The sequence below is a fragment of the Vigna unguiculata genome, chromosome 5, assembly GCF_004118075.2.
Source record: "Vigna unguiculata cultivar IT97K-499-35 chromosome 5, ASM411807v1, whole genome shotgun sequence".
Lineage (NCBI taxonomy): Eukaryota > Viridiplantae > Streptophyta > Magnoliopsida > Fabales > Fabaceae > Vigna > Vigna unguiculata.
The window spans coordinates 27,552,866-27,683,071 of record NC_040283.1 but is presented as its reverse complement, the minus strand read 5'-3'; the positions used below and the strand labels follow the sequence as shown (position 1 = coordinate 27,683,071).

General features: G+C 32.7%; 4 protein-coding genes and 2 pseudogenes across 4 annotated transcripts; 4 read left to right on the top strand and 2 right to left on the bottom strand.

Moving 5' to 3' along the window:
* The first annotated feature begins 61,133 nt into the window (after positions 1-61,133).
* Positions 61,134-62,896, top strand: LOC114183145 (F-box/LRR-repeat protein 4). The gene has a single exon (XM_028070052.1). It carries the CDS (start codon positions 61,295-61,297, stop codon positions 62,681-62,683), a length of 1,389 nt encoding a protein of 462 aa, XP_027925853.1. The 5' UTR covers positions 61,134-61,294; the 3' UTR covers positions 62,684-62,896.
* A 21,774-nt stretch (positions 62,897-84,670) lies between these two features.
* Positions 84,671-85,521, bottom strand: LOC114186110 (germin-like protein subfamily 1 member 7). The gene is made up of 2 exons (XM_028074135.1): positions 85,395-85,521; positions 84,671-85,306 (listed from the first exon to the last, which is right to left on the bottom strand). Exons 1-2 carry the CDS (start codon positions 85,510-85,512, stop codon positions 84,756-84,758), a joined length of 669 nt encoding a protein of 222 aa, XP_027929936.1. The 5' UTR covers positions 85,513-85,521; the 3' UTR covers positions 84,671-84,755.
* A 9,185-nt stretch (positions 85,522-94,706) lies between these two features.
* Positions 94,707-97,196, top strand: LOC114184562. Its single transcript, XM_028071868.1, has 10 exons — positions 94,707-94,865; positions 94,981-95,248; positions 95,332-95,385; positions 95,721-95,805; positions 95,890-96,022; positions 96,113-96,219; positions 96,358-96,478; positions 96,682-96,861; positions 96,946-97,023; positions 97,095-97,196. The coding sequence occupies exons 1-10, from the start codon at positions 94,707-94,709 to the stop codon at positions 97,194-97,196; spliced, it is 1,287 nt and encodes a 428-aa protein (XP_027927669.1).
* A 1,443-nt stretch (positions 97,197-98,639) lies between these two features.
* On the top strand, positions 98,640-105,923 carry LOC114184561. The gene is made up of 8 exons (XM_028071866.1): positions 98,640-98,714; positions 99,364-99,506; positions 102,847-102,974; positions 103,053-103,106; positions 103,314-103,374; positions 103,699-103,973; positions 104,217-104,615; positions 104,692-105,923. Exons 1-8 carry the CDS (start codon positions 98,640-98,642, stop codon positions 105,921-105,923), a joined length of 2,367 nt encoding a protein of 788 aa, XP_027927667.1.
* Positions 105,924-106,197: 274 nt separating this feature from the next.
* LOC114183703 lies at positions 106,198-107,588 on the top strand (annotated as a pseudogene).
* A 473-nt stretch (positions 107,589-108,061) lies between these two features.
* LOC114184560 lies at positions 108,062-125,718 on the bottom strand (annotated as a pseudogene).
* Between the last annotated feature and the right edge of the window lie 4,488 nt (positions 125,719-130,206).

Here is a 130,206-nt window from a genome sequence, read left to right as displayed (position 1 = left end):
CATGATACCAACCGTTAGTTCGTATTGAAACTGTGAATTTAATGTGTTTTTTCTTTTACTATTCTCTGGTCGAACATTAAAAATATACTAATAATTAAATTTTTTAATGTATTTTAAAAATTTTCTGTTGAATATTAAAAATATATTATATTAATATTGAATTTTTTAATATATTTTAAAATGTTAAAATCAACAATGATCATGTTATTCTAAAGACACTAAATAAATAAAAAAAAACAAAAATCTCTGTCAAAAAAATCCAAATTCATATTCACAAATGGTATATCCTATTGTAAATAGGATTTATTTCTATTTTACTAAATTATTATTTGGTAAAGTGTAATGTGTTATCTCATTATTTATTAAAATTGATAGAAGATTACATGTTTTTTTAAGATATAAGATTAATTTATAGAGTTAGATTTAGTTAGATTGAGTTATTTAAAGAGATCTAGATTTATTCTATCATTTACAATAAGATTTTATTTTATTTTTATATATAATATTCACATTGTGAGAAACTATGTTAGATATCGACATAGTTAAGATATAGATTTAAATTATAATATATAATTACTAGAAATTTTTATATTATATAACATTTTAATTATAAATTTGTTAAAAATATTTATAAAAAAATTTATTTTTATGATTTTTTTAAAAATTTTAATTGACAGATAATTTTTTTTTAAATAATTATTTCTTGTAAAATTATAAAAGTTTGCCCGTATTTTTTACATTATTTTTTTTTTAAAATATTTTATACAAAATATTTTTAAAAATTAATTGGTAAGAAGTTTTTACAATTATTTCATAAGAAAATTTATAAATATTTCTTAAAAAGATTAAAAATAAAATTGTAAAAAACTATGAATTTTTTAGTAGTAAAAATAAATTTCTCCAACGAATATCATTTCTATTACCTTAATAAAATCTAGAATAATTTAAAAAAAAAAATTAAACTTAGAATTTGTTTAATCAAAATTTTAAATTTAATAATTTCTTTTGATTTTAAACAATTTATTATTATCACTTAAGTTATACACCTTCTTAAATTGTATACAAATATGATCGGTGAATTGTAATTTAGGAATTAAAAAATATAGTTTCATAATTATTGGAAATAAAAAGGAATAGTTTCCTCAACTAAATATTTTATTTTTAATTAAATTTTGTCTTAAGTTATGTTTAATGTTTCTTAACTTAAGTTGTCCTAACCAAGAACGGTTCATGGGTTTAGGAGGTTTACAACAAATTTAAGAATGAGACATTTTTATATCCTAATAAAATAATTTATTTTAAAATATATTATAATTTTATTCAAAATTTACTTTTTAATTTTTTATGCAAAATTATCTATTAAATTGTTATAATTAAATTCATTTAATATTATTTTTTAATAAATAATTTATTGAGACATTGTTGATCTTAAATAAGTTTTTCTTATTTTTATTTTTGCAAACTTTCTTTCAATTGAAGCAATTGATACTATAATTGTTAACTTCATTCTATAATTATAATTATATATATATATATATATATATATTTGAAAAATATTTTTTTATAATTAAGAATGTTAATTGGTATATTATTTTCCAATTCTATAATTTCCATTAAAATATTTAATTATGAAAATAAATCCAATCCATCAAGATTCAACAAATTATCATGTTTCAAAGGTTTTCAAGGTTCAATTATTTTTTTTTTAAAAGTATAAAATTTAGTGACTATAATTGTTTACCACTAAATAAAAAACCAAAAATATCTTCATATATTTTGAATTGTTCAAATCTAATTTGAAACGTGATAATTGCTTTATCTAGACTGTACAAAAAATAATTAATTTTAAATGATTCTTGATGATATTTTACAATTTTATTCTCAACATTTTCATCAATTTTTTTCTTTCTAGGACTAATTCATTTTTTACTAAACTTAGGGTCTATATTCATTTCAAAAGCAATTTTTGGGACATTATTTATTGGGAAGCAAGCATATCTGAATAGTGAAAAATAGAAAAAATAAAAAAGGAACAACAATATAACAAATTTTATTTTTTGTTTTTTTAACTTTTTACCTGAAATAAAACAATGTCGCACTGAAAATAAAGAAATTCCAACTAATACCACTTGAAATATAGATAATGTGAGTAATGACGAATTATAATGGAGGAAGAGGAAGGCTAGACCCTTGAATTTTATAATATATAATTTAGATTTTTTTTTTAATTTTAATATATTTTACATATTTGGTACTCCAAAACTTTTTAATATCTATATATAGATTTTGACACCTTCAACATATTTGTTAAAGATCCTCCATTGACAATAACACACATGCACAATACATAAGAGATGAGAATAAGCTAATGAATGTTGACTAATGTGTTAAACTAAACTACTCAATTAATATTTAAGAAGCGATGAAAACATGATCATTAGTAAGGGTAAGGATCTACTTGAAGGACTTGGAGGACTTATGACGATGGCTAGAGCATGGAAACAATCCTAAATTAGTTTTTGTACAAATGAGGTTTACATGAAGAAGAAAACTAAGAGTCAATGAATAGAATCATTAGAAGAGAAGTGAAGGAGAAAAAAAAAGAAAAAGATAAAAATCAGAATTAATTAGTAAAAGAATAAAGATAACTACTATTTTCCTAAACAAAATTATATTTATTGAAAAAATTGTTAATTTATTAAATATAACTTTAAATAATAATAAATCTTATTGAACTGTTTAGTAATATAATTTTGACTAGAAAGTTCTGTTGGATAACAAATATATATATATATATATATATATATATATATATATATATATATATATATATATATATTTACATAATTTTTTCATCAAATTATTGGATAAAAATAAGAAGAAAAAATTAAATAAATTTATGTATAAGTTAATTGTTGAAATTTTATATATTATCTAAATTTTTTATTTTTAGTTTTTTTTTATATAAACGTTAAGTTATAAATATTTTGTATTTTTAGAAATTTGTATGAAAAAAATGATGGAAAATTTTATTTAGTATTGAGAATCTTTTAGCTGTATGATTTGATTTGATTATTGTGTAAGGGGATGATGTGGACGGTGGAGGTGGGTAACGATACCAATCTGTGTCCCACGGATGAGGTGTATTCCAAGCTGGATAAGTTTTTCCCACAAAAACTTTAAGGAATTGCTTTGTCTGCTATCCAACATAGAGAACTGCAAATGGGAAAAGGTGGTTGGTTTCTTTCTCTCACTATTGTCATTTTGTGATGATTTGCATGAACCACAACAAAAGAAACAATCATTTTCAGACCGACCACAGGCTGAATTATTAGGACATCCTTAGCCGCCCATACGTCAATGGTTGGAATCTTATTACAAGTGGGTTTGGGCATTTACTCTGTTAATCAATTATTATTTGCAAAGAAAGGAGTTGCGTTTCTACCCAAAATGTGTTTTGCTTTTTGGATAAACTACACTTCTTATTCTCTCACAACTGATGTAGATAGCTTCCTCACTACTCTAACTCAAGTTTCGAATGTATATACTATACTCCCTTTTAATAATTTGGGACCAACTATAGTTTATATTTAGAACTTGTAAATAGAACAAAGAGGCTCACTACTGCGGTATTGTTATGTTCTCCCATATCCCTTAATCATGATCACTCGGAATAACATGCATGTCATCGACTATGTTGTCGACATTTACTTGAACTACTCTTGATGAAAAGGATGTTGTCTTAACCATATCTAGAGAGTCATCATCATAAGTTCCATGTATATTTTTTCCTTCCAAGACAAATGACCATTTATGATTAGAAAGATTAATGAAAATATATTTGTATTGCCTGGTATGTCATAACAAATGGTTCATCCATGTAACCAAACTTGTTAAGATCGACCAAAGTAAACCTAACCTCATCATTCCTCACACTCGTATTGACATCAATCCATGTACACTTCATGACCGACACTTTAAATGTCACGTAGTCAATTTCCTAAATGTCTTCTATCATTCCGATGTAACTCATAAATGCTATTATGAGATTTTTATCTCTTGAATTAACAAAATGCATAGTCTTAGTTTCAATGGTAACCCCATTGTTTTGATCTCTACTTTTGTCATCTTCTACTTTTGTATAGAAACAAAAGTTGTTTATATAGTACCCACTGTAACACCCTTTTCAGGACGTCACTTGTAACATTCAAAACCATACAACTCTGATACCATCCTAATGAAATAGGAACTTCTAAAAACTTTTATTTCATAAATGACCTGTCAAAGTTTCATTCGAATAAAACCTTAATAAAATCTCAAAAGATTTGTCTTCAAATACAAATGTTTAACTCGAAAGATCTAAAAGTTCGTCTCATTAAAAATAACAACAAAATGCAAAATGGTTCCAAACTTTAAAATCTCCCAAAGTGAATTCTCGATTCGACTCCTCACATCGGTGCATCTCCAACCATATTTGTATCAACAACTGGTCTCATATAACACAAGTTATACAATGATCGCACAACCACAAACAACATGCAAGGATGAGCTAACCAGATAAAACGTTATGTAACAGTACATTTCCATCATACAACTCAACAAACATGATCATAAACATGTTCATAAACTCAACCAAGTGATATTACCACCAAGTATAACAATCAAGCATGTCTTCCTTTCATAACCACCCATTACTTTTCCTAGACACCAACACCTCTTTTAAAAGGTCTTTCCCCTATATTTCCACAAGACTTACAAGCAACAACTCTGCTTGCTCACCAAAGCCTTCGGTCAGAGCACTCTTGCTAAGCTCATGTCAAAAACTTATGGCCGAAAGAAACTATTTTACCCGACTGACCAAAGCCCTCTGGGTAAAAAAACCAATCTGACTTTACGGTTACGAGAGAATACATACACCACCATAACATATATACATACATGTCTATCATACCTCATCATCATAAGATTAACCATACATCATCATCATATCATAACTCAAGCATTATTTCTTTTCACTTAAGGGTTTTAGCTTATAACTCACTAAAAATTCTGCACTAAATTAAACAAAAACAACAACCATAATTCTGCAACAAATAATACATAAACAACAAATTTTTTAAAATAATAACAACACCATTTTTAAAAACAACAACAACTCCCAATTCTTAAAACAATAACAACACCATTTTTAAAAACAACAACAACTCCCAATTTTTAAAACAACAACAACAACACCAAATTTCTAAAACAACACGAATATCCACTTTTTAAAACAACAACAACATCAAATTTATGAAACAACACCAACATCTAATTTCTAAAACAACAACAACAATTTAATTTTAAAACAACAACAACATCCAATTTCTGAAATAACAATAGCATTTTAATTTTAAAATAGCAACAACATCAAATCTCTGTGAAGTTTATGATGGTCCAAGAAGCTGGGAATTCAAGGGACATGAAGTGCATAGATTAGAGCACATTTGAAGAATAGTTCTTAAGAAAATTAATTTATGTTTCTATGTTTTTGGGCTTTGAGCTTTCGTTTAGAAATTAATTTATGTGTTTTAATGTTTTGGGCTTAAGCTTTCTTTTAGGGTTTCTAGGTTTTCTTAAACTTATGTGCCTATATAGAGGTTTCTAGGTTTTTAGTCATATTGAATTTTATTTCATTGAAGAGAAGATTCTCTTTGTTCTTGACTTAGGCCTTAGGTTCTTATCAAAGATTGACATCTTTAGGATGAATCTCCCTTGACTTATCAATCTTATTGATTGTGGTGTCTCTATTATCGGTTCTTATCAAAGGGTGATCTCTTTATGGTGAATCTTCCTTTACTTATCAATCTTGGTGTATACTATTGCTGTTTATTTCCTTATTCTTTATTTGATTTTCTGGTTTATATTTTAGAAGAAACTCAAATTCAGAAATGATTCAAATTCAAAAATGATAGAAATATTTCCTGGATAGGATCGTATCATTTTGGTATCAGAGCCAATTCTAGTATATAAAGAAAATCCTAAAATTCTTGAATGTTTGATCTTATCTTATATCTTATTTTTTTGTCATATAAAGAAAATCTTAAAATTCTTGTATGTTTGATTTTATCTTATATTATATCTTATTGTTGCTGTCATATAAGAAAACTCCTCAAATTATTGAATGTTTGATCTTATCATATCTTATATTTTATTTTTCTATCATACAAAGAAAATCCAAAGTTTTTGAAAATTTTGTTCAATTTCTTGTTCTGAAATTCTTGAATAACATAGTGGTATATTATTTGTTCGTCCTTGTTTTTCCTTTTAGATTGAATTTTTTTGCATTTGATTCGTAGAAATTATAAGTTTTTGTGTTTTATGTTCCAAATAATTATTATAAGTGCAATTACGTTGTTTTACATGAGTTTTGGTGTTTGAACTACAAAATTCATTAAAAAAAATATAGTGGATCCAAATACAAAAGAAAAGGAAAAGGAAGGGTTCAAAAGCAAAAAGAAAATTATAGAGTTCAACAAAATTATTATGTTGCACTGTTGCTTATGATTGCTAATCTACTGAATTATTTTTAGTCAATTTCTTAGTGTCTCTTCGATGTTTCATTTAAATATTTTCGGTAGTCCTTTTATTGTTTCTAGCTTTAATTGTTTTATGTATTTAAATTTTCTTAAAATTTTTGTCTAGAGTCTCTTTATTTTTGGCCTTTTGAGTTAAGTTTTTAGATTTCCTTACGTTTTTCACACTAATTATTTACTCTTTGTTAAGTTATTGGAGTTGTTTACCAAGTGCTAAGAAAATTTGAGTGGTAAAAGGCAAGAGAGTATATTCAATAATAAAACCTACAAGTGTGATACAAAAGTGGTTTTAGAGTGAGGTTCTAAATATATTTTATCGTATTTATTTCATTACTTTTTTGCAAGAATATGTATACTTCACCAAAAGAGTGATCCTCTTTCACCTAAAACCATAACAAATAATTGTGGCACTTGAGAAGTTAAACACACAAATGGCTCAATTACAACAAAACACTCAACAATAGTTTGAGAGGCTTCAAAAGTCCAATGAAGAGGTCAACGAAAGATTTGAAGAAGTGGAAAGAAGGAGAAGAAGACATGATGTTTCAGCTCATTCATATTATCACATGGAAGAGGATCTTGACTTTATGAAAAGGAGAGACAAAAGAATTCATAGGAATAAGAGAGTAGAGGAACATGATTTTTTAGCAATAAGAGGAAGATTTATTTATGATGAAAGGGAAAATCAAAATACCACGAGGGATAAGTTGATGAAGAATATTCAAATTCGTAAGTTTAAGGGAGCCAATGATTCAAAAGCCTAACTTGCTTGGGAGATGAAGCTTGATCACATTTGGATTTTGAATGATATGCCATGAATTGGTGGAATCAAATCACAGTGGACATAGCTAGAATGAGAAGATTACAAATTTCTTTATGGGAACAATTAAAGGTAGCTATGAGAGAGAGATTTGTGCCTCTTTATTACAAAAAGGAGATCTTCAACAAGTTACAAAGACAAGGCAATAAGAGTGTTGCAGAATATGTCCAAGAGATGGAGGTTACATTGATGAAAACTGAAGTAGTGGAAACACCTAAGGCTATTATAGCTAAATTCTTGAATGGATTGAATAGGAAAATTCAAGATGTGGTGGAGATGCAACACTATTAAACTTTGGAGGATCTTATTCACCAAGCAACTAAAGTAGGAAAACAACACAAAAGGAGAAGCTTTTATAAGAAATCATCCACCTCATGGAGAGATAAGGAGAAATTTAAGGAGAGAGCTACTTCTACCAAACCAAAAGAGAAAGACTCTTCAAATGATAAAACCAATTCTCAAACTAATGATGCTTTTTCTTCACATTCAAGCTCAAATAAATGTTTTAAATGTTTGGGAAAAGGGTCATATAGAAACTCAATGGCCTAACAAAAGAGCCACGGTGTTGTTGGAAAGTGGAGAGACCATTAGTGAATCATGAGCTCATGAGTCTTCTAATAGTGAAGAGGAGGAATATGAGTATGAAGAACCACCTTTGAAGGGAGATCGTTTGATAGTTAGAAGGTTGTTAGTAAGTGTGAATAAGGAGGAGGATGAAAGACAATGCAAATATATTTTCCATTCTCGATCTTTGATTATGAGAAAGGTGTTCTCACTTATCATTGATGAAGGAGGTTGTACAAACATAGCAAGTAGAAGGTTAATTGAAAAACTTGGGTTGGAAACATCTATACACCTTAAACCTTATGCTTTTCAATGGCTAAGTGATGATGGAGAATTGGTGGTGGATAATCAAGTGAATATTACCTTCATTAGGCAATTATATAGATGAAGTGGTATGTGATGTGGTACCTATGGAGACGAGCTGCTAGTTGTTGGGAAGACCTTGGTAATATTATAGAAAAGTGACACATGATGGTCTATCCAACAAATATTCTTTCTTGTTTAAAGGGAAAAATGTGCCCCTAACACCTTTATCACCTAGAGAGGTTTGTGAGGACCAAATAAAAATAAGAGTAAAAAGAGAGCAAGAGAGAGAAAAAGAAAGAGAGAAAACAAGAGTGGGAAAGACAAAACAAAAAAAAAAGCAAGAAAAAAGGAAGTAAATTTGAAAAATCAAAGAGTGTAAAAGCCTTTTCTTAAGAGAAAAATAAGTAAAAAGAGTGTTAGTGAGAAAACAACTCTTTTATCTACTTATGTCTAACAATATTTGTTTGTCTTCTGTACAAGTTTCTTTGTCTTTAGGTATGGAGCGATTTCTTACGGAATATGAGGATGTATTTTCTAAAGACATTCCTCAATGTTTAAAGAAACAATTCAGAAGCAACTTCTTTAGGTATGCCTAACAATAACATGGATCTCATTCCAAGGGCATCCCTTCCTAACAGGCCAACCTATAGGAACAATTCAGAAGAGACTAAAGAAATACTAAAGCAATTTGAGAAACTCATGGAAAAATGATGGGTTAGAGAGAGTTTGAGTCCATGTGTTATGTTGGTCATCCTTGTTACTAAAAAAGATGGATCATGGAGGATGTATTGTAGAGCCATCAACAATATCACTATAAGGTATCAACATCTTATTCCTAGACAAATGACTTGCTTGATGAAATGCATGGTGGCTATTATTTTTCAAAAATAGATTTGAGAAGCGGTTATCACCAAATTAGGGTAAAAGAGAGATGAATGGAAAATTGCTTTTAAAACTAAATTTGATTTGTATAAATGGATGGTTATGCCTTTTAGACTAACTAATGTACCTAGTAAATTTATGAGGTTAATGAACCATTTGTTGAGGGACTTCATTGGAAAATTTGTAGTTGTATATTTTGATGATATCTTGATATATAACAAAACACTTGATGCACACATGAGGGATGTAAGGGAAGTTTTAGAAGCACTTAGGAAAGGGAAATTGTTTGTCAATATAGAGAAATACATTTTTTGTACACATGATTTTGTTTTCTTAGGGTTTGTAGTTTGCTCTAAAAAGTGCAAGTTGATGAAGAAAAGGTTAAGGCCATTAAGGATTGGCCCATTCCTAAGAATGCAAGTGGGGTAAGAAGTTTTCATGGTTTGGCTAACTTCTACAGGAGGTTTGTCAAGGATTTTAGCACCATAGCATCCCCAAATGAAATTATTAAGAAATATGTAGGTTTTAAATGGGAAAAAGAATTAGAGGCTTTTGATAATCTCAAATACAACATTACATATGCTTGTATCTTAGCTTTATCAAATTTTGAAAAATCTTTTCAAGTAGAATGGGATGCTTCTAATGTTGTATAATAGGTGTTTTATTGCAAGAAGGACATCCTATAACTTCTTTTAGTGAAAATTTGAAAGGGGCAGTAGGAAACTATTCTACTTATGATAAAACGTTATATGCCTTATGTAAGATCCAAGAAATTTAAATAATTAAATAATTCATTATTTAATAAATGCGGGTAGTAGAAGTCTTTATGGCATTTAATGTTAATTGTTGTGATATGAAAAAATACTAGTTCAAGTGGTTGTACTTTGGTTGTGTGAGAGGACTTGGGTTCGAGTCCTATGTGTGTCAATTATGTGTTGTTTGATTTATGATTAATTTTAATAATATGCATGATTATGTTGAGTGATAACATAATTATAGAATTATAGAAATTATCATGAAACATGAGTGGTTGAATTGGTTGTGCACTTGAGTTATGATTCCATGGTTGTGTGTTCAAACCTAGTTACAATTTCGCCTATTCTGAAATATACAAGGTATGAATGTATACTTGCCATGAATTTTTGTGATCATTGTGATGTGAATTGAGGGGGGTTTTATTGTTTTGATACAATATGATTAAACCCTTATGAGATTGCGTGAAATTATGGGGTTTTGTTGTACTGTTGTTAGTTTATGGAGCAATTTAGTATTTTGGTGGTCAATTTGGTGTTCAAATCATACGCATAAGGTTTGTATTCTGTGATGAATTGCTTAGTATAATGGAATGTGGTTTTGGGGCAATGCGTTTGGTTTCTGCGTGCATGATAGGGAGAAGGTCTGCTATTCTCGCTCAAGCTAACTAGGCTCGCCTAGGCGAGAATAGCAGAAACGTAAACTTTTATTGTTTGCCAGCATCTCGTTCAGGCGAGAGTAACTCACCTCAGCGAGGAGTCGCGTAGTTGTGTGGTTGTGTTCAAGCATCTCTCTTAGGCGAGGAGCCCATGTTTTGGGCGGATGAGCATCTTGCACGGGCGAGTGGTTCATGCCCAAGCGAGAAATCGTGAATGGACGCATGCTGTTGATCGACTCGCCGCCTAGACGAGGGAAATTGTTTTTGAGCGAGGAATGATCTCGCCCAAGCGAGACCTCGCGTTAAGCCTTTGAAGCACACTCGCTCAGGCGAGGAAGATTAACTTAAGCGAGAAGGCCTGGTCGCTAAAGCTAAAGTTTCTAGCCCAAGTGAGTTTAGTGCAGTTTGTGTGTATTGTTGTATGCATTGATGCGAACATGGATAAGAAGATGTTGTACCATGAGCGGGTAGGTTCATGGATGGTGGTAACATGTGATGGTATGAGTGGGGAGGTTCATACCTAATTACTCTCCTGTGGGGATACGAGCGAGGTAGGCTAGTATGTTCCGTGCTCATAGTTGAGAGATGCTGCGTGCGGGGAGGTACGTAGCTGGTGGATCACATGTGTTGGACTACGGGTGGGCAGGTCCGTAGAGTAGGACTACGAGCGGAGAGGTTCGTAGAGGCAGGACCACAAACGGACATGTTCATGTGAGCATCATAAATCTTGTGTCCATGGCTGATTTTGTTGTTGAATTGGTGGTTGAAAAGCCTTGGGGGTATTAAATATTTGATCATGATCTAGCTATGATACTATAATTGGGTGTATTCATATTATTTGCTTGATATGTTTATTATATTCTTTTGAGCTCACCCTTTCTGTTTGTGCTTGGCGATGATCGTGTAATTCTTTACACGGGAGCAGTTGATGATATAGGTGATGCTGCTAACACCTGAGACGGAGAGAGGGCTAGCTTGGGGATTTTGAGCTAGGAATTTCTTATGATTTTTTTTTCATTGTTTTGTCGGATTTTGGAACTTGTAATAAAATTACTATTTTAGCTTTATTTAAATTATGGCACGATTATTAATGTTTTAAATTTTCCCGCGTTTTGGGAGTAATAAAGTACAACATTTGAATTTATTTATTGATTTATTTTAATTAAGTAATTTTCAGTAGGGATGTTACACCTTAGTGAGAGCTTTGCATACTTGGCAATATTATTTGCTTCCTAAGGAATTTGTTTTCATAGTGATCATGAATGCCTTAAATATCTTACGAGCCAAGATAAACTCAACAAGAGACATGCCAAATGGGTAGTTATTATTGAACAATTTCCTTATGTTATTAAGCATAAACAAGGCAAATCAAATGTAGTAGCTAATGCATTATCTAGGAGACATGCATTATTATCCATGGTTGAAACTAAAATGCTTGGTTTTGAATTGTTAAAAGAATTGTATTCTAATGACCGTGATTTTGGTAATATTTATAAAGATTGTGAAAATGGAGCTCTTAAAGAATCTTATAGGCATGATGAATTTCTTTTTAAAGGAACAAATGTGTGTGTGCCTAAAAGTTCAAAGAGAGAATTATTTGTCAAAGAAACTCATGGGGGATTAATGGGACATTTCATAATTCAAAAGACATTAGATATGTTGCATGATCATTTCTATTGGCCTTGTATGAAACATGATGTGCATTTTTTTTTTTTGTGATAGATGCCTTGTAAGCGTGTTAAATCTAAGTCTATGGATCATGGGACATTTATGCCAATATATGTTTCTAACTCTCCTTGGACCGATATATCTATAGATTTTGTTTTGGGTCTTCCAAGGTCCATAAGAGGAAAAAAATTATATTTTTGTTGTGGCTAACAGGTTCTCGAAGATGGCCCACTTCATTTTGTGCCACAAGATCGATGATGCTAATCATGTGGTCAACTTATTTTTCAAGGAAGTGGTGAGACTACATGGCATTCCAAGGAGTATTGTATTGGATAGAGATGTGAAATTTGTTAGCCATTTTTGGAAAATGTTATGGGGTAAGTTAGGTACAAAACTACTCTTTTCTATAACTTGTCATCCTCAAATGGATGACCAAACCGAAGTGGTAAATAGAATTTTTTCTCAACTTCTTAGATAGTTTGTAAATAAGAATTTCAAAACTTGGGAGGAATGATTACCTCGTGTGGAGTTTGCGTATAATAGAGTAATTCATTATACTACTTAAGTGAGTCCTTTTGAAGCAGTATATGGTTTTAATCCTCTAACTCCCTTAGATTTATTGCCTTTACCTAATATTGATTCTATGATTAACAAAGATGGTCTTGCCAAAGTTACTTTGGTTAGAAACTTGCATAAGGATGTAAATGCCTAAATAGAAAAGAAGATGAAAAAGTTAGCTTCTAAGGCTAACCAAGGGAAAAAGAAGGTCATGGTTGAACCTGATGATTGACTGTGGGTTCACTTAAGGATGAAAAGGTTTACTTTAGAAAGGAAATATAAACTCCTGCCGAGATGTGATGGCCCATTTCAAGTTCTTAAGGAAATTAATGATAATGCTTATATTATTGATCTACCTGTAGATTATGGTGTAAGTTCTAGTTTCCATATTAATGATTTATCCCAATTTTATGATCATGGTCCATTAATGTTTATATTTCAGAAGAAATTCAAAGTTAGAAACGATTGTAGTCTTTCCTAGATAGGATCGTATCACTCTTTCTCTTAAACTCTTACTTTGAATTTTATTTTCATTTACAATAACGTAGAAAGAGAGACATAGAAAACAAGCTCAATGATTTTTTTTAAAACATGTAGATTAATTAAAGCTTAACTATTTATTTGATACACACTATCAAGCGTAATTATCTTCAGTTGTTTACTTAATATATAATCTATCATTTGAATATTCCCTATTAGATAATATTTGCAAAAAATGTAAAGAGATCTTAATAACATAATTCAACCATCACTTCTTTCTTTTTGTGTTTTTCCATAATTTCACACTTATTATCATTATTATTATTATTATTATCATCATCATCATTATTATTATTATTATTATTTTATTTTTATTATTATTATTATTATTATTATTATTATTATTATTATGCATAAGAGTAAACTAATATTTGAAATACCCGAAGACCTTAGATATATGATTGATTATAAATATTCAAGTCACTCTTTAATGAAACAATGATAGAGATGAAGTACACGACATTTCCATTTGGTAATATTAGATGTTAGTATTAACTAGGGATGACAAAAATACCCATGCTTGTGGATATTTGCGGGTAAAATCCACTGCGGATAGTTGATACTCATGGATATTTATTACCTACGAGTAATGGGTTACCCATTGATGTGACCCCAACAAGCCCAACATCAAGCCAAGGTACACCTTTAAGCCCAAGCCCATCAAAAGGCCCAATAACAAGGGGCATGCTAAAAAAGATCCAATTGAGCTTCATTCAAGATGACCCAAACCCATATGGGCTTCTCACACTCTTCACATGGGCCAAAGAAGATGTGAAGATTTGAAGAGGTGTATCAAAGAGCAGTAGAATAGCAATAAGATTGGCCCATTGTTTAGGCCTTATTTTCTAGAATAATAAGTCAAACAATGTCTAGTTGAATTGCTAAAATTGGGCTTGACTAAACCCAATAGGAGATTTGGCCATGAGCTACCAAAGGTCCAAGGTAGACTAAGTGGAAGTCAACATTTCTTCTTACACCTCACGGATCCAAGGGCTAGGAATGCTCCCTCCTTTTCCATGGCATCATCCAATGGTCGTGAGCATTACTCCTTCTCTAAGCCATCTTCCACGGCCAAGATTGAATGTCTTTCTCATCCAAAGGCTAAAAGTGCTTATGTGTATTTACTTTCATATAAAAGCCTAAACTTTAGGCTATTGTAATCACTCTTGAATTTTAAGCAATAGATGCCTAGTGTTGAGAGTACTCCACTCCTATTGCCTTTGGAGAGTCACTTAAGCTAGAAGATTGAATCATCTCCTCTAGCCACCTTTCTCTATCTTCTCTAAGATAGAGTTCATTACTCACTTTTCACTCCAAATTCCGAGAACAACCTTCATCATTCACCTTGCTTCAATTAACCCACACTCTTCCATGGAGCTCTCTTCTTCACCTTCATCCAAGGGGTTCCACCACCAATTAAAAGTAAAAAATAAAATAATTTGAAATTCATAAGTCATGTCTAAGTTAGGTTTTCCTCTTCTGCTCAATTGAATAACTCTGACTAGGTTTAGTGCAGCTTCATTCCAAAAAAATAGTTACTTTCTTCTCATCTCATTTTAACGCCTCATTCGAAAATTTGGTTTAATTCCACATTCATTCACCTTCCTATTCAAGCTGTTAGTGATTAGGTCTACATCTATTTACGTGCATGATGTGACTGCGTTGCTTCACTGTGTCTGCATTGCTTGCTTCACCTTTAAAAGGTAAATTTTTTCTTGCTTCACTGCGTTACTTGCTTCACTACATTCCTTGCTTCACGCCAAATTTAAATTAAAAAATAGAAACAAATATTGCATGAATGGATAGAAAAGTGGGGTCCGTTGGTAGTCAAATTGTGGGATGAATGAATGAGTATGGTAAATGTTGCATGTATATAATATGATGTATGGTTATTGTATTATTTTATTAATTTTTAAAGAAAAGTGATGCATTTTAAGTTCTAGTGACAATGACATTAAATAAAACCATGTATTATTTTATTTGTTTTTAAAAAATTTTAGTTCCATGTCATTATATAATGTGGTTTTTTCATGTATCGAGTGCTTTTTATGGGATTTCACCACCAATCCAATTTTTATTGATATTTCTTTCTCTCTATTCATTGAAAATTCATGAAAATATTTTAGGAAAAAAGTTGCAGTTTTGAAAATGCTTTGTCTTACCTTTTGCCAAGAAAAAATATGTGGTTTTTAATTAATTTGTCTCTCAATTGTAGGATTTTCTAACTATACTCATCCTCACTTCATCTCAATTGTGACCAATATCAATATCCATTCAAGAAACCTTTACTCCTATTCCTATGGATGATCAACAAGAACAAGAAAAATTTGAAGAACTAAATGTGGGGGAATCAAATCTGTAGGAGAAAAATGATGTTCCTATAAATTCAACTCCAGGTGAAACAAAAAGCTTTGCTCCAACTGTGAATTCAAGGAAGTTAATTTCAAATGTTTGGAATCATTTTAAGAGACAAAAAATATATGGAAATTGGAAAGTTGTGTGCAATTATTGTGAGAAAAGGCTTTTGGGTGATGGAAGGTGATAACGTTGTCGTTGACGCGATCAAATTAATACTACTTATCTATAACAACTTCAGTATTGTTAAGAAAGTAGTCAACAAAATAGTAAGGGTAAAGTAACCCAAAGTCGTCTCCCAACGAACACGGAATTGATTTTTAACAAGTTAGTTCTTATAAAACTATACAAGAGTTAGTCAAATAAAATTATAAAAATATGAAGGATAAAGATAAGAAGATAAAATAAGATATAAACAATAGTAAGGAAAATAGATTGATTCCATTGCTTTTTCAAAATAGATTCATCATCGGTTATCTAAAGATTATTGCTCAATTAAATTTAAAAACCCTTGGATTCATATGATCAACATGCATATAGATTTAAAATCATTACTTCTTACATGATTTAAAGATAAAAGACATAGATGAATGAAAACCTCAACAATAATAAAAAGAACAAAGAAGTTTAGCAATCCATGGAATACAAAAGAAGAATAGAGAGAAGAAAAGAGAGAGAAAGAAATTAGGCCCCCTAAGGGTTCCTAAATTCTGAAGTGCCGAGCTTGTCCCTTCTGCTTCTCCCTTGGTCTCTTTATATAGGAATTGGACTGAGTTTTTCTGTTGCTAAAATCTCTCAAATATCTTTTAAAATAAAGATAAAGATAAATATTCAAAGATATTTGGAGAGATATAAACTATTTGACAAATATAGTTGGTTAATAATTTATGATATAATTAAATAAATTAACTATTTAAATATATCTAATAAATTATCACCAAATAATATTTGTATTAATTTTCTAAATAACCCATTTTCAATTTTGTTGTCCAATTTTGCATAGAGATCCAAATATATCAATATTTGCAGTTAAACCCCTCTTGTTTGACCAGTCTTTGACTGTTTGACCAGGTTTGACCAGTTTGACTGTCCAATAGCAGACTGACACGTGGCAGCTCCTTCTCTCTCCAGAATTAGGGTTTCACTCTCACACTCTTCTCCAACAAAGATGCTACGTGATGACGACTGCGGCTGCCATTTTCCGGCGACGAAGATGCGGTAATGGAGGCACGCCAGTTTGCTTCGCGGAGGTGTGGCAGTTTCCATGGCTGTTCACGGTGGTGTGTTGTGCAAAGATGGAGGTGTTACTACTGCACCGCGAACGTGGACGAAGATCTGGTCGCAGGAAGAAGAAGATGGTGTGTTGCAGATGCAGCATGGCCGGAACTGGTGTAGGTGTTGTTTCGACGTTGATGGCGTAGCTTTAGTGAAGGTTCGTTCATGGTGGCCAACGATGCTGCAGTGGTGGCTCGCCAAGCATGGTGTTGGTGGCTGCTCGCCTTCACGTTTTTCGGTTCAGATGCACGATGGCTCGTGGTTTTTGGTAAACTTCAGGCGCGGTGGAAAGAAGCTTCAATGGTGGCTGTTCTGTGGTGTTGTACTGGCTCGCGAGCTTGGTTCGTGTTCATCAATGTGGAGAAGATGATGGAAGATGATGGTTCAGGTCGATGTGAACGGTGATTCTCCAGCGACGGCGAGTTTGATGGTGGTGGAGCAATGACTGCCAACGACGACTGTGAAAGATGGTGGAACTGTGGTGGCCGGAGGCGGCGGCGGATGTGATGATGTGTGAGATGGAGGAGATGATGATGTGGCAGTGTCTAATTGGTGTAGATGTGTTTGCAAGGATTAATGCCACGTGACTTGTTCTGGTTGGCCAATTTTAAAAGTTGTGGATTGCCACATGGCCTGATCTGAGTGAGTTGGGTTTAAGTGGTAGGAGGGGTGCAACTTAGTAGAAACTGGGGTGCAGAATAGGTTTTTGTGAGATCCATTTGGAAATAGGGGAGTGTATAAGTAAAAACTGGGGTGCAAAAGTGATTTTTCCAGAACTTGCTAATTTCAGCCTTATTAAAAGGTGTTTGTAATTTCAATCAATTTATTTTCCCACCTTTAAATAAGCTTAATCTTAACTTCAGCTGCATCAACAAACGTTAAAATATCCAAAAATAATTTATGTAGCTAAAAATCACTTTTTAAGACATTTTTATCACACAAGTTCAAATAACCTAATTATTAGAATTATCAATTACATAACTCTTTAAGCACATAAATTCAATTAAATATCCAGAATTAAACACTGAATGAGGGCAAAAATACGCACTCATCAGAAGGTAAGGTACATCGCATTTGCGAAATCATTTGAAGACTTGTAAGCTTCGAACAACACAGAACATCAAACAAGCATTTTTAAAAACTCATGAAGTAGAGAATGGAATCGTGGTTGTTTGGAACTATGTGTTTAATCAACAAACGACTAGGCATGCACTCCAAAAGATAATAATACTATATGAGTATCCAATGTCAATGGTTGATCACATTGGTTTTAAAGAGTTTTATGCTACTTTACAACCTTTATTCAAGGTGGTTTCTCAGAACTCTATAAAAAAGTGATATTATGAAGGAGTATAATGAAGAAAAAGAGAAAATGAAGTTACTACTGTCAAGGATTCAAAGTCGAGTTGCAATTACAACCGACATGTGGACTACTAGTAGTCAAAATAAAGGATACATGACAATAACAACTCACTTTATTGATAAATTATGGAGGCTAAAAAGTCAACTTGTGAGGTAATAACACTATACTACAATTTTTACATTAACATTGTTTTCTTGACTACCTTATTAAAATTTGGTCTTTCAAATTAGGTTTATGTATGTGTTTGCTCCTTATACTAGTTAAGTTCTTGCTGAAGTGTTGATTCAATGTTGAATGGATTGGAATCTAGATATAAAATTTTCTACTTTGACCATTGATAATTGCACTATAAATGATGCTATGATTGAACACATTTTAGATAAGATTTCACCTAGGTCTCTTATTTTTGGTGGCCAATTGATTCATATATGACGTTGTGCACATTATTGAATTTACTTGTGAAGGATAGTTTGTCCATAATTGGTAATGTCATTGAAAAGGTTATGTTGGCAAAAGCAGAAGACAAGTTTAATGTTAAAGCAAGATTTTCATGATGTCAAAGAAACTCAAAAGCTATTTAGAAGACAATATGAAGAACAAGTGTTTTATGTTTAAAGTTATCTTATAATTATTTTAAAGTGTTTAGAATAGCTTAGAATCAACAAGTTTGTAATCTTTATGATCCTCTTATTTTTGTAAAAAAATATTGTGATAATCGATTATCACTTAGGATAATCGATTATCTTAAGTAGAGTCCATTTTTTCAAAAACCCACTGGAATAATCGATTATCTCCCCAAATAATCTATTATTTGCTCAAACTTTTGTTTTTAGAAAATACACTGGAATAATCGATTATCCCTGGCAGTTTGAACATGATTTTTCAGTTTTTAACCAAAATTTTTAAAACCCTATTTAAATAATTGTATTGCCACTTCAAAAATTACCTTTTAGAGAGCCAGAGTCTCAGTGTCGTGTTTGCAAAGACGTTCTCTAAGTGTTCTTAAAAGTGCTTTGAAAAGCCTAACGTGAGTAGAGCGATAACGTTTCCTTCTAGGAGATTGAGTGTTGTTGCTGTTACTAGGAAACCTAGGTCAAGTTCTCTGTGTGAGTCAGGGAAAGTTACTTTCATCTCTTGTGTCTTCAAGTGACGTGTCTTATTATCTTATTATAATCCGATACTTTTAGTGATTGAGTTAATCTCTTTTTCTAAAGAGATTAACAACTAGACGTAAGATCTTTTTTATCTGAACCAGTACAAATATTTGTGTTAAATCTTCTTCCCTATCTCTTTATTTTATTTGTTGTTGCATTTAAAGGAACTAAGGTTTAAATTGAACAGTAAAATTTTGGAAAAATTTTTAAAGTATTAATTTTAATATTAAAACCAATTCACCCTTCCTCTTGGTTTTTGTCCAAACACTAATCATTCCATTGCACGTTTATAACAATTGATATCAGAGCTTGCTTTGATAGTTTTTCAAAACTTTCAAAAATTGTTGGACAAAATCAAATTTTTGCTGATGGTGTGTCTATTAATAGACCTCAGCTTTTTGCTGGTGAAAATTACCCCTTATGGAAAGTTAGGATGCAAATATTTTTGGAATCTGTTGATACGGGTATTTGGGATGCTGTGATAAATGGTTTGTTTGTTCCTGTTAATCTTGTTCATGATATGCAGGAACCAAATCCCCTTTCACAATGGACTGCAGATGAAAATAGACAGGCTCAATACGATGTTAAGGCTAGACACACTATTTCATCTACTTTGACCCTTGATGAATTTTACAAGATTTCAATCTGCACCAGTGCATGTGGGATGTGAGAAATTTTGCGAGTGACTCATGAAGGAAATGACAATGTAAAACGGGCACGCAAGAACTCCCTTATCCAAGAATACGAAATGTTTCGTGTAACATCCCGATCGGATATTACGAATTTAAATAAATAAAATAAAGAAAATATAAATATGTGTCATTTATTATAACATCATTTCCCAAAAACACGGGAAATTTAAAACTCTTTACTACATAATAAAGATAACTCTAAATTCAAATGTCTCAAAGTTCAATAAAATACCAAAGCAGTCTCATAATAGTTTTACAACTTTATTCTAAACCATAAATGATAAAAACTCCATAAACTGATGCTAAGTCTCACCAAATCCACCTACAACATCATCTGCTCACGTGTACCGCATACACAATCATCGCCAAACACAAGCAGATAGGGTGAGCTAACAAAATACATCATATACATATATAACACATTTATATATATCACTTAATCACAACAGAGGAATTCCATCCTCTAATTTCATACCACATGGCCACAACCATGTTAACCGTGTTCTACGTCTTCTAGTGAGTACCTCAAGGTGTCTTGCTACCATACCTATCGACCATAAACGATAGAGCACGTGTGGGAAACCATGCTACAAATCACACACCGTAACGTCAAGTGGAGTTCCCAATATGAACATAGTCCGTAACGTCCCAAGACTACCAAACTCGTTAGCCAATTACTGAGTAGAGCAATCTATCTGGACCCTTCCGTACTGGCCACAAGAGTTCTCCGTGTTCATCCGCCAACCCGAGCTCAACTCAAGAGTTCCTCGTGTTCATCCGCCATCCCTAGCTCAACTCGAGGGATGCCATTACGAGCCACAACTCAAGGAATGCCACGTGCTTAACCCCTATCCCAAGCTCAACTCAAGGGATACGTTCTGAGCCACAACTCAAGAAACACCAGTAAGCCGACCTTTAAGGTATCATAGAAGCCTTGTAGACCACACACATCAAAGCAAGCAACCACAATTTCTTCACGATATCGCCTGGCACAGTACTATATGCACCAGGCGCATCAGGCTTCCAGGCCGCCTGGCGGGGGACACGTGTTGTTAGGCGCCTTGCGCCTTTGATGCTACTGACCTTGCCAACATCGCTTTGCAGAGCACCCCTTACCGCTAGGCACCTCGCGTTCTAGTAGCTCTCTGTTTGGCAGCTACCGTTTGGCGGATCCCGTTCTGTCGCTAGGCGCTGAACCAATACAGCAGTTGTACTATTTTTCTGCACTTGGTTCATTTACAATCTTCCAGTCACATACTTACACATTTCCAGAGTATCTATTACCCCTCTATTCAGTACTTCACAGGTCTATACATTGTATTCCTTGGCATACAATTACTTTCTTACCTTTATTCACTTATAGTCCTTTGATTTAAGTCTTAGAGTCAACATGTCTAAACCAGATTAACACCATTAGCTTCATGCCCTTCCTTCTATTAATTAACTAAGACTTTCCCAAATTCTATAACATGACCCCCATCGCCTAGTCATATTTACATAATTTATCCCACTTCTCAAATCCAATTACTCTCACAATCCCCTAATTACCCTAGCAACGTCTTATTATGACTCATATTACAGTAGGTTATCCACACTTTATATCTCACTCGAACTGCAATTCTTATTACACTACCATGACAGTTCTCTTCCATTCAAATCCTAGAGGTTACACCCCTAAACCCAACATATCATCACCTCTGCTTCTATTCAATTAATACTTCCAATTTCCTAATTAGCACGAACCTGGCTCACCAAAAATCCAGAATTTCTGCATCTGCACTGCCCTGCTACCTATTTCTTGATACTTTTCCTTGCCCAACTTCGCTATCTCTCACGGGAACATAGTGACCGAGACCCAATTATTCCAACTTAATCATCTCCAGCACAGTTTCAATGCCAATTCACACTAATTACACTCTAAACATAAAAACTCCCAATTTACTAAACCCTAAAAGGGTGTTCATCCTAATTTTATCAAATTGAACCCCTAAACATACGTAAATCATCAATGTAACCCCTCTAATCACTTACAATCCTTTAGAACTTCTCTTTTCCTCTATCAGAACCAACCCAGAACACGAAACACATTAAAATTGAGTCAATTCGACTAGCATGCATGGCGGGTGTTCATCACCGCCAAGCAGTTCAACCAAAAACCCAGAATCTGGGTTGCAGCCATGTGTCGCCTAGCAGCCAGGAATGTGCCGCCAGGCGGTTCCTCTTCAAGAACCCAAAAACCAGTACAAAATGAGGTGTCGCCAGTGATTCATCACCCGCTAGGCGATTTCTGGAAAAATTCCAGAAATGCGAAAATTACATGAAATAGGCAGAATATATGCATCCAATTCATCATACATCTCATGCAGTTAACAACATGAATAAAACAACGGAGTCCAACACCCCTAACTTGGTTTCCTTTGCTTAAAACTTGAGTAGCCTTTGGTTCTCCCTTGCTTCCAATAGCCTTCCTTAGTTCTCCTCAATTCAGCCTCAATGCTTCACTTAATACACTTACCTCACTCTGATTTTCGTATTCCTCTACCTATCCAATAAGACCAGCCACAAAACCTCTCTCTTTTTCCCTTAATTGGCCAATAATTGGTGTCTTAATATGGGTTTAATGATGCAAAACGAAAATACAATTAAACTAACGTTAATGCCATTTAATTTGTTGTCTTATGATGGTTTCCCAGCCTTCCCTTGGCTGCCCATTCAGCTAGGGTTTCCTCCACCTTCTCACATTCATGCCAAAACTAATTTTGGCAAAAAGAAAGCTTAATATGGTTCTACCAAGGTTTGAACCCCTCACCATGCCAATGTCAAATCAATGCACAACCATTTAACCAATTCATGTTTCGTGATGACTAATATAATTCTCTGATTATATTATCACTCAACATGATCAAACATATTATAAAAAATAATAATAAATTAAATAACACTTAAATGGCATACATAGGACTTAAATCCAAGTCCTTTCACATAATTAAGCACTCTCAACCACTTGAGCTAGTACTTTTCCACGTCATAAATGTCAATATTTAATGCCATAAAGGTTCCACTACCGGCATTTATTAATTGATTATTTATTTAATTAATTAAATTCCACGGGTCTTACATTTCTTATGCAGCAAGGTGAAACCATCTACGATGTGCAGAAATGATTCACACACATCGTCAATCATCTCATGGGTTTAGGTAAAACTTTTGACACTGATGAATTAAACATAAAAATTCTTAAATCCTTGAACAGGACTTGACAGTCTCACAAAACCTTGCAACAATGATAATGGCGGCTTTATTTGGAAAGCTAAGGAAGCATGAGCTTGAAATGGGTAGATTAAATGAAGAAGAAGATCTAGGAAGAAAGAAAAATATTGCCTTTAAGTCTAAGGTCGTCAAAGGCAACAAACACAAAGAAGAAGAAGATTCTGATGATGATGAGAATTTGAGTCTTATGATTAAAAAATTTACAAAATTCATGAAGGCCAAAGGTAAAAATCAATTCAAGAGCAATAAAAATGAGAATCAAGGATCATCCTCAAATTTCAAGTGTTATGGATGTGGAGAAACTGGACATGTCAAGGCAGATTGCCCAAATTCAAAGAAAAGTGAAGAAAGGAAAGGCAAAAAATTTTTTAAGAAAAAAGCATACATAGAAGATAATGCCTCAAGTACATTAAGCTCCAGTGATTCTGATGAAGAAGAAGCAAAATTTTGCTTGATGGTTGATCATGATCTCTCTGACAGCGAGGTAAGTTCTACTTGCAATGAAAATTATTATGATGATCTTTATGATGCATTTCAATAATTGCTTGTTAAATCTAGTAAATTAGATACTACTCACAGGAAATTAAAATTTGAGTTTAAAAAGTTACAAAATAAACTTGAAAAATCTCTTGAAGAAGAAATTTTAAAAAAATAAATTTTCAACTTAGAAAACAATGAAAAAAATTGTTGAATTTGCTTCTTGTAAAAGTTACAAGTTTGATATATGTATTTTTGAAAAACCACTTGAAGATGCATTAGAAAATAAAAATTCTGAAAAACATGCTCTTACGATAAATCCAAATAGAAACAGGTATGCTCCTAATTATAATAAGAAAAATAAATCTAAAAGAACTCGCAGAGTTTGGGTAGAAAAAGGAATTGCTTACTCTATAAATTCATGTGTTGCTACTTGTTTTTGTAACATCCTTGCAAGATATTACTTATATAAATACAATAAATAATTTATCAAAATAAATTCCTTCTTTATCATCAACTCATTCCCAAAAACGCAGCAATTTAAACTTTTAAACGTAGAAATCGCAATGTAAAGTCAAGCATTCATAAGTAGTCTTTACAATTCAATAGTCGAAAATAGTAAAAACTAATATTTAAATTACATGAAAATTTAATAAAAAGACTTTCTAAATTCCCATGTAATATGCTCCCGCTCTCCGCCACTACGCATCTCCTGGCTCACTTGTGACATCATTTGCTCCCAGATAACACATTATCCGATCATCGCCACACACAAATAGATAGGGTGAGCTATGCACATAGATGAAAATAAATATGAAATACACCCACCTAAATATCTCGTAATTATTTAACTTTGAAAACAAACGAAATACCCATTTTCTCACACTCATAACCTTTATGAGCTTATGCATGTATTCTTTATCATGGGACTTTCTTGTGCTTCCACGAAGCTCCTCGCTTGTGGTCTAACCTACGAGCCTATCCCTCGTCCGTCATCTGAACTCCTCGCTCGGACCCGGACACGCATACCTGCCTTTCCTACTATGAACTCCCTCGCTCATAGCATTCCCCAGTTGAGCATGAAATGAACTCCCTCGCTCACTCATCCCAACAAGGGTACCTCCGGTGAACTAAACCGTTCACGTTTCGCATGCGGTCCACCCAACACAAACTCCTATTTCATGTCACTAGCCAACACATCTCGGATCACCTATGGACTTAGTCTGTCAAGCCTAGCATCACAAACAAAGTTTCCAGCTGTAGCCGTATCCGCCTGGCGCTGCCAAAGCGCTGCCGGGCGGAACCCAAGAAAACCGCCCGGTGCATCATTTTGCACCGCCAAGCACCAAGTGAGATCAGTGGCCACTACCACTAGTTTAGATGTTTACCGCCTGGTGGCTCACCCTGCGCCGCCAAGCGCCATACCAGTAACGCAGTGCTACTGGTTTTTGGCACTTTAAACAGGTCTTAATGGACCCCAAGCCACTCATACACAAATTACTATACAATTATACTTAAACAGACCCTAATAATACTCCCATAACAGCATTATTATTCATAAGTTCACAATCCAAGCCATACTTATACTTAAATATAATGCAAATAATCCAAGATTCATTCCTTTTTCCCATTGGTACGTGTTAACTCCCTTTGTAACTCAATATCCCAAAGAAATACCTGATTACATTACAAGTATACAATTTACCACATTCGAATAAATAATCCCCTAATCCTTTCATGCATTTGACTTCATAAGACTCATCCTTATACACACTAACATTTAATTCCATCACATGTTCACTTTTATACGTCCTTTAACAACTATCCCACTTCATGAATAAGGATCCTCGAGCCATAACCCCAAGAACGCAAGTCATAGAGCCACTCAAAATGCCACTGCTCTGACGGGTCGCCTAGTGGCAGTCCAGCTACCGCCAGGCGGTGCGTGACCATCTGGGTTCTGCCAGATTTCTCCTGCACCCTGTGTGACTCGCAACCACTCCGATTTCAATGTCCACCTTCAGACTAACATGCTTTCTCATGCACACAACATCCAAGCTTCATAATCTAATCATGTTATCATCACGCAAACCGTGCACCAATCATAAACATCATACATGTTATTCATTCCCAATCCCAATATGAACCCTAGATCCCAATTTCATGTTAATGTTCATGCAATTTTTCCACCAATTAAGCAATTACAGATAATAACCCAAAATACCAATCGTACTCATCTCATGGAAACCAACACCAAACGTCCCCACATCACTGAAATACCAAAAACCCGAGAGAACTAGGCAAGCCAGTTCGTGTCGCCTGGCGGACAGCATCTAGCCGTCAGACGATGCATGGAAAAAAAGCCAGAAAATGGGTTTTTGAGGCATGAGTCGCCTGGCGGGCCTTCAACGCCGCCAAGCAGTTTCTGGAATTTTCCAAAAATGCGAGAAAATTCAACAAAACTCCAAAAAACACAACCCATTCATCCAATATATCATGAAATCATATAATTGGCATACAATACACAAAATGAAACTCCGCTAACCTGGTTTTCGTTGCTTAAAGTTTGAGAAATTGGTTGTTCCTTTGATCACCAATGACTTGCCTCAAGCTTTCCCCCAATTCAATCGCTTATTGCACTCAATCTCACTACACACTCTCCAATTTCCTTCTTACTTTGCTCTCTAACTGCAGAATAATTCCAGCCTTCAATTCCCCCTTCTCTCACCCCTAATTTGCCTCTTTAATTGTACCTTAATTAGAGTTAATTTGGCCAAAACGAAAATGGTTAATTCTTAAGGGTAATTACCATTCAATGAATCATAATGGACTATTTTTCAGCTCCCCTTGGCTGCTCCTTCAGTTAGGGTTTCCCTTGCCCCTTCATATTCATGCCCAAAAGTAAAATTAGCAAAAAGAAAGTTTACTTTGGTTCTACTAAGGTTTGAACTCACAACCTTCCAATTATGAAGTAATTGCATAACCAATTCAACCAATACATGTTTCGTGATAATTTATGAAATCCTAAGATTATATCATCACTTAACATGATCAAGCATACGAAAATAATAAAAAAAATTAAAAACACATAATTGGTATACATAAGACTCGAACCCAAGTCCTTTCACACAAACAATTACTCTCAACCATTTGAGCTAGTACTATTCCACACCACATCACTTAACATTTAATTCCATAAAGGCTCTCACTTCCCGCATTTATTAATTAATTAATTATTTAATTAATTAAATTTCACGGGTCTTACCATTTTTATTGGTGGATGAGATACCCTTGAGACCAAGGATGTGCTATTTGTGGAAGGTTTAAAACACAATCTTCTTAGTATAAGTCAACTATGTGACAAAGGACTGAAAGTCATCTTTGAAAGTGATCACTGCACCATTCATCAAAAGGACTCTAAGGAAGAGGCCTTGAAAGGTATGAGACATAATAACATTTACTTGATAGATCTTGATAATGCATCATCTAGTGATATAACTTATTTAGTTGCTAAAGAAGAAAATCCATGGTTGTGGCATAAACGAGCTACTCATATTCATATGCAACATCTAAACAAGCTAATATCTAAAGAATTAGTATTTGGTTTGCCAAACATGAAGTTTGAGAAAGATAAACTATGTGCTGCTTGTCAAAAAGGAAAATAAGTAATATCATCACTTCATTCAAAAGATGTTATTTCTACTTCAAAACCATTAGAACTTTTGCATATAGATTTGTTTGGTCCTTTTAGGATAAAAAGCTTTTGGGGGGAATTACTATGCTTTTATTATTGTTGATGATTACTCAAGATATACTTGGACTTTCTTTCTCACATTAAAAAGTGAGGCTTTTAAAGCCTTTAAAAAATTTGCAAAAAGGATTCAAAATGAAAAAGATTTGAAAATTAAAGTTTTGAAAAGTGATCATGGAGGGGAATTTCAAAACGAACTATTTGAAAAATTTTGTAAGGAAAATGAGATTATGCATAATTTTTCTGCACCTAGAACTCCTCAAAAAAAGGGAGTTGTAGAAAGGAAAAATAGATCCTTAGAGGAACTAGCTCGCACAATGTTGAATGAATATGAAGTGCCTAAATACTTTTGGACTGATGTTGTGAGTACAGCGTGTTATGTACTGAATAAAATGCTCATTAGACCCACCTTAAAAATTACCCCTTATGAGTTGTTTAAAGGTAGAGAGCCTAATGTTGCACATTTAAAAATATTTGGATGTAAATTTTTTGTGTTAAACAATGGAAAAAAAATTAGGTAAATTTGACTCTAAAGCAGATGAAGCTATTTTCTTAGGGTATTCATTAAACAGTAAAGCTTATATGGTGTTTAATAGAAGAACCTTTAATGTAGAAGAATCTATGCATGCTGTTTTTGATGAAATTGTGGACCTTGAGGAGAACCCTCTTGAGTCAAATAAGACAAATGCAGGTGATGAAGAATATATTAAAGAGGCTCTTGATGAAATGTACTTAAATGAGAACCCACTGCCTTAACCTGAAGATCTTGCTAAGAGTTGGAAATCACCTAGAGGATTGTCTCTGGAACACATCATTGGAGATATATCAAAGGGAGTAATAATAGGAATATGTCAAATTATTGTATGATAGTAGCTTTCGTTTCATAGGAGAACCAAAGAATGTAGAAGAAGCTCTTCAAGATTATCAACGGTGCATGCAAGAAGAGCTGAATCAATTTGAAAGGAATGAAGTTTGGGAATTGATTCCTACAGAAGATGTACATCAAGTAATAAGAACAAAGTGGGTGTTCAGAAATAAGTTGGATGAAGATGGGAACATCACCAAGAACAAGGCCATACTTGTTGCAAAAGGATACAGACAAGAAGGTATAGATTATGATGAGACATATGCTCTAGTTGCAAGGTTAGAGGCTATATGTTTACTTCCTGCCTATGCTTCTCTAATGAAATTTGAACTTTATTAGATGGATGTTAAAAGTGCTTTTCTAAATGGATTTATAAAAGAAGATGTGTATGATGAGCAACTTCTTGATTTTTGAGGATTATAAATTTCTTGATCATATTTATAAATTAAAGAAAGCATTTTATGGATTGAAACGAACACCTAGATCTTGGTATGAACGATTAAGCACTTTTTTGTTAGAAAATTATTTTTAAAGAGGTAAAATTGATTTAACTTTATTTATCAAAGGAGTAGGAGAACATATTTTGTTAGTTCAAATTTACGTAGATGACATAATATTTGGATTTACTGATAATTCTTTGTGTGAAGGATTTGCAAGCATAATATAGGGAGAGTTTGAAATGTCAATGATGGGAGAATTGACATTCTTTCTGGGTTTATTCTTTCTGGGTTTGCAAATTAAGCAAATAGAAAAATGGAATTTTCATATCACAATCCAAGTACTGTAAAGAGGTACTTAAGAAATTTGGAATGGATACTGCTAAGGAAGCAAGTACTCTGATGGTAACCTCTTGTTATTTAGATAAAGATGAATCAGGTATGGAAGTTAATCACACCATGTTTAGAGGTATGATAGGTTCTTTGTTATATCTTACTACAAGTAGGCTTGATATTATGCAAGTTGTATGTGTGTGTGTGCTTGTTTTCAAGCTAATCCAAAAGAATCACATATTATTGCTGTAAAAAGAATTTTAAAATATTTAAAAGGAACTGCTTCTTTTGGGCTTTGGTATCCATCAAGAGCCTCCCCTAGCTTGGTAGGTTATTCTGATGCTGACTGTGGTGGTTGTAAAATTGATAGAAAGATTACTAGTGGTATTTGTCATCTTTTAGGATGTTCATTAGTTTCTTAGCACTCCAAGAAACAAACCTGTGTGCCTTTATCAACTACATTGTTACAGGAAATTGTTGTGCTCAGATTCTATGGATGAAACAACAGCTAGAGGACTATAATATCTATCTAAATCATATACCTCTAAAGTGTGATAATACAAGTGCCATAAATTTAACCAAAAATTTCATAATGCACTCTAAAACCAAGCACAAAAAAATTAGACATCACTTTTTAAGGGATCATATAAGTAAAAGAAATTGTGTGACAGAATATGTAGACACTAAGCATCAATTAGTTGATATTTTTATCAAACCTTTAGCCAAAGATATATTTTATGAACTAAGGAGAGATTTGGGATACTAGAAGTATCTTAAAAGTGCAAAAATTAAAATTTTCTCAAATTTTGAAAAACAACAAGTTAATAATCGATTATCACCAAGAATAATTGATTATCAGCTTTCCTTAAAAATTCCATAACCTTCTGGAATAATCGATTATCACTTACGATAATCGATTATCAATTTATCTAGACCTATATTTCTCAACAGTTCTGAAACAAGAATCAATTATCTCTTTCAGATAATCGATTATCTCGAGTCATTGGGAAAAAGTTTTGGAAAACTAATCGTTGTAACGGCTAGGTTGGCATTGAATTTTGTGAATCTGATTGTTGAAGACCTTTTCTTGTAAATTTAGGGAAAAAATTTTCACTATTACTTCCTCACAAACTTCAAATTTTGAGAACCCTATTTTTCTCTCAAAAACCTTCAAGCCTCATTTCTCCTAAACCTTGCTGATTTCAAATGTCTGAAGCATCTCGCATGAAGATTCCTACCTGTAGAAGAACCGCATCACGTCCAACTCAACCTCCAACACGCACTACTTCCATTGAAGGATGCCTTTCAGATGAAGAGTGAAGATTAGAATTTATCACTTTATGGAAAGACAAGCCTCTCATCACTCCCAAATTTATTTAATCTGAATGGTTTGTCAATCGTCGATTTACAATTCCTGTCCTTCTTATTGAACAAAGGGTGGAGTTCCTTACAGAAATGCAAGGGACCTACTATCCTGACTTAGTACGAGCCTTCTACTACAATTACAAATTCAGAGATGGAGTTGGATTTACCAAGGTAAAAGGTGTGGATATCATTCTGGATGATGATTTCTGGGAAAATGTTGCTAAATTTCCTATTCATGACAGCACCTCTCCAATTCTGACTATAGGAATTGAAGGTTTTAACAGATTTCTTATTTACAGTTCCTTCCTCAGAAAGCATTATCAAGAAATAGGCAAACAATTGCAAGCAGGTCCTCTAAAAATATATGAGCGACTTCTTCATTATCTCATTGTCTAGATTTTATGTCCTCGTGGTACAAATCATGACCAATGTAGTGAAGTTGATCACATGATAACCTACACTTTGCTAAATTATATTCCTATCCACTGGCCAAGTATCATCCTAGACACAATGCTCAAAGCAAAATGGCTCCCTCAATATCCACTACCTTACTCTTTGGTCATCTCTCACATTTATGAGTATAAAGGCGTGAACATGTCTGATGAACAATTTCATCGCACCACTAACACCAACAAAATTGCAGAAAACTCATTGAAACAGATGAAGTTTATTCGTTTTGGGAACACCTACATTCACAAGGATGAAATGCCACATGCTGACAATGAAGAAGAAAAAGAAAATCCATCCAATGATCATGCCCCTCCTATTAACACCAATATTGGTTCCTCTAGTAGGGTTGGTGGCTCATCCTCTTCTTTAGAGGACAAAATTTTAAACTTAAACCAAAGACTTGAAGAATTTTTTCTTCTCTCAACTACCCGACATGAAGAGGTCATTGGCTTAATCAGAGGGCTTGATTCTAGGATCTCAAATCTATAAAATAGATTTGATGAAGAGTTTACTCATGACAATAATGATGAAGATGATGACATGAGTCCAGAATTTTAGGGGAATGTACCTTTGTTATTGTTTTACATTATATTGATAAATGTAATTGTTTATCTTAAATCAAAGAGCTATTTATTTCTCTATGCATGTCTAATTGAGGGGGAGTTTTCTCTTACTATTTTTTCTAATGATTAAAACAGGGGGAGAAAAAGTTTAAAAACATCGACATTAACCAATCTACTTGTAAGACTTCTGATTGCAAGACATTACAAATACTTCAAACAAATTATTTTGATCATACCAAAAAGGGGGAGATTGTTGGCAAAAGCTGGAGACAAGTTTAATGTTAAAGCAAGATTTTGATGATGTCAAAGAAACTCACAAGCTACTTGGAAGACAATCTGAAGAACAAGTGTTTTATGTTTAAAGTTATTTTGTTATTATTTTAAAGTGTTTAGAATAGCTTAGAATCAACAACAAGTTCGTAATCTCTCTGATCCTCTTATTTTTGTAAAAAATTTTGTGATAATCAATTATCACTTAGGATAATCGATTATCTTAAGCTGAGTCCATTTTTTCAAAAACCCACTAGAATAATCAATTATCTCCATAGATAATCGATTATCTACTCAAACTTTTATTTTTGAAAACACATTAGAATAATTGATTATCATAAGTGATAATCGATTATCCCCGGCAGTTTGAACATGTTCAATTTTTAACCTAATTTTTGAAAATCCTATTTAAAGAATTGTAGTGCCACTTCGAAAATTACCTTTTTGAGAGCCAAAGTCTTAGTGTTGTGTTTGCAAAGAAGTTCTCTGAGTGTTCTTAAAAGTGCTTTGAAAAGCCTAGTGTAAGTAGAGTGATAACTTTTCCTTCTAGGAGATTGAGTGTTGTTATTGTTGCTATGAAAGCTAGGTCAAGTTCTTTGTGTGATTCAGAGAAAGTTACTTTCATCTCTTGTGTATCCAAGAGAGGTGTTTTCTTTTCCCTATTCTCTTATTATCTGACTGTAATATAATATTTTTAGTGATTGAGTTAATCTTTTTGTTTAAAGAGATTAACAATTGGACGTAGGATCTTTTGATCTAAACCACTATAAATATTTGTGTTAAATCTTTTTTCCTATCTCTTTATTTTATCTATTGTTGCATTTAAAGGAACTAAGGTTTAAATTAAATGGTAAAATTTTGGAAAAACTTTTAAAGTATTAATTTTAATATTAAAATCAATTCACCCCCCCCCCTCTTGTTTTTCGTCCAAACGCTAATCATTCCGCTATACATTTACAACAAGTTAGAGAAAGTGCTACTTTTTAGACAACAACACCTGAAAGAGAAGGGAAATTTATCGAGACATGTGCTCAATTGAGTATTCCATTTAGTAGAAAATTGGTTCTTGATTGCAAAATGACGCGGAGTTCTACATTTTTAATGCTTCAAGTAGCCGTAACATGAAAAGATGTATTTGATCTACTGCCACAACGAGATAGTCAATTTAAAGCTTTGCCTAGTGCACATGATTGGAAAATGGCAAATGAAATTTTCCAAAAGTTGAAAATATTTTATGATGTCACACTCTTGTTCTTTGATACTTCATACCCAACTGCTAATATTTTCATTCCAAAGGTATGCCAAATTAAGTTGGCTTTGATAGAATTTCTTGACTCTCCAAATTCTATTATTCATCAAATGGTGCAACTATGGTTTTAAAATTTAACAAGTATTGGGGTATGATCAGTGGGTTGATGGCAATGTGTATTGTGTTAGACCCAAGATATATGGAGAGGAATATGATTGTGAAATTGAAAAAGTGAAAACTCTTTATAAGGACTTGGTAAGAGAGTATGAAATGAACATGAAAGGTAAGAAGTTAGTTTCTTTGTGTCAGGTTTTGAACATAAATGCAAGCCAAAGTCTTTATGGAAGAAAGCTGAACCCTCAAATTATAAGTTAGAACTTGATTATTAATTGGAGGAACCAACATTACCTGATTCAAATAAAGAATTTGATATCTTAGTTTGGTGGAAGGCTAATGGGTTAAAATATCCAATCTTACAAATGATTACAAGAGATTTTCTAGCCATTCTTATCTAAATTGTTGCTTTTGAGTCTTCTTTTAGTACTGGTGGTCGATTTCTCACTTCACATCGTAATAGATTACACCCAAACACTTTAGAGGCATTGATGTGTCTTCAAGATTGGTTATGGACTGACATAGAAGGTAATTAAATTAACATTTCAAATTACATATTTATGTATATTCATATTAATTGTTACAATGAATGAATTGATTTTCCTTTTTAAGTTCCACCAAATTGAAAGTGGACAACATGAAACTTAATACAATATTAGAGGAGATAATTGATGATGATGTTAGTATTTTTTTTTTAATATTTCATTCTAATTTTACTAATAGTGTCATTATCAGGAATGTATTGATGACTTTATTTGTGTGTTATTTATTTCAGGAATTAAGTGGTCAAGATGAAGATAATGAGGGTAAATCTTAGAGTGTTATTTTTATAAGAATTGTTTTATAAATTACTTTTATTTGAATTTGGATGTATGTTTTAAGTACAATTTGATTATTTTATTCCTTTTGCAATTGTTTTATAAATTACTTCTATATTAATTTGGATGTATATTTTAAGTACTATCAATTGGAATTTATGCTTTAAATATATTTAGTTGTCCCAAGACTATTTGAACGTATGTTTTAAATACTATTTGATTTTTTTTATTCCTTTTGCAATTTTATTTGGTTCTCATTTAAAAACTAACATAATATTTTGTTTTTAAATATTCATGGATATCGATGAATACCCACGGATTTAAAAAACTCTGTGAGTTTTTTTACGCAAGTATCCGATAAGTAGTAAAACAAGTTTTGGGTAGAGTTTTTTCATGCGGGTTGGGATGTAGGTGTTCGGTATCAGAGTACCAGCACAAGTACTCACAACTAAAATAAAAGATAAAAATAAAGGAACAAAAAATAGATAATAGGCAATGAATATAATTTATTCAAGGAAAGGAAAAATTACATACCATTCTCTCTAATCCCAAGGAAAAACAATGACAACCCCTCTCTTGGAAATAGGAGAAACTAATACAAGGAGAACCTTAAAGGAGAAACTAACCTTCTCTCTTACAGGAGAAACTAATATTCTCTTTTAATTCTTCTCTCAAGCAAATAAAGCAAAAAGGAATAAGATGGGAGAGACTTTGGGATGGTTTCCTAAGGAAACACTGGGCTCCTTTTATAACATTAAAAGTAAGCCCCAAAGTAAGTTCCCATCGATGTGCGACTTCTTTTCTCACAATCTCCCACTTGAAGATTTTGATGAAATTAATCAAATCTTCACACTATGCTTTATTCTCTGCCTTCATGTTGCTTGTTTTTCTGGTAGACTTCAGTAGGATCGAATCCACGTAGACTTTATTGACACATAATTCTGATCCTCCAAAACGCAATGCAACACCTGAGGTTCCTTCTAAGGACCTCTTGTCAATACTTCACTGCTCTCCACCAAACCCACCATGAACCTACCAACCACTCCCACTGCTTGTGCAATGTCTGGTCTTGTACACATCATAGCATTCATAAGGTTGTCCACCACCGATGCACTCGGTACTCGAGACTTCTCCATCCTCTCCGCTTCACTGCTAGGACTCATACGTGAGGAACAATTGATAGAAAGTGGGGTAGAAATTGGCTTGCAATCTTGCATGTTGAAGCGTCGCAAGATTATCAGTAAGTATTTCTTCTGAGAAAGCCAAACCTTCCTATCTTTTTTTGTCTCGGTGAATTTGCATTCCTGAAATCCTTGTTTGCTGGTTCCAAGTCCTTCTTCTCATACTCCCTAGCCAATTACGCCTTCAATTCCTAGATTTGAACTTTGTTGGGGCCTACCTCCAACATGCCATCCACATACAACATCAATGGTCTAAACACCCAGTCTGTTGTAACCGAGGCTTATGAAGGAATCAAATCTCTGGTACGAACACCTGAGCTCTCTTTAAACCGTACTGAGATTTGTTCAACCATGCAAACCAAGTTTTCTTGTTCTTTAACGCCTTCTGGTTAGAGCATCATTTCATTTCTGCTTAACAATAACCTTGTGGGTAGTGGGACCCACAAGTGGTACCCCTTCACATTGTTAGCATAGCCCAAGCACTTAATTTTCCCAGTTTCAAGCTCTACTCGTGCTTTGGATTCCTTGAACTGGTAACAACACATTTTACTTTCTCTTGATGTAGTACCCACAATCTCCTGGAGTAAACTTTGATTCTCCTAGTGATAACTCTGGTGATTTCCTTACATCAGAATAAACCAAGTCTTCTTGTGTTTTCCTTTTTCCTAGTAGTCAAACTAGCAATCTGCGATCTATGACTATGTTTGTTGGCTTACCACACAGTGCTCGCGTAGAGGTAAAACAACCTTCTTGAGCCCGAGTAAGAGATTACGTTCTGCATGGATTTGCAAAATTTGCTCTGACTTAAACCCAAGTTTACGATGTCACATCAACATTGCTTCTTCTTGACTTGTCGATGCAATCATTGTATTAGCTTCCTGCAACGTATCTCCCAAAAGCACATACACATCTGCCATGATCTTCTATGCTTTCATGACTTACCAGATCTCTCCTCTTCTTCACAAAATATCTTCATCCTCCGAGGTATTTGCCATACAACCTTGTGAGGTTGATGCCTTAGAGTTTTTTCCTCCATTCTTCAAATGCCAACAATCTTTCTTCACATGCCCTCTCTTGCCACAATGGTAGCATTTGAGATGCTTCTTACTTTGACATCTATCGTGAGATTGACTCCCACTAGATCCATGATCTATTGATCTACCTCTTGTCATCACCAAAGCTTCTATTTGCCTTGCACTTTCCACCATATCCTTTTTGTTCTTTCGCTTGGATTCTTCTTCAAGAACAGTTCCGACAACATCCTCAAAGCGTAGGAGGTCAGCAACGTTGTAATTTGTAATGTTGATGACAAGCTGATCATACGAATCAAGTAAACTCTGTAGTAGAAGCTCCGCACGTTCATTTTCAACTATGTTGAAATCTGCCGCTGAAAGTTGGGCAAACAATGTATTTAGATTATTGATGTGGTCTGTCACCGATGTGGACTCACTCATTCGAAGAGTATAGAGTTTTCTCTTCAAGAATATTCTTGTGTGAAGTGACTTAACCTCGTACAGGCTTGTGAGAGTATCCCAAATCTCCTTCGCTGTAGTCTTCTCCGCAATGCTGGATAAAGCATCTGCCAATGCTAAGTGCAAATTTGCTATAACATTGTTATTTATTTCCTTCCACTTTTTATCTGTAATGCCCTCAGGTTTTTCTTTAACTGCTTCTAGACAATTGTCCTTTCTCAAAATTGCGTTCATCTTCAGTTTCCACAATGAGAAATTTTTCCCATTGAACCTCTCTATCTCGTATCTTGTTGTCATGGCTTTAAAACCGACTTATGCACTTCTCACTATGAATAGTATTGTCTATTGGAGCAATGGGAGCAGACCGTGAACCAGTGCACTAGGTAATTCCCAGGAAAGAGAGGTGGGTCACTAATGGACACGCTTAAGTACCAAGTCTTTCCTAGCCAGAATTTTCCTAGACATGCACTTTCACACTACCACACTTAATCCACTATCACAGCACTATTCTAATGACAATAGCAACGGAATATAATCACACGAACCAACAGCTCTGATACCACTGTTGGGTATCAGAGTACCAGCACAAGTACTCACAATTAAAATAAAAGATGAAAATAAAGGAACAAAAAATAGATAATAGGCAATGAATATAATTTATTCAAGGAAAGGAAAAATTACATACCATTCTCTCTAATTCCAAGGAAAAATAATGACAACCCCTCTCTTGGAAATAGAAGAAACCAATACAAAGAGAACCTTAAAGGAGAAACTAACATTTTCTCTTACAGGAGAAACTAATATTCTCTCTTAATTCTTCTCTCAAGCAAATAAAGCAAAAAGGAATAAAATGGGAGAGACTTTGGGATGGTTTCCTAAGAAAACACTGGGCTCCTTTTATAACATTAAAAGTAAGTCCCAAAGTAAATTCCCATCGATGTGGGACTTCTTTTCTCATAATAGGTAGGCATTATCTACGCTCGACCCAACTCGTTGTAATCCCTAGTATTAACTTAGAAAGACCAACTTCTCAAATATCTCTATTATGAATCTTCTAGCTTCACCAATCTCTCTTACACTTCTCAATTTTGATTGTGGTGGTTATCTTCACAAAAATAAAGAGAGAAATGGACTAATCTTAATTAGACATCAACCATCTACTATAACTAAAGTTTTAACACTAATTTGTTAGATATCCGATAAAAAGCATTCATATAAACATGTAGGATTACTAGATTGACTAGAGAATGTTAAACAAATAACACGTAAGAAAATATATCTGTAAAGAGAAAGAATGATACACCTATTAAATAGTTTTAGATAAAAATATACAAGAACAAAATGATTATATAGATATCACACGCTTAATAGAAGAAACACGAATTACAGAGAATAAATTCGATATAAATTATACAAAACACATAATCTAGTTGTCATTTCTTAGTTAGTTTATCTAGAATGTGTTTTATATATATAGAGAGATTTTTTTTGTCTACATTTTATAATTATTTGTCGTTAAAAATTAACAATTATTTTTACGTGTTCTTTATAAAATTGTTTGTCCTTTTTTTTTATCCATCAACAATTACTTTTTCATATATTTTATATCATCCCACTTTAATTTTAATAAATATAAATTTATTTTGTATATTAACTTAATAATATTATAATATTATTAAATATATTAAGTATATCTAAATGCAGTCTATTATTATACTAATCGATGTATCTTATCTATCGGCGTAACGAAATGATAAAAAACCTTACTGAGTGAACAAAGTTTAAGAAATAAGATGTTAAGGCTTTGACACGATACTACGAAACAATTTCGGTAGGTGGATCTTGCCATGCAACTAAATCAATGAATAACAAAACAGACACAATTTTGAATTTGCTTCTTCTTGTCATTCAGTTGGTGATCTTAGAAATAAATTCGACTTTCACGCATAAAATGGGCTCTTGACCCATTTAGCGGAGCCGAACTACAAAAGTATTGAAAGGATTAAGGCTTTTACTTTGTCAATCCTACGGTTTCTGTACGTACCACCTCAAATGTTTTAAATGATTATTTTCCCTTCCGCAAAAAGTGATTTCCAAATTACATATTTCGTAAACTTTTTAGAACAAGTTTTTCATAATTTCCAGAACAACATTTTTGGAACAAAATTTCCATAATGTAATCTCCAAAATGTACGAAACTTGTTTTGGAATAAATATTTTGGAATGATATTTTCGAAAAAGAAAACTTTTTAGGATGGATTTTCTGTATTTCCCATAGATGAAAATGTTTTGGAAATATCTTTCAAATCACATTAAATATATTTCAGAAAAAGCTTTTTGAAATGAGTTTTTTTCTATATTTTCGTTCTTTTTCATTTAGTGCAACGGTGACGGTGACGGTGGTGGAAGCGGTAGCATTCGCAGTATAACGTGAAACAACAATAAAGGATATCTGAGTCTTTTCATAATAATAGGATCCATTTAATAATAGTGGGAGTGCAGGAAGCAATAGAAAAGACTAAACCTACCGCCTCTAATGCATAGTCTTTTGGTCCAATAAGGGGACTTCTTCCTGTACCCCAACAGCTTCTCCTATACTCCAAAATTTTAATTATTTCCAGTTTTGGGCACCGTAAAAAATAAAATAAAAAAGAGAAGGCTCGTACTAAAACTCACACTCACATGATCGCTGACACACGCACACACATCTTTTCTTCCTTTCTCGCGTGCTCTCGCTGTCGAGGGTTTCATCGGAGACTTCGATCTACCGCCTCTGGTCCAGTAACACCGGCAAGTCTTGCAAAAGTGCCGCGACTGTGAAAGGCTATAGTTGTTGTACTAGCAAAACTTGGTGTTGGCAGATTCACATCGCGGACATTTGAGTGCTGCATCAGGTTGGTGTATCTTCGCCATTCTAGCTCTATCAGCCATTGATGCCGGGCAGAACTGATTCTGGCAGCCTAGCCCTGTTGGCGTCGCCATGAGCAGACGCGTCGCCGTGAGCTGACGCTTCACTGACCGGATCTCCCTTCTCTCCTTCCGACAAGTCCTCCGACATATCCGTGGTGGCCTCCCTCCCGCCCTCGCTCGCGCTCCAGTCGGCGCTTGTTCACTCTCTGCGCCGCCTCACTCTCTAGCTACTCAATTCCATCACCACACAGACGATCAAAACATATAAACAACCGAAAAAAATTCAAAATCCGTTTCACAATTTTCTGAAACAAATTTCGACGTCTGTAACATAAAAAAAAAGTCAAAAAAAGATATCCATTTCATAAATTTTTTAAATAGATTTTGATATCTATTTTAAAAAAAAGAAAACAAAATGAATGTCAGCATCTCTTTCACAAATTTTTAAAATAGATTTCGACATTCATTTCAACGAAAAAAAATAATAGAATGGATGTCGACATCCATTTCATAAATTCCTAAAGCGGATTTCGACATCCATTTCACAAAAAATCAACAAAAAAACGTAATGGATGTCGACATCCGTTTCACAAATTCTTGAAGTAGATTTCGACATTTGTTTCAGAAAAAAAAATGAACAAAACGGATGTCGACCTCCGCAACACATTTTTTTGAAGTGGATGTCGACGTCCGCAATAATCACAAAAGTAAATTTCAGTATAGGTCTTAACAAACAATATTCTACAGAGCACATGAATCTGAGTTCAAAGAGCAGAAAAAATTGTGGAAGAAACAAAAAGAAAAACGAAACGAAGGAAGTATTTGGGGATACAGCTCTTACAAATATAAAAAGAAAACACAGTAGTCGCAGTAACTTTGATTTTCATTACTTTCAACTACACTGACAAGTAAAAATTAATCAAAGTCAAAAGAGTAATTATGGAGAGTACACGATAAACGTCGGATGAAGTGAGAAACCCCATCCATTAACACTTGAATGAGAACATGCTCCAACATTGAAGTTTTCATTGCACTTGCTCCACTACAAGAACAGATAACTGATGGAAAAACAATAAATCATTTGTTGTTCACATATTCTACCCGAAACAAAAGCATAATGAACAAAAACAATTTTATGTTTCTTCTAATTTATTTTTGTTTCTTTTTAAATTTTATATTTTTTAAAGTTTTTAATTTTATTGGATTATTATTTACAAGTTTTAAGACAATATTAATTAACTTTTTTATAACGTCTCATTCATTTCATCGATTGTGATAAGACAATGATTAAAATATTGTTATTTATGCACTTAATTGGAATCATAGTTGTGGTGCCACTCTCAACGATTGCATTTTCATACCAAATGGTGTTAGTATGTATCAATATCCTTTTTCTTTTTGCAAAGGACACAATTTAATTTCTTTAAATATTTTCAAATCGTAATTAATGTTTATTTAAGAAATTGGCGTGGATTTTTAAGGTAAACATTTATTATGCAAAATATTGATATAAAAGTTCACTTTTTAATTAGAAAATAATATGAAAGCAGTTAAAAAACTTTGTATACAGTTTTTTCATTGTTTTTTTTTTCTTGAAGTTCGTGCTTTGCGGATTAGAACTCTGTTATAAAATTACGTGTTTTCGTATTTTCTACTCGTAAGAATCAGTAAAATTATAGACCATTAAACTGTTTTCATGTTTGAGGATTGATTATAGCACAATTCTGTAATAAAGGATTGTTCGCAGAAGATTGAATGTAGCTTTCAATGTCAGAGTGAACTGGGATAAACCTTTTTGTGTGTAATCTTGTTATTCCCATTCTTTTACATTTCTTGTAATTTTTTAAACGTGTTTTATCATAATCGTTGTTACAGTTTGAAGAAAAAGGAAACTCTATTAAAGTTTTTTCATGATTGTGAATCTTTGAGAAGTATATACTTTTACCAGATTGTTTTGCCCACATATTAATACAATCAATTCAATTTTAAAAAATTTAAAAAAAATTGAAAAGAATTACATTGAACATGATAAATAGCATTAAGTTAGCGAATACGTTTATAATTTATTGTGATGCTAAAAAATGAAAAACAACAACAAATGAAAAATCAAACATGTTCTTAAAACCATAATAAAGAATTTTCTTAAAATAAAATCAGGATTCATATAATCAAATCTACCCAAATATTAATCAAATGTGATATTACTTGTTAGATAATTTGATATGTTCGGATAAAGTATTTTAACAAAGCAATTCAGTTTTTTAAAGAATTTATATTTTTTTGTAATGAAATACTTTATTTGGATAAAGAAATTTAAAAGCATTTAAAATACAAGTATCTTTTTTTTAAGTATTTCAATTAGTTAAATTAGTAAAAATTTAACTACACTTAAAATAGATGGAATTTGAAATTTTACTCACTCAACCTCACACTCTCTAGACCTTAGACATTATAAATTATTTAAATATTTTAAATTGACTAATATTTTTTAAATTTAATTTTAAAAAATGTATACATTAGAATAAAAACTTAATTATGTTTTAAGTCCCTGCTAAATTTGTTAGCTTTCAATTGAGTCTCTAATAAATTTGTGTGGTCTCCCTAAAAATTTTAATAACAGTAATCTTGTACTATCACTTCTCATAAATGTAATCATATAATATTTGTTAAAAAAGACGGTGATGACAAAATCTTTTCCAAATATTTATTATATTTAACGAAAATAGTTTTTAAATTTAATTAAAATTATAAAATTATAAAGAAATAAAAATTGCAAAACTATATAAAACTTGTAACTAAAAAATTTTAAAAAAAATTAAAAATTAAAAATTAAAAAATATAAAATTACAAAAAATACAAAATTATAAAATTATTAAAATATATAATTTCATAATTACAAAATTATAAAATATACAACTATAATTTTATAGTTTTATAAATTATAAAACTAGTTTTTGTAATTTTGTAATTTTTAATTTTTAATTTTATAATTTTATAATTTTACATTTACATTTTTATATTTTTTTAATTTTGTAATTTTTTATATCTTTTTAATTATAATTTAAAATTTTAATTAAATTTAAAAATATTTTTTGTTAATGCAGTAAATATTCAAAAAATATCTCGTCATGTGTCTCTTAGTGACAAAATATTGTAATAGTATAAATGTCACGTCGCAAAGTTAACCGTCACACTTAATTATAAGGTCTTAATTAAAATTTTTTTAAATTTTAAGGACTCAATAAAGCACAAATATTTATTAGAGACTCAATTGAAGTTTTCAAATTTATCATGAACTCAAAACATAATTAAGTCTAAAATAAATATTGTTAAAATAAAATTTTATCTCACAAGAAATTCAATTGTTTTATCCAAACAAGAAATTGAAATGTAAGGTATTTTAATTTCTTTATTCAAACAAGTTATTTAAAAAATGAAGGGAATTCAATTGCAACAAATTGAAATACAATGTATTTTAATTTCTCAGCATTGTTGAAATGCTTCATCCAAACGCAAGGTTAAGGTTAACCTATATTTTTGGAGTAAACATGTCTTTTAATTCAGTTATATCATTTCCTTGTCTTTGGAGTTCATCTCTCAAATGCACTCCTTTTTTGTTATCCCTCACACTATCACGTACAAATGATGAGATTGTTCACCCAAGTTGTTGTGAAGAAGATAGTTTTTCACAAAGGTTTTAAAAATTTCACAACTATGAATGATAAAGATTTTCTCGAAAGAGAAAGATATTAAAGATGAAAGTGTTCCAAGTAGCTCCCAAAAATGAGAGTGAGTCACAAGTGGACAAGCTTACAAACTAAGTCCTTCCTAGACAGAGTTTCCTTAGATTACTTTTACCAAAGTTTCTAATTAAAAATCTTTCAATTTCCTAATAATGTGTGTAGAGCGTTCATAGGAACCAAATAAAGGTTTATCTATTTGTAAACAAAGGAAACACACTATATATCACGAACACCTAAAAGGGAAACAAGAATTAAAAGAATAAAAGCAATGTAAAAAGAATGGTAAAATACTTCACTAAACAAGGTGAATCCTATGTGAGAGTGCAAGTGACACTTGGAGCCCATTGACACACTTCCACTTCTAAGGTGCATGTAACTATTACAATGTTTTAGAGAAGGAGTGAGATTGCACCAAAGGCATTTTCCAAAGACACCAAAGCAAAGAATAAATTAAAGAAAATTTAAAATTAGAAAAATACACAAAGTTTCGTGACACAAGCAACACATAATGATGAAGGATTGAGTTGGTTCATTTTATATTTTTGAATATGGTGATGAGTTTCTTAAGAAAACCTAGAGAATATCCCCACTAAACATTAAGATAGAAAGCTATCTAGATGTGAATGTTCACTTCTAGAGGTTCTAGAGGTTCACTTTTGCACGACACATTGCTCATTAGCATGATTTTTGCCGCACAACACACAACTATGCACTTGTTATTGGTGTTGCACTTGGGAAGCATTATGGATTTCCTGTGGCAATGATGACAACTTCTTCATAAGCGCATCCATTTGTTGTTCCATTAGCTTGTTTTGAGCTAACAATGCATCATGAGTCTACAGCTCCAATATGCCCTTCTTATGCAATTGAGTGCACTCATTCTACACTTCGTAATCATTAGAAGCCATGTTTTCTGTTAATGCTTTGGCTCCAGCATGTATCTTGGACTTTATCATGCCTCCAATTAAGGCATCCAACATTAACTTGGTTTGAGCTCTAAGTCCCCTCGGAAATATGTTAATTTGTGTTGGATCATCAAATCCATGCATCGACATCTTCCTCAGCAGCCCCTTGAATCGTTCCTATGTTTTGTTCAAGGATTTGTCATAGTCTTGTTGGAACGATGTTATCTCCTACCTACCCTAATTAACCTTAAACTAAGGGAAAAAAATTGTAGAAACTTTTGGACCAAATCATCTCCTTCAGTCAGGCTATTTTTAGGGAAAGAGGTCATACCTTTGCATTCCTTACTAAGGAAAAAGGAAACAAACTCAAGCGAATAGCATTGTGAGGTACCTGGTTTACTTTTACCATGTTACAATTTTCTAGTGATTATATGGGTTTTCATGAGATAACCCATGAAATTGATTACTTTGCACCAAATGTATAAGGGTGGGTTTCATCTCATATTTCGTTTAGCTATGGTTGGTCTAACAATGTTGTTGAAATTGAATAGGTCAATGAATTTGCATAGTCTCCCAAAGTATGTTGTCCTTCACCTTATTCAACCATATCCACCTCTTCTTCCGGATCTGATGGCTGGATATGTGTGTGACCAAAGAAATCAAGTTTCTTTCTCTCCAAGTGTGTTTTTGACTTCTTTTAGACCCTTAATTTAAAGATTTTCCGTAACGCACAACTCATTGAGTGAACTGACTCGCTAGGCAAACTAGGCATGATTCCAGGGTGAGTGGTGATTCGTTGGGTGAATGACGCGAATCTGATTTGGGCCTGCAACTTTGTACTTGATTTTGTACTGAAATTCCTTGTTAGATTTATCTTTTTAATCTTCTGGAACTCCATATTTTCGAATTATCTTCAATTCTTCTAACTTGGACTCGAGTAACTATCTTTGTGGACAATTAATATTGTTAATAATCTTTTATTAGTCCATATTCCACTTATTTTGTTGGTAATCTTTCCAAATCTTTGAGATTTCTACTTATTTGAAAAATATATATCCCAATCATTTATCTTTTCCACTTTTATTGAATGAAACTTGAAGTATCAAATAAAATCCAAAAACAAAATAAAATAAAAATATGATAATATCAATTATCAGTAACCATTTTAAATCCTTCACTGTGTGAAGTGAGTCTTGTGAGCTTTTTGGTGACTTTCTTGTGTGAAAGATTATCATTTGATTGTATTGAGAGTATTTCTTATCTTAGGGGAAGATTGAGACATGATACCTAGAAAGGTTGGGACTCGTTGTAAACTAGAGAGGTTGATACTTGTGCTAGTCAAAGGTGTTATTTAGTGAATTTCTTATTTAGCAGATGGCTTAAGAGAATGGGCATAACCTTAGATGGAGGTGAACTAATATAAATCATTTTTTGTGTATTCTTCTCCATCTTACTCCTTACGTTATTTGTATTTGTTGTAATATGTCGGTGTAAGAAGTTCTTAAAATGTTTACTAACTCTCTTCAACTTCCCCTTCTAGAGCCACTTTGCTCCAACATAGATGACTCGCCAAATGCTTATGTAGAAGGAAAATAACCTTCAACAAACATAAAAAAGATAATCCAATAGAAACCATTCTAGGTGATCCCAAGAAAGGTGTTACAACAAGATCAAAAATCAAGGATCACGAAGCAATGATTTCATAGATTGAACCTAAAAATGTGGATGAAGCCTTAGGGGGCAAAAGTTGGGTTCAAGCAATGAAGCAAGAGCTAGACCAATTTAAAAAACAATGAAGTTTGGACCTTAATGCGTCCATCTAAAACCAACACCATTGTAAAAGCTAAATGTGAGTACAAGAAAAAACTCGATGAACAAGGTAAGGATGTGAGGAACAAAGCCATACTAGTAGCCAATTGTTACTCACAAGAGGATGGTTTTGACTACACTAAACTTTATGCTTTCGTTGCTAGTTTAGAAGCCATCTACATACTGTTATCATTTGTTGCATTAGTAACATTAAACTTTAACAATTGGATGTTAAAAGTGCATTTTAAATGGATATATTAAGAAAGATGTTTATGTAAAACTTTATCAAATTAACGATTCAATACATCCAAATTATGTCTACAAACTTAATAAGGCCTTATATGGTTTAAAAGAAGCTCCTAAATCTTGGCCCTTTTAAGGAAAAAAATATTCAGATGATTTCATTTTAGTGAAAATATACGTACATGATATCATTTTGGTGCTACAAATGAATCATTATGTAAGACATTTTCAAGTCTTACAAAAAGTGAGTTCAGATGAATATTGTAAGACCCGTAAAATTTAAATAAGTAAATAAATAATTATGTAATAAATATGGGTAGTGGAGCCTTATGGCACTTAAAGTTAAGGTTTATGACGTGGAAAAGTAATAGCTCATAGTGTACCAAAAATCAATTGCTATTACATTAGAGGAAATTTGGTCCCATGGTGTACCAAAAAGCAATGCAAAATTATTTTATAACTTCTAAAGAAATATATATATCAACTACCAATTGCTATTCGCAAATCATATGGACCAAGAACCAATTGGAGGACTACAACACACATGAGAGTAACATTCCTAAACTTTATGATAATAGTGCTACCATGAACTTAGCTAACAATCCTATCTTCCATTAAATATTTGATAGAAAACCTAACATTTCATATTTTCATCCTTTTAGTGTTCAATGCTTTATACTAAATACAAAAGATAGTCTAGGAAAATTTGATTCCATAAGTGAAGGTATTCTTCTTAGCTATCTAAAGACGTCCAAAGCTTATAGAGTATATAACCTTCGGACTTTAGTGTGGAAGGAGCCATATATGTGAATTTTAATAATTGTAAGCCTAATAAGAAATTATCAGAGATAAATAATGTTTTGGTTTCGACATGTAAGTTACAAAGAACATTGTGACAAATACCACTATAGATTATCATGCATCAGACACTCCCTTAGTAGACAACCCCTCACCAGACAAGGAGGAGGTAAATACTCAAAATGACTCATCAAAAAGATCAGATGCACCAAATGAAGAAAATGAACTAAAGAGAAACCTGATGGGATCGTTCTAATATTTAGTTTGGGGAAGGATATTGATGCCACACTCAAGAAAGATAATAAGTTGAGTGATAAGTCATGGGGTTATGATCGCCACAAGTTACTCTGATAAGATCAAAATTGGGGTTCGTATAACTTCGAACTCCATAAAACTATCACATAGAGAAAACTCAATTTTCTGAAAATAATCATATATCTCAATATAATACAAGGTGCATCCTTTTATACGATGAATTAGGAAAGAACCTGGGAATTCCATATTAATTCTCAATAACTAAGATTTAATACCCACTAATATTGCATTTATTCTCCATTATATGAATCATTATTTCCTACGTTTAATTAAAAGATAAAAACTAGAAAGAAAATTCAAAAGACTCTTAAAGATCATATCATGAACCCTCTTCATACATAATGAAATATCATCCTACTAAAGACATCCTAAGTGATCCCAAGAAAGGATTCACAACAAGATCAAAGCTCAAAAATCAAGAAGTAATAATATTTGGGATTAAGCCTAGAAATGTGGATAAAGATTTAAAAGATGAAAGTTGGATACAAGCAATGAAGGATGAACTAGACCAATCTGAAAAGAATGATGTTTGGACATGAGTGAGTCCTCCCCAAAATAAAAGCATCATTAGAGTAAAATGGGTATACAAAAACAAGCTTGATGAACAAGGTAAATTTGTGAGAAACAAGGCTAGATTAGTAACCAAAGGTTACTCTCAATAGGAAGGTATGGACTATACTCAAAACTTATGCTTCAATGCTAAGATTAGAAGTTATTCTCATATTATTCTCATTTGTTGCATATAGTAATACAAACTATATCAAATGGATGTAAGAACTACATTCCTAAATGGTTTTATCAAGGGATAAGTATATGTAGAACAACCCCTTAGTTTTGAGAATCAAAACACCCAGACCATGTTTATATGCTTAATAAAGCCATGTATGACCTAAAACAAGGTTCGAGAGCTTTGTATCAGAGATTGAGTATCTTTCTAATTGAGAATGATTTACTAGAGGTCACGTTGACGCTACACTATTTAGGAAAGATTACTCTAATGAATTCATATTAGTGTGAATCTATGTAGATGACATCATATTCGATGCTACCAATGAAGCACTTTGTGAAGAATTTTCAAATCTTATGAAAAGTGAGTTTGAGATCACTATGATGGGAGAGCTAAAATTTTTCTTAGGCTTGAAATTAAACAAGCTAAGGATCTCGTTTTTAGACATATCCAAGAGAAGAACATCTAAGTGTTGTCAAATGAATATTTAGCTATCTTAAAGGTACTACTAATCTTAGTCTCTGCTACAAAAAACGAGAAAGTTATACTTCATAAGGATATTGTAATTTTTACTATGAACGAGACAAATTAGAACGAAAAAGCATTAGCATAGGATGTCACTTCATTAGTGAAAATTTAGTCTCTCAGTGCAGCAAAAAGCAAGGAACAATTGCATTATTAACTATTGAAGTATAATACATATCAGTTGTCAACTATTGTTTTGATAAGTCCATGACTCCCCTTGAGAGCTTAGAAGACCTTCATAGATGGATCACAATGAGCGTGACTGGAAATGAGGCTTCTAGCCTATCATCTTTGTCTTTGTTTTGCATTTTGTTGACTTTTCTTTTGTTGACTTAAGTTGAGTTGACCTTGTTGACTTGACTTGAGTTGAGTTGTTGACCCTCTTGTTTGGTTGTTTGTTTTTAAGGTTGAGCTAGGACTACCTTGGAAGAGGATAACACTAATTGGAGTGGAGGAGAAGCTTGCACTTGGGATCACACCCTTGGGCACATATAAGGAGAGCTTGGAGAACAAGGTTGACCTTCTCTTCTAGAAGGTCAATGTCACACATTAAGAAGGCTTGGTGGTCAATCTAGGTCACTCTCCACACCAAGATGCCACCTTTGAGTTGCCCTAGCTTCTAGAACATTATTTTTTTGTATTTTATTTAGTGTCCCTTTGCTTTGTATTTATGCACAGAGACCCCTTCCATCACTTATAAAATAGGCTATTTAAGACTTGTAAAATAGTTGAATATTTGGAGTTATATAAACTATATTTGACTACCTTGTGAGAGTGTTCTCCTGAGATTGTTCATTCTCTTAGTCACTTTAAGTGTAAAGCTCAAGTGGCAGCATACACCACTAATCTTGAGTATGGTGAGGCTTATTCTCCCCCTCAAGTGGCGTCTTAGCATCACTACCCCATCCCTCTTTCTGTCTTTCTGTCTTTCTGTCTTTCATCCTTTTATTCAATTTTTCTTCTCTTTTGGTTCCTTGATGCTTGTTTTCCATTCAGCTATTTGCTTCCATTTTATATCTTGTTTTGATTCTTGTTTAATTGAACTTCATCCTTCTCTTTAGCTCTTAGAAGTGAACCTTCGCATCTATATAATGCTTGGGTTATCTTAATGTCTTGGGATCTTCCTTGACATTTCTTCACCTTTAAACACTATATTTGCTAAAATGAAAATGGGTCTTTATCATTTGGTATATGTATCAGTAGAAGATACTCTAATACTTAAGTTAGCCATGTGCGACAAACATTAATAAATATTTTAATAATGGAACGTAATTAATTTACCTCGTGCATTGTACTATTTATATTGTATTTATGGAATTTCACCTAAATGGGTTTGATCCACATGGTTAATCACCTTAATTAATTCACCTAATACTCTATAAATGTGTTTTAGCCATCACCTTAACCTTGTGTTTGGATGAGGGATTTCAACAATTCCAAGAAATTGAAATACCTAGTAATTGAATTACTTGATTGAATTCTCTTCATTTCTTAAATAATTAGTTTCAATGAAGAATTGAAATATTTTAAAAGTCAATTTTCTTGTTTGGATAAAGAAATTTAATTTATATTCTAAGTGTGATCTCAACTCTACCTTTGAGTCAACGTAGCTCGACCTTCAATTCGATACAACTCGTCTTGACTTTTAATTTAAGTCGACCTTCGGCCCGACTCGACCTTCAAACCAGCTTGGCCTGACCTTACCTTACTCCACCTTCGACCCGGCTCGACCTTCGGCACAACGCAACCCGACTTAACCTTTAGTCTGGCTCAACCTTTGACCAAACCCAACTCGACCTTCACCCCAGTTCGACCTTTGATCCGGGTTGGCCTAGTTTGACCTTTAGGTTGATCTGATTTGACCTTTGCCATGACCCATCTCAACCTGCGACCCTACTTGACCTGACTCAACCTTCAGACTGACCTGCACTGGTCCAACTCAACCTTTGGCCCGACTTAACCTTCAGCCCAAATCGACTTGTTTCGACCTTTGGCATGGCTCGACCCGGGTTGACCTTGGACCCAAACCAACTTGTCTTGACCTTTTGTCCGACCCGATTTGACTTTTTGGACATGTAGACTTTTTTGTCCTAACCATTGAGTAATTCCATAAGTTGAGAAATTTCAATTTCCTTCTTTTTTGAGTGAATTTAAAATTCTACTATTTTAGTTATTTGAAATACCTTTTTAAAGCTTCTCAATTTCAATTTCTTTTTAATTTTCTCATACAAACATGTAATTTTTCTTGAAAGAATTTCAAATTCTCCAAATAAATGAATTAACCTCTTGAATTGTCTCATCCAAACACACCATAATTGAATCATAATTGTTATTTTCTCTATGCCTGGGTCAGCATAATATCATAATGTTCGAGCATATGTGGACCAATATCATCTCAGATCGGATGGCTGAGACAATATCAAGTTTGTATAGTACAGACTTTGAAATAGACAATACCTCGTACGTAATGATTAACTCTAATAATATTATCACGATGAAGTTAAGATTAGAACAATAATTATTTCATATATCTAAAAAAAGAAAAAACTCTTAGAATATAAATGAATAAATCTTTAACCAGTAAAAAATAATTAATGTTGTTCAATTTGTGACAGGTTTTTGTATTTACTACTCTTGAAAATAAATAAAGATGCATATCATTTTCATTTACAAATACGTTCATGCTTTTTTAAATTTATTACTAAATTATCCAAAATATCCCCATAATTGTTTTTAAAAGTTTGTTTTGTTGTTACGGAATATAGAAGATTCTTTATTCTTCTGACCCTTCAAATAGCGGAGGACAACAACCTTATACACACAGGACGACCCCACCACCCACCATGTCCACTCACCAGACATATTCCTTTCTTGTTTTCTATTCGGATTCTCTTCCTCCGCTGAAATGATATTCACTTTCGATATATATATATATATATATATATATATATATATATATATATATATATATATATATATATATATATATATATATATATATATAATATTAATAATTGAGGTAGAAAAAAATTGTGACTCAGAAAAAATAATAATAAATTAAATATTAAAGTAAAAAAAACCATACTAAAAGAAGAAGAAAAATTTTAATTCCGTAATTTCTTTGTGCAGCACGTGGTACTTTCTATTTAATAAATAACAAGTGCTCTTTTTTAATAAAAAAGTATTTAATCATTTAAAGAATAATGTATCTCTCAGAGGATTGTATGCCATATGTAGGATAACAATGAGTTCGGTCAGATACAGTATTTATCTGTAAAACAAATTTTTTTTTATCTAATATTCGTCTTGTTACTTTATGATATTCATTTAAAATATATTTTCAAATTTTAAAACAATTATGAATTTTTAAAAATTCACGGATTTCAAATACTAATTAGTTTATCGCTTTTTTTAATTATTATTATTAAAGTAACCATTCGAATTCTTACAACATAATTCATGCATGTTCCCTTTAAAATATATTTTTTGTCTCCTCATAATTTTAATTATCATCACTTAAGTGTCAAAGTAATTCTTCTGTGTAAATAAAAAACTCCCCGTTATAGAAATTTCATGCAAACTTAGAAGCCAAACAAAACATATCATTATCCAAAACTTTTATATTTGAATATTTTCGGGTGTTTTTCTTTGTCGTGTATGAAATTAAGGGTAGAGAATGATCAAAACATTCGGTTGACTGCATTATTGTTTTTAAATTCCGTATAGTTTGAAAGATTTATCGATAAGGCATATCTCGAACTCGTCAGGGATTTATTTTTAACGTCTACAAAATTTATAGGAAGAAAGAGATAAACATAAAAAGACTAACGTTATCTTATTTAAATAAAAAATTGTCTATTTTCACAAGACGTCACATTTATTATTATTATTTAATACAAAACTATAAGCGTTTGAAATGGATTTTGTATACTTTATTTATATTTTATATTTTAATTCAGTATTTTAAATTTTAAATTTTAAACTTTCTAAATTAAATTGAACTTTACGTTAATTTTTAACATTAAGAAGTATCTGTCTATATAGAAGTCAAGTTTCTTTATAATCTGTCACATGTTATACAGTTTATTAAATTCATGTGATAAACTAATGGGTGCATCATTTTAGTCAAATATTTGTTTTAAATTTATGTATTTTCAATTGGATTTTGAAAGATTGTTTTATAAAGACTACCAAGATTATTTTTTTCTCAAGACAATCAAGATTAAAAAAAAGAATGAAAAATAGTATATTTAATTGAGACTTAAAAATTAATAGATATGATTAAATATTTTTGTCTTAAACTTGAGTGAAAATTGAAATTATTTTCTCTTCAAAATTTTGTGTGGATTTTATTTTTCTTTTTAACTAAATTTTGTTAAGTTCATTTAACATTTTAAACATGTTTCTCAGTTATCATAATTTGAAAATTATCATAAAACATGTTTGAAACGTTAATAAACTTAATACAGTTATCATAAGTCAAAAGTTATCATGAAATATGTTTGAAATGTCAAATAAACTTAACAAATTATGTTTTAAGGGATTAAGTCCATATATTTTTAAGGTTGAAAAATTAAATTGGGTCAAAGTTTTGGAAAATTACTAATTTTAATTTTTACAATAGAATAAAGGATAAAAACTTATTTAACCTAAAGGATATATATATAATATTCAAAATCATAAAATTTGAGAGAATATTTTTATTGATTGTTGTTTTATAAGTTTTGTGTACATTTTATTTTTATGTATAAATACTTCATAAAGCAATTTCGGCCAAATACGCAAGATTTTCTTAATCCCTTTAAACCTTCTCTCAAGATTAACACTAGCAACAATAGATTTTCCCCCTCTGCCCATTTTAATTGTTTTACATACAGGTAATTGTTTTATGTTTGTAAGTTATCTTTTCTATATTAAATCAATCAAAATATGGGTTTCTTTTTTTTTCTTTCTAATTTTGGTTTTTATATAAGTTATTGTTACTTATTGAGATTTTGAACATTTTCCTTTAATAATATCATTGTTATAAAATTTTTGTAACGTCCCAAGTTAGTAGAATAAATCTAATAAATAAAATGTCGCATGTTTATTGTATAACATAGAGCACCAATAGAAGAAGGAGTACCCAAAGGCACAACAGAATGCCTCGAACAGGAAATTAAGAGAAATAAATGGCAAAAGAATCGCTCACAGAGCAAGAAACTACCTAGGCATCAGCGCCTCAAAAGTTGCTCAAAAGAGAGCCATAACTAACACCCTTAAACTGGAAAGCAATATCACCATCATATGAACGATCTCCAGGAATTTTCATATTTGCTCACACCAAGGATTTGGTGATCATCACAAAAAGAAAAAGCCAAACAGAGAAATAGACACCAAACAGAAAGGGTAAGCTAGAGCAAAAGATTTTTAATCACATTATTGAGCAAGTAAATGTTAAATCAGGTTATAAACATACAAAGCAGTAAGCACCCAAACCATGTGATAGCAAACAAATGCAAGACCTTTTGACTCAAATATCCGGATTATACTCTTGATATAGAATTTTAACAGAAGTATGCACCTGTGGTGGTTTTTAAACTCTGTAGAGTTTAGAAACAAGGGGTTATCACCCAACCACACCCCAGGGTTAATCCTCTAATGTCTTAGGCCCAATACGTCCCAAGATTAGGACCTCATGTCACTCTCACCACATAAATCATTCTACTCTATGTGAGCGTGAACGATTATTAGAGTTCAGGATACCTTCCTTAGTCTAGACATCTCCTATATCAACACTAACCACACCATCACCAAGAGTTTCCCATGAAACTCTTTTAGCAATAACATTCCACATGTTATCTCAAGCATCATAATCTCATGCCAATGCACCACCAACCAACTGACCCATTCTTATTTCATTTCATAGCAAGCAAGTCAATATTACATGAAACATACATAATCACATATTCATGCTTTTAAAAGTAATTGAATCAACCCACAAGTTAAAGTTAAAGTAAGGAATTAAAATTTTGCAACAATTCTCGCTTAAGCTAGACTGGTCTCGCTTAAGCTAGACTGGTCTCGCTTAAGCTAGACTGATGTCACTTAAGCTAAAATTTTTCGCTTAAGCTAAACTGACAGATTTTCACTGGTTTCAACATGCAAAAACACAAAATCCCAAACAACAAAAACTACAAAAAACACAAACACATTGCATAAAACGTTGACATCATACTTCATGCTTTAAAAGGGTAAACAAATCAATCATGGGAGCATACAGCATTCAAACAACTCTACTGTCAATCTCGCTCAAGCTAAGGACCTCGCTTAGGCAACACGAGCCTCTCGCTCAAATGAAAAGCTCTCGCTTAGGCGAGATTGAAATCAAAGGGCATTATGAGGGTTCGCGAGTTCTCGCTTAAGCGAGGCCTCCTCGTTTGAGTGAGATTACTCTCGCTTAAAACTAGAGCTCATCGCCTAAGCGACAACTCGAGCAAAACCTGGGGGTGAACTTCTTGTTAATTTCGCTTAGGCGACGGTTGCTCGCTTAGGCGAAAACAACAGAGCTCTTCCCTACTCATGCATGCAAACTAGAAAAGCAATACCAAACAACATTTCAACCCTTTTCGGGCAACCACAACAACGAGCAAACATCATAAACATGATTTAAAACTAGGAAAACATGCAATAATCATAAAAAACTTTAAACCCTAACTTCCCTTACCTGAACAAATGATAGCCAAACGAAATTAGGGACAACAGGAAGAGCACCACTGCACGTTTCAACTTATGGAGCTGGAAAACAGAGCAAGAAGAATGAAACTAAGACCCTAACAGAGGTTAAAGCGAAACGAGTGCTTCCAAACAGAAAAGGAATGAAAATGGGAACACGAGTTTGAAGTTTTACTTATGCAGAGACAGAGTTCGATTAACTGAAAGAGGGAACTAGTTGTGCCTTAGCAGAGCTTCTACTCGGAAGATGAGGGAGGTAAGGGAAACGGTCTTGCGAAAAGAAATCAGAATGAAAAGTTTAGTAGTGGGAAGGGGTTTTGGGGTACTAAGTGGGCTGACCTTGGACCCAACTCAGAAAGTCAAGCCTATACATATAAGACAGAAAGAAAAGAGGCCTTACAATTTTTCAATATGGTATATACTGTTTATGCTCAACTAGTTAAAAATGTAAATATTAAGAATTAAAAAAATACAAATAAGAAATAAATGATAACAAACTAGTATTACTTTTTCACAAATAAATAATAAAGTACTTAAACTCTATCATTTTAATAATCATAATAATAATTTATAGTTAAATAATAATATAGAACAATATACATCTATTCAACTTGATTCTTTCACTTCATTTTAAATATTGTAACCTTGAATTAATATTTGAACTCTTTTAAAATTTTAAAATTACAATGTTTTTTTCATAAAATTAATTGTAACATGATATTATTGATAATCATACGTACATAATATAATATTATTGTATAAAAAGTTCAGCCTTTCAAACATGGATTTCTTTTTCTTTTTAAAGTAATCATAGTCGTTTTAGTTAAAAAAAAAAAAAAACTTTTGAAGAGTTTTGTTAATTAAAAATAATATAGTTTGTGTTTTTAAAAGAAATTGTTACGATTTCAAAACCTTGATCATGAAAACATTTATATGAAATTAAAAATAATTATAATTTGTATCTAGTAATTTGTGAACTTGTTAAAGCTATGAATATAGGGAAAAAAATAGTCGAGCTAAAGAAATCAAACAAAATAAAAAAAGAAATCGAAAGAAATGAAGAAGTTGAAAAAAAAAATCAATGAAGGAATGATACACAGAATAATGAAAAATGGTCAAAGGAGGCGGTTAAAAATATAATTAAGAAAAATGAAAACTCAAAGTTTATAAAAAGAATTATTCATAAAACAAGACTAAAGAAGTCACACAAAACGAACGAGATATTAAGTAGAAGTAACCGCTACATACGTGAGCTTAGTGGACATGAAATACACAACAATTATTCTAATCATTATTTCTTTCTTATTTTTATTTTGGTTTAACTCTAAAAAAAATAAATAGGTTATTTGTGTTAAAAAAGGTGATAAATTGAATTTTCAACAAAAAAACTCTAAGAACATCACGAATAAAACAATTTTGGTGAATATTATAATAATTTGGATCTTCACTTTAATTAATTTCTTCTATCAGTTTTTATTTTATTCTTGATAATTTATTTTCTTGCATTTATTTTCCTCTTACATAATTTATTTCCTTTGCAATTTACATAATTTATTTTTCAAATGCATATCACTTTAATTCATTTTTAACTTGAACATTATCATTTACGTTTTTAAAAAGTAAGTTAAGATTTCAATATCCAAAATTTTCTAAAGATCTATTTATTAGAAGCAAGAGTTGTTAATTTTATTCACATAAAAAGGACATTGAGTTAGATATATTTATAAAATTGATCGAAGATATAACTTGTTTACAAATAAATCGTGTTGATAATCGAACCTGAAATCAAATGCTTTAACTTAGATTGAAAAATGAATTGTTTGATAACTTTCTACATTAGTAATTTGGACATCAAACAACCGACCTTATACCTTGAAGAAGATAATTAAGGATGCTAACATTTTCTGTTTGGGATGGGAGGTATGATTTTTTCAAAACACGAAATCAAACAAAGATGAATGTACATATTCGACATTTTGATTTATTATATACTTATTATTATAAGTAAAAAATGACTATAATAATAAAAATTGTAATCCATATTTATTATTTTTTCCATAACTTCTGAATAAAACACCTAAGGTCAATACTCCAAGAAGGTGACTAAAGGTATGTTATAATAAAACAACGAAGTTCTTACCCTTAAACTGAGGAATGTGGCTTCTGCGGCTGTGAATAATTCATGAATGTGTCTGGAACTTGTGGCTGTGAATAACACATAATGAATTTTATTATAATTGCAGTGAAAGAGAAAATAGTTAGCATAATTTCGATATTGAATAGCTTTTGTAAGCTTTGATATTGAATCTTGTTGTGAAAGGTGTCACAAACCCAACCGAACAAGTGAGCGTGGGATGAAGATCCACTCGCATCAACCACGATACGAGAACTTCAATGCTCCAAACAGCACCAAGTTGGGAAACAAAAAATTAATGTCATTTCATTTTCTAAAATAAAATATTTATTTTCTATATTAAAGTTTTTTGGATATAATTTTTAAAATGATAATTGATTTTGTTAGTTATTCAAATATACACTTATTATTTTTGTAAATTGCAGACATTATAAACAATTTTAACGATGACTCCTTCTTTTTATTATTTTCATCCGTATATTCAGTGTTTCAAAGTTTCATCTTAGATTAACTTGGTTTGGTTGCCAAATAATTAGAATTTAACAAAGAATTGTTTCTACCCTGGATCAATCTCTATCATTATCTTACTAGACTAAAAATATCCGCTTATGAACAAAACAAATTTAATCAAGAAAAAATGTTATATATTAGAAAAATTAAATACAATTAAATATGATAATAAAGTTTTTTTTTTTTAAAAAAAACTCGTGCGTGTACTTTAGCATTTTAGTTAGAATGACATTTTAAAATAAATATATATTTTTTTCATGGCATAAAAATTTAATAATAAAAAAGAGTAAATAAACATAAATATGAAAGTAAACCAAACCCATGTTAATAAACAAATAAAACTTTTCAAAATACTATAAGAATGTAGATAAGTTTTTTTTTTCAATTAAATATGAAAAAATATATATAAATTTAAACGGAAAAAATTATTTGAATGATTTTCATGTTTTGGATAAATTAAATGCAAAGTATCAATAGAGAGATATTTTGAATATGTGTAAGGCCACGTTATTTCTTACCTTTAATTTAAGGGCTGCCCCAAACGGTTGGGCCTAAGGGCTGGCCCAATAAGGAAAAAGGAGACCCTAAGTCTGCCCTCACACTTACTTCCCCTTACTCTTCAGATTTTCGCAGCAGTCAAACCCTCCTTTTCGCAGCAGTCAAACCCTCCTTTTCGCAACCAGAAACTCTGCTAAGGTTTAACCCCGACCCCGATCCCGTGAGCCCAGCCTCGTCTCCTTGATTCGTGTAAGTATCCTACACTTCCTCTTTCCTTTTCCATTCGTATGCTAGGGTTTCTAGTTGGAATTTCGTGGTGAATCACTATAAAAGCTCGCTCCGCTATTCTGTTCCAGCTTGTTCGTCTATCCCGGGAGCTGTCGCGTCCTCGCTGTTGGAGTCGAACCCTTCCTTTAGCTATTTCCAAGTAAGGGAAGCTAGGTTTTGTGTGTCTAAAGTCGTTTTTGGCTTGCTTAAATATTGTTGTATGATTTGTGGACTGCAAGCTACTGTGTTTTGTTTAAAAATGTCGTTGTGGTCTTTGGGCGTGGTGTTTGCATGTCTGTTGTGTGAATGAGCAGCGGCGGGGACTGGTTTTCTCGCCCAAGCGAGCATGCCTCATCTAGGCGAGACTAACAAGGGCTCGCCTAAGCAATTCTGTGCGAGCGGTCGCTCAGGCGACCTGGTTTCTTTTTGAGCGAGGTGCAGTCTCGCTTAGGCGAGATGGGGCTCGCCTGGGCGAGACATCGCAAAACCATGGTTTCCCTATCGCGCTCTCGCCTAGGCGAGAAGGGTCTCGCCTGAACGAGAGGGTCTCCCTCACCTGAGCGAAACCTGTTAGCTTGAGCGAGGTTGCAGGCAGTTTTGGGTGCAATTGTTGAATGATCCACCGTGTGTGACTTGCTTGTCTGATCTACATGCTTTACTAGGAGGGTACAGGATGATGCCATGATTTATATGTGAGTTCGAGAAGGGAATGGTATGTTGCTTTATTGGGTATGAATTGAAAAACATGAGTTGTATGACTTGTCGATTATACATGATATTAATATGATGAGCAAATTCTTGATTTGGTGGGTGGAACATGTACAAAGTATGGGTAGGGTATAATTCCATGACTCTTGTAGTGAGAGGTCTTGGTGGCGCCTCATCTGTTGGACGTAATTCCATGGACCCTCTTAAGAGGAGTTTCATGGTGGTGCCTCAACGAAAGGACGTAATTCCACGGGGGGTCGTGGTGGTGCCTCAAGGCCAGGACGTAATTCCACGTAGGCCACGTGGTGGTGCCTCTTGTAAGGGTGTAATTCCGCGAATGCCTTGTGGTGACGCCTCACTGTTAGGACATAATTCCATTGCCATGTGGTGGTGTCTCGATATGCGCATTCGGATAGTCAAGTCTTAGGGTCTTAAGTGATTTGGGTAATCTATGTGTGTAGGTTGTTATTTATGTTGACTATGAGATTTGCATGTTGACTTTTGTGATATAATGTTTCCTTGCACTAGCTTACCCTATTTGCTTGTTTGAATTGTCTTGTATGTGGCTCTTCTCTTATTGCGATGATCATCAATCCTATTGATGTGAGTAGATAGGGGAACTGTTGGCAGAGGTAATGATGATAGGGATGGTACTGCTTGATGGACTGGACGAGCATTGGGCCCATCATGGGGCCCACCACTGAAGAATGTTTTGTTTTGCTGTTTTCTTATGTGTACAAGACTCGTACTATTAGTTCACTTGTTTGTTTTGGTTTAGGCCGTGTGGGACCTCTTTTATATTTTGTGGATATGTTGGGGTATGGAGTGCTTCATATTCCAAAGTTTCGTACCCTCTTAATATTATGTATGTAGCATTTTAATTAAATGGGCTTTATCTATTTATTTGGGACGTTACAATATATAAAATTAATAATTTCTAAAAAGTATATTTTTATAAACTAAATGTTGCATGTTAAACTAACGAAATGTAATTAACTTCTTATTTAAGTATTTTTAATTAAATTTGACTTGTTGAAAACAATACTTAAACTTAATTTTTCATTAACATAGTTTTAAATGTTTTATTATATTTTGTTAATAAAAATGTTTTATTATATTTTGTTAATAAGAAATAAAAAGTGGAAATTGTTTTCTATTCCATGAAAATCTTTATTGATAACAGTTAAATGAAGATAAAACAAAATTCATTTTCTTTGTTGAATCATTAGTTAACAAATCATAATTCTAATAGCGATTTGTGGTGATAAGTTAAAAGCGTAAGTATATAACGTTCTTATTTTGTTAGTTTTTATGAGTTATTTTAAAAATTATATTAATAACTTCTATATTTATGCATGAATATTAAAATAATCATGCGTATACATTTAGTTAAAATTAAATGAAGCCGAATTTAACTTTTTTAAGTGGATGCAAATAATTATTATTTTGTTTTAAAATTTTAAGGTGCAGTTAACCAACCTATTACTTTGATTGTAATCAATTTTTTGTTCCATGTCAAGGACGTGACTTGCACGTCCTCTGCTCCCGCGTGAAAGCAAGGTGCCTCTTTGAAACTCACTTCTCTTCTTCTCACCTAATCAACTTTCTTTCTCTCTCTGTCGTAAGAAACCAGACCTTCCTAGAATAATTGGTTTATTTCTCAACACCACACATCAGAGAACAGAGAACACAAACAAACTCAGTGGTGAGATGGAGAACAGCCTCTACGATGAGTTGTTGCAAGAAATTTTCCAGAAACTCCCTCCTTCTTCTTCCTCCTCCTCCGTGGCCCTCGTCTGCAAGCGGTGGCTCCGCCTCTACCGTTCCTCCACAACCTCCCTCTCCCTCCGCCTCACCCCACAATCCTCTCTCACCGTCTCTTCTCTCTCCTCCTTCCTCTCCCACCACCCTTTCCTCTCCTCCTTCTCTCTCTCCCTCTCTCCACCCTTCTCTCTGTCCCCACAAATCCTCTCCCTCATCTCTTCCTCCTGCTCCAACCTCCTCGCTCTTTCTCTCGACCCCACCCCTCTTTCTCTCTCCTCCCTTATTTTTATCTCCACCTCCTTTCCCCGTCTTACGTCCCTCTGCATCACCCTCCCCAGGCCCCTATTTCTCAACTGGGTTCTCTCCTTCCCCTGTCTCAAACAATTGTCCATATCCCTCTCCTCTGACCAAGGGAATCCAGGTGGGGTCAACAGCGATGAAGAAAGCCAAGACTTTGACGCCGAATTGGGGTTGGAGAGTCTTTCTGTGGTGGGGATTCGCAGCGATGATTGGGGGCTGGGTTGGTTGTGGAGGAGATGCACCAAGCTTAAGAGACTGAAGCTTCAGAGTTGCCAGGGTATCGGAGGGCCTTACTCGTCTTTCGTCAGGTGCTTGCACGGGATTCATGAAATTGAGCTCAGAACTTGCAGGAGTGTGGTGTACGGGGTTCTCTTGGAGCTTCTGGAACATTGCCACTCCCTAGATTTTCTCTTGGTTCATGATGGTGGTAGCAGAGAGGGACTGCTGCAATTTTTAACTCAGTGCCGCTCCAATGTTTGCAAATTCGACCTCCGTCTCCCTCTGGACCTCAACAACGACCATCTCTTAGCGATGGCCGCCAACTTCAATAAGCTCACCAGTCTCAGGCTTCAAAGCTGTTGCCTTGTTACCGGGCAGGGGCTGAAGGTCCTCGCCGGAGCTTGCGGCGGCCTTGAGGAACTGGCCCTGGTGAACTGTGACGTGATTGAGAGGGAGCCTGGGCTGCTTGCCACTCTGGGCCAGCATTTGAGGCAGTTGAGGAAGCTGGACTTGTCGCATAACGAAATGTTGGTTGACAAGGAGTTTGTTTCGATGCTGGTTTCGTGCATTCGTTTGATTGATTTGAGAGTGAGAGGGTGTAAGGGTCTCACTAGTGTTGCTGTGGTTTCCATGCTTAGGAGCTGCAAACACCTTCAAAATCTGGATGTTATGCACTGTTTCGGAATAGACTCTGAGGGGATTGAACTGTTTGTTAAGAATTCTTCTCGTTTGAGGAGAATGGAAGTTGAGGGGAGCAAGCTCTCTGATGCTGCCAAAACGTGGGCATCCAGTAAGTTTATTGAAGTTGTTGTGTGATTGGAAATTGAAGGTGAAAGAAGGAAGTGTATAGTTATGATGTTTTAAATAAACAGGTATACTTCACACCCTTAATCAATGTATTTATGCATTCATGTTTCTGTAATAAAATAAACTTCTGCTTATATTATCTACGAACTTGGTGGAGGTTGAAAGAAGCAAAGCAAGTGTCAAGTGTATATTTCCATGTTTCTAATCAACAGGATCCAGCTATATTGGTGATGAGTCATAAAATGGAACTAAAAGAGTAGCTTTAATTAAAGGGGATGGTAAACTGCAACTGTAATTTAATTAGGAGTTGAAATACAGCAATTTTAAGTGGGACATAAAGCTTTGCAGCTTGATTGGGTAGAAATTGACATGCTACTGTGACATGATGGATCACTTCACGAAATTTTATCGGGCAAGTGTCTATATTAATATTATGCGGTAGAAATCATATTTCGCAACTGTGTTTTGGATTTCAAGGGCAATCATAGCCTAGTTGTTGCAGCTTTCGTGTATCCAATTGGAAAATAACTTTATTAATTCGTTAATCAATTCATTTATATTATTATGGTAATATATATATATATATATTAAATAATAGTATTGTAACCTGACTTAATTTTCTTTTTCTTCAAAATCCTTTTCAGAAAAATTAAAATATATTTTCAATGTAATTAATTTGAAAATATTCATGTAAATTATCAAATTAAATTAGATTATATTATTTAAATAAAATGCTTTTAAGGAAAAAATTAAAATAGTTTTACAAGTTGTGATTTGAATAATATAAATTAATAATAACTAATTTAGTACTATATTAAAATTATTAATTTTATTATCAATATCAAAATATTTGAAGTTCATAAATTGTGAGAGAAAAAAAATTCAAAATCTTATGATTATAATTATGTATTAAAAATAGATAAGTTTAAAATATGATGATACTTTGTCTGAAAGATCATATAATAAACAAATAACATATCATGAAAGACATAAGTATTTTGTTTGATAACCGATGCAACATTGTGTACTCTTAAATTATGCTTAACAAAGCATGAAGGCTTTCAAACAATGAAAGTACATAGAAGTGAACTAATCTTGTATCACTTGAAAAATATGTACTTATTTTATGATTGCAGAAAATTTCTATTAGCTTTGATTCATAATGAGATCTGTTCGTAAGAGAATAAAACACTTCATAAGATCACTCGAACCAAGAGTTAAAAGTTATTTTTCTCTAGCAAATCCCTGAACAAAACATTATCAACTTTGAAAGAATCGTCACTTTCATGCAACATTGTAGTTTAAGTTGATTCAAGTAAATATGCATTATCTAAGAAGACGATATTTATCATGGAGTGTTTGGACTTTGACAAAATGAAGAAAGAAAATTTATTGCAGCATGTAGTGCATTAAATTCATCCATCACTATCAAGGTCATTAGGGAAAAGGGGAATATGTTCAAAAGAATTGAAGCTACTCAACAACCACAAACTACCCTCCAATGACTACTTTTCATGAAGCTTGTATAAAGTCATTCCAAAAGAATATATATATATATATATATATATATATATATATATATATATATATATATATATATATATATATATATATATATAGAGAGAGAGAGAGAGAGAGAGAGAGAGAGAGAGAGAGAGAGAGAGAGAGAGAGAGGCGTTGTACAAAAGTGCAAAAACAACAACTAAAAATTCTAAGCCATCAAAAGCTATAAAGATGAGCATTGCTAGTGTTCAATTCAACAAGCTAGAAGGAAGAGTGCTTAAATCCCACCGCATCAACAGACAATTGTGTTCTCTTAGTAAGTTAAAGTGTGAGAGGTAATTACAAAATTCTCAATCTCTAAATCTTATCAAGAGTGACTAGTGAAATAATACTTGCTTACAAAGGGATGCTAGAAGGGCTAAAAAAACCACCTGCTAATGGCATTTGATGGCCATTAACATCCCCTAATAACTATTTTCGTTTTTTTATTAATTAAATTAATTTAGGGCTGAAAAGTGTAGGAGAGGAGAGGTTTTGGTGAGCTAGTAGAAGGACTGAGTTTGATAATGATAAGAGTGAGTTTTATGCACCAAAGAGAGAGAACATTGATGGCTAGGAAGCACTTTTGGAGTGGAGGCAGGAGTTGAGACAAATAGGGGCTAGGAAGAACTTTAGGAGTTATAAAGGGAGTAAGGAATCTAGGTTAAGGGAGTTGAACTCGTGCTTGTTTGTAATTGTATAATTGTGTTATGTATGGATTACATGTATTTTTTCCCCTCTGTGAAATTTTGGATTTCTGGGTTTTTAGAATTTTTTAGAAATCGCTTGGCATCATTGAAGGTCCGCTAGGTGACACATGAATTCTATGTTTATCTTCTGGGCTTTTCCCAGAAATTGCCTGGTGGGCCTTCTTAAGCTCGCCAGGCGATGTTGCTAGAATTAACTGTTTGTTGTGATTCGATGGACTATGTGATTTTTAAGGTTCTCGCCAAGTCCCCTATGTATATTAGAATGTGTGATGATGTATAATTGTTGAGGAATGTTACTGTAATAATAAACTTGACGATTGAATATGTGCATCAATATAAGTGTTTCATGATAGGGTTGGGAAGGGGTGGAAGCATGAGGTGCAAATTCTATTATATGCTTTGGCCATTGTATAATTTAATTGGTTGGGTATGTTTGTTAGACTTGTGATTTGATGTGCTATTTTGTGCAATTGGTAAAGTGGATCCAGAATTGGGAAAAAAAATCAGGTTTCGCATGTGCGGGAATCTCTGAGTTCTTCTTAGGTTGTATGCACTGCTTGGTGGTATGCATCTTGCCACCAAGCGACTGGCCAGTGAAATGGTGCAGTTCGCATTTTTGGATGCACTAGGTGGAATTTGGGTGTTTTTGGAGTTTATCTAGATTTTTTGTGCACAATATTGATTATTTGAGCAAAGGGAATTGGGAAGAGAACATATGTATGAAATGTGATTACCTATGGTTGAGCATGTGTTAACTAGGGTATAATAGAGTAATAGGGGTTGATTTTACTTGGCAATAGTTGTATACAGTTCCTATTTTGGAAATATCTTTTATTGCAAACTGTATTTTGGTCAAAAACCAATATGGCATACTTTAACTTGGTAAAAGAATACGTGTAATGGATTCTTGTTAAAAATGTAAGTGAGGGCATGATCTTAATTATTGATTAATTATGTATATGGTGTATGAAGTGTGATTGAGTCATGTTCGCATATATATATATATATATATATATATATATATATATATATATATATATATATATATATATATATTATAATGCATATATTATATATATATTATATATGTATACATTATATGTATATATTATATATTATATATATTATATATTATATATTTTATATTAGATTATATATATAGATTATATATATATATATATATATTATATTATATATTATATATATATATATATTATATATATATATATATATATATTATATTATATTATATTATATTGTATTATATTATATTATATTATATTATATTATATTATATTATATTATATTATATTATATTATATTATATATATATATATATTATATATATAGTATATTATATATGTATATACTATATTCTATATATCTATATATTATATATTATATTATATATATCTATATATATTATATATATATATATATATATATATATATATATATATATATATATAATATTAAAACAGTAAAATTCAAACTGTTATTTTCTTTAATTTATCATTGTATTTTTTAATTTGTTGCTATCGTTTTAAATTTGCTACTTCTGGATTTCACATTAATTAATTGTTTATCATTTTCACGGTTCTAATTTCTATCTTTTATCTTTGTTCTTCACTTTCATTTCATATTTTATTTTATTTTGTTTTAAAGTTATGCTACTTGACATTTTTGGTTGTTTGTTGATATAGTTAATGTTTGTGGTGATTACAAAATAAAATTAATTCTGAAACAGTAGATGATCGACGTGTTAATGATAATTTGAATGGTCTGACACTCATTTTAACACAAAATTGGTTGCATGGTTTTGAACTAACAGGTAACATTATTGTTAGTACTGTAAAATTAATTTAATTATTTAATACTTAATCTTTTAATATTATTAGTTAACATTATTTTTTTCTTATTTTATGGTAGATGGGGATAAATAAGATGCTTCAAGAGATGAAAATGTTGTAGATTTATCCATTGAAGACTCTAATACTATAGTTTGATAAGTGACAAGAATAATTGATGTTAGATAGTAATTTATGTTTTTGTGATTTTGGTTTGTATTTGAAGTTTAACATAATTTGGGATTTTATTTTGATTGTATTGAAGTTTATTTAGATTTTAATCGGAATTATAATTTAGTTTTCTTGGGATTGAAGAAAAAAAATTGTGTGTTTTTTATTTAATTAAGTGAGCTAGTGAGCCAACCCGTTTAACCCGCTAACCCGTGGTGGGTCGGGTCGGGTTCTAATTTTGTTGGCTCGCTAATAAGTGAGCCGGGTTGGGTTGACCCACTAAGTGGCCAACCCGTCGCGGGCCGAGCTGGGTTGGGTCGAGTGACCCGTTTTGACAGCTCTACCTTGAATATATGAAGTTGTGAATGAAAGTATAAGGAGTTGAATCATGGATAGTGTGGCATGCTATCTAAAATCAGGCACTAAATTGTGAATGTACCTTATTGCCTTTGGAAGTAATTTGGATTGAAGAACAATCCATTTTGGGTGCTAAAACCAGCAAAACTACGCTATTGGTGTGGCGCCTGACAACCTACGAGTGCCGCCAAGCGATAGTCTATTATGGATATTCCCTGGAATAGGTGACTCTTGGCAGTGACGTATAACCCGCCAAGCGATAGACCCTGAAATAGTGGGTCTGTATGCAGCCTAGCGCCTGGCGAAAAAAGTATCCGGCTAGGCGGTCTGCGTAGTAGTTTTGCCTAGTGGGGCTTAGGCAACGCCATGCGATAGCGCTGTAGCCATGAACTTTTCTTATTTTCATTATCATGCTATGATGTGAGACTTGGATTAGGAGATGTTGTGTCATGAGCGGGTAGGTTCATGGTTGGTGATGAACACGTGTTGATATGAGCCGGGAGGTTCATATCCTGATGCTCTCGTGTGGGGATACGAACGTGGAGGTTCGTATGTTCCGTGCTCACACTTAAGAGTTGCTGTGAGCGGAGAAGTTCATAGTCGGTGGATCACATGTGTTGGACTATAGGCGGGGAGGTTTGTAGAGTTGGACTACAAGCAGGGAGGTTCGTAGAGGTAAGACCACGAGTGGGCGTGGAAGCATCATATATTTCGAGTCCATGGTCAATTATTTGTGTGACTTGTAGGTTGAAAAACCTTGGGGTATTAAGGTCTTGGCCAAGAACTATCTAGAATAAAATAGTTGGGTGTATCTTGATTTTATTAACTCCTATGTTAATTATTTATGAGCTCACCCTTTCTGTTTGTGTTTGGCGATGATCGTGTGACTTGTCACATGGGAGCAAATGATATTGTGATGCTGTTGATGCGTAGCGATGGAGAAAGGGCTAGCATGAGACTTTTGGATAGGGATTTTTTATTATGGTTTTTTGTTGATTCAGTCGGTTTATTAGAACTTGTAATACATTTATGAACCGGTTTATTTTATTTTATGTAAGATGAAAAATTTTCAAATTGTCCCGCGTTCAGGAATAATAAAATTATGATGTTTGAGTTTCAATTATTATCTTTTTATTTATTATTTAAGTAATTTCTAGTAGGAACATTACAATTAGGTTCATTGAAGCCTATCTAAAATGCCAAAACCAGTAACACTGACGCTACTGGTATGGCGCCTAGTGGCACGAGGCAAGACGTCAGGCGAGAGTGGGTGCAGGAAAGCCCTGAAAGCATACAATGCCAGGCGGTACCTGGTGTCCCGCAGGTGGTTATGGGAAAATTGGGCCTGGACCAAAATCCAGTGGGCTGGTGCTTGGCAACACCAGGTTTCTCGCCAAGTGGTTTGCACTAATTCCACCAAGCGACGCTTGAGTTACGCCAGGCGATACTCCCTGCAGTGATGGGTGGCGTTGGAAGATTTTTACACAGTTTTGGATTAAAACCTTGAGGAGATGACTTGCTAGAGGTCGTTTACGAGTTGTAGCTTGTAGTGAGGAGTTAAACACGTGGCCATTCCAAGTTGTAGCCTGATGGTAATATGAATTCCGGTGTGAGCGTGCGAGTTATGGCTCGTACAAATTGTTTTCACTTGATTGCCCTTCACGGGTAGTGGCCGATGACGTTGGTAGTCTTGTGATAAATAGGAATTGTGGTTCGTATTGGGGAGCTCCATTCGGTCTTGTAAATTGTAGTCCATAATGGGATAATTCCCGTGTGTGATCTACATGTAGTGGCTAGGGATGTCAACGGGGTGGGTAGGGTACAGGTAGTAGCTCCCCCGTACCTTAACCGCTGGATAAATATTTGTCCCGTACCCGTACCCATATCCGTCGAGTATCCGTTATGCGGGTATCCGCCTATTTTTTTCATATCCGTGGGTATCCACGGGTACCCGCGAATATTTGCAAAATTATTTAAAAAATAAATATTTAATCATAAATTCAAATAAAATAAAATAAAATACATCACTGTCATAAATTTTAAATAAAGTTCAAATAAACTCAAGTTGATACAAGTCCAAATAATTGTAAAAGTAAATATAAAATGACATTCAACACAACGGAAATTCTTTAATTAGTGCTTTGATCAACAAACCCATCCACCTTCTACGATTGAATACTGAAAAATAAACAAAACAAACAAATAATAAATCTCAATTGTCATGTGTCAAGTATTCTTATTTTGATTCCATCATTTGACAACAGACATACCATAAACTTCATTGTCTATATAAGGTTTGATGTATATGTCCAATTTCAAAGAAAGGAGAGAGAAAAATATCAAGGGGGAAGTTTAGCGGGTACGAGTATCCACAGATACGGATACTATGATACCCGTACTCACCCCGTTAACATACGGGTATCAAAAATACCCGTACCCACGGGTAACAGGTATCCATTTTTAATATCCATTTTTTACCCGTTGCGGGTTTTATCCGCGAATACCCGCGAATACGGATTTTTTTGACATCCCTAGTAGTGGCTAGTAGATGGTGGAACCACGAGTTGGATCTTGTGGCAGTAAAAGTCATCTTAAGGATATCATTAAAGTGTGTAAAATCGGGATGCGCACAGTGGTGACTATGATGGCTAGTGTTTAAGGATGGTACTCCTCAAAAGGGTCGTTGGTTTAACTTAATAACTGAGATTTGGGTTACATTGTATTGTTTATTATTTATATTATTTTGAGCTCACCCTATCTACTTGTGTTTGGCGATGATCGTGTAACTTGTTACACAAGAGTAAATGGTGTTGCAGGTGAAGATGTGGATGCTTAGCGCCGGAGAGAGGGCTAGTGGGGATTTGATTAAAGACTATGTTTTCTTTACTTTGTATTGCCTTTCCAGTATTTTATGAACTTTGAATTGTAATGGTTTTGGAACATGGTTTTGGAAATAATGTAAGTGTGAGATATTACTCATTTCGGCACGATAAATAAATTTTTAAACTTTTCTGCGTTTTGGGAAAAGAAAATTATATAAATGATGAGGTTTATTATATGTTAATTATTTTTATTTATTTAAATTAGTAATATCCGGCTAGGATATTACAATACTCGTGTTGAGCTAGGAGTGACTAGGGAAAGAATACTTAGTTGAGCTAAAGAAAATGAATACTTAGTTGAGCTAGGAGTGACTTGGGAAAGTATACTTCTAACACCCTTGACCAGGTGTCACAGGGCTTTGTGGGAACTAGACTGATTTAAAAGAGGACAAAAATTTAGTGCGCAAACACGTTGAGTTGTCTAATGATCATCACAAATTTAGTGCGTAACACTTCCAATGGGTTGCCTAACGTCTCCCACCGAGTCGTCTAAATCTTAACATTTGCCTAGAATTAAGGACTTATCTAATGGATAACTTAGTCATTCTTGGTGATTGGTCAAACACGTCGTTTAACGTGAAAAGTGGCTAAATTGTCTAGTCCATACATCATCTAACAATGGATTAACCGATCATTTGGTTAATAGAAAAGAGTACAATCGCTTCTAAATTTGAATCCTCAAGAGGCAGCAAAAAATATCAGAGAAGAATACGAAATAAGACAAAGATAGAGATGCCATAATCTAGCAGATTGATAAGTCAATGAAGATTCACAACAAAGATTGCCATCTTTGATAAGAACTAGATTTAGAGATGCCACAATCTAACAGATTGATAAGTCAAGGAAGACTTGCCACAAAGAAATCCAACTTTGATAAAAATCAGAGTTCTAAGCTAAGGATCAAGAGAATCCTTTCTCAATGAAAAACCAATTTTCATATAATGACCATCCAAGTTGTCTAAAAATGTATTTGGTGCACCTATATATAGGCACAAATGTTTAATCCACCTAAGAAAACCCAAAGACATTGGGCCCAAAAACAACTTAAAAATTCAAAAATATAAACGAGTTGTTTAGAAATTTAAAAGAAAACTACAAATACTTTTATTTACCTAACTTATTCTATAATTGTGTTCAAAGTCATGATCTTTATGTCTTCATGCCCTTTGAATTGCAAAGACTCCTCAAGTTCTTCTTGTATTGAATCATGGGATAGTCCTCTATCATACCTTACTTCTTAAAGACAATTTGTCCTCAAATTCATACCATTTGAAGATTCATGAGATAGTCCTTTATCACATCCTCTTTCTTGAAGAGAATGTGTTCTAAAATTCGTACCACTTGAAGATTCATTCTCCTTAAATTTGGTAGTGGTAGAAGTAGCTCCCTCCTTCTTATCTTTTCATGAGACGAATGATTTATTCTAGGAACTCCTTCTCTTGAGTTGTTCTTTGTCTAGACTTGATCAATCTATCATCACTTAGCAAGAGAAAGGAATTAGCAAGAACATCAAATATTATTGAACTTGTAATATCAACGGGTTACTTAATATTCATACATTATCTCAATATATTCATAAAACTTAAGAGTCAGGACTTAATTTTACTTAAAAAAGGATCTTGTTAGTAACACAAAAGAGAACTACTTCTATATTACTTTTCGGTTGTTTTCCAGTAGTGCATCAACCCCTACATTGTCATCAACTCCTGTGTAACACACGATCATAGTTGGGAAAAGCCACATCATAGAAATAAAAGGGCAAGCAATATAAAATACAACATAATAACACATCAATGTTTCTCATGACAACTTAACCTTGCAGATACCATTCAATATTTCACCAATATAAGTATATAATCATGTGAGAATGCATGTATCCTGAATCTATGTTCAGAAAGTGAGCGTGCATTGAATCTAGCACGTCTTGAGACCTTGTACCTGTCACACCCAGGGTAGATTCAGACCACAACCAGTGGCTTTACTAATCCACAGTAAGTAGGCTTGGTTAAGACCTACAACCTGTCAACATGTGATAGAGTTAGTCCCTTTGTGGTCTAGCCGCATGTAAAGCTTCTTTAAGAACTACCCATCCTTGACCACAAGTGACCTCTATAAACTCTTATTCACTAGGTACTTTCTTCTACGTCAGTTCAAAGTTTAGTAGAGTTTGGATGGTTTCATCTTACCACGCCCCTTCACAATTCACATCCTAATCCACACTCATGTAAGGTGATACTCCTCCCTCGAGATCACCAACACAATAACACATGGGTCTTAGGAAAGTTTACGATTGATTTTAACAAGGTTTAGGTGCAGGCTCTACATAGCCCTCATCTAGTAGATTATGAAAATTCCATGTCTAGTCTCTATTTAGCCCGTATCCAATAGATTCTAACCAATCCAAGTCCAGGGTTTACTCAACCCTCCTCTTTCTTTCCCTTGTCATAGACATACACAAGTGCTTTGATTATCAACATTTCACATTTTATCCATCATAATGGTTGCACAAATAACAAATAATGCTATAAACACGACACACAATTCATACTTAAAGCATACAACCATGCAACACACACACACGTAGATATCAACAAAAGACATTGTTAGCCCCCTTTTCCTGAACAAGATCTCTCAAGGTACTAGGTTTTCTACGGGTTGGATTTTCTACCTCTAAAAGGTCTCCTCGAAATCTCACTTCACATCAAGATTGTTATAACAAGAAGTGGTTCCAGAAAAAGAGAGAACATGTTAAAGTTTGAGTGAAGAGAATGTAGTGACATGTAACCTTATATTTGACCAATTAATGTGGCCCACTATCTGCCCTCCGAATGAGAGAGTTTTTTAAGCCTATTGACCTTCTTGGATGATATCTTGAATTGTAAGTGATTTCTAGTGGCTTTGGAAAGCTAGAATGTTAATCTTATTGAGAAATAATTTTTTTTAATAATGTAAAATTGAGATGATTAAGCACGGGACAATTTTTAGTAGTGGATCGCCTGTAATAGTTGAATTACGTATAATGTTGAATTGTCTACAACATATTTTATTATTCTAGATTAGATTAGCCAAAGCCCAAGATTGTGCCTTTGAAACAAATTTAGTGACCTAGAGAATCCTATAAATAGAGAAGGATACAAAACAAATAAGAGACACACTCTACAACACTCTTGGACTCATAGAAACCCTAGGTATGTCGTTGTTCTATCTTATGTTTTCTACTTTCTTATTTGTAGTTCTCCTCTTCCGAAGGGAATAAAGAAAAACCTTTACAGATTGATTCTCTTATGTATTCACAATGAATTTTGAGGTTTTGTACAATTTAAATCTATAAATCCATAGTTGAATATCCATAATGATTGAGCTTAAAATTGTATGTTATTTTAGAGTTATAAAATCTATTTTTGTGATTATTTTTTAAAACTTGTTGATAACTCATTTATGTGTTTTTAAATGGAATTCTCCTTTTATTCTACACCTGTTTTCTTAACTCAAGAGGTAAATGAAAAATAAAAGAATTCCACTTGTATACGCTTGGATGTGAGTGAGATACGTAACAAGTTAATCATTGTTTGTTTGATTAGGTCGATTCTGTTACAAAACTAAACTAATGAAATTATATAATAACTAATGAAGAATTCAATGATCAATTAGTTTCTTTAATTGTTTTATTCCCATTATTTCCTTTAACAACAAAAAACCCTTTAATTTATTATTTCTTTTTGCTCATGTTTTTTTTTTGAAGCCGGGTTTATTGAGATTATAATTAAATTAGTTGGGTTATCTTTACTCAAATTATATTGACTTTTTATGTTATTGATGATGAATGACCTTACATGGGACGGTTTACTATTTTAGTTGATTGAATTCAACATGGATCAATATACTAATGAATGGTGATTGTAACCTGTTGAGATAAAAAAACATATAATAAATTCGAAGATAGAACAGTGAAACTTATGTCGTTAAACTTAGAAAAACAAGGATAAATAATTGAACTTATTACAAAAGTAATTATTTGTTGACGAATTGCACGGATGACTAAAATATGGTGAATTAAATGATGTCTCGGGAGAAATGATGGTCCATATTACATAATTAGTTGTTGTCATACCAAGACTGCTTTTGAAGATAATCAATGGGGCTCTTGTCGACTTGGAAAGCCTCGGTGAGAACCTCAGAAGCAATATAGGTGGATTAGCTTTAAAAAATAAACAAAGCATTTGCGATTGTGATAGTTCCAGCATTTGGCTGCTAAGACCAGCAATTGCAGCAATTTTCATCTTGATTGGAGGTATCAAATCCAACATAAAAAGTTCTCTCAACAACCACAAGAATTTATATGTCCCGAGGATGAGTATGGGAAGCGTTTTGTCGGGAATCTAAATGAGTTATAGTCTCACATTGAGTAAAATTGAGAGAGTTGAACATCGTATAAGGATAAAGATTTATAAACATATTGTCATAAGGATTTGGGTTAACAATGATGTTAATTTCTTATGTATGGGTTGGACTCAAAATTTGTGTGAACCAAATATATTCCCAATTAGAGGTGTCAATTTGGCCCAGTCCACAGGACTTGGTTCTGGCCCATGTGGGCTAGAACCAAAAAAACCTACATTGAAAAAAAAGTCCCCATCAAAAAGTCCACAGGACCAAAAACCCCACAAAAGCCATGTAAGTCAGGGCTAACCCAAGGGTTTTCTTCTTAAACATGAAAATAATATTCTTTTTTAAAATATATTATTAAACTTTTCCATATAGACATGCCCGATGACTTGATCTTGAACTCTAGTTTAATGTAGTATTTTTAGGGGATCTAATCGACCTTAGCCCTGACGCTAACCCACTAGAAAGGAAGCTTTAGGAGTTGAAACTTTTATTTGACCCCCTCATTAGAGGTCCCTATAAAAGGGACTTAATAAAGAGTGGGCCAGAACGGACCCATGGAATACGGGTGAAGTTGACACCTCTCACCCAATGTGTTTAGTCTAGGTAGTTGATCAAGGACTCACTTGTGATCCTAGTGGATTCTCCGTCTTTGCAGCTTTTCCATTCACGAGTACCGCAAATTAACAAGGCAAAATTGTGATTAAGAAATCAAATTATAATAATAAGACAAGATGCAAGTTTTAAACTTGTGCAACAACGAAGATTTCTTCTCCATACCACTATCTGTTTCTTTGACTGCCACCAAAAAATCTTGCAGAGGACTAGGGTCACAGGCAATCACAACTGACGATGTCAAAGCCAAAAAGGCAACAAAAGAATACAACTTTCATTTTTTTGATTCATCTGAAGCTTGCTATTTATAAGGATGAAGTATTGAATTGGTTTTCAGTTTATAATTACCTAACATATTCTTTATGTTGATGAACCATTCCATCACAAACATGCGTATGCTTGTGCTCGATCAAAGAGGGAAATGTTCGTTGTCCACTTGAAAAAGAAAAAGAAAAAGAAAAGTGTGGTATTACATCCTCCACTTGACTTTGTATCCATGCTGTAATTAATATTATTTTATTATGGAAAGCTCGTTAACTAAATCAAAGATCAGTTTTGACTTTGTCTCAATATTACACACTTGATGATAAGAATTATTTGACATATTTACTTTGAAAATTTAACGTATTAAGATATACTTTTTGACTTTGTACTGCTTGCTGCAATTGTTTTGGCCTTAATTCAAATGTTTCCCTGTGGATATATAATTCAAGTTAAAACGCATACGATGAAGTCATACTACCATGGATAACCAAAACAAAAAGGTGAGACATATCTACAATAGTTTTGAATACGTATTATATTTTGGTTATTTTACACCTATTAAAATGGATTTACAAGATAGAAAAAAAATAATTAAGGTAGATTAAAAGAGAAACAACCCTGAATATAAGTGCAGAAATGAAGATAAAAAATGAGTAGTTTAAGATAATGAAAAAAAAAATTATAAAGTTAACTAACCAGTAACGGGCATATATATATATATATATATATATATATATATATATATATATATATATATATATATATATATATATATATATATATATATATATATATATATATAATTTTCTATATTATATAAAAATTAAAATATCTTGCTAAATGTATTAATGTATGTACAGACGCAATTATTAAACTTATTATTATTGAAAAATCCTTCTTTAAATGATTAAAGTTGAATTTTCAAGAAGAAATATAATAATTTTATAACATCCAATTTAATAGAATAAATCTACTAAAGGAAAATATCACACATTTATTATTTCAAGCAAAGAATCTTACACTAGGAGTTTCTATTACAGTTATCCAAGACATAAACACAAAACTGACGTACTACCACAATCTAAAACTCTAGCTAAAAGTGGCAAAAGATAAATCTTACAAGAATTTTCAAAAGATGCAACTTAACAATGAAAGAAAATCTAAAGAGATAAACACCTACATTTCCATCACCATCATCAAGGGAGCCAATCCCTAAATCCTCATCTGTTCACACCAAATATTGGTGATCATTACAAAAGAAAAATAATAGCACGAGAAGCACACACACAAGAGAGGGTAAACTAATATAAAAACAAATGTTTCATTAATCATAAGTTAAATCATATTAGGAACCTAAGTAATTCACACCATTATAAGCAACAAGCATCGAAGGAGAACTACTTGGAAGTTTTACCACTTGTGATGGATAACCTTCATCCACAAGGTTAATCCTATATAGATTCCTAGAACCACATATGGTTCTTCCAACCAAGATCTCCTACTACTTTCAACTCCTAATTCATTCTCCTTTACATAAGCTTGATTGATTAGTAGAATGTCAGGATAAACTTCCAAATTTTGAGTCCCTACATCAATGCACATCAAAGCATATATACTTTAAAAGGATTTTCCCATGAAAATCCATTCATCATTCTCAATTCACAGTTTCATACATCATTTTATTCCAAAATTTCATATCATCCCCACACATTCACATAATCCCAAGTAATTTACACGATAACTTAACAACACATGCAAATTAATTGGCGGTTTTAAAAAAATAAAACTAAAACTTATACAAAGCTCCAAAAGTTATGTTCTAACATTCAAATGAAATATAATTGAATCAAGAACTCAATCAAAAAAGAATCAATCCAATTGGGTACCTATAGAAAAAGTTATGCACTAAACAAGTGACAAAGGTCAAAGCTCCTAACAACCTAATCTATGGGAACCTTACAAAAAAATGCTCTCATTATACTCTTCCAAACAAAATCACACCGATCAAAACAAAGCATCATGTGTCTAGGACCTACTGTAAAATTTTCAGCTCGATCCAACGGTTAACGAAGTAGGAATTCAAAACTTTTTGAGATGACTCAGAGTTGGAAAGTCCAACACGCCCAACCAGATATTGGGCTCGCCCAGCGAGTGCATAGTGCAGAAACTCAAGTTCTGCAATTTGACAGTGTCAAATGAACTTAAAACCCATTTTAAGCTTCATATAAGTCAAAAACATTTCCAAATTCATGTTACAACCTCAATTTCCATTAAATTTATTTTAAATCACATGCATTCAATAAAACTCCAAATTTTTCTAATCGTACATACCTAAACTTGAAATTAGGGATTTTTCATCACACCCATAAAGAACAACATTAACAAATCAATTTGAGCTATCAAACCCAACATCAACACACAATTAGACATTTATACAAAATTATCATGCAAAAGTAAGGTTTAGCTTCCCTCACCTTCAAAGATAGAATCGAACTCTAAGAACGCCCAAGGCACCTTCGAACTCACGAAAGTTGAACCTCGATCTAAAGACAATTAATAAACAATTGGACCAAAATAGATGAACCATAGATTAGTAAGACATGAAGATAAGGAGTATAGGGGCACATGCAACTCAAAAAGATCACATGCACTGCCCCAAAACCAACTGGGTAGCGAACAAGGCAGAAACTTTGACTTACTCAGAAGAGGATTTTGTTCGGTAAAATTCGAAGAGGGCTTCATGATGATCGCAACCCTGACCTCGAATCACGAAGATGATGGAATATGAGTGAAGCTTGATGAATAAGATGAAGGATGTGGGGAATGCATTTTAGAAGAGATGCAAAGGTTATGTGTTTGAAACTTTTTTTAGTAGCTGAGTTTAGGTTTTCTTTTTAATAAAAACATATTTAAAATTTTAGAAAGGGGCTTTACAAATTTTCTTTAATAAAAGAATTTCATAAAAATCAAATATATAGATAAAAGTTGGCAAAAATAGAATGTACATTTTTAAAATATGTTTTGCACTACTCATGAGTAGACAACAAGTTTTATTTATAATCATCATGGTCATCAATCTATGTAAAAAAATTATGTGCAAACTAACATATTAGATTTTTAGTTTTCTGTTAGGGTTATATACCACAAAAGTATTGGTCAGTACTGGTCATTTAGTCTGCAACTAAATATAGATTTCATCATATTAGTTAAACTCTCATATAGTTTTGAGCATTCATCAAATTGGCTTTAAGATGCTGCAACACCCTGTCTCTATTGATTAAAGACTCTTGAATAAGAAGTGGATCTGTATTATGGACTTCATAAGGAACAACCGAAGGAGGTTCTCTGCCAAAAACAACTTTGAAAGGACTCATTTTTATGTTGTGATGATAAAATTGTACCAAAATTGTGCCCAGGGAAGCATAGAATACCAAAGCTTAGGATTTTCAAAAACATAAAACCTCAAATACATTTCCAAAGTCTTGTTAAGTACCTCGGTTTGACCATCACTTTGAGGATGATATGCGAAACTCGTGGCCAATGTTGTGCCTTGGTCTCTGAATAAATGTTGCCAAAATGAGCTAATAAAAATCCTGTCACGGTCAGAAACAATGGTTCTTGGAAAACCATGAATTTTTGCCACATGATTGATAAAAGCTTTTGCTACAACTTTGCTATTAAAATTGGCTTTTAATGCAATGAAATGGCCAAACTTCGAATGCCTATCCACTACCATCAAAATAGTAGAAAAATCATGTGAAGAAGGAAGATGTGTAATGAAGTCCAAGGATATGTCGTCCCAAATTTGTTGAGGTATTGGCAAAGGTTGCAGCAGGCCATTAGGTAGAGCTTGGTCCACTTTAGCTTGCTGACATATGCTACAATTTCGAATATAAGTCTTGATCTCTTCCTCCATTTTTGGCCAATAAAATTGGTTGTAGATTCTAGCTATTGTTTTAGTATTTCTAGCATGACCCCCTACCTTAGAGTCATGAAATTCTTGCACAATTAAATTCTTCAATTTCAAATCAGTCGGTATCATTAATCTACCTATTCTATAAATCATTCCATCTTTAACAACAAACTTGTCCAAACTAATGTACCCAGAGTATTTCGAATTAACAGTTTACTTAACTTTGCATCCTCCTTTGTCAGTTTTGGCATTTGTTCCAGCCATTTAAATTGTGCTTCTGACCAAGCCATCAAATAGCTTCTAGACAATGCATCAGCTGGTGTGTTTTCTCTTCCATGGAAGCACCAATGTAACAAGTAGGATCAAAGTAACAGTGAAATATCAGATGAAACAATAAAAACCCAATGGAACAGTGGAATGGAATTGTCAACAGAAATTGAAAATATGGAATTTGGTTTACAAGGAATTAGAAATGGCAAACATAACGAAGCCATAAGTAATGGAATTCCTGACATTCAATGGGGATACCTAAAGAAAGGGAATGATGAAATGAGTAATAGAATTGGTTTAGAACAGAGAGAGAGAATGAGCAGTGAAGGAGCATAAACATTTAGCAGAGAGGATTGCATACCAAACACATGCCTCTCTCACTGAATGAATTTCTTTAAATAAACATTTTCCTTCCGTTCACGTGTGCTTCTTCTCAATGCCTTGTCATGCGGCTCCACTTCCATTGGGCCCCTTCCTTCCACTATCTTTTCTGTTATATATTTTTTTTGTAGCATGTGGTCCAAACCATTTGGAGAGCAGAAAATGTGTTTAATAATGTTATAAAATTTTCTATTCTTCTGAACTCACAATCATAGTCTCACTTTATCACACTATAGTACCACCGCTACAAGTCTTTGTTATGCTTTGCCACTTTTCCACCATATTGTTCTTGCATACAACCACCACTTCAAGTCTCTATAACATTGCTTTTTTTCTACCACTTCTCAACGTACTGTTCTTGAACAAAGCCTTGACCAAAAATACCTACTCTCGGATTCAAATTTAATAGCAAATGAAAGAAAAAAAAACCTAACTCTATACAGTTAAAAAATGCTCAATTATGTGTCATGTAGAGAAGATTAGTTGAAACAAGATAATAAAGTAGTTCTGGATCATGTAATAATTTCTCCTCACAAATTGGCCATGAATCTCATATTTGTTGAAATATGAACTAGCTTTATGGTGTTTGAACCAATTTTTTAGGGTAGTAATATATGTGTACTTTGTGATGTGGGAAATATATTCCTTGGAGGTTCAGGTGATACTTTCTTTCTCTTTTAGAAGTTTTGAAGTGCGTAACTTCATTTCAATTTATATTATTGTTTAAATAATAAACCAACGCTTAGACAATTAAAATAGAGCTGTCTTAGTTTTGGCTTAGTCGTTTCTTTCGATTGTGTATACATGTCTCGTATTTCGATTGTGTACATAATTACAACAATTCTTTTTTCTTCCTTTTCTCTTCCTCTTTCTCTATGTTTTTTTTTCATCTTCATGTTCACTACTCACACGTTCAAGAGTTTTTCTTTTCTACATCAACTTCATTTTTCGCAGGAGATTTAGGTTTATTGAGTTGGTATCATAAATCTTCTTTTGAATGGCTCTATTGTGCATCTTTGGTTCCTTTTCTTCCCTTCTTGTTTTGTTTCATTCCCTTTTTTACAATGGTTATGAAGAGTGAACCCAAAGCTATTGCTTCTACTAACGATTTCAATGCCTCATATAGTTTTCTTTATCTTCATCCCAACGAGAGCCCAAGAATCTCCCTTGTGTCACCAGTGCTGGAATCACACAACGATCACTTACGGAGCAAATCTTTTGCTACTGCTCTTAGCGCATTGTTAAGACTTTGGCAAGTGTACTAAGTCACACAAGTAGTAACCGGTAAGACCGGGATATCGTTTCCCAAGAGACTCATGTATACTAAATAATCGTGTAATTAATAACTATTTTAAACTAAAGAATGAATCCATAATTTGGGTTTTTGTGCAATAAAGTAAATATTGCATAAACAAGTAAAAGGTGAACTTGGATATTTTAAACTCTGGAATATGGAAAAGACTAGAAATGCAATGGATTGATATTGTTGGGGTTAGATTTCACCGACTTCACTCTCATGCATATTTAAGATAAAAACACTTCTCCATTAAATTACTAATGTCAACTCACAAGTTTACTCTACCCCAAATCCCTTAGTTGAATGAACCTAGGTTTCCTTATTAAGAGTCAGTTCCTTGAATCTCTAAATAAGTAAACCCGTTTTATGAGTTAGGGTTTAAGACAACTAATGGGTTAGACTTCATTTCTAGATACAAGTTCCATTAGGTATCTTGTTCCAAGTCTAGGTTTCAAGAGATATTTCCCGATACCTAATGACCAAAATATCATGCAATGAATGGTTAAAACAAAGCAAGCATTAAGTAAAGAAACAAAGATACTAGCAATTAATTAAAGAAGCATATATATATATATATATATATATATATATATATATATATTCAAATCATTCACAAATTCATGAAAGTTCAGTGGTTACATCTACTCCCAACAAAATGGGTTTAGCTCTCCATTCTCATGGAGATAACAAGCTTACAAAATGAAAATGGAAAATGGAAGAGATACAAAGAGGAAGAAAGGATGCTCCCACAAGCCCTAGCAGATCTCCAAGCACTCCAAAACGTCCAACATGAGTTTCCCTCACAAAAAAATGAAGAAATAAGGCTAACTTGCCACATTAGCGAAAGTGGCGCCTGGCGGAAGCCTTCCATCGCCAGGCACAAGCAAAGAAGAAGAAAGGGAAGTGTTGTAGGAGTCGTCGGGCGGTCTCCAGATATCGCCAGGTGGTAGTTATCTAGAACACTCTAATGCCTGATGCTGAGCCTTTCTCGCTAGGTGTTGACTCCTTGGAATCAAGTTGGTGCTTGACGCTGCTCTTGAACTGCTAGACGATGACTGTTGCTTCCTTTTTATAACATTTTTTATCTTCTCCTTGCCATTATGGGTCACTCATTTGGCTGGGTTTTTGGAAAAAACTTCCAATCTATATATAGACATAAAAAATGGGGATTAATAGTATATTTATATCAATGTAACCCAAAATGTATTTATTCACAAAAGCAAAGTAAAATTGAGGATTAAGTGGGTTAAAAGCTCAAAAGGAGTTGATTTTGTTAACAAAAGAAAACTAAGATAATGGCAAAAATTAACATTATCATGCATAAACCAAAATGGAGTTTATTGATGGCTCTACTCCTGAACCAGCAAAGATAAATCCAACATACCAAGTTTGGAAGAGGTGCAATAACATGATCATTTCTTGGTTAACACATCCATCAGGCTCAAACCAAATGTTAATGGTTATGTAATATATGATTTAAATTCCTACTTCATTCATGTGTCTAGAACTGTTATTTTTTATGAAGGCACATTTCCTTTCAAAAAAATTTCTCAAGAGAGTCATGTTGACAAAATGAATACATCTACTTTTTTAGCAAATCAATGATTATGATTTTGATCATATTGTTCCTAAGTCTAATAATTTAAATAATAACACTGTTTTTAAAAACAACATTAGAAAATGAATAGAACATTGATCATCATGTTAGCTTGAATGAATATGATAATGTTAATACTGAACAAAATTTTTGTTTTAGAATAATGTTAATTCTAGAACAAAATCTTAGAAGGTCTACTAAATAATGTTGCTTATTTACAAGATTTTCAAACTTCTTTTGTTGTTAAAACTAAAAAGAAACCTAGATATCCTACCAAGGCTCATGTATCTTTAGCAAGGTTATCTCCTTCCTTCAAGCAGGTTGTTGTGTCATTGACTCACATGTTGAACCAAAATCCTACAATATGAACATTGGCAGAAAGCCATGACATAGGAGCTGATAACTCTTGAGTAGGATGTCACTTGGACAATGACTCCTTTACCGAAAGGAAAGCATGCTATTGGATGCAAGTGGATATATAAAGTTAAATATACGTTTGATGCAGCCATAAAACGCTTTAAAACACGTCTAGTGACAAAAGGTTACGCACAAAAAGAGGGTATGATTTTCTACACACATTTTCACTTGTGGCAGAGATAACAATTATCAAGTTGCTTTTATCCTTACCCTTTATTGATAATTGACATTATCGTGTTTTTATTTTAATTATTTTTATGTTTAATTGTTATTTTATTTTTAGATTTTATTTGATATTTCAAGTTCTATTCCAAAAAAATGGAAAAAAAATAAATGATGTGGATATATTTTGCAAATAAGTAAAAATCTAAGAGATTTGGGAACATTATCAACAAAATAAGTGGAATATTCAATAGTAAAAAATTATCAACAATATCATATATCCACAAAATTGAATACTCCAATTACAAGTTAGAATAATTCAAAGATATGAAATCTCAAAAAATTAAAAGATATATATATATATATATATATATATATATACATACATATATGTATATATATATACATATATGTATATATATATACATATATGTATATACATATATGTATGTATACATATGTATACATATATATATATATATATATATGTATATATATATATGTATATATATATATATATATATGTATATATACATATATATATATATGTACATACATATATATTAAGGATTATCTCTTACAATTTATTCACAAAATAAGTGGAATATTCAATAGTAAAAAATTATCAACAATATTATATATCCACAAAATTGGATACTCCAATTACAAGTTAGAATAATTGAAGAATAATTCAAAGATATGAAATCTCAAAAAATTAAAAGATATATATATATATATATATATATGTATATATATACATATGTATGTATATATGTATATATATATACATATGTATGTATATATATATACATACATATGTATATATATGTATATACATATACATATGTATATATGTATATATATATATATACATATATGTATATATGTACATATATATATATATATATATATATATATATATATATATATATATATATATATATATCAAGGATTATCTCTTACAATTTATTCAAGTACCAAATCTAGTCCAAATCTAATTATGAAAATTTATAAATTGAGGGCATGACATAGGTCAAAAACACATACTTGGAGAGAAAGAAACTTAATATAAGTTTAGAATGAGTAAGAGTATGGTACGTACAATCATTGAAATTGATATATTTTTATTGAGCAAAATAGAATGTTATTCTTATAGAATAAATTAAATTGAACTCCAAATATAGCAAAAACCACATATAAATAGAAGTTACACAAATTTTGACCTATTACATAACAGTAGAAAGAGGAAATGGATAATGAATGAGAATGACTAGTGGTTGTTGTCGGTCCAGAATTGCTTTTGAAGGTAATCAATTATGCTCTTGTCGACTTGGAAAGCTTTGGTAAGAACTTGAGAAGAAATAGATGGAGTGGACTTAAACAAAGCATTGGCAATAGTGATAGTTCCTGGATTTTGACTGTTGAGAGCAGCGATGGCAACTGCATTGCCATAACCGACATTCAGTTGGAAATGAATGAGACCAATTGGGAAGACAAAGACATCACCCTTGTTCAAGACTTTGGTAAAGAGACGGTTTCCATCTTGATTGGAACTCACAAATCCAACATAAAGACTTCCCTCAACAACAATAAGGATCTCTGTGCCGCGAGGGTGAGTGTGGGGAGCGTTTAAACCCTTTGGTGCAAAATCTATACGAGCCATCGATATGCCAAGTGTGTTCAATCCTGGCAGCTGATCCACAAACACTTGACTCACTTGTGCACCAAGTGGGTTCGATGTATTACCAGCTTCCACGTGTCTGAAAAAATCTTGTGCTTTCACTACTTTTGGGTCTTTGCAAAGTTTTCCGTTCACAAATACTGTAACCATAAATAGTGCAAAATCAATCTCTAATCGTAATAATCTTAGAATCATGTTCATGTAAATAATTTATTTCTATATACGTACCAGCATTCTTGGTATCATTCAAAGCTACACAAAAATCTTGCAGAGGACTTGGATCATAGGCAGAGGCAATGGACGACGTGAAAGCCAAGATGGCCACAAGGAAATACACACCTTTCATTTTTCTTTTGCACTCTTTTTCTCTATGATTTTGGCTAATTGATCTTTGGTATTTATAAGGATGAACCCTTTGTTTAACTTGTTATTCATCTTTACCTAGAGTTAATTATTTATTAGGTGAAGAACCATTCTTTATTAGTACTTGTTCTTCTGTAATCTTCTTAAATTATAAATTAATGAGAAAGCCATTAGCCACGTCAACGGCAAGTTTAGACTTGTTCTCTTTTTCGAACATAAAATGGTTTCCCACGGCGGGAATACTTTATTTTTTCATCAACAATTTTGGCTTTCGTGGCTTAGGAGCCTTTCAACTTCTCTTTGCTTTTCCTTCCAATGCCTACAATCCAAGGCTAACAACAAGCATTATATTTATATATTAACCGTTTTTGTTTCTTTTTATTTCTCCGTATAAACAATTTTATTTTTTAATTTTATTCTTAATCATTTTAAAACATTACTCATTTCATCCGGATAATTATTTTAAAACAATTACTTATTGTATTCTAATTCCTAATTCCTTTCTAATATTTATCTATATAACTTGTAAGCTTTACAGTTGTTATTCTTTCTTATAATAACATCCTTCAAACGAAACTTGTTTCACGTTTTCAAACATATATATATATATATATATATATATATATATATATATATATATATATATATATATATATATATAATTTCTACCCTTAACTTATTTTCTCTTAATAGGCCAAAATTTAAATATTGCTAATTGTACACATGTTTATAAACAAAGAAAGTAAAAATAAATTTATAATTTCTAAAATTTACAATTAAAATACTACTTTATTTTATAGATATTTATTTATTTATAGTTATTGCTAAATGTACACATTTTTATAAAAAAAAAAGTCAAAATAAATTTGTTAAAAAATAAATCTATTAATGGAGGGAAGAAGAAGAAGGAAGAATGGAGAATGTGGTGAAACTTTTCTGTGTATCTTATTACTAATAGGAAGTATATGTTTTATTGCAATACAATGTCTTCTTGTAGGTGAAGAATTATATGTTGTTTAACAAATTTATAGCAAATGTAATACTGGATCGAGTATAATTAGTAAGAAACATTAGTTCTTCTATAGCACTAAGATATGATACTTCTGTATCAAGAAGTTCTTCATCATTTTCTAGAAGTCTAAAAAAACTTTTATCAACATCTAACAACCTTATAACTGTTGGAGTGCATAATGAATGTAACTTGTCCATTTAAAACCTTTTAAGCACTTTCATTATATAAGACTCTTGATGTAAAAGAACACCTTTATTTATACTCAATTTCTAATTTCAAACAAATTTTTGCCTTTCCAAGATCCTTCATCTCAACTTTCTTTAAGTAATGATCATTTTCACACCCTTCTGTTAACAAGTATTCATTAAGACGATTATACCACATACACCTACACTACAACAAAAATAGGAATAATTGACGGATAAATTTTGACGGATTATGATCCGTCGGTAAATTACCATTACCAACCAATTTACCGACGGAAAATCTCCTGATGATGACATTATCGACAGATATATTCGTCAGTAATGTCCATATTAAATTGGTCTATTATTTGCCGACAGAAGTTGACACATTATCAATGGATAAAATCCTTCGATAAATAAATAACAAATATCATAATCACATTTATGAAGAAAGAAAGTAAAAATAAATTTATAATTTAAAAAATTTACAAATAAAATACTACTTTATTTTATAGACGTTTATTTACTTACATTACAAAAAAATTGAAATTACCAACAGATATAATTGTGTCGGTAAATTTGAATTACCGACGGATTGTATCGACCGATTCTCAAATTTTAATTATTGATGGAAAAATTCGTCGGTAACACAAATTTTATTTATCGACAGAAAAATCCGTCAGTAAAATTAGTCGGTAATTCAATTTTTTTTACCGACATATTTACCGACGAATTTTTTCGTCGGTAAAAGAAGGGGGAAATTCCCGCCCAAATTTGAATTACCGATGACTTTTTCCGTGGATAAATCCGTCAGTAATTCAAATTTTTTTTACTGACAAATTTACCGATGGAAAAATCCATCGGTAAAAGAAGCGGGAAATTTCCCGCCCAATTTTGAATTACCGACGAATTTTTTCTGTCGATAAATCTGTGGAATTTTTTCCGCCCAAACCTCACCTTATAAAAAGACGAGAAGAAGAAGAAAAGAAGAAAAAGAAGGAGAAGAAGAAGAAGAGAAGAAGGAGAAGAAGAAGAAAAAGAAGGAGAAAGAGAAGAAGAAGAAGGAGGAGAAGAAGAAGAAGGAGAAGAAGAAGGAGAAGAAGAAGAAGAAGAAGAAGAAGGAGAAGGTGGAGAAGAAGAAGAAGAAGAAGAGGAAGAAGGAGAAGAAGAAGAGGAAGAAGGAGAAGAAGAAGATGAAGAAAGAGAAGATGGAGGAGAAGAAGAAGAAAGAGGAAGAAGAAGAAGACGACGGCGGCCGCGACGGTGGTGGCAGCGACAACAACGGTGGCAGCGGCAGCGACGGTGGCAGTGACGACGGCGACGGTGGCGATGGTGGCAGCAACGACGGCGACGACCACAAAGAAAAAAATGAAAAAAAATTGAAAGAGGGAGGAAGAAGAAGATGAATAGTGCAACAAGCAGAAGACAACAAATAATACAAGATCAATTATTGAATACACTCACCTCGGGTGAAGGATTTCAACAATTCTAAGAAATTGAAATTCTTGTAATTGAATTCGCTTCATTCTCTAAATAATATGTTTGGATAGAGTAATTGAAATACCTTACATTTCAATTTCTTATTTGGATAAAATAAATGAATTTCTCTTACAAGATAAAATTTCACTTTAATAATATTTATTTTAATATATAAATTATGAAATTAAATTTAACAAATTTTGATCGAGTTGACTCGACCAAGTTCAGCCAAATTTTGGCCAGCATAAACACAGTCCAATTTGGCCAAATATAGGTTGGAGCCAACTCGATCACAGTCAATCAAATTTCAGTCGGTGCTAACTCAACCAAAATTTTCAAAATTTCGGTCGAAGTAAACTCGGCCAAATTTAGACAAATTTAAGACTAATTCTTCTCGGACATGCCAGTCTAGGTTGTCAGGCTGGTCGGGCACATCAAGGTCGTCGATCTTGCTCGACTTGTCTAAGTTGTCGGGTTGGCCTAGCTGACCTAGGTCGTCGGCCTGACCCGTCTGGGTCGTCGGACTAGTCTGGGTTGTCGAGCTAGTTGGCCTTGTTTGCGTCATGGAGATCGCCTGACCCGTTTGCTTCATCGAGCTTGCTTGACCCATCTACGACATCGGATCGATTAGGCTCGTCAAGGTCGTCGACCTTGCCCGATTCGTCTGAGTAGTTACGACGATGTAGCTCGTCTAGGTAGTTGGCCTGACTCGGTCCGTCTAGGTGGTCGAGCTCTTTTGGTCAGACCCATTTGGATCGTCAGGCCTATCAGGCTTGTTTAGGTCATCGACCTAGCGATGACCCCAACCTGTCTAGGTCGTCGGCCCCCAACTCATCTTGGTCATTGGGCCTGCTCCACTCGTCTTGGTTATTGGGCATACTCGACCCATTTGGGTTGTCGGGCTCGTCTGGCGCATGTGGGTTTTTAAGCCTGCCAAATCCGTTTGGATCGTTAGGCCTGTTTGGGTCATCTAGTCCATTTGGCCCATCAAAGTTGTCGACCCACCTTGATCGTCGGACCCACTTGACCCACCTTGATTGTCGGTCCGCCGGATCCGTCTATGTCGTCGGGCCTACCCAACCTGTCTGGATTGTCTGACCGACTCGACCTCTGTATGTCGTCTGGCCAACTCGACTCATGTAGGTCATTTGGGTCGTCTAGGCCAAATTTACACTTCTAATCTTGAACAATGAAAAATTTCACAAATTGTGAAATTTAAATTTCCTTTCTTTTTGAGTGAATTTCAAATTCTATTATTTTAGTAATTTGAAATACCTTCTTAAAATTTCGTAATTTCAATTTCCTTTTAATTTCTTCATCCAAACAAGTCATTTTACTCAAAAGAAATTTAAATTCTCCAAATAAATGAATTACTCTCTTAAATTGTCTTATCGAAACACATCATCAAGGAAATATGTTCTACATTTGGAAGACCCAAAGAAATTACAAACCAAATCAATTATTGATTACACAATAAGATATAGACCGAAATACTTCCAATAACAAGGAAAAGGAAAGAATCTACCAAAAATTCACACAGAAAGCAAAGCACGAGACTTGTAAAATTAGCACAACACAACCTCTTAGATTCTCAGAAAATTAATTGTAAGCACCCTTACTAAATGAAAAAAAAAAATGGGAGCAAAGTTCTATTTACACAATTAAGAAAACATTTTAAGAAAATTCAGACTTATTTGGTCAACTATTTCAAGCATTTAATTAATTATTCTTAGAAATATTTGAATAAATAATTACAATGCTTTATGTTTTAATCAATTATAGCACATGTTAATAAACCAAATCCGCTTTGTATTTATCATAGAAAAGGATGTTAAGTTATGAAAGGTGTGAGTGAATTAATTCACGAGAACATCGAGAATACTTAAATTTGTTCTTTGGTTTAATCGGTTAACTAAATTGGTAATAGATCGTCCTGTTCTAAAATTTCTGGTGAATAATTTAATTGATTATTTAATCGATTAACACAAGTCATAAAACCATTTTTTTCACATTTTATCTTTATAAAAGACATTTTCTTTTAATTGAATTAAAAAACTTTTGAGTACTTGAAACATCAAAACATGTTTAGGATCTTGATCTTCATTTTCATCTTCCAACACCAATGTGAAATCAACTTAATTGGAGACTTAAGTCTTGAATAGTCCGACATAAAAAATTGTTTGTTTTAGACATGAGTGGTTGTGTTCCAAGGTCCAAATAATATTGGGTTTTTAGCCAAGTGGTTGCACTTCAAATGACACTTAAATGTCTAAGTTGACGTTAAAGCGGGCATCACCAATTGATACCTCCTTATAGAGGAAGTCTGCCTGCCATAACGAGCGCGGACAAATTGGGCCACAATCTGGTCACACAATTTCGTAAACAGATCCCTGCCAACCCCCTTCTTTTTTTGCATGATGAGCCATCACAACAAACGCTAATAAACAAACTATAAAACTTACCATATATATCACGACCCAAAGCTCAAACCTGAATCACAGTTACAAAAACATAGTGTTTAGACAAATGAACATTTTCCCTTCGGCCTTGATAAACATAGTGTTTAGATAAAATAGCAGTTACAAAACAGGAAGAACGAGACTAGAAGAAGTTCAACTAACTATAACACATTAATACGACTGCAGGGATCTCTTCATCTATTTTCTTTTTCCGTTGTTTAATGAGATCAGCCTGAGCTTGCTTGCGTTTATTAGATATCTGCAGGACAGATTTTCAAAAACAAATACAAAATAAAAAAGGAGAATTCAACAGAATAAATTCAAATACAATCGGTCACTTTGCAGCTGGTTGGATTAGGACGATACTCAGAAAATGGTGATATTATAATTTTAAGTTCAGAGAGATAATTGAAGAAATGAACACAAATATATATCTATTTATAATACAATTCAAAGAATCACAAAAAGCAAAAAATTACACGTGTCATTTTCTTAGAATTTCTACAATTTCAGAATTCAATTTTTTTTTACCTCTTAAGGTAATTTGGACACGTGTCATCTTCTTATGAATTCTCAGCCCTCTTTCTCACTTTCCACCACACTCACATTTTTCCTCTCTCTTCACTTTCCCTCTCTCTTCACTTTCCCTCTCAGGCCCTCTTACGCACTCTCCACTTCTCTGTGTCCTCAAACCCTAGCCACCTCTCTGCCTTCGCCTCAGTCGCTCTGTTTCGCTCTTCCTCCACAAACGCGATCCACCTCTCTTCCACCTCTAACGCTCTCCACCTCTCTTCACTTTCCCTCTCTCGAACCCTACCCTGTTTTACGCACTGTCCACTTCTCTGCCTCCTCAAACCCTAGCCACCTCTCTGTCGCCACCTCAGACGCTCTCTCTTGCTCTTCCTTCACAAACGCTCTCCACCTCTCTTCCTTCTCAAATGCATTCGACATTTATGCCGCGTCAAACCATCTCCATGATTCTCTCGACTCAAACCCTCTCCACTTTTGTGCCGCATGAAACCCTCTCCATTCGAATCGCACTCTCCCCCTTTCTACCTCCTCAAACCCTAGCCACCTCTCTAACGCCGCTTGAAACGCTCTCCTCAAACCCTAATTTTTTTTCTTACTCTCAGTGATTACAACTTCGTTAACATTATTTTTTTTTGGCTTCTAACTCATTTTTTGGTTTGTTTTGTTTGTGTAGATTGTTTTTGTGCTTCTGTGCCACCATCTCTCTGACGCCGCCTCAAACGCTCTCCATCGCTCTTGGGTAATAACTTTGATCTCTTCACTTTCATTTTGAAACCCTAATTTTTCATTTCTTACTCATGTTTTTGTTTGTGTAGATTGTTTTTATGGTTCTGTACTGCCTGAAACCCTCTCGACGTCTCTGCTGAATCAAACCCTCTCCACTTCTTTATCGCCTCAAACCCTACCATTTCAATATGATATGTTCTTCTAATCATACTTTCTATTTTCATCTCTTCACTTCTCATTTTGAAACCCTAATTAATTTTTTCTTAATTTTATTGATTCCAACTTCGTTTACATTTTTTTTTAGAATCTAACTCATGTTTTTGTTTGTTTTGTTTGTGTAGATTGTTTTTGTGGTTCTGTACCGCCTCAAACCCTCTCGAGGTCTCTGCTAAATCAAACACTCTCCACTTCTTTGCCGCCTCAAACCCTACCATTTCAATCTGATATGTTCTTCTAATCTTACTTTCTATTTTCATCTCTTCACTTTTCATTTTGCAACCCTAATTAATTTTTTCTTAATTTCATTGATTCCAACTTCGTTTACATTTTATTTTTTAGAAATCTAACTCATGTTTTTGTTATTTTAGTTTATGTAGATTGTTTTTGGGGTTATTCCTTCACTAACTCTAAGAAGATAACTTCATCCTGACGAGCACTACGGATTCTAGTTTCTAATCAAATTTCTTTTCTCTGTTATAATTAAATTTATAATGGAATCCCTTTAATATGTTGTATTGTTTAATTCATATGTTTTGATTAAACATGTCTTGCATTGTTATTGATTTTCTGATGTCTGATGAAGAAGTTTGAGCTTTTATTCTTAATGTCTGTTGAAGCTTGATCTTATTGTCCCTCAACTTTCAACAAACCCCAACATTTGAGGTTTATTGCATTATGATGTTATTTTTATATTTTCTCTTACTTTCCATTCACTTTAACTTTCAAGAGACACCAAGATTTCAGGTATAATTTTGTTTAAATGCACAAACTATTGCCATCTTAAGTCATAAGCAAATTTGTTGTTGATTAGTTATGAATTTGTTGTATTGATTTTTTTTTTGTATTGTTGATTCAAAGATCTTCTATACTACCGTTTGAAAATTATTTTTTTGTGGCCTATTGCATGTTTTATTGGTTTCAATTACCTGAGAAAGTTGCTTCTTAATATTAGCAAGATGTAATTTGACCTTTCATTCTTAATGTTTGCTGAAATTTGATCTGATTGTGCCTCAACTTTCAAGAAACCCCAACATTTGAGGTTTACTTAATTCAAACCCCAACATTTGAGGTTTATTTCATTCTTATGTTATTTTTATATTTTCTCTTACTTTCCATTCACCTTAACTTTCAAGAGACACCAAGATTTCAGGTATAATTTTGTTTAAATGCATAAACTGTTTCCATCTTAGGTCATAAGCAAATTTCTTGTTGATTAGTTATGAATTTGTTGTATTGATTTTTGTTGTTGTTGTATTGTTGATTCAAAGATCTTCCATACTACCGTTTGAAAATTATTTTTTTGTGGCCTATTGCATGTTTTATTGGTTTCTATTACCTGAGAAAGTTGCTTCTTGATATTAGCAGGATGTAATTTGACCTTTTATTCTTAATGTTTGTTGAAATTTGATCTGATTGTACCTCAACTTTCAAGAAACCCCAACATTTCAGGTTTACTTAATTCAAACCCCAACATTTCAGGTTTATTTCATTCTTATGTTATTTTTATATTTTCTCTTACTTTCCATTCACCTTAACTTTCAAGAGACGCCAAGATTTCAGGTATAATTTTGTTTAAATGTAGAAATTGTTGCCATCATAAGTCATAAGCAAATTTGTTTTTGATTAGTTATGAATATGGCATTGTGGTAAGCAGAGACCAAGGAGTAGTTGGTAATGGTAACCAACTTTTAAATGTAAGTCAAGAATATTGATATAATGGAATCCCTTTAATATGTTGTATTGATTTTTTTTTTGTATTGTTGATTCAAAGAGCTTCCATACTATCGTTTGAAAATTATTTTTTTGTGACCTATTGCATGTTTTATTGGTTTCTATTACCCGAGAAAGTTGCTTCTTAATATTAGCATGATATAATATGACCTTTTATTCTTAATGTTTGTTGAAATTTGATCTGATTGTACCTCAACTTTCAAGAAACCCCAACATTTCAGGTTTACTTAATTCTTATGTCTTTTGATATGCATACATAAAGTCAGTTCTTTCCTTTTTCATCTACGTTACAACATTTTTGTTACTGTTTGCATTACTTTACTTCTTTCCTTTTTCTTCTTTGTGTTTTAAATTTACAAATGTTCAAACTACATCTTTATTTGAAATCAGATCTTTATTTCCTATTTTTGTTGATTTGTCAACCTTTTCCAACATTTAAAGTGACTTTATGTTGTCTTTTTGTACTGCTCTCTGCCATATTTCCTTTTCTTGCACAACATTGAGCCATGTGAAAAACAACTTTTGTTTTTTTCTATGGTCTTCGTATATTTTTCAGTCACTTTTCCCAATTTTTACTCCATTTGGTTAACCTAAACCATAGTCTGCGTATTGTTTTAGTAAATATCTTTACTCATGTCAAAATCTGCTTCTGCTTTTCCCGATTGTTTCTAAATTTTTGAAATGAAAACCAGAGCATGCGTATGGTGTTGTTTTTTATTTATGATCTTCCAATATTTTTATTATGTGTTTTTGTTTTGTACAAATACATGTATGCAGACCTTTCTTCATTCCTTACTATACTCTAATTTCCCTCATTTCCCTCATTCTTTAAACCATGTCTGTTATCCCAAAACACACTCACTCCTTACAAGAACTCAACCATGAGAAGGAAAGTTGGAAAATCGTTGCAAGAGTTGTAAGGTTATGGTTTGTTGAAGATTACACAAAAGGAAAAACTCCATTTTCCATGGAAATTGTTCTTCAAGACAAAGAGGTACCTTCCTAAAACTATAAACGCCTTTTATTTTTTTACTTTTCCTAAATTTTTTATTTTTACCCATAAGTTTAAATATGCTTTTATTTTTTCATTTATCAAACTGTTTTTGCAGGGTGTCCTAATCCATGCATCTGTTAGACGCACATTGATATACAAATTCCAGTCTGAAATCAAAGAGGATAAGGTTTACACCATTCAATCTTTTAGTGTTTCATGTAATGGTGGTTCTTATAGAACTACAAATCACGCCTATAAGATCAACTTCCAATTTGGAACCAAGGTCAATATGGTTGAAAGTACCTTAGTTCCGAAAACTACAACTTCATACACCCCTTTTTCAACAATCATAGCTGCTGGTTTTGACACAGATTACTTAGTTAGTAAGTATATTTTTCTTATTTTTCTTTCTTTTTTCGTATAACTTTTTGTTAATTTTTTTTCTTTCTTTTTCCTTTTTCTGTAGATGTCATTGGAATGTTTACTGGTGTTGGAACAGAAAGGGAGCTAGAGAAAGCTGGTAAGAAAACCAAAATGAATGTCATCCTTATTGAAGCTGATGGATAAGCGGATTTCATCTATTTTTCTTCTTTAGTGTTTTTTATTTATTTTTATGTATTTCATCTGCTTCTCTTTTTATGTGATTTTTAACATTCAATAGTTTGCGACTGGAGTGTACTTTATTTGGTCAATATGTTGATATGTTAAATGCATTTCTGGCCTCTGGAGAGGATCAACATGTTGTCATTGCTTTACATTATTGCAAAGTGAAGACCTTCCAAGGTAACTAACTTTGATTGATTATTACAGTTGTATTAATTTTTAAAATTATTTTTGACATGTTGTCTTTTGTAGATAAAGTTTCTATTCAAAACTGTATGAACTGTACCAAGATAATTTTTAACTGTAATGGTGAAGATGCAACCAAGTTGAAAAAAATGTAAGTATATATACATAAGATATATCTTTGTTTATACATAGATATATGTATATCTTTGTAATATAACATATTTTTTTAACGTAGGATGTGGGATAGTACTGAATCTCCTTCTCAACCTCTTACCCAACTTTCTGCTTCTTCTAAAGTTAGCTTAGAAGATGATTTCATTAAGCTGCATCCTAGGAGTTCAATTGAAGGTCTCAAAGATTTTAAACAGGTTCAAATATTTGTCTCTATGTTGCACATAAATATTTTTATTTAATTACCGTTTATTTTTTTTCATATTGTTTCATTATTTATTTTATAGGAAAGTACTTTTGTAGTAAAGGCTACTATCAAACATGTGCTAGATCATGATGATTGGTGGTATACAACATGTATCTGCAACAAAGCAGTATATCCTGATTCCAAAATGTTTTTTTTGTGAAAAGTGTAACAAGCATGTCATTAAGGTTACACCTAGGTAATATTATTAATCTTCAGAATATGATTTTATTAATATAATATTAAGAAAACTTAATAATGTTCATCATGTCTTTATTTTTTTTTTAGGTATAAACTGAAACTTCGTGTAATTCATACTACAGATTCTACAACTTTTGTTGTATTTGATCGTGATGCAAGTGCAATGTTGAAGAAATCATGCTCTGACATTCTTGACTTACAAGACAAGGTTAAGTTTCTAATATAATCATTTATGCTTATATTGTTGACATTTAACTTAAATGTTTTGTTTGATTTTCAAATGAATTCACAATCAATTATTTCCTATTCTATATTGGGTACTTCGTTTCCACTTATTTTAATCATTATTGTTATGTACAGTAATTCTTTTTCATTAATTGACATCATTTATATTTATCCTTTTTTTAATAGAACACTACTGCTGGAGACTTGCCTAAAGAGTTTGAAGTCCTAATTGATAAGACCTATCTGTTCAAAGTTGAGTGCAAGAATGATTATAATAGCAAATTTAAACAATCATTCAGAGTTAAAAAAGTTTGCATGGATGAAAAAGTAATTGAAAGCTTTTCTGATGTTGAAATTAAGTCTTTGGTAAGATCTTATTTATTTTTTTTGACGTCTTATCCTATATTTTTCTTTAATTTTAATATTATTTCGATTGGATACAATTTTTAGGATCTATACTCTACAAATGAAGAAGAAAGCAAAGTAAATGAGCGAACAAATCAAATCTCATCTGATTCCATTGCAGAGGTAGTTGAAGATTACAATTTAACTTATTTTGTAAAGCTTTGTATATGCTAATTTGTTTAATTTTGTTTTAGGATTTGCTAATCAAATTCACAGAAGAATCAAATGATGCTGAGACTCTAAGTGATCATTTGAACAATATAGTATCAAGCCATGTTCCTGCAAAGAATCCTTGAAAAATAAAGATGTAATTGATGTTGAAATTGATGAGTTAACCCACAAAGAACCATCTCATCTGAACAATCTTGATTTGGCTACTCAACCACCTGTCCCAGCACTTAAAAGACAAAGTCGATCTATGGTTCAAGAAAACAAGAAGATTCCAGTGAAGATGTTGAAGAAGAATATCAAGATTGAAAAGTGATAGACTACAAATTGTAATAGACTTTATTTGGTTTTTTATGTTGGTTATGTTCTTTTTTGAAAAACATTTGCTGCTTTTATGTATTTGTACTCATGACCACTATTTTGTGTTTGTCTTAGGTTGTTATTTTGAAAATAATATTACTTCAACTATGTTTTAATTTAATTATGAATTACATCAAATGTTGCTCAATTCTGAATAGATTTCATGCTTATTCTTAATTCTGTACTCTATGTTTACATTCACAATTTGCTAGCTGAATCAAAGTGTGTTGATATAATTTGACATTGTCAACACCATAATCATGCTAGCTACATGAAATTAATTAAGTTCAGTAGAAGTTTTTCCTTGTGTTTTTGGTTATAAAAAATCGTTTATTTTCACTATTTGTGTACCTTTTTTAAATATATTTCTAGAAATTTATATACCTTTTGTTGTATATGGTTATTTTTAAAATTGAGTATATATTGCTAGCATAATGTCAAAGTGTTGATATTATTTTTAATGTCAACTACATTATAATGCTAGCTACCTCAAAGTCATTAAGTTTTTATCTATGTATATTTTTCAACTACATTATTGTTTTCGCAACATATAAAACTTATTTCATGTCTTCAAAACCATTCTTCCTTTATCAAATATTTTTCACAATTCTCCTTTCACATATTGATTAACAAATAAAAAAACCTACGTAACTTTCCATTTAAAGAATTAAAGTTTATTTTTATTTTCTTAATCATAATTTTTCTTCCTTATTTTGTTTAACTTTTCAGATAAAAAATGATTACTCTTACAATTTTAAAAATAATTGTCTACCTCTTTTTATGTTTAGTGTCTTAAATTTATATTTTCTATTTTTATTTTAAATAACTTTAAATAAACGTTTAATTTTGTTATATAAAAATACAATTTTTATAATATTAACTTTTATTCTTTTAGTAATTATTTATCTTTTTCTTAATATTTTATTATATTATTTTTATCTTCTATTACTCTTTCAACTTCTTATTTGTTTTTATTTATTAAAAAAATGTATATTTCTTTAAAATTTTTTGAAAGTCATTTTTATTTTCTCAAAATTAATTTAAAAATATTCTTAAATATGATTGTATTTTCAAAAACCCTTCTTTAATTTTGCTTTAATTACAAGTCTTTTCATATCTATATAACCGTTTGTTTGTCTTATTTACTATCAAGTTTTATGTTTTTTATAAAATCACTGAAAAAGAAAGGTCACTCCCCTACACTTGCTTCCATGGATTCCTCTTTGAGTGTCACTGCCAGAAAAACTTCAGGAAGGTTCACTACGTATCATTTTGTTCATAATCAGGTACGTTTACTTCACAAAAACTTGAAAAAGTATGTGCTTTGCTGTTTTTTTTAAGTTTAAACCGTACCACATTGCTTCTTCATCTTAATCGTTCAAAAGCATGTATTTCTTTTTTCACTTTTTTCACAATATTACTTATTCTCGATTTTCTTTCTAAAAATTCAAACTTTGTGCAATAATCGTTCAAAGGTCGTTTTTTGGTTCATGTCAAACTATATTTTCCTTCATCATCTATGCAATTTTTTTTTTACTTCTTCTCCAAATCTTACTTCATTTGTTATTTGGTTATCAAAATGTCATCTTTCTTCAATAATCGTTGAAATCCGTTAAATATTCTGTTTTTGATGCATTTTTCATGTATGTCAACCTTTTTTGTCTTTCATAACACAACTTATATTTTTACTTTGCTTGAACTCTGACTTAGTATTTATTTCTTCTAAAGATCTCAACTTTCTTCATTAAGCCTTCAAATTCATTACTTTTCTGTTTTTTGTTTTTATACATTTTTCGTCTATGTCGCTTATTTTTTTTGTTTACATCACCCATGCATGTTTTTATTCCTGGATTTAAATATTTTTGCTTTCATCGTCAATTTCATATTTGTCTTATTCATCTTTTTGACCTTTCTATTTGTTTCTTGTCTCATTAGGAGTTCAGACATGTTGATCCAATATTTTTTTCTATTTTTGGTGAGGAATTAAGACCGGTTTGGCAGTTGGAAGATATTGAAGGCAATCAACATCAGTTAACTTTTAATATGGATGTGAATCATCCCGTTCTCACGGATGGTTGGTATAGCCTAAGAGTTTTTTATAAATTGCAACATATCCATCAAATTATATTTAGATATGTTGGCAATTCAACCTTCCACATCACTGTATTCTCCAACATGTCTACAATATCGACTGGTGCGAAATTTCTTTCAAACCTAATTCGGTTGCGAAAAAAACATCTTTTTAGAATGAAATTGTCAAAATCTCAATGCAAAGCCAGCCATCTGGTGAACTTTTCATTTTATATTTTATTTTCTTTATATTTTTTTGTTGTGCTCTTATTTTGTTCTTTTTTCAGGACCTACAATCTGACTTTGCAGATTACGTTCATAAACGTAGATTGAGGAGGTTGGAATTGCAGGGACGTCACAACACTTTCATTGTTCAATGTAAGCTTCTACTCCGTAATACACCTACGAAGTCAAGTAAGATTAGGAAGGGATGGAAGGACTTCTGCACATTCAATCATTTGGAAGAAGGAGATATTCTTGTGTTTCTAGCTGACAAAGAAATGAAAAAGAAGAAGATCAAAGTCTACGTCCACAAAGAATGCAGTTTTTAATATTGCACTTTTTTTAGTTTACTTTTTATATTTTGTATGGTTTTTTTGAAGAACTTTGAAAGTACTTTGCTTTTATTTTGTTTGTAATAGTTTTAGCATCTTTTTTTGTTGCTTCTAATAATTAGAAGCCATATCTATAAGTATTTTACCTAATTTAATTATCGTCAAGTTTTATATTTTAATTATTTTCCTAATACAAAATTTATTTAAATAATCATTTTCTAAAATAATTTTTCAATTCGGATAATAAAAATAATTGAAAATGATTATGATAAGAATTCAAATATGTTAAAAGATCTGATTAATTTTCTTAAAAAAAGGTTAGAAGTAATAATATAGAAGTCAATTTTATATTTTGCAGTACTAATATTTGGACATACTAACTGAATATAATTTGCAAAAAAGTTTATTAATTTCTTTACAAAAATTATTTTAATATTTGTTGCAAAATTTATTTTAATTGTTTTTTAGTAATCTTTAACTTATTTGAATAATATAGTAACCATGAAAACAGTAAAACCCATTTCAGTTTGAACTCTCTTACAAGTTTTTTAATTTAAATTTAATTTCTTAGAATTTATTTTTATTTCTAAAATTCAAAACAATAAAATAATTTTGTTTTGCCCTTTCTTTAGTAGTTGCATGTTACACTCAATGTAGAAACAAATGTCTACTTTAAGGGTTGACTATTACAAACCATAGTACTTTTGTGCTTGCCAAAAAAGGACATATAGCACAGATGCACATTCTGAAATTAGGCTTTGCATTGTCTACAAATCATCAATTTGGACATTGCAGATCAAATCTTTTTAAAAAGGTACGTTTTTCCAAATATTGAGTTATATGTTCAGTTCTGATATTTCCATATCAATGAAATGTTTGTTCTTTTTGTCAAAAGTTTGTACAGTTAGTACCTGAATCAGGAAGAATGTGCGTGGAAAACTAAAAATGTGCCTACATCTATTAATAGGTTTTTTCTTGCTTTCTGCTTTACTTTCTTCACAGTGCATTGTTAATTGATTTTGTTATTACTTTTCTATTATTAATTTTAAATCTTAATCTTATTTGATTTCCAACATGTTCTGAATTTGTAAAACACCATAATACAACAATACAATGCATAACTTCTGCACACTTTGAACATTATCACAACAAAATGGATTCAACAAATGGAAGAAGAAAAAGGAAGAACATTGTCTCACAAAATTTTTCCAATACCTTGATGAAGTCCACAGGTTAAATAAATTTATGTTTCTCACATTGCATTTTTAAGTTTCTTCATTTTTTCTATCTCATTTCATTCGTTTCTCATCAAATTCAATTAAATCTACACTCTTACTTCATGTATGTTATTTTTTTTGTTCTTTTGATTGCAATAACAAATGAGGACAAATCCAGTTCAAGTGAAGCATTTCCTTTTCCAAATACTACACCTCTTTCTCAGTTAAGAAATTGTGGTAATCATTTTTTCATTCACTATAAATTTCATCCAACAAATTTATTACTGCATTCAGTATTGTCAATTTGTTTTTCATTTCCTTCACAAATATTGATATCAAAAAGGCACCAAAATCAATTTACTCAATGCACTAAGACAAATATGGATTTTGTAAAAACTTTCAGTGTGATAGTTTTCTATATGTTTATTATTTGTGTTGCATAGTTTACATCTATTCTTTTCTCATTTGACTTTTTAACAATTCTACCAGTATGGAAAGAAAATGTTACCCCAGATGCAACTATCAAAACCTACTTATCTCTCAATGAATATACACACGTGTAGAATAAAAGAATTCAATCTACAAATAGAAAGCCACTTTCCGAGTTGACATATTATGGTAAGTTTGTTATTTAATTTAATTTTCATTCAAATTCAGTACAAATGCTAGCACTACAGACTTATTAGTCTTATTATTCATCTTTAATGCATATTATACAATTAACACACATGGATATTAGATGACATCATTTCATAATCAATTTGTTTCATCTTTAAATGCATTTCATAATCATTTATTTAACTGCATTTTGCAGAACTTGACCAAAATAATGGGAAAGCTGCACGAAGAAGAAGGAAACTTATTATAAATCAGAAGTTGGCAGAAAAAAGTAATACCATTGGTGATAAAAATGCTTAATTACTAATTCTTTATATATCTATTATTATCTTATCTTGATTTCAATTCCTTTCATACTAAATTTTACTATTACTACCTCTCTTATTAGAATTTCATGGTTCTACCTCCATTAAATCTACCAATGCTCCAATTTTGCAAAACAACAACAGTAACAACACAAGTACAAATCAAAAATATATTAATTTTTTTAACGTTTTTCTCTTAATAGAAAAAGTACAAACACAGTGCTTTAATATATTTTAGTCTTTTTTTTTATTTTAGTTTTTCAAAGTCAAATTTAAGTTATTTTAGTTATTGAAATGTATAATTATATTTCATTGATAAATTAAATTAAGAACAGAATTACAAAATCATATATATCAATAATATTTATTGTTTTTATAAATTTATAATTCAGTTCATTAATTTGTGGATGTACTTGCAGGTATTGTTCAATTTGATTGTCGTATTGGAAGAAGCAAAACCAATCTGTTTAATACACAAGAACTATTACCAAAAGAAATTATGGGTAGCAGCTCCAGTCATGCTTCACTAAATTGTTCTGCTTTTTCTGAAGTTGTTAATCCTTTTTATGTTCAACAAAACCAAAGTCATGGTAATTTCCAATATAAACAAAATTCATTTCATTACTTTAATTTCTTTAATTGTTACAAATTCAGGTTGCTAATATTCATTTCAATCTATGTTCGAGGTGTACAATTCTGTCAACCTTCTCGGGAGCAAGCTATTAGATCTATTTCGAAGATATTGGATTTTGACAATAATTCTGAAGAAGATGAAAATGATGGTAATCAATAATGGTTCATTTTAAATAATAAATACTTACTGTTTCTTTTTATAAAATTAGTTTTTCATTTTCTTTCAGATAACATAATTGGACATTTCAAATCTGATTTGTATTCAAAAGCTGAAATTCAAGGTGAAACAATACTTTTTAGTGTTTTTATATTTAAGTATAAATGTTATTTAAGTAATGACATATATGTTTTTTATGTACTTAAGAAATGTTGATGTTGGGGAGTGTTCACTTGAGTGTCCCTATTGTCAAGCTCAATTGTGGTACGAAGACAGATTTGATAAATGCAAAAGATTAAAACAAGTTGATTTCTCTCTTTGTTGTCAAAAGGGAAAAGTACAACTTCCATTGTTGAAGAAACCTCCACAATTGCTTCAAAAGTTGTTAAAAGGTGAAGACAGTACAAGCCAGCATTTCTTATATTACATAAGAAGTTACAACAACATGTTCTCATTTATATCCATTGGTGCTAAGATCCATTCCTTAATCAACGATGGACCGGGTCCTCCTCAATTTATTCTTAGCAGTCAAAATTACCATCGCATTGGAAGTTTATTGCCTGAAAAAAGATCAAATCCAAAATTTGCACAACTATATATTTATGACACAGAAAATGAAACAACTAACAGAGTTAGTCACTTTGGGTATGTGTAAATAGTTTATTTATGTTTTAGTCATCATTGCGCATATAATGGTCTAATTTTTAATTTTACAGGTCTGATAGTCAGCAATCCATATTTGATAAATCATTGATCGAAGAGTTGAAGAAAATGATTGACAAACACAATGTACTTGCTCAAACATTCAGAAAAGTAAGAGATTTTATACATGATGATGAACAATCAGATTTTGGATTGAGGTTATTTAGACATCGCTTTAAGGATCCTAGAGTATACAATACACAAGTAGCAGATGAAGTGGCAACATTGATTGTTGGTGATTTGAGCACCTTAGATGTAGGAAGGGACATCATTGTCAAGAAAGTTTCTGGTCAGTCAACAAGACTACATGAAACACACACATGTTTCATTCCTCTTCAATATTCTTTGATTTTCCCATATGGAGAGGATGGTTATCAAGAGGATATTCCAATTAGAGATTGTCAAAAATATGGACAAAGTAGAAAGAGAATTCGCATTTCTTTACAAGAATTCATTGCTTTCAGAATACAAAATAGAAAGGTTGAATTTAGTAATGTTGTAAATTCATGTAGATTGTTTCAACAATTTTTAGTGGATACATACACTATGATGGAAGCCCAAAGGTTGTCTTTTATACGAAATAATCAAAAACTCATTCTTTCAAATATTCTGAATGGGTTACAAGAAGCTGTTAACAAATGTAAAACTGATCCTTCTTCCATTGGTAAGCGTATTATTCTTCCAGCTTCATTTATAGGTGGTATGAGATACATGTTCAATAATTGCCAAGATGCTATGACAATTTGTAAGAGGTATGGCTATCCAGATTTGTTTATAACAATCACATGTAATGTAAATTGGCCTGAAATTCTTGATTTTGTCAAATCAAGAGGATTAACTGCTTTAGATATGCCAGACATTGTTAAAATGAAATTAGACCAAATGATGACAGATTTCAAGACGAATCATTTCTTTGGCAAAGTCAATGCAGGTATACCATTCTACTTTTCTTAATTTATTTTTCTTACTGGCAATTGTTTTCTCTAATAATTATATTCCAAATTTAGGTATGTATACAGTTGAATTTCAGAAGAGAGGTCTGCCACATGCTTATATATTACTATGGTTGAGTGACTCAAACAAGTTAGAAAATGCAAAGCATATAGATCAAGTCATCTTTGCTGAACTTTCTCATCCAGATCTCTATCCTAAACTTTCAAAGGATGTTCAAACATATATGATACATGGTCCTTGCGGAGCCGCTAGATTCAACTCGCCATGTATGAAAGAAGGTCGGTGTTCTAAATTTTTTAAAAAATTTAGACATTCAACTACAATTGATGAAGATGGATATCTTGTATATAGACGTAGAGATGATGGTTTATTTGTGTTGAAAAATGGACATAAATTAGGTAATGCAAATGTGGTGCCGTATAGTCCTCTTCTCTTAATGTGTTATCAAGCTCATGTTAATACAGAATATTGCAACAAATCCAACTCAATCAATTATTTGTTCAAATATGTCAACAAAGGTCCTGATAGAGCAACAATTAAAATTACAGACAAAGAGAATGAATCTACAGAGATGCGTATTGTTGATGAGATAAAAAGATACTATGATTGTAGATATTTATCTTCATGTGAAGCAGTTTGGCGAATTTATGGCTTTGATATCCATCATAGATGGCCAGCTGTTCAACGTTTAACTTTTCACTTACAAGATCAACAACCAGTTTTGTTTAAAGATGATGATCGAATTGATGATGTATTGCATAGGAATGAGAATATGAACACCATGTTCCTAGCTTGGTTTGAAGCTAACAAAAAATTTGAGGAAGGTACAAACTTGACCTATGCTGAATTTCCAACAAAGTTTGTTTGGATGTCTCAACAAAAACAATGGAAACCAAGAAAGCAAGGTTATAGTATTGGTCGACTAACATATGTTCCTCCAGGATCATGTGAATGCTACTACATGAGAATCTTACTAAAAAAACAAAAAGGTTGTATTGATCATGATAGCATAAAGACAATTAATGGTAAAACATTCTCCACATACCAAGAGGCTTGCCAAGAATTAGGATTATTGGCAGATGACAAAGAATTCATTGATGCTATTAAAGAGGCTAGCCATCTTGCATCTGGAAATCAACTTAGAAGGTTATTTGTTGCTTTGTTAATCATGAATACAATGTCTAAGCCAAATGTTGTTTGGGATGCAACTTGGACTTTACTTGTAGATGGTATCCTATATCAAAAAAGAAAAGACTTGAACATACTAGGTACTAAATTGAATTAATCTACACTGTTTTTTCCATTATTATGTATTAATTACATGTTCTATTTTGTAGATTTTCAAATTCAAGAGCATGATTTACACAATTTTTGTGTACTAGAAGTACAAGAACTTCTAAATTCAAATGGGCGAGCTTTAACAGATTATAGTTGCCTTCCTCAAACTGATCTTTCAAATTCATTCAAATTTCAAAACAGGTTCATTGTTGATGAAATGAATTATGATAAAGAACAAATGGAGAAGCTACATCAATCTCTATTGCAGTCTGTCACTAATGAGCAACTACATGTTTATAACAAAATTATGACAACAGTGAATTCAGAGGTAGGGAATTTCTTTTTCTTATATGGTTATGGTGGTACTGGAAAAACATATCTCTGGAAACTTTTGTCAGCTGCTATTAGAGGAAAGGGAATGATTGCCCTTAATGTAGCTTTAAGTGGCATTGCATCTTTATTGCTTCTTGGAGGAAAAACTGCTCATTCTACTTTTTGCATACCATTAGCAATCAATGATTTATCAACCTGTAACATCAATCAAAAAAGTCTTCGTGCTAAACTATTGATGGAAGCAAAACTTATAATATGTGATCAAGCTCCTATGATGAATAAGCTATGCTTTCAAGCTTTTGATAGAACATTGAGAAACATTATGAGAGCTACGAATCAACATAATGCTGACAAACCATTTGGTGTAAGAAAGGGATCAAGGTATGATATTGTGAACTCATCAATTAACTATTCTGATTTGTGGCAATATTGCACAGTTCTTAAGCTATCACAAAACATGAGGTTAAAGACTGCTGCTTTAAATGAAAGTGCAAAAGATATAAAAGAATTTGCTGATTGGATTCTTAAAATTGGAGATGGAAATATGAATTTGAATGAAAGTGGTGAAGTCAACCTTTCAATACCACCAGATCTTCTAATTCAGGAAAGTGAAACACCTTTACTTTCTTTAGTCAAATTTGTTTATGGTGGTCTAATTGAAAATATCATGACTCCTGAATTCTTTGATGATGGTGCTATACTTTGCCCTACAATTGATAGTGTTGAACAAGTAAATGACTTCATTTTATCTTTGATTCCTGGTGAAGAACAAGTTTATTTAAGTTCAGACAATCCTTGCCAATCTGATGATGATCAAGAAATTCAAGGTGAGTGGTTTACTCAAAAGTTTCTAAATGATATTAAATGTTAAGGAATTCCAAATCATAGGATTAAATTGAAAGTTGGCGTACCAATTATGCTTTTAAGAAACATTGATCAAGTAAATGGTTTGTGCAATGGTACAAGGTTGCAAGTTAATGATTTGGGAAAGAATATTATCTCTGCTACGGTAATAACTGGCAAAAATGTTGGTAACAAAATATTCATACCAAAAATGAACTTGACACCTTCTGATTCCAGCATCCCGTTCAAATTTCAAAGGAGGCAATTTCCAATATCCTTATGCTTTGCGATGACAATAAACAAAAGCCAAGGTCAAACTCTTTCTAAAGTTGGACTTTATCTTCCTCGTCCAGTTTTTACTCATGGACAATTGTACGTAGCAATTTCTAGAGTGACATCAAAGAAAGGACTAAAAATCTTAATTCTGGATGAAGATGGAAAAGTAACCACTACAACTACAAATGTGGTTTACAAAGAAATATTTGAAAATCTTTGATAAAGGTATAAAAATTACTTTTATAACATTCTTAAAATTTTTCAATTATTGTACATTTAACTGTATTTCTTTTTTACCTTGCAGATTACAATTAGTGCAGATTACTTTATCTTTTGGGTCCATATACAAATTTTGGTGCACATTACAGTTCATGCAGATTAGTAGTGTATAATATATAGTGATTGATAAATGTTTTGATAGCTGCATTAGATATTATTTTGTTTTCCAGGATCTACTTCATTGAATTCCAGTAATGCTACTAATATATTAATACACTATTGTTTCTGTTATTCGTTATATGTATGTTGTTTTTCAATTGTTATTGTGAACAATAAATGTGTAGATACATGTACTTGGGTGTTACTAAAAAAACAACATTCATTTAAATTTACATAATTGCATTTCATTTCTTTAATTTTCTAAATGTTAAAGAATCAGAATTATATAATTTTGCTGTTACTTTTGTTGTAACTTCTATACTTTATTTTATCTGTTACTTTTTGTGTCAGTGAACAATAACAATTTTAAAATTGTTGTCATTGTTTGTACATGATAATGTTCTCTATTCTGACTTTCCATTCCATTCACAACTTTCACTTTACCATTTGATACACATCCTTCACTCAACACTACATTTGAACCTCCATTTCTCTGCAATTACAAAATTGGAAATGGAACAAACCCAAGATTAGAGAACAATACTTTGGAAGTTCAACACCATCTACATATTCTCTTAGGTATGTCTTCAATTTTAACACAAATACAAATTTAGATCTAATACCATGCATTGAGATTTTCTGTTCTATGTGGTTCGCATATTGTATCATCATGATCCTCACTTTAGTAGTAGTATTACAGAGGAACACAATCAAATCTACTAACGTTCATTTAACGTATGTACTGCACTTTCATATATATCTAAAGATTTCAATCTTCAAAATTTTTACTTTATTTCATTTTTTTCTAATTATTTTTGTAAAGAATTATTAATTATGGATTTAATTTTTATCAACGTCTATTTATATATAATATATTTTTTGTTGATATATAAGTATGTTGACAACTTATATATGTTTTGTTTTTGTTTCTGTTCTTGCAGGAAAAAATATTGATAATGTCTTTATTGTTTGAAAATAATTTAGTGTCCTCATTATTTTGTAACCATTTTTATTTGTTGATCAACACTTTGCTGTTGGTTATGCACACGAAATAGGCCCACAATGGCACTTGGTAGATGTAAATGGTAAGAGCACAACAGTTACCTATAACATGGATTCAGATAACCCAAGGATCACTGAAGGTTGGTTTAATATGAGAAATTTGTATCAAATTCAAAGTGATTCTCACATTCAATTTCAGTATTTGGGAAATTCTTTATTTCACCTAACAGTGCTTAAAGGTAGATGTACAACAAGTTTGACAACATTTATGCACCGTATTACTCATCAAAATACAAAATCTATATTTTCAGTGAAATTGACAAAGTATCAAAGCAAAGCAAGTCACTTGGTATATTCCTTCTTATTTATTCTTATGCTTATTACTATAATTAAATTGAAATACTTATACTAACAATAAACGTTTGAATCATGTAGGATTTGCCATCAAAGTTTGCCAACTTTATTCGGGAGGTGAAGGTAGAAGACGTCTTTCTTATAAGACCTAAAACTATAGTGAATTGCAAAATACTAATATCCAACAAACAACGAAGTTCAACAAAGATAGGTCAAGGTTAGGGGCTATTTTGTTCTGAAAATGAATTAAAAGAAGGAGATATTGTTGTCTTTCAAGCAGACAATGATTTCATCGAATCAAATGTTGAAGTCTTCGTTAATGGTTGTTGTTGTGATTAGATTAAGCATAATTTTGTAATGTTGATGAATTATGGTCATTGAACTTTGTTATATGTCAATATAATTGTGTACTTCATCAATTATGGTCATTGAACTTTGTTATATGACAATATAGTTGTTTATAATAAATTGTTAAACTTTTTTTAATAATTTAATAATTTATAATAATTATTAAAAATAATCCCGTGGTCATCATCAACATTTTCTTAAACATTGGTATCCAACTCTCCGGTATGCACCATGCCAGAAGTTTCTTTAGAACCTGCTGAAGTGTATGTAACACCAAATCATCATCTAGAATGAAATCATTCAGATTTGAAATACTTTAGTGACACAATAAACAAAAAATGATCCCCTAAACTCATGCCACTATTATGATTAGAGTGCAGTACGACCCGCATAACTTAGTTCACACGGGTGCAGGTTCGAAACTTTTTATAAAATTTTAGTGCGGGTTTTTTATACCCAGTCTGTAAAACCTGCGGATTGAAGGGATTTTAATCGTGGGCTACCCGCAATACACGTCACCAAGCCCAACTCAATCCAAAATTCAATTTTTCTAGCTCCTATTGGTTGTGCATTGTTTAATGAATTGAACAAACTTTTTCTATGAAAATGAACGCTAAAAAATCCCAATGTATTTTTCTAGGTGCAAGTTGAGCCGTTTAACAAACAAGTTTTGCAGAAATTAAAGTCCATTTAAAATACGGGCTGTACAGATGTATTATTTTATAGTGCAGGTTGATGCAGGTATGGTTTTAAATGGGCAAAGCCGCCCACATACCCAACTCTATTATGATGCAACCTTTTTTTTCTCACATGCGTACCTTTTTCTTTCTTTGAGCTGCATCACTAGCCTCAGCTCGGTCAATAATACCTTCAACCAGAAGATTTTGAGGATGTTCCAGATCTTCCTTCGTAACACCTGGAAATGGAAGGACTTCCTTCCTTGCAGCACCTTGCAAGTGTTTGATAGTCTTGGTATAATCTGGAATGTATGCTCCTTCTTCGTCATAGTTAATAAAAGGTGACAAATGCGGTGCCGGAATCCTATTAACGAAAGAAACATTTTAGCAATGAAACCTTTTAAAATCAAATAGGATTTCTTTAGTATACATACACTTTTCTTCAAATTTAACACATTTGTATGTGTAAAGTGTAAGTATTTTTCTAAATTGTTCCCCTTGGGTTAATGCATAACTAGTGACTAGGTTAGGACAACTATGTTGTGGAACTAATTTTCTATTTTTACATAATATGAGTTCATGCTTATTTGTTTAACGAAGCGGTTTATTGAATAAAATAAGCACATTTCAACTTTTTATATGTTTTGCTTAATATACTTGTTTTAAATTAAGCAATTTTGTACTTTTTTTCAATGAGAAAACCCCATTACATCAGTAGTTGTTTTAGAAACAATTTAATCAAACTCCCAATAAATATTATAATTAGCATAAAATTCATAAAGCAACGAATCAGTGTTATTGAATATAGGAGATGGCAGCTCCATGGCAGGATGCAGTCACTTCATTACACCAGAACCCCCTCTAGTTCAGCTACCATCATTGACTGTGTGCAATGTCGTCATTGCTTCCACACCTGTAAGTTGTGCTTCTGCTGTTGTGGCCTGGTTCATGCTTTTGCTGAGACGCCACCAATCCTGGTTCATCCTTTTTGTTTTCTTTTTTCTGTTTGCTCTTTGTTTTCTCAGCAGCAGCACCCACCCGACCCAATTTCATTTCTTTTACATCTAATCAATGCTTTTTCTCTAATATATAAATCTGAAACAGACACTACATCTATTTTCCAGCTACCCGATTGGCAACTGAACAAGGCAGTTCAAGAACGTCCAACCAGAATGACCAGGGTTGGAAGTATCGTCATCTGTTGGATGAATCAAACTTGAATACTATTATTGTCGGTAATTATTATGGGAAAATTATGAAAGAGGGGAACTACTAGAGCCAAAGAACATCAAGCGCAATAGTGCATCTTGCACCAAGACTCCAAAAAATGTAAAAGAAGATCTCTGAAAATTATTTAAAGAGAAGGCAACCACCTCTGTAAATCCTATAAATCCCATAGATACTAATGAGAGAGAAGATGAAGTTGAAATTTCAACATTTAGTAATAATGTTAAGGGGAGAGAATTATGGTAAATGGGACCAATGGATATGTTTTGTAAAATATCCGTAAAACAAGCAGGCTTGTCATTCAACCAGTGTTATTGATATCGGATAACAGAAAATATCAATGACCCAAATCCCTTGGTAAAATTATAACAGAAACCATAACAGTGGAAATATTGCGGTTAAAAAATATAATACCTATCACCGCATATAATTTTAATGAAAAAGTAATGATATTATGTATAAAAATTCAATTAATAATAACATCATATTAAAACACCACAAATTTAAAGTTCAAAACATAAAATACCAACAAATCATAAAATGTATGTATTAAGTTTCTTTCTAATCATCAGATTCTTCTTCAACTCCAACATAATTGTCTTTAATGTCAACATCTAATGGAGCATATCCCTCCTCGTCTTCTCCTCTTGAAAAACTTTTGTCAAAGTTAAGTAATCTTTCAAACTCGGAATCAAAGCTATCATGCAATTCATTTTGAACTTGAATTTGAGTCCTCTCTTTACCCTTCCTGGGTTGTGTTGGAGTTAGAGTTGGAGTTGCACCTGGACCTTTCTTAGAAGCATAGGAAGATCCAATAACAATACCATCACTTGATGGTTTCTTTCTTTGATTAGTTGCTTGTCTCCTTGTATAAACTACCGGTTTTCCAATACCTAAAGCTTCATAAATAGTTACCCAATTAAGAGTGGGACCATCATGAAAAACCAAATCATTACCCCCTTTTTATTATCGTTATCACCATCAACTTCTCCCACTAACCACTCATTACATTCATCAATGTCATTGAATAGAATAGGGTCTATTTCATCCCTAATATTGTATGTTTAAGCAAGTTGTTGATTATAGTTTATGTAAACCAAATCATGCAATCTTTTGTGGTCCAGCCTATTCATTTTCTTTGAATGAATCTGCAATGCAAATAAGTAATATGTGAATTAATTTCTTTCTACAACTTACAACTAAGATAATAATGAAATGAGTCATGTCTTATTACTTGCTCAAAAACACTCCAATTGCGCTCACATCCCAATGAATTACATGTCAAGCTTAAAATCTTGATTGCTAGCTTTTGTAAGTTGAGAGCTGCATGCCCATAATTCTTCCACCATTGAGATACACAAGCAAAGAAAGTAGCTTAGAATGTAACCATTATATCTTAGTGCGATTTAAAAAGTGTTTAAGTATCTCACCTAGGATTGTGGTTTTTCTTGATTCTTTGACAAAATCATCACCAAAGAGTCCATTTGCACTCTTATAAAAAGGCAACTTAGTTAAAATCCTCTTTGTTGCACATCTTTACTTGGCACCAAAGAGTCCATTTGTAACTTCCAAATCATATTCCATGTGTGGGTTGGAATAAAAGAACTCTGGATTCAAAAAGTGACCAGCAGCATGCAATGGACGATGAAGTTAACATGTCCATCTGTTATCAATGATTGTAAATACATCATTGTATTTACTTTCATCATTGTTGAATGACTTCATTATTGTTTCCTTGGCTTTCTCCATTGCTTCATATATATAACCCATAGCTGCTTTTCTTTCCCCATCAACTAGACAAAGCACATGAATAAGAGGAGCCATGACTTGAGAATATATAGTACTTGAATCCAAAATTAAGGCATAAGAACAATTTTTGTAGCCTCCCTCCCCTTGACTTCCTTAGATAGGTTGTTATTGCTCTATTCATTAGAAGTGAACATTCATCTCAATTTTTTCTTCTCTTGATGCAACCTTTGTAACGATAAATAAGAGATAGCAAACCTTGTAACGACATGTCTTACTAATTCCCACTTATTTGTAAATTGTCTCAACAAACTCAAGGTACTAGAATGACTATAGATAAAGCCAACAAGACTAACTCTTCTTTGAATTGTCTTCTTTATCAAATGAAGTTTTCCAATGTCTTCAAGCATCAAATCTATACCATGGGCAGCACAAGGAGTCCAATAGAGATGGAGTATTTTCTCTTCTAACAACTTACCAGCCAACACATAATTGCTCCTATTATCTGTTATAACTTGAACAACATTTTCTTCTCCAATCTCCTCCACAAGGGAATCAAGCATCTCGAATAGTTTTTCTCCTGTCTTCACAATGTTTGAACCATCAATGGACTTGAAAAACATTATCCCTATAGGGGAGCTCACCAAAAAGTTAATCAAGCATCGTTGCTTTCAGTCAGTCCATGCATCTGACATAATAGAACAACCATGTTTTCTCCATTGCAATTTATGATCTTGCAACAACTTTCAATGTACTCAACTTCCTTGTTGAGAAGTGGAACTCTAATTTCATGATAACTAGGAGCGGGTAAATTAGGTCCATAAGCACCTATGGCATCAATCATATCTTGAAAACTTTTCAACTTCATGAGGTTGAATGACAAGCCTGCTTGGTACCAAAATCGAGCAATATATTGATGAACTGAGGCCTTTAAATTTTTGTCACATGCCTCTTTGATGTTAGTTTGCCTTAGTTTTTCCTTTATTTTCTCTTCTCTATTGCAACAGTTGGATTTTACAAAAAATATCCATGGTCCTTTTCTTTCACCGCTATTTCTCCCTTTATCATTACTAGCCGTAGAAATTTTAACCTCATCTTCACTCTCATGATTATCATTTGTTGCACTATATCCAGGATTGACGGAGGAGTTGTCTACTTTTTCTTTATATAGTTTCCAAAGTTCTTCTCTCACATTTTTCGGAGTCTTGGTGCAAGCAACAGCATTGCCCTTCTTTGCCATTAGATGTTCTTTTGCTCTATTAACTCCTCCTTTCATAATATTTGAGCGGGCTAGGCCCAATTGTTTAAAGAATGACTATTTTAAAGAGTCAAACTTCTTTCTCCCATTCACGCGTGCAATTAGGGTTTTCATTCTTCCTCACAACCACGTCGCCACTTTTGCTGCAAGTTTCGTTTCGTCTCTTCTCTTTTGTTCAACTTTTTTTTCTTTTTAGTCTGATTTTTTTGACACAACCGCTCTGCCATCGCAATCCACCATGCCAAAATCGGCAGCCATGGGCCGCCATGGAAAATCCGATTCGCCTCCGCCTTATTGAGGCAGCAGGCTCGGAAACCGGTACCGATTTATGCCATGGCGCCGCCATGGCCAATATTCAATCACACTGCACTCAACCTTGTCAGATTGAAGAGCTTTAAAGATATGATGAACTCCATTGGTGCTTATGGTCCATATTTGCCAATTCCTACTACTTATCATGAAATTAGAGACCAACTTGTTAGCAAGGAGATGTAGTGGCAAAGCTTCTTGAGAACCTAGTAGGCCTTGGTCCCCTGATTATTTTAATATTTAAAAAAATTAATACATAAACAAATATTATTTTTAATTATAGTATATTTGGTCCCTTCAAATTTGTATACATTTATAAATAAAATTTTAGGATAGACTTATTAGAGTCAATATGATCATTCTATATTGGTAGATACATGGACAAACATGAAATAATGATGCTTAATTAACTTTTCGGTGAACACTATTCTAGGGATAATGTTTGTGAAGTACATCTATTGACTCTAAATTTGTGAAGATAAGGAAGAAAACTATTTCATATACTTGATACCTTTATGCACGAGGTTGGAGAAAATGATCTTCAAGTTATCACAAATAATGGAAGTAATTATGTGTTAGCTAATAAGTTATTGGAGGGGAATCTATATTGGACTCTTTGTCTAGCTCATTGAATATGACTCCTGAAATCATTTTAAAGCTCCCTTTAATAAAGAAGACAATTACGAGGGGAATTAGTCTTGTGGATATATCTATAACCATTATAGTACCTTAAGTTTGTTGAGATAATTAACAAACCATAGCTAATTGATAAGACACTCAGTTAAAAAATGCAAATTCATTCATGTTAAAATAGTTTATATTATTGTTTTGACCTCAAGTCCGTTAAGACAACTTCATTAGGGTAATGACTGCATCTGATGTTATGCGCTCTAAAGTGTGAAACTCTTTCACGGTTGTCTTTAAAAGGTACCTCGGAGGATTGAAGCATGAAGATGTATTTAAATTACCATTTGCCTCAACTCCTAAGCGATGTGGAACTATTAGAATTCAGGAACAAGCCCTCCAGCCAAGGGTTAAGGAGGTTCTCAGGAGTTGAGTTGATAGCCCTAATGGTTTTTTGTTAAGTTGTTGGAATAAATGAGGAAGGATTCACCTACAAAAGACTATCCACAAACCAATGGGGCTATCAATGCAGCTCCTAAAAGCCTCACTCAATTCACCTCAAAAGCACTCCATCCAAATTCGTTAAGAACATTTATCTTTTAAGAAAAAGATGTTTTTTGTTGTATCTATAAGTTACCTAGTATGCTAATGGTTTCTTCTCTTTCTTTAATCCTCTATTCTAAGCCATTAATCCTAATACGTATGCATATATATGTATCTGAATCAATAGAACTATTGGAATAATTGAGAAAGAACCCACCTACAAAAAGACTTTATACAAACCATTGGGCTATCAACGTAGCTCCTAAGAGCCTCACTCCATTCACCTCAAAAGAACTCCATCCAAATTCATTAAGAACAATTATCTTTTAAGAAAAAAATGTTTTTTGTTGTATCTATATGTTACCTAGTATCCCAAGGGTTTCTTCTCTTACTTTAATCTTCTATTCTAAGCCATTGATCCTAATATGTAACATTGTTAAACTCGGGAGTTTATGTAAACTCGTGGGAGTCTAGTAAACTCGGATCCATGAGTTTACTTTAATTAAAAATATATTAAAATATTTATAAATAATATAATAGTTTATTGTTATATAATATTACAAATAATTTTTTATGTTTTAATAAAATTTTATTATTATTATTATCATCAAAATATCAGTTTTTCTTGTAATGTGTGTTTTCCTAATTGACACGACTCAAACACCAAACTAGACAACTTGGATAAACGGGAAACAAGCATTTGTAATTTGGCCAAACTGGGATGACATAGCTGAGCATGAAGGAGAGAGGGAGACTCCATAATTGTGTCAACATGTGCATATGAACGAAGATGATAAAGACCATTAGACTCAGATTCGGTGCCAATCACCTATCTTAAACTCCGATCTTGTAAACAAACAAAAGTTATGGTAAAAAAAATAACACAGTCAAGAAAACGAGTTAGATAACTAATGGATAATAAGTTTAGAATGGATCCAGGGACATGAAGAACATTATCAATGGATAAAGAAGGAAAAAGGTTAACAGTCTCAACACCATGTGCTAAAACCATAGATCCATTAGCCATTGTAACAAAAGGTAAATTCTTCATAGATGTTAAAGAAAAAAACATATTTGTTTCCAGGAATGTAATATGGGCTCCTGAATAAGAACCCAAGGACCAATAGAAGAAGATTGAGTCAGACCAAGAAAAGATATACTTGTGCATGCAACATAACCAGTGAAACTAGAGGGCTTACGATCCTCACACCATTTAAGAAAGTCACTGAAGAGAGCAGATTTGTCTGTAGGAGCATATGAAGGGGGATCCACAGCAACTAAATGTGAGGGAGGATCAGTCTGAACAACAACAACAGATCGAAGAGAACGACCATGTAAAGCATAACACCTTTCAATTTTGTGGCCTAGCTTCCCACAATGGTCACACTTATGATGCCCTTTGCCTGGCTGGAGAGAGTGATTGCTATTATCATGTTGAGATGTGAAAGTAGAGGAATCATCGGCAAAAACAGATGGATCATTAAGAGGTTTACATGGCACATGCAAAAGGGTGGAACATGTAGAAGTAAAATTGGGTATGATAAGCGAACCCAAAATCTGATCACAGACATGGGAATATTCATCAACATGTTCGTGTAAAGTCAAACCATGAAGAACTTTGATCGTTGCTCAAATTCTTGAGCAGGAGTAGAGGCAGGAGGTAGTAACTCATTAAATTTATGAAAAAGAGCATGCATTTTACGCAAATGGCACATATGACTGCGCGTGGCAGTTCCAATGGCGATGATGCCAACGGCGTGGTGGTCGCCTAACCCGAACAATTTGAGTGGGGGGTCGCTGACCTAAATAGTGGCTCCAACAGCGGCGGAAATGACGGGGAGATGTCAGTAACAATGGCGAAGACGGTGCAAATGATAGTGATTGTGGCGGCTACAAAAAAGAAATGTATATGGGGTTATTAAGGAACCTTGGCTTTAGATACCATATTAAATATAGTGAAAACTAGGTTTAGGGTTAATCTCCCTTGTGTCTACATCGGGTAAAATATTTATACGAAAGAATGATACAAGTATATATGACAACTAAACATAAATATGTAAATAGAAGATATTGTTACAAACAAATATCAATAATATCTACCAATATAAAAAAAAATGTCTATATTTCCCTAATTAACAATAGAAGCTATGTTTCCTTAATTAATATAAACGTAATATATCTAACAATATGTAAATTGAAATGATCTCTCTATCATCTAGAGTCATCTTCATGGTTTGGAAAGTTTAGTCATATTGTTCGAATGTTGGACTAAAACACAATGAAGAATATCATTCAATTTTTTGTTATAGATCTCTTGGACAATGTATTTATCCAATTGGGTATGCAGCCAAAATTGCTCAGCTAAAGCAACATTCTCACAAACATTTTCAGACCAAAGATCTTAACATCTCAAATACTACCTAGGCATTGAATTATGGCTCAACAAAAAGAAGGTATTGTGATTATTCAAAGGAAATATGCTTAATATATTCAAAATAGGAACGATTGATTGTAGAGCCATGGATAGTCTAATGACTCTGAATCTAAAATTAATGGAAGAACAAAGTAAGCCCTTCTCAAATCCAAAGTGATAAGAAGACTTGTAACAAAACTTATTTATCTCATCATTCCTAGACTTGACTCATCATTTGTAATTTGGTGTGGTTAGCTCCTCACATGGATCACTAGAATGTTGTCTTTCACTTCTCAAATGTCTCAAGAAAGCTCCAAGACAAGATTTGTTATATGAATATAAAGGAAGTGCCCAAATATTTGGATATTGAGATGTTGATTAGGCAAGGTCTCCTATGGACAAACGTTCGAGTATTGTATATTGTGTTTTCACATGGAGGAATACAATTTCATGGAAAAGCATGAAACAAAATGTAGTTTCTCAATCAAGTATTGAGACTTAATAGAGGGCAATATCTTGAAAAATGAGTATGTATTGTGATAATCAAACAACTCTTCACATTGCTTCGTGATAGGATGTGTTAGAATATAATCAACAGTTACAGATTTCTAGAAATCAACCGTTACATAATCTCATAAATTTGGGTGATTGATTCCATATTATTATGTCTCTTTATTGTAATTGATTTTATTCAATAGTATAAATACATATTTTGTGCTCTACATTAGACACCCAATACATTTAGAACATATACAATTCTATATGGTATCAGAGTCAAGTTTTGATACTGGGACATGTGGGTTATGGGCCCACCACGCAACTCTTCACACAAAGAGGAATGGAGTATAGATCTTGTGTTGGATATAAGAGAGTGTGAGGAACCTGATTATTAAGGACAGAGGAAAGCATTGGATTGATCAAATAACATGCTATCAGAATGACATCTCCCCAAAATCGAAGAGGAATATTGTAGTGAAGAAGATGAGTATGAACAGTTTCAACCAAGTGTCGATTCTTTCTTTCGACGACACCTTCTGTTGTGGTGTGTGAGAGCAAGATGTTTGATGGAGGATATCATGTGAATTCAGAAAAGACTGAAATTGGAAAGAAATATATTCACGAGCATTGTCAGTGCGTAAAATTTAATAGATGTGTCAAATTGATTGATTTTGAATTTCAGTCGAGAAACCTTGGAATATAGAAAAAACATCAAAACAATTTTTCATCAAGAATACCCAAGTACATCTAGAGAAATCGTCAATGAAAGTAACAAAGTAATAAAAACTCAAAGTAGAACAGACATGACTAGAACCCCAAATATCGAAGTGAGCTAAGGCAAAAGGTGACAAAGCACTTTTATTAACTCGAGTACCATAGGTATAACAAGTGTGCTTTCGGTTAGGGAGAGCCATTGAAATACTCGAAAAGATATCATCGCCTGGTAAGCAAACTTAACTATCTCACCATCATTAGACCCGACTTCACTTTCGCGGTTAGTGTGGTAAGCCAATTTCTAAATGCTCCTTGTGATAGCCATTGGGATGTTGTGACACGTATTCTTCGGTACATAAAAAAGGCTCCAGGACAAGGATTATTACATGAAGACAAAGGCAATACTTAGATCGCTTGTTACTCTGATGCAGATTGGACAGGATCACCATCAAATAGAAGATTCACTTTTGGGTATTGTGTTCTTATCGGAGGTAACCTTATCTCATGGAGGACAAAAAGCAAAATATAGTTGCCAGATCTAGTGCTAAAGTAGAATATCGTGCTATGGCAGCAGCCATTTGTGAGCTTACGTCTGTTAGGCAACCACTACTACAACTAAAAATAGGGGACATCCATGAAACAAAGCTTATTTGTGACAATCAAGTTGCATTTCACATTGCATCAAACCTGATCTTCCATGAAAGAACCAAACACATTGAAATTGATCATCACTTTGTTAGAGAAAAGGTGCTCTCTGAAGAAATCACTATTGATTTTGTCAACTCTAGCAATCAGTTGGTTGACATTTTCACTAAGTCCCTTAGAGGCTCTCAGATTGAGTACATTTGTAACAACCTTGGTGCATATGACATATATGCTCCACCTTGAGGGGGAGTGTTAGAATATAATCAATTGTTACAGATTTTTAGAAAATCAACTGTTACATAATCTCGTATGTTAGGGTGATTGATTCCATATTATTATGTGCCTTTATTGTAATTGATTATATTCAATAATATAAATACATATTGTGCTCTGCATTAGACACACAATACATTCAGGACATATACAATTCTATAGGATGAAACACATAGAAACCAATTGTCATTTTGTTAAAGAAAAATTGTTGTCCAAGGAAATTTGCATTTAATTTGTTGGCAATCAACTTGCAAACATTTTTAAAAATTCCACGAGAGTAGTCGGGTTATTTCAAACTTGGAACATACAATCTATATGCTACAACTTTAGAGAGAGTATTTGAATAGTTTATATTTTCTTTTGAGAAAAAGTTGTTTTCTATTATATTTGTATGTAATCATGATTCCACTCAAAATTGAGTGCTTGCTTATGAAGCTTCAATTGTTAGAGACAAGAATTTATACAAGGAGTAAAACAAGCAACAAAAGAAATCAACCATCAAGTGATGGCATAGTTATTGGATCTTCCAAGCTTCCAACAAAGGTTTAGATGCAATTGCAGTCTCAATAGGAACAAGGGGCAAGGAGAAGATTATATTTGGGGTTAAAATTAGAATTTGATATCTCTGGCACTGAGTTTGAAGAAACTGAAGAATTACTTAACTTTAACAAGTATTTATGTAAAGGGAAAAGAGGAGGGAAATGCTCCAATTATGTTGGGATATACGAATAGCTAGAAGACTAGAAATTTAGGACATTTGTCTTATGTTTTGTCATTACTTTAAGTATTGGACTTGAACTAGGTGTTTTTTTCATTTGATTTTATCATTATTTGAATTTCTCGACTTGCTATTATTATTAATTATATAGTTGCCTCTCATTATTTTTCATTATAATTATATTTCTATTTTTTATCTATCAACATGTTTGTCATTACTTTAAGTCTTGGACTTGAACTAGGTGTTTTGCATTTGATTTTATCATTATTTGAATTTCTCGACTTGCTATTATTATTAATTATATACTTGCCTCTCCTTATTTGTCATTATAATTATATTTCTACATTTTATTTATCTACATGTTTGTAAGAGAGAAATTGCTAGTACAATCACCACCAAACAATGGTTTTATTAGAAATGCAATTGAACTGGAAGTTACCTTCCAGCCAAATAATTCTCAGTTCGCAAAGTAATCCGTGCGTTCACACAATCGTATACCCATTGTGGTTGAACGTAATCTCTTGATAGAAATCTATGTCCTTGTGTTTCCCTGTCAACAATCTAAACATATGAACTAATAGATTAGTGAACTAGAAAGGAAGGAGCGAAATGTAAAATATAAGAACACTTTAATCACAAACCTGATGAGAGATGCCTTGGTCAGATTCCCCAAAAGGTGCCCCTTCTCCGTCCCAGGAAACAATGCAAACAAAAGCAGGAATAACAAAAAGCAATGATTCCCTAGGTACCTGAATAATTTGACGACAATAGTTGAAGATAACGCAAAAATGTACACAACCACAACAAAATTTCTAAGAACTTTAGCTTGGAGTAAAAACAGAAAAAACAACAATTTTGAGCCAAAGTCTGATAAGATGTTTGTGTTATATGCATAGAGATGGATCATGTAACAACTATCTAAATAGTATAAAACAAAACTATTACATAAATTGTTAATGTGCCAACACAACACACAAATTCACATAATAAATAATAACATATGCAACACTCAAAACAATGAAAGAGAATAATAACTCAATTTTTTTCCTACCAAAATATAATGATTTTCTTTAGGAGAATCTTTCTGTTGGTACAAATAGTAAGTTTAGGAAAGGAAAAGCTTTAGCAAGGGTTTACAACAGGTACAGACATATAACTTTCCTCCACTAAAAGTCTACCAGTAAGAATCATATTGAAGAACTTGTGAACAATATTTCAATCCTTAAGATTCAGGTGGTTGTACCAACAACATTAATTTCCTATTTAGGACTATTTACATATAATCCACCAGTATATAGCTAGAGCTCAACAACAGTAGCTATTCAAGTTTTTAGACAATTCCTGCAGAATAACACCATATATAATGTAGGGAATTACTCAGGTGAGAAACTTGGTTATTGTAAGGAAAGACAACAATGGATATACAACATTGTATTTTATTTGAATGGTCAATTATTAGATAAATAAATTGATAGAAGACTTTTTAATTATCAGTTATTGCAAACTTTCAATCTTAATCATTTCACATATAGTGTATGTTCGCTAACAATGTCGTTGTGATTTTCTGAAGCAACTAATAGAATTTTGTGCTGATTTCACTATGATAGCAAGTCAAGAAATTTCGTGGTGATTTTCAGCATGGATTCATATTGCCAGTTCAAGCATACCATAGTTCTTACATTCTTAAAATGATAATTGTTTATATATGTCACATATTTAGTTTAGTTTAACTCTTCAAGACATTACCTAAATTATAATCATCACCAATCCCTATCTCTTGGTTAGTTTTCCCTTTTTTTTTTAGAAAAAACTGAAATGTGACTCAGCAAATACTATGTCCACAAATTCCCAGCTATTGACCAAAACTACTTTTAGATAGTGCCACTAAGACCATCAAAAGGTCTTACCTCTCTAATTAGGAAGAATTTCATATTTTTAAAGAGCTTTTTACATTCTTTTGTATCTTGATCCTCTTCATTTTCACCCAGCAACTTCCTCAAGAAGGTGCATTTGTGCTCTAGGTTCATTAGAAGGAAGTTGATGTTGAAGTTGAGCAAGTCTTAGTTCAGCAGTTTCATTTCCACTCTCTGACTCTTCTTGCTTGGTCTCCGCTTGTTCAGATTCAGTTTGAGAAACTTCAGAATTCACTACATAAGATATGGCATTGGCACCAAAATACCTCGACAGAGCACATATATCTGCATGATTTGAAAAAGAAATTTAATCACCAGATACACAAAAACACTAATCAAGTTTCTAAAGTTCCATTTAAGTTGAGAAACATGGTACCAGCTGCCAAAGCTTCCAAGTGAGGATCAAGTATGGGAGGATACTTCAAATTTATAGAATGATAGAGGCGGAAATTGACAAAACTAAGAAGAGGCTGTATCAATATACAAGATCAAGAAATTAAGTCAGCGTAGCAAATAAGGATGAATATAAAGGATTAGGAGAGAAGCATGTCCAATAAGACATGACCAGGGGGTTAGATAGCTAAATTTGGTTTTGGTTTGATTTCAACATGATCATGACACAACACCAGAACTTATTTAAATTAAATGTTCACACGATTAAAATATACAGACCTACAGTCCTGTAATTGGGATGACAATAATGCTGTCTACTTTGTAGAAAAAAGACATTAAACAAACAAGAATATGAAACTAACCTCATATAATTGCAAGAAGTTTAGCATGGTAGTGATGTCAACGTCATCAGATACAACCTGCTGTAGTGAATGACGAGTTAACCATGTTATTGTCTGACCCTCGACCTCAGCCTGCACAAAAAACAAAACCAATCCATCAATTCATAGCATACAATTAACATTACTAAACAATTAAAAATGTCGATATTTGTACCTGGTAGTAAATTCCTTTTACAGAAACAAATGTTTTTCTTAACTTGTTAGTGCAAGATATGAATGCTTGTCATTCGTGTGCCAATCTGGTGAACAGGTAAGAAATGAGAAAAACCACAGATAAAAAACATATCGGCAGAAAATAGGAATATACCAATCAGACTTAGCAAATCCATTCATATCTTAACTCCTTGTTTTCAAGGAAAAATATAGCCGCAAAAGGCTGATTCCTCATTATTATATTGATCCCAAGTTGTCCAATATTCCAAGTATATACCTTCGACATTTATGGACACACTCCACTTCAAATTTTTTACTCACTGATGCAGGTAATGCTGCAAAAAGGTGAACCATTGTAAGGCAATCATCCAATTCTCCAAGTGCATCCACAAATCTCGGGTATCTATAATTCAATAAATAATCAATTAAATTGAAAATTCATCTCCAGTTATAATAATACATAAATTGAAATCAACAAAACCTAACAAACCTCTGTCGAATAATCCTATCTATCTTGGGTTTGGGGGTTTTCTCCTGCAGTCTGTTTGCACGTTCATGATTTTTCTTTGCCTCCGCTTTTTTTATTTTTCTCTCATGAACTCTTATTGGTCTATGTATTTCAACCAAAGGCTCGTGATGCAGGAAGGCAACATCCTTCACATGGCAATAAGTCTGATGAGTTCCCTTGAACTTTATCTTAGGCTCCCGAGGAGTTACACCTTTCAAAATACATAGTTTCCTAAAATTTATAAAAGACAATATTAGAATCAAAGTCTTTATCAAGTGACTAAGTTATGCAGATTCCATATTATATCAAATCAGTAATGAGAAGATATAAATGATTCAGGCAGTCATCTTCAACCCAAATGCACCCTCATTTCCCTCCAAAGCATCAAAAGACACAATTGATCAAACAAGGACAACATAATTTAATTTATATATCAGCCTATTATAGTACCTGAAAAGGGGTGGACTGATTTGAAGTTGCTTGAGTGCCTGTGACCTGATAACAAACTTCGCAGCATTTCCCTCCTATTTCTTTCCCTGCGACACGAAACAAGTATATGCTCTTAACACACTTTCAAAATGTTTTTAGTTCAAGGTATCGAAAAGAATTTTCGAGAAAGTTAACTAGGGAATATCACATTCTAATGTTTGGTAAAAGTTTGGAATATATGTCACAGAAAGGGTTGATTCCCGGGAATATAAAATGTTCGTCTTTCCCTCGCGTTCCCATGGAGATATTGTATTTTCACTCATCCACTTTTACTATTTAATTATTCAAAATCAATTTAATTTTTGTCTAACAATTCAAAATAAAATGTTCGTCTTTCACTCATCCACTTGTATTTTCACTCATCCACTCATGAAAATAACACTTCTCACCATAATATTCGAGGAAATATGATTCCTGGAAATACAGCATTATACCTTGAAACAAACGCCCTTTAACCAGGAAATTTTAATTTGTATCTCTAGTTCGGTAATCTAAGTGAATAGCTAGAAGTGAAATATTATGAACTCCAAATTTTCTCATACCCAATACCTAACCACGATATCAGTATCGACCAAAAGAAAAATAAAATAAAATAAACATGGTCCATAAATTAAAATACGAAGAGAGAAACAAACAAAGTTGGGATAAAAAGAAAGAAGAATGATTTCATGATCACGAAAGCAAACAGAGTTCAGGAATTAGAAGGTCAGCAGAGAAGCCGAAAAGCGTGTGCAGAACTCACAGGGAGTCTGTAGTGCTTCACCATTGCTGGCGTTGAATGAAGAGGTTGTGTCTGTTAATCCGGTTTATGTTAAGGCTGGTGTTGCTTCTCACAAGGTATGTTTGGGGGTGACCAATGGTTTTGTTTTAAATGCTCAAAGAGAAGAAAAAACGCAGTTATGACTCGTGTTTGATGTCCCCACACACAATCTCAGTGAGGCTACTAAAACCACGTCGCCCTTTTATGCATCAAATTTTATGTCTTTCTCCCTTCCCTCTTTTTTCTCGGCTTTTCCTTGCACCACTATAATTACTACTTTCATCTTTAAAATTTTTAAAATGACACTTCTATTTTATTTAATTTGTTACTTTCAAATTATTTATTTTGGAAATCTTTCCGAATAATTTTTTCCAAAACATATGAGATGTTTTTTTAAAATCGGACTTTTGGAACAAAATCTATAAAATATAAAATACATGACATCCTTTCTAGAGCAAATCTTGTAGACAAACTTTATAAAACAAGTTTTATTTAAGGTTAAATTATTACTTTGGTATTTTTTTAAGAAGTTTCAAATTGGTTTTACACTTTTTTTTTCTCAATTTGGTCTTGATTTTTTAAAAATAATTCAATTTGGTCATTTCCGTTAGTTTGACCAAATGATAGTTAAAGTCATGGTCATATGTCATTTTTTGGTTTTTTTCTTATTTTGTACTTTTTACACATGTCACTTTATACTTGTACCACGTGTTAAGAAATCTCAATTTGCTTCCTATATTTGTTTTTAGTTTCAATTTAGTCTTATTTTTTGTAAAAATAGAGCAATATTTTCCCTTCTTAAATTGAGACTCAAATTACTTCTTGTATAAATCTTATGGTGATATTCTTACTAAAATTAACATTTTTATTAAATATTTCTGGAAATATTTTTAAATTAACTTTAAAATTTATATGAAATACATGTTCGAAATCATATTAGTTAGAGTTTGAATGTGATTAATAAATCTAGCACGAAGCGGAACACAAATCATGCAACTAAACAGTGTATGAACAAATTAAAATTAATAAGTTAAATAGTAGAATTCTCAAAATTTAAGTATTAACTCAATATCAATTCACTCATATGAGTTGTCCTAAATATTTCGTATAGATTTTAAAAAAAAATTAAAAATATTTCTACAAATATTTAATAAAAATATCAATTTTAGTAAGAATATCAGCATAATATTTAAAGAGGGACAATATTGCTGCATTTTTATCAAAATTGAGACTGGATTGAAACTAAAAACAAATATAGATACCAAATTGAGACTTCTTGACACATGACACAACTATGAAGTAACATGTGTAAAAAATTAAAAATTAAAAAAAAATTAAAATCAATAAAACCACAATTTGACACGTGACATTGACTTTAACATTGTTTGATCAAACTAACGAAAAAAATCAAATTAAGAAGAAAAAAAAAACTAGAGGACTAATTTGAAACTTTTTGACAAAAACAAAAACCAAAAGAGTAATTTAATCTTTAACGTAATAAGTTTTTTTGAAACATAGTAGATACTTTTTCCTTCTGAAACATATAAGATGATTTTTGTAACATCCCGACCGAATATTATGGATTTAAATATTAAAATAAAGAAATATAAATAAATTGCATTTAATGAAATATCATTTCCCAAAAACGTGAAAAATTTTAAAACTTTTATTACACCAACAATAATCAAAAATCCATAAATTATCAACTCGATATAAAAGCATTACATAAGGGCTTACAATTTTATTCCAAAACCATAAATATTAAAACACTGATAAAAATTCTCCTCCCAAGACTAGCCCCGCTCCGACTCTATGCCTCACCAGATCCACCTGCAACATCATCTACTCTCGTGTATCGCGTACACGATCATCGCCAAACACAAGTAGATAGGGTGAGCTAATATCAACAATCATATATATAACATTTATATATCAATATGAATATACCAAAGGAATTCCATCCTTTGATTTCATTCCACATGGCCACCACCATGTTAATCGTGTTGTCTTCTAAGGAGTACTTTAAGATATCTTGTTGCCACACCTACCAGCCACAACTGGTAGAGTATGTGCGAAAAATCATGCTACAGACCACACTCCGTAACACCAGGTGGAGTTCCCAATATGAATAACATCCGTAACATCCCAAGACTACCAAACTCGTCATCTTAATACTAAGGAGGGCAATCTAACTGGACCCATCCGTACACGCCACAACGCGCATACTCACACCGGCAACACTCGCCAACCTGAGCCACAACTCAAGAGTTCCTCGTGTTCATCTACCATCCCGAGCCACAACTCAAGGGATGTCATCCCGAACCACAACTCAAGGAATGCCACGTGCTTAACCCCTATCCCGAGCCACAACTCAAGGGATACGTTCTGAACCACAACTCAAGGAACACTAGCAAGTCGACCTTTGAAGTATCACCAAAGCCTTGTAGACCACCCACATCCAAAATAACCAAAGCACCTTTGCCTCACAGTATCGCCTGACGCAGCTCATGAGCTGCCAGGCGCACCATGCTTCCAGATCGCCTAGCGGGGGACATGTGCCGCCAAGCGCCCCAATGCCCACTGATCTGCAAACATCACTTGGCGGAACCTCCCTCACCACCAGGAATCGCTCGCTCTAGACCCCACTGTTTTGTAGTTATCGCCTAGCGGGTCTAACACCACCGTTAGGCACCACATCAATACCTACGCAGTACTAATTTCTTAGAAAGCTCTGGACAATTCCTTAGCCATCCAAATCAGATCCCTTTCCATCCAGGTTGTCTCCAACATCTTTAGCTACCTTCAACTCCAATTAATTCGTCAAGTCACATTATATATATACGTATCCATTAGATAGTGATTGAAAGCTAGACATATAACCCCAAGTGCATACAATTTGGTTAACTTATGGCAACTAGTTACCCACCATGGCATTCATAATATTACTGCTATCTCATACACTAGCCCCATCTCCCTTTCATACCAGTAAGTATTTTGCATTTATGCTCAAGATAAACCATTTCACATACTCATACATTTAAACTTAAGAAAAGATTACTTTCAAGGCATCCAAAAGTTAAGGTATCTTACCCTCTGATAATGTTAATTTTTACCATTATCCAAGCTATATTTCATTAGCAAAATCATCTCTTCCAAAGCTTTTAACCTACTTAATCCTCAAATTTATCTTACTTTTTGTAAATAAATACATTTTGGTTACATTGATCTAAATATACCACTAATCCCCATTTTTGTGACCTTTTTGTAGTAGGGAAGCTTTGTTCCAAAAATCCAAACAAGTGAGTGATCATGAGTAGCAAGAAGAAGGCAAAAAGACACTAAATGTGGAAGAAACAGTAATCGCCTGGCGCCACAAAGACACTGCCAGGCGACACTTTCTTCCAGTGCCAGGCGCCAGGCGCCAGCCAGGCGAAAATGGCCTTTTCAGCAGCTCACCGCCTGGCGGCATCTGGAGACCGCCGGGCGGTACACGTAAAATTTCAGCACTGTTTGGTGGCTTGCGCCTGGCGGTGAGAGGCTTCCGCCAGGCGGCAGTTTTCGCTGATGTGTCAAGTTTGCCCTTTTTCTTCTGTTTTCGCGGAGGGAAACTCATCTTTGGCATTTTGGAGGCACGAAGAACACATTTGGAGAGCTTGGAGGAGTGCTAGGGCTTGTGGGAACAGCTCCATCTTCCTCTTTGTATCTCTTTCTCTTCCATCTCTTCCATTTTTAAGCTTGAGCTCTCCATGGCAATGGAGAGCTAAACCCATTTTTGTTGGGGTTAGATGTAGCCACGAAACTCTTGTGTAAATGCAAATGTTTTGATTATATATATGACTCTTTCATTAATTGCTAGTCTTCTTATTTCTTCACTTAAAGCTTGCATTGATTTAGCATCTCTTGCATGATTTTTAATTCATGGGGTGTGAAAATATCTTTTGAAACCTAGATTTGGAATAAGAGAACTCAATGGAGCTTGTACCTAGGAATGGGGCTTGACCCATTGGTTGTCTTAAGCCCTTGTGCATAAAGCAAATTTGCTTATTAAGAGTTCAAGGAATTGACTTTTAATAAGGAAATTTAGGCTCAATCTATTAAGGAATTAAGGTTTGAGTAATATTGTGGGTTGACATTAGCATATTAATGAAGAGGATGTTAAATTGTAGTTGCATGAGAGCATAGTTGGTGAATTCTAACCCCGGCAATATCAAGTCATATCATTTCTAATCTTTTCCACTCACTAAGTGCCTTTAACTTCCAAAGTTCAATTTTAATTATTTATGCAAAAGTTTAATTTCATACATTAAAACTCATTACCGGTTACTACTTGCACGACTTGGTACACTTGCCGAAGTCATAACAAGTTTTTGGCGCCGTTGCCGGGGACCTGTGTCTAATACTAGACTTTTGTGTGATTTCTGACTTATTTAGACTTAAATTCTTTTGTGCATATTTACTGTTTTTGTTTACTTTTATACGCACATTAATTTTGGG

Coding starts and splice junctions, on each gene's coding strand:
- LOC114184562 (XM_028071868.1), top strand. CDS start 94,707: ATGTCTGTTATCCCAAAACACACTCACTCCTTACAAGAACTCAACCAT. Junction 95,806..95,889: donor GCAACCAAGTTGAAAAAAAT/GTAAGTATATAT, acceptor TTTTTAACGTAG/GATGTGGGATAGTACTGAAT. Junction 96,023..96,112: donor GTCTCAAAGATTTTAAACAG/GTTCAAATATTT, acceptor TTTATTTTATAG/GAAAGTACTTTTGTAGTAAA.
- LOC114184561 (XM_028071866.1), top strand. CDS start 98,640: ATGGATTCCTCTTTGAGTGTCACTGCCAGAAAAACTTCAGGAAGGTTC. Junction 102,975..103,052: donor TGAAGAAGATGAAAATGATG/GTAATCAATAAT, acceptor ATTTTCTTTCAG/ATAACATAATTGGACATTTC. Junction 103,107..103,313: donor TTCAAAAGCTGAAATTCAAG/GTGAAACAATAC, acceptor TGTTGTCAAAAG/GGAAAAGTACAACTTCCATT.
- LOC114183145 (XM_028070052.1), top strand. CDS start 61,295: ATGGAGAACAGCCTCTACGATGAGTTGTTGCAAGAAATTTTCCAGAAA.
- LOC114186110 (XM_028074135.1), bottom strand. CDS start 85,512: ATGAAAGGTGTGTATTTCCTTGTGGCCATCTTGGCTTTCACGTCGTCC. Junction 85,307..85,394: donor GAATGATACCAAGAATGCTG/GTACGTATATAG, acceptor TTATGGTTACAG/TATTTGTGAACGGAAAACTT.